Genomic DNA, 141,997 nt, shown 5'->3' on the forward strand with positions numbered 1-141,997 from the left:
TTTGCTAGTTTGGGTGGTACTTGGCTGTTTTTCTCAAGCACCGACTAGCTTTGCTAGTTTGGGTGGTACTTGGCTGTTTTTCTCAAGTACCGACTAGATTGACTAGTTTGGGTGGTACTTGGCTGGTTTCTCAAGTATCGACTAGCTTCGCTAGTTTAGGTGGTACTTGGCTGTTTTTCTCAAGTACCGACTAGATTGACTAGTTTGGGTGGTACTTGGCTGGTTTCTCAAGTACCGACTAGCTTCGCTAGTTTGGGTGGTACTTGGCTGTTTTTTTTTATGGTATTTCATTGATTTTGTTGGTTAGAACAAAAAAGGAAAAAATTACTTATCTTCCTTTTTTTTTTTTTCGTTTTACCTTGATTGAGGGTTGAGACCCATTTTCTTGCCTTTTGTACCAGATTGGTGTTGTATTGCGGGTTTGAATTTTCTCCCTCTCGTTTGCACTTCACCTTTCTTCTCTGGCTCTTGCTCTCTGTCACTGGGCTTCTCCCATATAGAGGCGAGGCTAAGATTTGAAGTCTTGAGATCAACCTTTCTTTCTTTTCTTAATTTCTTTGATTTTATGGCTGAAAGCCTTCTTCAGCTCGGGTTAGAGCTGGTTTTATTTTGGCTGCTGCACCAAACCATTTCTCTTTCCCCTTTTTTCTTTTGTGGTTTTCTGTTCAGATCTGAACTTTTGTGGGTTTTTTGTTGGTGCTGCAGTTTTTGTTAACTGCAGTTTTGTTGATTGCGGAATGGATCTGAACTTTGATATATAAGAACAGATATGTTTGAGGGTTTCTGGTATGTGATCAGATTTTCTGATTTTTTTTCTGGTATGATCTGACTCAGTGTTTTGAGCCTTGATGGTGCTGCAGTTCTTCGTTAGCTGCAGTCTTGTAGTTTGTTATTTGCGGAATTGAGACAGAATTAGATATCCCGCTCTGATACCATGTTGAATTTTAGAGAAAAATAGAAAAGAGACAGAGAGAATGGTTTATGGTAAAAATGCATTTTTGTATTGACGTATCTTTTTGTTACAATGATTTATGTAGTATTTATAGCTTACAAGGCTCAACTAGCCGTTATTGTACCAACGGTATTATCTCTATTTACTGTACCAACAGTACTATTCATCTACTTTATATCTATTTCTAAAGATAATAAAAAGAACAAATATTTTATCCTTGATTGATCCTAGACCGCTTGATTGATGATGAACGACTAAGATCAATCTTCCAATTCTTTATTATTTTCAACAATTGTTCTCTAGTGCGGCCAACTATTTATTGTTGTTCAAAATATTATTCATCGTTACTTGTTTTTGTTTTTAATTTTTTTAATCAAATATTGTATTCAATTTAACACACAAACGAAGTAACTTCCTCAGAAAACTTTTGTGGTTTGAAAAAGAATAATACAATATGTCACACCCCAAATCCCCGGGGTCTGACAGCCTGCCGCGTGTATCTATCAGGTGTCGCATATACACGCAAGGCAGTGGATCTTTTATATGCATTACCAATATCCTCATTCGCTGCATCCGTAAAATAAACCTGAAAATAATCGGGAGGGTGGGGGGGTGAGAATAAATCCTCAGTGCGAAAATTTGCCACAGTTTGAATTATTGGACTTGCAATCAAACTCTATATTCAAAAATGAAACCCAAACCAATAACAGTTCAAACAGATATATATTCGTAAACATAAATAACAGAATGCCAATGCACGACAACAGTTAAATCAACCTGCAACACAGTTTACGGAATTTCCAAGATGAATTTCAAACACAACATATATTCTGGCTTAACTCGATTCCTAACTCAGTTCAATTGGGCTTGTAGCAATTACAAATGTTCTCTCGAGCTGAACCGTTATCAAACCCACATCTGTAGGGTTACAGACGCCTACAGATGGCCAACCAAGCTGGACCCTTTATCAGACACCCATCTGCAATTGCTGTTTGGCTTAACCATTTCCTAAGGTCCGGTTACAAGTCACCAATACAGGTCAACTTGACACAAATGCAATCACACGGAATCAAAGTTACCTATACAGGTCAACTTTGCTTAATCTCAACAAATATATTTATCAAAGCCACACATATAGGTCAGTCTCGCAAAATCATAACAGGTCAACGCATAAGTCAGCAGCGTCACCTTATCCAGCCACCTAAACAGGTCGGTCTGGCAAATTCTAACAGGTCAACGCATAAGTCAGCAGCGTCACCTTATCCAGCCACCTAAACAGGTCGGTATGGCAAATTCTCACAGGTCAACGCATAAGTCAGCAGCGTCACCTTATCCAGCCACCTAAACAGGTCGGCCTGGCAAATTCATAAACACAGGTCAACGGATAGGTCACCGTTACCTTATCCAGCCACCTAAACAGGTCGGTCTGGCAGATTCATTCACATCAAGAACAATTTATAGAACTAATCAAATAATAACCATACCAACATGCCCAGTAATCTTAACCAACCAATTCAAATCATTCTCAGTTATGCAAGAATCAATCTACAGCATGAATTCCAAAATATGCAACAATTAATCATTCAACATGACAAACGAATAAACAGTTTAATTCCTGAAAATAAAGTATCAGACAAGTCCAAGAATCCCGCACCTTAGTATGACGAGCGTACAGCTTAATTACGGATCGGCGTCTCGAATTATCTCGCGATATCTGGCTCGACTGAGCCTACACCTATATTATACGATTACTTGGTTTAGTTCGGTTACATTCTCAAACTTAAATTCCGAAAGCCGTATTTTAATTCGTCAATTCTTTTATACCTTTTGGCTCATTTATAATCATTTTAATTCAATTCAATTTAATTAAAAGCCCATAATTTAGCAAGGGTTTAAGCCGCTAATTAACAATTCACAATTTACTCCAAGTCCATTATTTTAATTCTCAAAGCCGAAATCCAATTTTATTTACACATACACATCATGTCATATTCATTTCAATATTTCAAGAATTATGAAATTACAAGCCCAATTCACCTTATTTATCCAATTAAACACTCGAAGGCCCAATTTACTCAATTATTTCACTTTGGCCCATTTACGGATCAATTATTTATTTCCAATTCAATTTAATTAAAGACCCATAATTTAGTAAAGGTTTAAGCCTCCTATTTAAAATTTACAATTCATTTCAATTCGATTCAAGTATATCCCAACCGCAAGGTCATGGCTATCATTCATATAAATTCACATCTTTTTCATATTGGTCCTCAATTAATATAGTTTCACACAATGGTGTCTACTTTGCAATTCAACCATTTTTATTCCTCTTTATACCTTCCTGACCATAATCTTATTTCAAGTGCCAAATCAAGGTCCAATTCATAAATCATATACATAGCCAGCCACCATTTCCAACAAATAAATTTCTTACATTTTAGCTCCTTTAATTCATACAAATCACAATGGCTATACCTTTTACATTTCCGACCCTTAATAAAAATCATTTGCAACATAGCCCCTTATACTTAATTTATTCTAACAATTCGATCGAGTCGGGAAAATCAACAACCCGTACTTGATAATTAATAAATCACTTCCTACGACATTATTCAATTCATCAAAACACAAATCAAGAATTTTAGAAATTAACCGAAGGAGAAAATGTCGAAAGAAATTGATCGGGTCCGAGGGTTTCGTCTCGCCTTGCGGCCACCTCACTCGAGCACAAGCAAGCACCATAGCACCAAGGCAGCACCAATCAAACACCGGCACGGCTCAGCACCATAACCCTAATTTCTAGGGTTTCTCGAAAGCTCGCAAAAATCAGCGGCAATTGTGAAGAATCCGAAATATTTGTTACACGGGTCAGAGAGAGAGGGGAGAGAAGGATTTTCTGGTGGGGCCGCGGGTCAGCGGGTCTTTGCGGGTTAGGGTTGTGACGGGTGGGGAAGAGAGGCGGGAAAAGAGAGAGAGAGGGGGCGGGCTGGTCTGGCGGGTTGGACCGAGAAGAGGGCGTAGGGCGGCGGCGGCGCTGCTGGCCGTGGCAGCGGCGGAAGAGGGAGGGGGCGGGGCCCCTTGGTTTGGCGTAGAAGAGAAACAGAGGGGGGGGGAATGGGGGTCTGTTCTGTGTCACGTAGAGGGAGGGAGAGAAAGAGAGAAAGGAAATTAAATGGGCTGCTTTGAGATCCGTGCTGGATCAGATGAGTGGTTGATATCATTCAACACTTTAAATTATAACATTTAAGATCCGTGTTGAGATAGATCTAAGGGTTCACAAAATTCTGAAATTCAAGTATAGTCTCATTTAATTGATTTATGGTCCGTTTCTTTTATAAATTCGAATCGAATTTTCGTAAAACTTTACGATTAAATTCGTATGTATATTTCGGGCCTTTATTTGTCAATTTAAAATCTAAATAATTCGTTATCAAACAATATATATATATATATATCAAATCAAATCCTAAAATTCATAATTGAATGAAATTCGTAAGTTTTATATTAATCTTATTGGTACAATAATTTTGTATATTTATTCTCCTAATTAGAACTCAATACAACTATTTATTTTATGTTTTAACCCTCTAAATTTTAATGTACATAATTTTATGATTCATTTATTTTTCAAAATTTTAGTTTCGTTTTAGTTAATTAACTTTCTATTTAAGCCAAAAGATTGATTTATCAATTTAATCAAGTTTTAAAATTTCTGAATGTAACACAATATGACGCCCCATTACAACATACAAAAATGCTTATCAAAAATGTTTTTTTTTTTTTTTTATAAAGTCAGAGGTTAAATTATCCAACTGCTTTAATATTTATAAGAAATTTTTCATTCAAATTTTGAACCTGCAACTTCCAATACAGAGAGTATTGTCTTTGTTGTCACTAAATTAAAGATTGTTTCTTGCTTATAAAAAATGTTGATTTCTCTCTTTATAGAACGAGGAGGGTTAAAATGCACCATTGGTTTGTGCCCCAACCATACCCCATGTCTATATCTCCGTTTACAAAGTTCAAACAGTCGATTCGAACCGTACATCTTGTTCTACATATTAAAATGTGTTTAGAGACCAAATTTTATATTTTTTGGAATTTTTTTACTATTTTTTAGATAGGTACAAAATCACCGTTTTTGGATGGTCCTTTTGATGTTTCGTTATTTACAAAAACATATAACCAACAATATATTTTGAAAGCGTCCTTTTGATGAATATATTAAATTATGTCATTGTTATAAAAACGGATAACTTTTAAAATAGTGAGGTTACCATAACTAGTTCCCCTTCTCCTTGATAAATGCAGTTCTCAGTGCAAATTGCGTAAAAGCTTAAAACCCCAAGATACGTAAAAGATATCGCTGTTTCTTTTGAATGTCTGAACTTCAGATGTATGGCTCAAGTGAGAGGAGCACCATCCAATTGAAGTATAATGAAAGTAAGTTTCGCATTCACCTGATCAGTAGCGTCACCTTCAAATAAAAGAAAAATGGATACAAATTTGTTGTCATCCTTGGTTTATCTATTAGGATAGAATTCAATTATCCAGTTATATCCGCCAATGGTATGCCAATCCCTCTAGTTAGGGAATACCTGTAAATCTTAAACAGATGTGATATTGTTTCGGTCTCTGTTCGAATTGCTGAGGCTCTCTCCAGATTTTGATTGCTTTATGAATATGAGAGCAGTGTTGTAAATAACGGTATGCAGTCGTCGGACGAATAGAGTACCGTCAAGCGATTAATCGGAAATAATTGGCCGATTAATAGAAAAAATTCATGATGGTTTGATCACAGCTAACAACTAATTTGCCAATTAATCAGCCTAAACGGACGTTTTTTACAACTCAGACTTAGAGTGTATATATAAATTAGATTAGAGATTAAAATTCTGTGAGGTCTACATTAGAATCATTTTCTTGTTATATAGGATTTTGATTTATAGAATAATTAATATTGCCCACTCAAAGGTCACATAGGAAATTGAGACAGCCATGTATTCTATGGAGAAGAGCAATAGATCAATTTTTAAGCTTTATTTTCCAAAGTTTTTCGTTTGTTTACTTTATTTTTTCTAATTTTGCATCCCAATGTATAAGAAAAGGCAAATTGCCATAATTGGGGTATAATTACTTGTTAAATTCAGTCTGAGGTGGAACTCAAGATGCCGCTTTAATAGTCATGCGAATTCTGATTGGACGGTTCAGATTCAAACAAGATAATATGTTACCTTAGGTGATACAAATTCCTATTTAACCAGGGTATCACATCTATCTTGTACCGGTCCCAATAGTACTCGTTTCAAATATATATAGAAAAGATACTCAACCTCCTGGAAACAAGGGCATTACCATCTAGATTTGAACTTGTTATTTCATTAGGACATAAACACGAGATCACTCTTCAGTGAAACTTGGAGGCGTGACCTCTATTTAAATTTGTCATGCGAATTCTAATATTTCTTACATTTCTGTTTTCAAATTTCAATGTCTTTAAATTTGTTTTAATTTTACTTTTATGCTTTAGCAAACTTTTGTAAAATGGACACTGCTGGTGTCGTTTCAATGAAACTTGGAGGCGTGACCTCTATTTTTCTCTCAAAAAAAAAAAAATCTTCAGTCTTCACTCTTTCTATACTGGTCTCCACTCTCCAGTATCCTTTAATTAGCACAGAAACTCGGCCCAAGGCCCAAGTACCTCCGACCGACTTGGAGAAGGGGAAAACTGGAAATTTTGGATAAATATTTAAATACTATGTCTAGAATATTCGCCGAATAACAAGGGCAAAACTGGAAATTGCGCTCGCATTCAGCTTTTAACTCGTCGTCGTACTCTTCTCTACCAGTTTTCCGCAAATCTTTGCTTAGTCGTCTAGGGTTTCATCTTCTCAGCTCTCTCTCTCAGCCGACAACATGGCTCGCCGTAGCTCAGGTAGTTATCTCTTTTCTCCTCTCTTGATCTCAAAATCTCTCTAAAATCACCCCGTTATTTATGTTCATTGTCGATCCCTGCCTCCCTGGTGTGGTGTGCGCATTCTCGTGAGTTGTGTTTTAACTCCGATGCGATGATTTTCTTGGAAGAAGCTCAAAATGTGTATTAAGCTTATTATACTCAGGGTTTGAAGATTTTAGACAATTTCTGAGCTCTATTTTTTTTTTCCCAATTTCTTTTGTAGGAAGGTCAGCACCCCGTCCTGCTCCCCGTGCTGCACCAGCAAGAAATCCACCTCAACCAGGTAATTATTTCTTTTTTTTATTCCTAAATATTCAATCAAAGAGTGATGCTATGGTACTATGCATAGTGCAGATTGGTCTGTACTACATATTGATATTTTCGTTTTCAAAATCGTAACGGTTTCTGGACCGTTCAACATGATCCACATATGAATATGTACTTGCATGCTAAATTTTACATTTTTTAGAATTTTGTACTATTTTTTAGATAGGTAGAAAATCAGTGTTTTTGGATCAAGTGATTTTCAACCCATCTAAAAAAATAGTAATAAAAAATATAAATTTCAGTCAACAAGTACGTATTCTTTTGGAGATCATGTTGAATGGTGAAAGTTAGGACTATCAAAACGAAAGATATAAGTTCATAGTGTGGGCCAATATGCACCATGCATAATACCATAGCCTCACTTTTCAATCAAATGTCAGGTACGCTTTACTAATTATCTGTTTGTAGCTTTGTTGTTTTTGAAGAGGTAGTACATGGGTTTGATCTTTGAGTTTTTCCTTATTGCAGTGCGTCAGAGCCCTCCCCCTGCTCCAGTTCAGAGCCAAGGCGGTGGAATCCTTAGTGGGATTGGATCAACTATTGCTCAAGGTGAGAAGTTTACTACTGAATGAAGTAAACATAACCATCTGAATTATCAAAATATCTCGTATCCCCATCTAAGAGGAAAAGAATGCAGCTGTGGGACTTATAAATGTAGTAAAGGCATTGTATATAGCATTTGTCATTTCTTTTGAGGAAAAATCTTCTTATTCTGTTGAATCATGCATGATATTTTGATGTTTTGTTGGTGCTTAGGTGAAACTGTTTGCATCTATAAAATGCATATGATGGATTTTTTAAAATGTCGTTGAAACACCTATACTGGTGTTCTTTTTCTTTGGTCCTGTACCTATACTAGAGTGTTCTTTGCACATGGTTTAACTTGATGTTGGTTACTGGTAAGCAGAGAGTTTGCATTATAGAGTAAAAACCCTTGTTAAGAATACAAAAAAGCAAAGAAAAGAATTCTCCGTGCAGTGAGATCTGAGTTGTAAAGATATTTTTCTTTACTGTATAATATTCTAGGTGTGGCTTTCGGTACTGGTAGTGCCATTGCTCACAGGGCTGTTGATGCTGTCGTGGGCCCACGTACTGTTCAGCATGAACACGTGTCAGCTGAGGCTCCCGCTGCTGCAAGCCCGTCAATGAATAACACAATGGGTAATGATGCTTGCGGGATCCACTCGAAGGCCTTTCAAGATGTATGGCACTTTTCTTCTTCTTTGGGTTCTATAATGATTGATTTTTGAGCTCCTAAATACCAGTACTGAACTTGACCTGTTTGTGCCAGCCAAGTACACCAAATGTCTAGTATGGTAATACAGAAGAAAATAACCTTAAAAGAATATATGAAAAAGAAGCCTGTTCTATTACTTGTATGGTTAATAGAAAGTAATTGTTTGGTTGTTGCAGTGTGTCAATAACTTTGGGAGCGACATCAGCAGGTGTCAGTTCTATTTGGACATGCTGAATGAATGCCGCCGTGGGTCTGGTTCTACATTGAGTGCATGAATTTAATGCCTCTATCTTTAATTTAGCTTTATAATTTTTGAATAATTGAATCTCTGGGGTGCCATTATTTGGCTATTGTCTTGAAAGTTACAAACTGTTATATTTTGTTGCGACAGCTTGTGGACTTTGTTTTGTTTCTGCTGGACACTTTGAGAAATCTCCATGTGTCTGATACTTAGACGACGCTTTGATTATTTCTATTACTGTTTCATTTTATTTGAGTAATGTGCTTTCCTTCTTTTGCCTTAAATTCACATTTGAACTATTAGCTGCAATTTGTCAGTCTTTGGGATTGCCTAAAATTGTCTCGCAGTCGCATGGGCACAGAAACTATATAAGAGAACTTGAATCTAGGCACGTAGCTGGTGTCTGACATGGCAAAGATATGACAAAATTGGTAGGTTCTGGTCCTTTCTAGTTGCTGGACGTGACTCCGAAAATCAATTATAAAATTAAGGACCAAGGGGCAAATGGTGCGCGAATTATGAATTGTTTCTTCGACTATTATTTTGAAGTTAATACTGCGATATTAAGTTGGGTTGAACTGGACATATTATTTTAATAGATAATTAATCAAAAGAAAAGAAAAAACATATTCCTTTCTCTCTCGACTCCTATCAATTCTTAAGGGCATCTGTCAGAGGTGATGGTGAGTGAAATTTACTGGCAGTTACGCATCTGAGAATCAAATTCATGGATAAGGATAATAATTGAGGTTTTTATTCAAAGGCATTGGTTGTCACGGACAGTAGCCATTGGAAAAAAAAAAACAGAGAAGCGAATAATGCTACGAAACTGCTCATGTCTTACTGGAAACATTCAACAGAAAAGACCTACTACTGAGTGCTAATATCTAATCGTAACGGTATGCCTGAAGAGCCGTATTATTAATTAATATCCACCAGAAAAATAACAAATTACAAAAGTATCCAGTATTTTTTAGTATTTTTAAAACTCCATAACTTCATGGCGGCTCAATTCTATTTCTGACCATCTGAACTTCGGCTGGTCAGAAAGGGAACTGAACCGCTAGAAGTTTGGGTGGCCCAGGATTTCCTATATACATTTTTTTGATTTGACACCACGTGACAGAGCCGAAACTATGATTCCCTTTTATTAATTTTTGAAAATAAATAAGACAACTTACAATTTGAATATATTAGAAGAAACATTAAACAAAATAGATGAAATATCTTATAATTTAGATATATTAGAAGTACTACGAAATATTATTCAGACAAAATTTTTTGCAACTGTAAAAAAATTAAAACATTTCTTTGTATGTTACTAGAAAAAATAATAATTATTTGAATATGAATTATTAATTCTGATTCAAAAATCACTTCTTGATAAATAAAAAATTTATTGTAGTCCTAGAAAATTCAAATTATAAGATCAAATACACTTAAAATCCGTCTCTATCTGCAAAATTCTGAAAAAGTAAATTCTGAAAATTCAAGTGCCTGTCGTGTTTCATGCCTCGATCACACCTTTGTTTTTTACATGTTGAAAAACAAAATAAAAACTATTCCATGTCCGTTGGCATTTACGAATTCCTTGATACCGATCCAAATAAGAGTTAATTTTAAGCACATATACATTAGAGTTAATTTTGTTATTTGAGTTTTAAAAAACTTCTGTTACTAATAATTTAGAACGGAAAGGCATGATGGACATGAAAAATAAAGATATTAGAACCCTCATTATAAATATACATTCAATAACTGTCTACATCTGTGACTGATTAACTCTCAAAAGACCCAGAGCCACAAGGCAAATTTAAGCCGATCAGAACAATTAGGAAGGCAAATGATTACAACAAATGGATCTACACTTAACCTCTGTCTAAATCCAAAAGAGATATAAATAAATAAGGAGGAATATGCTATTATCACAAAAAATGTTCTAGAAAATGCATAATATTGCAGATGCACGCCAGTTGCATAGTCACCAAAATTGCATCTGCGCAGGTTATAAATCTCCTAATTAAATCATTGACCTACTACAACAAATGCATCCGGTCAACAAATGCATTCTGCAGCCACCTATTAAGTGGCTCCCCACATCCCACAAAACAACCCGAATTACTATTAGCAGGAAGCAACGGGAATGCAAAGAGATTCAATAAATTCTCAATAGATTGCCTAACCAATGATGCCCCAGTGATGCGGCTCCTCCTGCCCCACCCCGTGACAATATCAATTCTCTGGGGTCCAGTGCCAGAGACCAACAATTGCCTCCGAAACCATGCCAGAGTTCTTGACATGGCGGTCACAGCTGTCCCTTCTGACATCAAATGTAGGTTGATTAACCAATAGGATGAATTCTTCTCCTTGACTGAATCAGGGTAAACATTTCTCTGAGCCACCACCTCCCAAACAAATCCGGCCTCCTCCTTCAGACCAGAGCGGTGAAGGAAATCTATAACTGCATCCACTAAACCCCTCTTGCTTTCTCTATCCTCACTATGCATCAGGTCCAAAAAACGACCTGCGTGGTCCCGAATATTTTGACCACCGGGCTCTGCATCAGGCAAGTAGACTAAAAACATGTGTGCTGGGTGGCCCGTAACAGCCATCAACTCGCAACAAACACCTTTCTGAGGATAATGGGTCTCAGTACAACAGCTGAGCAGTAGCGTGTAGGTTTGTAGAGAGGGAACCAAATCTAAGTTTTGCATATTTTGTAACACACTGTAGGCGTCACCATACCGCTTGGTCCTTAAAAAGGCACTCAGGAGAGAGTTGCATGTAGGCACATTGGGCCTCAATCCCGCACTGAGCATTGATTGGTACCAAAACATGGCCTTGTCTACATTACCCGCTTTGCCCCATAAATCCACCAAGAGACCATACACAGGCTCATCAGGGACCCAATCCTGTTGCATCTCAGTGAAAACCATCTCCGTCTCCTCAAGGTGACCGCATTGTGCTAGAACCTCTATTACTATACTGTAAGTTATCTTATCAGGCCGTATTCCCGCAGATTGCATATCTCTGTACAGCTTAACTACGGTAGTGTAGTTTCTTGCTTTTGCTTGTAGTGCAATCATGGTGTTGTATGTCACTATGTTTGGCACACAACCCTTTTCAACCATCTCATTAAAGAGCTTGTAGGCTGCTGCTAGGCGGCCACCTTTGCCGAGGCAATTCACCATAACACTATAAGTGAAGGTGTCTAGGGAGAGACCCGACTGTTGCATTCTGCGATACAAATCCATTGCTGCTTCTAAATACCCGGCTTTGGCATGTATGTCTATAAGTGTGCAATATGTTACTCGGTCGGGCTCATGGCCCGCTTCTTGCATCTCTTGAAAAACTCTAACAGCCTCGCCCATGTAATTGGCTCGACCATAGGCATGTATCAACCTGTTGTAGGTAACAACTGATGGTTGACATCCATCTCGAACCATTTCTTCTAGAAGATTTCTCATTCCACCCAACTGTTTTGCCTGACCAAGAATGCCGATCATTGTTGTGTAGGTATAGCAGTCGTGTTTGAATCCGGGCTGGCATTTTAACCATTGGAAGAAACCAAGTGCAACAGAGGGATCACGGATTAGCTTCAAAACTTGGTTACCTTGATACGCATCGAGCTTACACTGGATAGAATCCAGGGCCCGCTCTGCCACTGGGCCCCACTTAAGTTGCTGTAGTGTGTGGTAGTACTGCTCAACTACTCGCACCGAGTTCATGGACCGAACATTGTTGTTCCGTACTGTGCCTCCAGCATGGGGTTTCATTGTTCCATATTGCCGAGATTTGTTAAACGAGCCAGCACCAAAAGCGCCCTGGGAAGCCACTTTTTTGGATGTCAACTCAACTGGAGTTTTACCTGAACTAAAGGTACCAGAGGGCAAATTCTCTCTGGGTTGATGATCACGCACTTCATTTCTAGCTTCTACATGTGGTTTCAGAGGCCGAATAGCCGGAGATTCGACCACACTCTGACGGGTCTTTGAAAGGCCTTTTGAAGCAGTTGTCTTATTTCTTGAGGTCCCACCACCAGAAGACAACTTATTACTATCAGAGAAACTCTGAGAAGAAGAGACTGAGCTACTTTGTTCTGGCACATTTTCAATTTTTCTAGAACCAATTAGCTCAGAGGAGCCACCTGAACTTGTGACAGACGACCTTACATAGTAATTAGCAGTATGCTTAGGAGGGTTTGAGTAATTGGTAGAGTTGATTTTGCTATTTAAGGTGTCAGAGGGACCGGCAGCATGCTGGGAAGGAGCAGATGTATAATTTTTTGATGGTGCTGTAGAAGTATGTCTTGGTTTTGTATGATTGATAGGCTTAGAGGAAGTGGCAGTGGCAGGGGTAATTTGTCTCTTTGAAATAGAAGAATCATCTTCAGAGCAGGCGGTGCACGAGGGAACATCTGCACTGCCGCACGGGGACCCACTCAGGTAGAACGACCTGGCACACTGTGTGAGAGTTCCAAGTTGCTTTGCACGAAGCATTTTCTACAATTAAAATAGCAAACAATTGGTCATGTATTTGCCATAGTAGCCTGATCAGTTGCTGGGTCTTCAGTGAGGGAGATATGATATTAAATATACAAAATTCCTACACAAAATACAATGTAAGCTTGCTGCCTTGCTTAAAGTTTAAGGCTTTCAGAAATTTAAGCCCCAATCCAAATTAATTCGTAGGAAGAAAAAAAAATCAGGTTACAAGTTTATACAGAAGGACATAGGAAGGAACTCAAATTGAACCACCACTCGATCCAATTCAAAAACGAATTCAAATATTAGGCCTTTCCTTTTACTTCCAAAAATAAACTAAAACGATACATATCTGTTCTAATTTCAACCTAAAAAGAAAAAAAACCCTAAATCGTGGTTCCAGAGAGAGAGAAAGAGAGAGTACCGCCGGAGTGGAGAAGAGGTAGCGGTGAGGTCACCAGTCGCACTCCCGCTGCTGCCGCCGCCGATCGAGAGAAAAAAGGAGGCAGCAGTAAGGTGGAAGAGGTGAGGGGTTTGAAAACTACGCGTTCGTGTTTTAAAATAAACAAAACATTGAACGAGTGTTTCTAACTTTCTATGCCACACTACGCCCCCAGGAAGTTTGAGTGCGTATCCTCTGGAATATCTCAACTTTTGCATGACCGACGTGTCCGGTGCCTATTCGAGGGTGATGTAGGGGGTCAGCATTATGTGTGCATTGAGATTCGTGCAGAGAGTATTTAAACGGTTAGGATTTCCATAAAGTCACGCAAAGTTTGAGTTATTTCAGAGGAAGTTTGATGTTTCTCTTTGTAGCGGTGCGGCAAAGTTCTCTGTTACAAAACTCTGAAATTGAGGCTGTGACAGATCACCTACTGATGGGTCCCATGGGATCTTTCTTTTCATGGCGAAGCTTTATGGTGCTGGTAGGACCTACGGGTCAGTAATTGTAACGAGTCATGCTACAAGTAACCTATAACTGAGAATTCTGAGGTTTATTATTTCAGAAACTTGACGTGGGATCTCCAGTGATCACTTGAACGGTAGCGGTCTCGTGGCGTCTGTGTCTCCAGAGCCTTCTTTTATAAGTAATTTTTGGTTCGTAAAAAGTTTACACTGATGTTAAAAGGCCAACTTATTATATCAAAAACCTAACAAAAAATTTAATTTATTTTCTCGCCTTTGCCTTTTTTTCTTCGTCTTTTACGAATTTCCTTGTAATTACTTCTTTTTTTTTCTATTTCATCATATTTTTTTCGTTAGATTTCATATTTCAACGTAAAATATAAAATTTTCGCCCCTGAATTTTTTTCTCATTCTTTTTTACTGCAAATTTTGCAAATAAATTTAAAAAGTAATATATACTAGAGATTTTCTTTTTTTCCTTTTTATAGACTGCCTACGATGAAATAATATAAAAGAGCCAGTCCATGTCAAAGAAAAGATCAATTAAACTCAGTAATATTTATTAATTTCTTGTTAGACTATTTAGTAAAATTAAAAATAATTTTCTTAATTATTGGTGTTATATTTAAATGGAGTGTTGACCAAGATTAAATGAAACTTGAAGAGGGGACCAACTTGCGTAGGCGCCGACGAGGCGTGTTGCGAATCCACAAACAGAATATGGCGAGATTCTGCCTTGTCTTTCAAGCATGTGATATAAAATATAAGACCTATTCTTTTGCATCCCTTTGTGTAGCGAGCTGTTGCTTGAGACTACTCGTTCAGCGAGCATGTGATATAAAATAAATTATTTGAATTTGGTTCGGTGAAGTAAAAAATTTCTGATTCGAAAATAATTCGGATATAATTCGGGAATGATTCAAATCATAAATATCAGTCCTATAAAAAAGCAAAAAAAAACAAACTAAATAAACAAAACAAAAATGTTCTTGGGAAAAATTCGTAAAAGTCGCAAATTATTCGGTTTTATTTTAGTCAAAGTTCGATAAACTAAATAATTCGGCATCACAAAAAAAAAAACAAATTATTCAGATTTAATTTACGAATCTTGTGACTATGCTCGATAGTCATGCAAAGGACTTGCTTTTGATTTTAAATATAGACATCTAATTCTATTTGATAATTAATCATGTAGCTGACTTGATGAAAATTCAGATTTTGGTATGCATTTCTAGATACTTGATTGGAAAATATAATATGTATCGAAATTTCATCTAATGATCGATCTAATTCACAAGATAACATCGTATATATTTAAATTTCACACATCACAATCCACTTATATCACAAATTATGTATCATAATTCATAATTCAAGGAGATGTCCTATGAATAAAGTACCATAACTTATTATATATAGGTACTAAATCCAACATGCTGTAGCGTATATGGTTCTATGGCAACAACATTCCCATCTGACATATCGGACAGTTGGCCACTTAGCTTATTGAATATTAAAAATGATAAATAATGCATTTATTATTATATTTTTGCTGTGCTACAATTTGTTAACAGGGACATATTCAATATTGGGCAAGTCGCCTCCATAATTTTTGAGATCTTAATCATACGTATTTAAGTTTAATTGACCATTTTTTTAGCATGTATTATCTAATTCTATTTCATCATGCATAATATATATATATATATTAGTATCATGCTCGTGCTTTGCAACGGGGACATATTATAAGAAAAAAAATCAATGAAAATAATAATTATCCAAAAATTAAGACACATGTTAATAGAAAATTTATATGATTCTATATTTTTAATTAACTTTAATCGTGATCTCTTATAACAATTTGATGATGTGATGATTCTTTATTTTTAAGTACCAATGATATCAAATAATAGCTTGATTCGAATCTAATATCAAATATCGTACAACAATTCAATATCGACATATAATATGATATCAAAAAACATAAATAAAAACTGTTATCGTGTGTATGTATAAGATACACACACACATATTATAAGAGAAATATTTATTTACGCACACGTTCCAATTTATATTCTTCTTATTTGTTTCTAATTTAGAATATATATAAATATATACACACACACATTGATATATTATATATTGGAAATATATTCTAAATTGCCCAAAGAAAGAAAAAAAAAGAAAATAAAAATTGATTTCCATTGTGATCTGTATAGAAACAAAGAAATAAGAAAATGGAAGATGGAGTCTTCTCAATTGAAGATGATAAATATGGAAACAAAGAAATAAATAAACATAGAAATATATCACTAAATTTCAGAGTCTGTTCAATTTTAATTGTAACGTATCGTGTGGCAGCACATGTGGTGAGTATGTTTTTAACTAAATTTAGACTTCTATACATAAAATAGATACATTTAATCAAAAGAAGACAAATTATGTAATTGGAGGACTAAGATCAAATTTGAAATTTCATCTTTTAATCGTAGCCGTTGGCGGATCGGACACCCAACGTGCTTAATAATAGAATGGAGATATAAATCAATATAATTGTGGTCCAGTGTTATTTTTTTTAACTTAAGAAACCATAAAAAATAAGAAAGTAATATAGCATGATTTTGAGCTCCTCAGTATCCAAATTCCAGTGTAATTGTCACAGTAACAGATCTTCGGCACCGTAACGGTCTCCGTACCTCTTCAGCACCGGAATTGTACCATAGCTTTAGTAGACTAGTTGTCTGGCATGAAACAACTGGGAATTTGTACCTCTCCTACCTTATTGAGTGAGTATCCTCTACGGTATTGCTCAAGAATGTGGCAGATTGTTCTTGCAACATTCTGCTTATGTCACAGTTGAGAAAGGTACAAGAAAGGCGATACAGGAACTGCACAATTTGGCGAACTGGGCTCGAAGAACAGGAACAAGTTTCCGGGGTACAATGGGAGAAGTTTCAGAGTTGAATTTCACCATTCAAGCAACACTCAACCAGGAAGATTTCCAAGTACAATACTGATTCTTTCGGGCCCAGCAAAGGAATTTTACAGCAGTTTACCTGTAAATTAGCTCTGGGCAACAACTAATGCTATAATTGAGTTAGGAGAAAGAAAGTTTTTTTTTACTTTTTATAAGGTCTAGAGATAGCAGTAGGTAATGTAGATAGACTTTAATTTCTCAGTTATTATTATTTTTACCACTGTACTAGAGACAATTTTTCAATTCAATCAAAGCCTAACGGCCTTCAACTCAAAAAAAAAAAAAGATGTTTACGGTGTGGACCTTGCTCTCGTGTATCCTGCCGAACAGCTTTTAATTGAGTTGGTAAAGGTAGATCATGTTTACATTGATAGCTTGTATTTCATATCTTCCTTGCAAGAGTAAACCACATGCATAGGAGCTTTCTCTACTTCATAGGTGCCTACCGTTTTTTTTGCACCGATTTATTTGTGTACTGAAGCAACTGATTTGTACAAAATGTTTATTTATTTTTTATTTTTTAATCGCTATTTGCAATATATATTTTATATTTGCCAAACGAGGCCTCTTTCAATTTTGAGATAAGAGTACTAATAACCATATCTCTTGATGTGTGGTACAGGTTACCTTGCAAGGAACTAAAGGTTAGCCGGCTCTTCAAAATGATTCTAGAAGCAGTAATACAGATTGATAATTTTATCAATAAGGAGACTAGGCATGGTGGGGCCATGGCAATTATTGAAGAAAGGGGGGGGGGTTTTGTAGAGGTGTGGTTTGCAGTGTATCAAAAAGAAAGGGTGATTTTTGTAGATGTGAAATAATATTGGGCCAAGATTGAGGTTTGGCAATTAATTTGTTTGATTTATCAATTAAAGAATTTAATGTTCTAGTTTTTTTTTACCAGTTTGGTCAATAGGTGAATATATTTATTATCCTTGCATCTTTTAAACACATATTTCGATTTGGAGATGGTCAACTGAATTGCATCAAGTCTTTTTTATGCTGCTTTGGAGTATCTATTTTTCTTCAGCGGTTCTTTGCCTCTGTTTTTCTATGACAGTTTGATGAAATATTTCGTTAAATGTATCTTTTTCCAATTTAAATGCTACTGATGGAATTATGTTATAATTTGTCCAATTTTTTTTTCTCTGATTGTGTCTGGTCTTAGCTCAAATATGGTGTCATTTTTTATTTTATTCTATTTTATTGAGAATGAGACTTGCTGATAATTCCTGATGTAAATTATGGCATTGTACTTGTGTGCGTACTGGTGTTGAATGCCTCTTCGGATTGCTGGATTTCTATTTCCTTAATGCATTCTTTTAAGGTTAATTAATTTGCTGCTGCTACTGTTTCTTTTGTTTCCCAAGTGACATTTCTGACCTACTAACAACAGAATTTTCTTGGTATTACTATGGTCTTGCACAATACAAACGAAGGCCACATTGCCTAGAAAATCTTGTTATTGAACTGGTAGAAATGATATCCAGTTTGCTGATACAATCCAGCAAAGGATCACACACCTAATTGCAGATGCACACTTTCCAGGTTGACAGTCAAGTTTTTGCCAGGGAATGCATTAAGCCTTGGAATGGAACTTAATGCTCTTGTTTTGTCTTGATGATTTACATAGTGATGAACTCCAATATTTTTCAAATTTTATTTGTGTAATTTCCTTGTTGAATTAAATCTTATCCGGATGCACTTTATAATTTCCCATAAATCCCAGATAAATATTAAATATTAATTAGGTTCATTGTATCTTGGAATCTGAATGGCAAAGAACCTTAATCGATTCATGCATGTCATCTCAAATTGTCAACCGGATCTGGGAAGATTAAATGTTACAGTCCCCACTCCTCTCTGTCTTTATTAAATTCACACAATGAATCTGAGGAGATTATATTACTTCAATTTACTCAAGAGTTAATTGATCGGAAGACTAAAAGTTACAGTTTGCTTATATAAGCACTATAAAATATTTGTGATACGTATCTAACATCATGTCATCTTTTATGCTCCTCATATTTCACTAATTCCTTTTGTTTTGAGTCATGGATTCTTTCAGTATGGTGACAGCTACAGGAGGTTACCAGTTCAAAATCAATCACTCAAGAACTAAAGACATGGATATTGGTGAGTGCATCACCTCGCCAAAATTTCGAGTTGGTCAACATGATTGGGTTGTTGAGTACTACCCCCAAGGCGATGAGGAAGATTACAATGGCAAATATGTTTCTGTCTTTCTATCGCTTCAAAGAGAATCTATCCATGTTAGAGCATCATTTGAATTTGTTATGCTACACAAGGATGGAAATATTTCACCAACAACTTTGCGCGAGTCACAAAACCACACATTTACATCGCATGAACCCAACTTGGGTTTTTCAGATTTTTTTCGAAGGGAAAAATTGGAGGAAACATACGTCAAAGATGGTTATTTTTTACTCTTTGTTAAAATTTCTATTAAAGATGAATCATGTACCGGAGGACGTTGGAATAGTAGTTCCATTGGCATTTTGAATGAGCATGAACGCTTTCAAAAGTTCAGAGAGGAGAGTAAACGTACCGATGTCTCTTTTGATGTCAATGGTAAAATTTTTGTTGCGCATAGATTAATCCTAGCAGCTCATTCACCGGTATTTGAAGCAGAACTTTTCGGCTCGATGGCAGAATCTAATATGGATTGCATAACGATATGTGAAATGGTGCCTTCAGTTTTCAAGGAAATGCTTGATTTTATGTACAGTGGTTCATTGTCGGGAATTTGTTGATTGTGAAGGGATTATACCGTCTACTACCTTCCTTCAAAATTTACTAGCGGCAGCTGACCGTTACGCAGTGGAGAAGCTAAAAGCTACATGCGAGTATGAATTATTTGAGAAAATCTCTTTGGATACGGTTCTTTCTACTCTACAAGTGGCTGAAAAACACAACTGTAGTGAGCTCAAGAAACACTGTTTTCAGTTCATTGCTGATAAAGATAATTTGGTTCCATTATTGCTAACTGAAGAGTATATTAAACTGATACAAAATTATCCCTCTTCTGGTTGAGCTTAAGAACTTGGCAAAAATTTGAGATTTTGTGAAACTTTGAAAACATGAGAGCAATCAATATATTTTAAGTGTTGTAAACTTGTAGTATGAAATTTTAATGTCAGCTAATCATCATATAGTAAGATGTTAGAGATTGTATGGTCTTAAATTTTATCTTTTTTCAATTATTCCTTTTTTTTTCTGGATGAATGATTGTAGTGTTCTAAAATAGGCAACTATATATGATTTAATTAATCAATTAATCAGTTGTTACTTTAATGCGTTTTCATCATTTGTTAAGTTTGCGTTACTTTTGGAAAAAAAAAATTGTAGTTCAGCGGAACCGAAAATAAAGAATCATTCAAAAAATATAAAATTATTAATAATAATAATTAGAAGGTAGTTTTTTTTTTTTTTTTTGCATTAGATCGCATATTTGTTGAATACCACATTTTTTTTTAAAAGAAAGATGAACGTCAAATCTTCAAATTTTATACCTTTGTTATTACAACAAAGAATTTCTCCCATTCGGATTTTGAATCCATGATCTCCTACATGGAGATCATGTGCTTTTGGCACTAGATCAAAGACTAGTTCTTTTGAATACCACATTTTTATAACAGTAATTATCAAGTGCTGTAAAGATTCATCCAGAAGTTAAAAAGTTACCAAATACCAGTTTCAAATCCAATAAGAATTCATTCACAATCTTGCACCTATACTCGTACCTTAGGCAGATTTGGAGGTTTCACAATTTTACTCAGTTTCTTTGTTTGCTTTTTGAAGGTTTACTCAGTTTCTTTCTTATGTATGATTTTATATTTAGCACTGCTTACTATTTAACGAAAACAAAGCAAATAATCTATTTGATATATTACTTACAACCAAGCCTATGACTTATTAGAGGATTTTTATTTTCACTTTTTAACAATGTTACTTAGAATTCAACCACTAGATGAAATTATTATGATATCATTGTACAAATATAAATGGGCCTGAAAAATTGGAACCGGGCCACAACTGGACCTAAAAATTATTATTTCTTTTCGAATAAATAGAATTTTTACTATGATAATTTTTATAATATCAAATCTTCCATTAAACGTTAATAAAATAAATTTAAACTCTACAATTTATATAAGAAAATACAAACATAATAAAATCGTGTGAAAATTCATATAAGAAAATACAAACATAAATCTTCTCTCTGCAAGTCAACATATATATTTTCTTAATAAGATAAAATTACAAAAAAATAATAAAATCAGATGAATGACTATTTTACTAATATGGAATGAGTAAAAAAGATTTGAAACTTAATCCTTAAGAATTTGCAGTTGAAATTGATCACAGTGAATAACTGCGACCGGGGAGGCAAAAATCAATTCAGAATAGAAGTCACCCTCGGACGGCTACATTTATTCTTCCTCTTTATTCGAATTCTAATTCCGCTCCTGTTTGTTAAACAGTTTTGTTGTCGATGTCATATATCATCCTATATATAGAATTTATTTTCTCCATTTAAAACGTCCAAAGAAATATTAATTATTAACAAGTTTAATTTATCAGATCAAAATATTGTAATAAAATATGAAATGTTACATTCCGTTGAGCAATACTTGTGAGTGCTTTAGTTGATCAAAATATGCAATTTTACATATCTAAATTGTTTGGTACAAAATAAAACATAGCCTTGTACTCGAGCCTGCTCGAAATTCAAGTTCTACAAAAACTTAATTAAGAATGTTTTGTTATGCATTAAACTGATACTTTTTTTTTAGTAAATATGCATTAAACTGATATTAGAACAACTACATGGATGACATCAAAATTGAATCCGTATCACCCTAGGTACCTGGGGTGCAAGTGAGAAATCATAACCGTTCTTTTAGCTTGGCACGAATCTCAAAACAGCCCCCCTACAGTCTCAATGACACTGGATTGAATTTGATCCAGATGGAATTAATCTAGACCGTTCATTGTTTAAAATTTTACCTCAGGTACCTGGGGGGACACGGACTCATCAAAATTGAGACAAATAAGAAGATGAACTGCATTTGCCTTTAAAATGAGTGGATCCAATAGACTCAAGTTTATGTTTAAAACATCTATCAGGGATTGCATGGCAAATAATGCAAAATGGTGACATTGTCTTACAAAATCCATTAATCAGTTATTCAGCACAATCAAAATTGGGACAGATATGAAACTTACTCACATTGAAGTTAGACATCTGCGCCAATGGTATATATAAAGATACATAAAATACAAAAGCAACTCAAAGTACAAGATTAAAAAATAAAAAACAGAACAAGAGCCAACAAATAAAACAAGAAAAATATTCAAAAGGTACCGGAATCACGCAGCGGCAGTGGTAGTGGCAGAGGGTAAAAGGATAATTTCTACATTGTCGTGTACACCCTGAAGCAACAATTCACCATCATAAGAAACAATCTTTCTTTTTTTTGCCGCTCTCAAGGTTCCAACCAATGCCTCAAATATGTTAGCGCATCTGTCGTCATTAAACAGGACTCCAAATGTCACCTAAAAAAGTTCAATTTACAACTAATTATGTCATACAGATTCTGGAATAAGTCAAATCTAGTTTTTGTTCTAAGATTAAGGTATTATTTCTGCTGACACTAATACCTACAGTTAGGTACTTTTAAGTCTGGTAATTTTACAGTACAACAAATAAATGTTAAAGCAGTAAATAGAGCAGGATTAACTTATGTTCAGTATTAATGTGTACCGACAACATATTTACAGATGAAAATTATATTATTGTTCTAAAATCAAATCAATTTAAGGTACCCATTTTTCTTTTTTTTCCAAAACAAGAGGTATTCATTCAAGTCAAGAGAGCATTTTACTTCTGCAAACATATGATTTCATTGGAAGATCCCAAGCACATCATAACTTTAATTTTCAGCATTGACAGTCCAGATCACCGGTGCACATTACATTTTAAAATCAAATGGTTCAGGGCTCGGTGAAGACTGAAGAGTGGTATAAATCACCTATCTGAAATAGAAGACCCGGATCTACCGGCAACCATCGAATGAATTTTGTACTGAAGAGAAGCTGAACCATTTTTAATTACTTTTGACATGCCCCCAATATTCGAATCATCTGATTATAAAAAATGATAACCTTTTATAATCAATGTAATGCATTCTGAGGATTTCATTTCTTCGCTAAATGAAATGGATCAAGGCGGATAACCATAAAAAAGATGGATCCGTGAAATAAAAATAGAAGGCATTTACAATGCATAAGTGGCCGAATCAAAATCATAAAACAATCCTTCTCTCTCGTCTCTCTTCGTTTTCTCTCTAACTAATCTAATTTCCTCTTATTATCACTATACAAAATTACCCCGAAAGCAACATTTTTTTTCAAGAGGTGTGTTAGATTAAATCGACAAACCTTGTAAGAGCCATCGGATTGAGCCTGGCCAAGACGGAGAATCTCTTCCCTGAGCCGTCCGACTTCCTCCTCTACATTCATGGCTTCTCTGCTTCTCGTCGAACGACAACGTTGTGCGGAGCTGATAGAGTTGTAAAACAGTTTGGATATTTTAGATCGATCCAGCTCCTAGTTTGATTGGAGTTCGTATCCTCTGAGATATCTCATATTTTGCGTGACCGACGTCTCCAGTGCCTATTCGGGGGTGACGTAGGGGGGCAGTATTATTTGAGCTTTGAGATTTGCGCAGAACATCTTGAACGGTTGAGATTTTCCAAAAAGTCACGCAAAATATGAGATATCTCAGAGGATACGAATTCGTTTGATTGGAGCGGGTCTTTCTGGGCCCCGTAATCGCTTAAATTTTGGTTTGGTCCTGGACTTTTGTAAAATAATCAGATTGACCCCGCATGCTTCATTGATGCCAAGGTCATATTTTTTTTTTAAGACAAGTAGAATCAAATCCACCGATTTCTATGATTAAAAAAATCATACACAAACAAACTAAAGCAAGTAAAGTATCACCTAATTATTACATTAGTCCAGCTTTTAACAAAAGACCTAATTAAGCAAGACAATGCTTCAATTGCACCAGGGTCTTCACCTAAACTCTTCAGATTCTGAATTTCTGATCTATACTCTAAGCATAGGAAGCCTGTTCAAATACTCTGGCATTGCCACTACCTATTTAATTCTTTGTATAACATCTCACACTGGAGTAAGTTTAAAATATGTGCAACCTTCAAAAAAAAGTTTAAAATATGTGTAATCCCTCTTATTTTTAGATCAGAAAGTAGCCATAATAATAATTTGAGTCCCCAAAGTTTGTATATTCTTAGCACTGTTTTCCTGAAAAGTTAGTCTATTACGTTCCAACTAGATGGACGATGGACCACAAAACTACGTTTTTTTTTTTTAAACCATCACCAAATCATAAAATGTTTCTGAAACCTACTTGATTACAATTTTCTTTTAAAAAAACCATTACCACAGGACTCGATATTCGATATTGAATTTTGAAAACCGAACTTCATGCTCGGTATTGAGTTTGAACCTATTCTTCTCATTCAATGCCACAGAAAATCCAGGCATGAAATTCGGATAAAATGTAGTCAAGATTTAAGTGCTCCAAATCAATATTGTGGTTCTTCATGCATCCCTAGGAGTGTTAAACCAAAGGAAAATAGCTCGGATAACAACCAGGCCGCCATGGAAAAAAGATCTTACACTGTTCATCTATGATTGCAAGGATAATAAAGTTTGCTGGATGATCTAAGATGATCCAAATGCAATAGAATTAGTTTAGGAAATTCATAGAATCAAGTGGCAGATTGGCAATCGCTGTAAATGGCGCAAATATCAAGCCTGATGACACCTGATTTAGTTACATTTATACAAACAATATAATAAACTAATAATTCACTAATTACACTATATTCTTCAAACACCACCAGATAACAACGGTATCCAATCAGCATATATGTTATCTCATTGATTTAACTCAAGTGTAAATTTATAAAAAGAAAAGAAAAATGACACAGTAACTTCCACCAAACCAGATACAGATCTTTGATTTACCAATCTCACCAACTGAACCAAATCCTATCCGGACAGCTCCAAATTTAGCTACAGTAGACCGGGGCTGATGTGGGTTTATAGAGGAACGACCTGACATTGTGGGTCTGTCCTGAGGGAAGCTTGTAAGAGAACTTGACACCTGAGTGCTTGTCGCCTCGGATGGCACAGTGCTCGCTAAAGCTACTGATTGGTCGTGCCAAGCACGATTCCCACCTGTCGCTCTCTGGCATTGTCTCGGCCACGGAGTAGAAGCCTCTTGAGTTTGTGAATGCCTGGTAATTAATCACCTCACCTGATTTGGTGATGCACAGCACAGCCACCTCTGCACCTGTAAAAGTAGAAAGGCAATTGTTTACATTTCTTTCGTTCAAGGTGTCAATAGAAGGAACAGACGAACAACACATTTGTTGGCCTCTGGAAATTATAACTGGAAAGTGTCTCCTGAATTCTCTTGTTTCTTCTGATCTAATATTCTCTCTTCCTTTCTCTTTTATGCTTTTTCATCATTTTACTTCATTTTGAATGATCCAGAAATATATTTCACCAGTTAAACTCTAGTGTGCAATACAAATCTTTGGACTTGGAATTGAAATTTCCCTTTTGCATGCTGGTAAATTAGTGTTATACCGATAAGAAATGCAAATTTCATCATCTTTCCCTGTGAGGGAAGCCTCAGTAACAAAATTCCGTAAGCACATCTAACATTAAACCAAACTTCATCAAATAAGAACTTCACAAACAGGTAATTTGGGATAGGATTAGCTTAAAGCCCCATCCGCATTTAAGAATTGTAGGTAAATACAGCTGAAATTGAATTGGGGGTTTGTTTCTACTCGTAAAGAACTCTTAAGATAAATTACGATATAGCAAACAAAATACGAAACAAGGGTTAGGGTTAGGTCAAGAAGAGAGGAGGGGGTACCTTCAAGGACATGGTCCTCTGGACCGACGGAGGAATCAGCGCACACGTCGCAGACCACGCGGCCGCGGATCTCGCCGGTCCACGCCTGAGCCGAGCTGCAAAACACGAAAAGTAACAGCGCCAAACCCGCCATGTTTTTTCTCAATAAATCCATAGTTGTTCCCTCTTTCTCTTTCTCCCTCTGCTTCCTTTCGATTCGACCTACTCCTAGAGAAAGAACAAAGCTCGCTAAGCGTCGCTCTCAGTCGTTAGAGAGAGTACTCGATACTGTGTCCAGTGTCCACCGAGTCCGTGTCCCCCCAGGTACCTGAGGTACAATTTAAAGAAACGAACGGCCCAGATTAATTCCATACAGAACCAACTCAACCCGGTCCCTAGTTTGACTGTAGGGATCTGCTTTGAGATTTGTGCCAATCTAAAATAATGGTCCAGTTCTTTCTCTTGCACCTCAGGTACCTGGGGTGATACGGATTCGTGTCCACCTGGTTTAGGTAACAACTCACCAATAATTAAATAATCAAAAGATAATATTTATCCGGTTCACTAAACTTTGCTTTATGGCGAATTCATCGTTCAAATTAATTTATTCCTCAGTAACTATTAAATAATAATTTAATTGGAATAAATAAAGATTCTGTGACTACTAGATAAATTAAATTTAAGTGATTAATCGTAAGAAAAAAACTAGTGATCTCCCACAAAATTTATTGTGTTGATGTTCCTAAAGTTTCGTCAATTTTATTTTTGGTTTTAATTTGATTAGATAAAACTTTCTACATCTAGGTTAAGGGGGAATTTCATGTATACTCTCAAAAACCTTGAAATAACATATTTTTTTTCTCTAAAGTCTGTTAAATTATATTTAGTTATTTACCCTTCTAAATTTCGAAACCCCACAAATTTATCTAATTTATTGTATTTTTTTAAACTCATTCAAAATGTATAAAATCCACATCTTACCTTTTAATAATAATAAAATATGTAGTCAGTGCAAGAGAAATATCCGGTCTTCTAATTAATCGATTTCTGAGGACAAATTAGTCATTTCTCTACTTGTGACACGCACAAAGTGGCATTTAGGCATACACTTGTGTGTACATAAACGTCTCTTGTACATGCTAATATTCATTTTTAATAAAAGATAAAATGGGTATATTATAAATTTAGAATGAGTAATAATAGAAATAGGCAATTATTGGGTAAATTTGTGAGTTCTTTAATTTAGAAAAATAAATATGATATTATGAATTTTAGAGAGAAAAACACTTAATTTTAAGATTTTTAAGGAGTATCTATGAAATTGCCCCCATATTTAAATGCTACTCATTTTTAGGCAGCAGTAAAATTAGGACCCCATATTCAAATGCCCCCACTCATTGGAGATTTGGAGTAGCCTAAATAACTTAATGGGAGATGCAATACTGGTACAGGGTAGCACTGTACAAGAGGTATGGAGGAGGTCATTTAATAAATTCAAACATAATCCAGTAGCGCGCAAAAAATGGGAGGCCATCTTCTCAGCTGGTTGCTGGCAAATCTGGAAGCAGCGAAATAGCAGAATTTTTGAGCAGAGACAAGCACTGTCAGATGTGGTCATGCAATGGATTATTAATGATGCGACTTTGTGGGAAGTAAATTAGAAGGAGGCTGGAGAAGTTTTTCTTATAATTTTGGTAGTTCTCTTTTGCAAAAGTAGTGGTACAGGATATCAGGTTAAGCTAGGATGTGGTTGGCATGAATGTAGGCTTGCATGCCACAGTTTATTGAGGGCCAACAGGAATATTGATGCATGTAGCCTGTATAATCCTTTATTTCATTAATACATCAAACCTGGCAGCCACTGCCCGGTATTTCAAAAAAAAAAAAAAAAATAGGAAAAATCGGGTGACGTATTGTGGAGTTTGGCAAGTATAATATCAGTGTCATTTCAACTTATATAACACCAACTCTAAAACTTATCAAATCGACTTCAAACGGTGAATCCAAACAGTTCAAACCGATCTACTTCATTAGTTATGCGTTTACATGTAAAATTTATAACTTTTTAAATTTATTTAGTACTAAGTCAAGTGGTCAAATGTGTGAGTTTTTAAGTTAATTTTAATACATTAATTTTTGAGAAATTTGGATATATACCCATCACAACTTCTTAAATTAGATATTTACCCATCCAAAATTGAAAATTAGATATTTCCCCATCTAAACATAACATATTTATTAATATACCCATTTTCAATTTTTCTCACTAAAAATATTAATTAATATTAATTAAATATTTCAATGACAATACTACCCTTCACAATTCTTTCCTAAAACCTTCCCACGCAGCAGATCTTTCTTCTTCCCCAATCCCGCCCTTTCTCTCCAGGAACGATAATTTGTTCTCTCCCAACCCGCCCTCCCTCTCCCCCAGCGCACCCTTCATCTCCTCCAACCTCGCTTCCTCTTCATTCACTGTGTCTTTATTTATAATATCCCAATAAGGTTAACTTATAGTGTGACTTGACATGGAGTTGATACAAGATACCAATTTTATTCCATAATTACAGACAACATTTTGTACTATCTGAAGAGAAAAAACTGTGTTGAATGGCGCAAGCTGCAAGGTTAAACCTGAGAATGCAAAAGGAGCTCAAAATTTTAATGACAGGCCTGACTATGACAACACTTCTTCTCTCACTAGTTTTGAAACAAGTACATTCTCTACTTCTAATTACCGTACCAGTACTAATAGAACACAGCAAAACAGAATGCATAGTACTGCAGCAGCTGTACTATGCGCCAGTAACAGCTAGAAGATTATCCAATTGCATAATTGATGGCTGATTATGATCTATTTGGGTTCAATTGGAGCATTATTGTTGTATTGGTCAATTATGTATCTGTATTATTGGTTGTTAAAAATGTCTTTGATTTATTTTAAACTTTGAACGCATATATCCTTTTCAGCCACCGAATATGACATTTTTAACCCCAATCTACCATCCTTATAAATCCAATTTGATTGAGCATCTTGTGAATTTGTACAATTTAGATGCTTTAACAAATTGAATTTCATTTTTATAAATCCAATTTCGTTTTTTTTGTAACTGGAGTCAGTGGAGGAGATGGAAGATGGGGGGGGGGGGGGGGGGAGGAAGGAAGGGCTAGGGGGAGGGGGAGAGGGAGGGCACAAGGAGAAGAAGAGTGGGATGGGGAGAGAAGAAATGATCGTTTCAAGGCATATATTAATTTCAGTATATCTTTGAAATTTAATGCTTTGAGTCATCAGTTATATATTTGGCATTGATGCTTTTCGGTCAACAGTATTTACACGGCATATATTTCAGTATATATTTACCATTAAGTTTTATATTTCTGGCCAATAAAGTACATAGCATTTGCTGTTGTATTTCATTGGCACAAAGTTTTTCTGATGAACTAAAACAAATCAGGATGACAGTTCCTCCTTTTCTTTGTTCTGTGCATAAATGTTGTCATAGCATATGAAGGAGGAAGTGATGAGAAGAAGGGTGGGATGGGGAGACAACTGTGAAGGGTAGTATTGTTATTGAAACATTTAATTAATATTAATTAATTTTTTTTAGTGAGAAAAATTGAAAATGGGTATATTAATAAATATGTTATGTTTAAATGGGAAAATATCTAATTTTCAATTTTAGATGGGTAAATATCTAATTTAAGAAGTTGTGATGGGTATATATCCAAATTTCTCTTAATTTTTCAATATTTTCACCACTTGATTTGACACTAAAATAACTCGAAAATATAAAAAATTTGTATGTAAACGCATCACTCATAATGTAAATCGGTTTGAATTAGTCGTTCGAAGTCGATTTGATAGGTTTTAGAGTTAGTGTTATATAGGTTGAAATGACATTAATGTTATACTAGTCAGGCTCCTCTCCAATAGTAAGAAAATTTTTGGAGGCTAATTGAGATGAGCCTCTGATTTGCAGTAGACGGTTCAGATATTACACAAAGTTAGAGATGCTATCGGGTCGGGTCGGGTCAGGGTACTATTATATTTGGACCCGTACCCTAAAAGTGTTCGGGTCCGAACTTCGATCCATATACTTATTTGTTTCAAACCGGGTCGGGTCCGGATCCGGATACCTATCTACCCGTAGATTTTTTGGGTCCAGTCTTTCAGTTCCGGGTAGATAGATATCCATAACTTGTTTGTGAATTATCGGGTCCGGTTCGGATACGGGGCGGTTCCGGATCCAAAGCGGGTATAGGTCACAACTCCAAAGCATTTGAGAAATTATTTACATTTAAATATAATTATAATTTCTTAAACATCTCATATAATAAATCATTACAATATAAATTAAAAACTGCTACAAAATAAAAATTATACTATTAATCTTGTTCATAAATTATAAAATATATCATGCTACATAGCAAAATAAAAATAATAACTCTAAATTATTAGTTATCTATCTAAATTAAAAAATACTATCATATTGATTAAACATTTGCAAGTACATTATCTCAATTACTATTTTGCCAATCGTTGCAACAAATGAGAGCTTCAATTGTTGATGCCTCCAAACTTGCTCGTTTGTCATCAATTACTCTGTTACCTGTGCTAAAAGCGGATTCTGAAGCTCATGTGTGTATAAACATAGCAAATTGAATTGGAAGTATCATATATTAGATTAGTCATATGAGCAGAATTTTTTTTTATATTAGTAAAATATAGCACGGAATAACCGAACTTGTTAAGGCCGTAATTAAAAAGCTAGTGTAAAACAACAGCATAAACCTGGTTAAGTTTTACCAAGCTATATCACAGTTGAAATATATTATCTAACACAAAAACTTAATACAGAGTTATTAATATATATTTTATCGGGTATTTATACGAGTATCGGGTCGGGTTCGGTTATGGGTCGGATAATTAAATGATACCCATATCCTACCCATTACAGTATCAGTTCCGGTTCGGATCAGGGTCGGATATTAAATTATTAATTTTGTAATTGTACTCATAATTTAACCGGTTATATTTTTTAAACCATACCCTATCCAAATTAATCGGATCCGGGTCGGTTCCGGGTCGATTCCGAATCAGATCCGGTTCAGTTCCGAATCAGATCCGAATAATCGAGTAAAAGTAGCATCTCTACACAAAGTGCATCGATTCCGTGCCATTGGTAATTCGTATCTCTACAATCGTACGGTCAATATGTATTCACTCAAAAGATGCTCTTTTTGACTAACGCGGACGATGCGGACTCTAGAGGAGAATTCGCATCCTGCCAATAGGCACCGGACACGTCGGTCACGCAAAATATGAGATATCTCAGAGGATACGCACACTTGGAGAGGAGCGGGGACCCATTCCACCATTTTGACTGGCGTGAGAATCAGGAAACTTCGTTTTCTGTTGTATTTCTTCCTTCTCTCTGTCGCAACGCGTTTTGTTCAAGCGACAGAGAGGAGAGGAGGATTTCGATTGGTAGAGAGATCTCGGTATTTTTAAGCGGGAGAGAGGAGGAGAGAAAAGATTGCGATTGGGATTCGAAATTTATTCGAAACAAGAAGGGGGAAATCCGTTAATAATTAGTTCGCTCATTTTGTCGATTCCATCTCATGGGAACCCCAGCATTTCCTAATTTGGGGCAGCACTGCAGCCTGGAGGATTGCAAGCAAATTGACTTCCTTCCCTTCACCTGTGATCGATGCCACGAGGTACAGTTTTCTATTGACCAAACTTTTTATTTATTTTTCCCCTTCCTATCATGTAGAAGTTGTGCGAAGATGAAATTTTTTATGGTTATTGATTCATATCTGCCTATTCAAATAATTAATGTTTGGTTAGATTTGGTAAATATGAAATATTCTTTAGGAATAGGGGGGTTATTGGTAGGAATATCAATAATTCAGTCCTTCATTAAAAAAAAAAAAAAAATCAGTCACCAAGTATTGCTAATTTGTTGTGATCCAACAAAAAGTTCATCAATATCGTGAGAGATGTATGATGATTGAAAACCTTGGTTCTTCGATTCGAAGGGTTATCTGATTAGAACTGAATTTGAACTATTCGACGCAGCCAAACAAGGCAACGTCCTTAAAATTTCTCTCCTTTTGCATCAAAATGATATAATGGAAGTATCTGTTTAATTTCTTTGGTAATTTACATGTGCTTGCTTAAAAATTCTCGAAATTGGAAATAATACTGGTTAGTTATTTCAAGTTGTCTAAATCTCCCTCGATTTTTCCACTTGATCTGTGTGCTCAATTGAGGGTTTTTCAACTGGATTAATGCATACCATGCATATCAGATTATCAATTTATTTGTTTCTATACTCACCCGACAGATATTTTATTTATTGTATTTATAGGTGTTCTGTCTTGAGCATAGAAGTTACATCACACACCAGTGCCCAGTTGCAAACCCAAACGATGTGACCGTTGTGATTTGCCCACTTTGCGCCAAATCGGTTCGCTTAATTCCAAATCAAGACCCGAATATAACATGGGAGTCGCATTGCAACACTGACTGTGATCCCTCCAATTACCAAAAGGCCACAACGAAAAGGAGATGTCCAGTTCGAGGATGCAAGGAAACCCTCACCTTCTCCAACACAATCAAATGCAAGGATTGTTTGATAGAACACTGCTTGAAACATAGATTCGGGCCTGATCACAAGTGCCCTGGCCCAAAGAAACCTGAACCCTCATTCCCCTTTGTTAGTATGCTAAGTAGAAGTAAAAAGAATACCAATTCGAACAATTCCTCTTCATGGTGGAATTCAGTTCGGGCCTCTGCTGAGGCCGGCATGCAAAAGTTAACCGTTGCAACCAATCAGGCATTTTCAATGGGGCCAAGTAGCAGCAGTGGCGGGGCCCTTGTTGAGCAGTGTACACAGTGTAATGCGAGGTTTGCAAACGTATCAGCTTTGATTGAGCATGCAGAGAGAGTTCACGTGAATAACTCTAGGTCAGGTCAAAAACCTATGGTGCTTGATGTTTGTCCAAAATGTAGCAAGGGCTTTAGAGACCCAGTCTTGTTAGTACAACATGTCGAGAGAGATCATGGTGGAACCTCCCGAAGATAGGAGACTTGCACTTGTGGTGGACAACAGAGCGAATTTTATTCGTTATTCTTTGAATGTGTGATTCTTTACTCAGTTTATGCAATCTGTGAATCTAGGTTGTTCTGTGATTTTTGTTTTAGATTTTGAACATAATTATCTTCTTTGGTCTCAACTCTCAACTGTAGTCGTTATATATTTTCACAAGTGTCTTCAACAACAGAGTACATTTCAACATCAGATTGTTGGTTTGTGTTTAATTTCTTTCAATCTACGATAATTTTTATTTTCATTTCCACTTATTTTTGTCTATCAGATTGTTGGGTGTTATTCTGAGAAAGTGGAAGGAAAAAACGAGAATCTATCTCATTTTCAAAGACAATTATTGTGTATTTTCATGACAGTTATAGCAAATAGTTATCAACTTCCTCCAGTTTTTCTTCATAGATCTTTCCTGCAATTGTTGGCCACTCTTTTTGTCACTATTACAACAAATGAATGATTTGACCATTGAAGGAAACATACATGGAGCATAAGAGTAGAAGACAGGTTATATTCTTTTGGTTGGTTCCAGTAAACCAAAACAATGTAAATACGCATAAATATCACAAACACATACACCCCAAAAAAGACATCTAAATAGGTTAATCCAGCAAGGTTTCAGAGGTTTTTTGAGCAATCCGGCAAATTAGAAAGATAAACATTACAAAATCCAAAGAGCAAAATGCACTGCTCAATTAGATTATAATACAGGTGGAAAAAGAAGCAAGATACAAAAAATAATTAATTAAACGTAATACTACATATTATCCATAACCTATTGCAATCAGATTGACAATTCATTATCATTAATGATAGCAAAGTCTGCTATTTTATGCTATCCTACATGTTGAGAAGGTAAGATTATTTAAAGAATGGAGACAGACATATCTATACAAACAGAATTTTCCTAGAATCCTAAAACCCTTCGAAGCTTCTTTTCTATTTTGGAAAGAAACATAGCTCAATTATTAATGTAGGCCTTTGAATTCTGAACTATACAATAATCACCTAATGAGTGCCTCATCTTGTCTTGAACAAATACATGAGCAATCGGTGGTGTTAGCATCCCTTTTCACAAGGCGTTTGTCACGATTAATCATCAATTTAATTAGGGGTAACTTGGAAGAAACTTGTCGCCAAATCTCATCAACTGTTCCGTTGGGGCTTTCATACTCAAAATAATGCTTCACCTGCAATGAGTGAAAAATACATAATTAGTTTCAATCAAAAAAGAAAATACTTAGTACCGTATATAATAATGATCTAGTATAAAAAGCTTCAAACTGTACAAAAGAAATATAGGAAAAGAAAAAGAATATATGAAACTAGATTAATATTTTGTGCTGTTCTTAACTGCTAGCAACTAGGACATAAAGGATCAACAACCATATGACAGCCTGGTAACTACACTACTAACCCAGCTTAATACTTGTATGATTTTTCAAGCCTGGAACTTCACTTTTAAAACTAGATTAATACTTGAATTATCAGCTATTATGGAAGCACAGAACAAGCAGGCCTCAAAGCAAGTACCAACTAATAACCACTGCTGGTAGGAAATATTTTATGTACCTTTTTAATTTCTTGCTGATACTTCAAAACTGTCTCTGTGCTCACTTTCCTAAGCATGGATGTCAGAAATCCAGGTTGAACCGCAACATTGGTCTCAACAAATATGGCAATCTTCTTATAATCAATCACATCTTCAAACGGCAACTCGATATAGTCACTAACTACCACTGGCACGCACAAGCTGACAATGGCATCGAAGAGCCGGCATGCTGAGGGGGTATCGCCAGCTGGGTGGAGACAGAACTTAGAAGAGTGCATCCCTTGTGTTGCCATTCGTCGGCTCTCCCTTGATTGAGCCCCATGCTTGACAATCACATCCTTCTCATTTTCTAGAATTTGGAAGAGAGTGTCTCTAACTTTTCCACCCTGAAAATAAAATGGGAGATATTCGAATGAAACACAGTTTCAGGAGAAATATGAAGAAACTAGACTACTGGTAATGCATGTTGTAAATATAGAGGGAAGCAATCTTCTATATCTAACTAAATAACAACTAAATCAGAAGAAAGAAGAGATTAAGAAAAATAAAATCATCAAACAAGTTTAGACTATACAAATTAACAACTTAGCTCTCCTAGACCAATTATGAGCTGAAATAGTACTTCCATGTTTTTATAAAAACACAGAATTGAGAACACTGGAATTGAATTTTAGGGCATCAGACAGAATTCTGAGGATAAGAGGCCACGAGGGCTGTCTTGTAATTTTGCTTGCCAAGTATAACAAAGTAATAAAATTCACAAAGACACTTATATTTCAGATTGAGTAAAAGAATGCCAAACAAGATACTTTCAATTAAGAACATATATATGAAAACTTCTGATTTAATAGTACTGCATTTCTTAAACCAACCATTCAACCACAGCCATTAGTGAGTACCTAAGTACCTCTGTTCTCTATGTTTCAGCAATTGACCAAATACAATATAGACATAATTCAAGCCTACCTCTTTCCGGTACCGATTTCCCATGAAGAAAAGAAGAGATAGCCTCGCTTCAACCCCAACCTCCCCTTTGTAAGGATTAATCCTGTGAGAGTAAGGAAGCACCACATCCTTAACCAGTGATGCCTGATCCTCTCTCAGCCTACCAAAATCAGAAACAAGCAGCACCGCATTTCGAATCTGATCAATCACCTTATAAAGTGCATTTGGATCCTGACAGATTATCACATGATCCCTCCCCTTATTCCTTTTCCAGTAATCCTGCCTCTCCAACCACTCCACCAGCTCCTCCTGCATATGCTCATCACTGTATGACCCCATGGCTGACTCATCAGTGGGCCGGATTGGGTTCACAATCAAGCTCAGAGAAGAGAAAAAGGGAACGTAAAAGAGATCAGCTTGAGAAGGATCTGAAACAACTACAATTGGAGAATCTGGATTGCGATCAGACCGAAGGAGGTCTGAAAACAGCCACCACTCAGCCGAATGCTGGTGGCCAGGATACCGAAGGTCGGCGTCAGAGGTAGACCGGTCGCTACCTCCACGTGCAAGGAGGTAGCTACGAATGACGCCGTACGTGAACTTGGAGGGGAGGTCATAGAGGTAGATCTTGGTAGTGGCATCAGCTGCCAAGAATGAGGAGGTAGACGTCAAGGAGCCGGGAGGCGTCGGTGGCGAAGAGAAGGGTATGGAGTGGTGGAGAGCGTAGAGGGAGAGAATAGCGAGGAAGGCTGCGAGGCATTTGGCGAGGTAGGAGCGGCGTAGCATGCGAGAAAGAGAGAACATTGGAAGAGAAAAGAGGGTAGAGGTAGGAGAGGAGACGGGGCTGGTGCGGCTTTTTCGGGGCTTGCCACCGCGCTCGGACATGACGAGATAGATTGGCAGGGAAGGAAAGGTATTTGGGACTATCGATTTGAGGTGATTGGCATCTCCTTTTCGTCTCCAACGGGTTCGGATTTCGGATCAGGGTTAAACGGCTTAAAATAGCTCCGGAGTCCGGACGAGGTTGCAATCCCAATCCTCGGAACAAAAGAATAAATTAGGAGAGCAAAATTAAAGTGTCATCGGCTCGTCTTAGTGAGCACATTTCTAAAAATTTATTGGATTGATTTCAAATTACGAATTTAAATCATTGAAATTCAAGCACTCCGTGAGTGATATATTTGCATGTAAAAATATAAAAAATTAATACATAAAATAATTAAAAAATTAACTTATAAAATATTAATTGTTTTGACTGCTTGAACATGTGCTAAAAATATTCGAAACTTGAAAAATTTTACATGTACATACATCATTTACGAAATACTTAAATTTTAACAGTTTGAATTCGTAGTTCGAAGTAAATTTGATAATTTTTTTGGAGATGTGCTCACCAATCTCTCTTGATGAACACATCATATCCTAATTTTGCTCAAATTAGAACATTATAAATCTAAATTTCATATTTTTTTTTGGGAGTTTTGATACGCTCTTTCACCTTGCATGACTCATCTATAATTGACACGTCCTCAGTATATTCCGTAAAGCAATGAAGACAAAGTACCTGGAATCAAGATTGCACCAATTATTGTTCTTTAATTGTATTTTTTTTTTTTTTTTTTATGAAAGTACTGACAGATGTTGTCAGTTGATATATTAGAAACAAAATAGAGCAAAATTCTCAGAGAGTACATCTTATTGTTACATCACAATCACATATAGGTAAACTATCCTTTTTTTCTATAAAAAAAAAAAGAAGAAGGTAAACTATCCTTTCCTTGACCCCCCCCCCCCCCCCCCCAGAAAGTAACTAACTTTTCTCTGAGAGCCTCATCTTTCATAGCACACCCTATCCCAACCGAATCCGTATCCTCTCAGGTATTGCACGGATATTGCAGAGGATCACTTATTTTACGGTTTGAGATTAAATCTCAATCAGCTTGGGATTCGGGTCACTGTAGGGGCTGTATTTTTGGGCTTTGAGATTCGTGCCAAGTTAAAAAGTACGGTTGAGATCTAGTAATTGTAAAAGATTCCCTTATCAGGTATTGGAGAGGATGTGAATTCATCCCAACCAGGGTCCCTAATATCATTTTAATAAAAGCAAAAGATAAAAATAAATTGCAATAGGCTTTTATTTTTATTTTTTGCTTTCATTAAAAAATGACATTTATACTAGTCAGATTGGTGTTTAAATTTTAGCAAAAAAATTAAGTTAATTTGATTAGAAAAATGATTAAATATTTATATCGTATCGTATTCAACTGGAACAATATTTCAATCCATTTGTATGGCAAATACAACCACTATTAGTACATCTGTACATGGTAGAACAAATTCCAGTTTGCTAAATGTAAGTTTTATGTTATTTATTAAGCACTTCAAATTTGTTATAGTGTAATTTTCACTCGGTCGTGTGTTGAAAACATACATTCCAAAATTTAGATAAAAATCGCTGTATCTTTTTTTTTGGAATCTCTTAATAATGTTTTGCAAACTGCTGAGTTACTAAATGATGGTAATTATTTTTTATAGTATGCACAATGAGTGAGTCTATGGTACTATGCATATCACGGGTTGTTACCGTGCTACGGCTCTATATTCGAGTTTTCAAATCCTAACGGTCGATCCGAACCGTTCATCTTGTTCTCCATATTAATATGTGTTTGGAGATCAAATTTTACATTTTTTGAAATTTTTTTACTATTTTTTTAGATATTTAGAAAATCACTTGATCTGAAAATTCTGGACCATCCAAAAACAGTGTTTTTCAATAAATCTAAAAAAATAGTAAAAAAATTTCAAAAAATGTAAAATTTGGTCTCCAAACACATATTAATATGGAGAACAAGATGAACGGTTCGGATCGACCGTTAGGATTTGAAAACTCGAATATAGAGCCGTAGCACGGTACCAAATCGTAATATGCATAGTACCATAGACTCACTCTATGCACAATTTCTGCAATTATTTTTTATAACACACACTAGCTAGGCAGAACTTTCCTTTTTTAGGGTAAATTGTTTATCTTTTTTTTTGGCAATACCATATAAAGGTTTACAATTTTTAATAAAATTTATAAGTAGGCACAGTCTATTATATTGAAATAAAAAAAATCTTCTGCCACGTCAATAATATAGGTCGAACTATCTTTATCCTAATAATTTCAAGTCACATTCAATATTTAATAAATTTTATGTTTACTTGATTGCAACAAACAATTGTAATTATTGATGTGACACCGACCAAATTATATAAACAACCTCAATAAATTAGGAATTATTCTATGTTTTGACAATTTGTGCGGTAAAGTTGCTTGGAAAGAAAGTGTCATATAAATATTAAAAAATAAATAAAACCTTGCTGTCCATTTTTATCTTAGAACATATTAAGTTTTGGTTTCAAACTTTCTCAATAGAATTAAACTAGTCCTTAAATTTTCATTTACATCAGGTTGATCCTTAAACTTTTAAATAACCAAATTAGTTCCTTTACTTTTCAAACTACACTAAATTAGTTAATATAATGAGAGTTTCACATATGAAATCTTGCTTAACAGAAAAATAAAATAATCATTCAGTGCTGCTGCTGTAATAAATTTATAATATATAAAAAGTCGAAACTGCAATAAGAATATATTAATAAATTTATGACAAAATCGAGTTAGCTTTAAAAAAAAAAATTTGTTAGCACATGGTTAATAAGCAATTGACAGATCAAAGTTCACGTGTTAAATAAATTAATTCATATTAGCAAAAACATTAATATCTTCTGAAAAATAAAGGGAGTAATTTAATTATTATAAAAGTTGGAGAACAACATAAGATCCAAATAAAAAAAAGTTCAAGGGATAATTTATTTATTTTAATTAGTTTGAGGACCGACACGTAAATTTCTCGTTTTATCTTTTCATTAACCCTTTTTTTCTGGAAAGACCGAAGGAGCGTTGAGTGCGTGTCCTCCGAGGTATCTAATATTTTGCGTGATCGACGTGTCCGGTGCCTATTCTAGGAAGACCGTGGGGGTCAATATAATATGAGCTTTGAGATTCGTGTAGAACGTATTTGAACGTTTGAAATTTTTCAAAAAATCACCCAAAATATGAGATATATCAGAGGATGAGAATTCAAGAGCCTTGACCCTATCCATCGAATTTTTTTCATAAACCATAATTGAAAAATAGATTCTTAGGGAACCAATATGATTACAACTTTTTTTTCAAAAACCATAAGAACCGTGGGAACCTCACGGTCTGGCATTTTTTTTTTTTTCCAGACCGTGTGCTTCTCACGGTCTTGCCAATTTTTTTTTTTTTTTTTTTTAAAAAAAACAGATTTTTTTTTTCAGACCGTGGGGTTCCCACGGTCTCAATTTTTTTTATTTTATAAAACAGAATTTTTTTTAATTTTTTAATTTTTTGTATTAAAATATTAGAAATGTTGAATATGTTTCTTTGAAAATAGATGAAATACAATATAATTTGATTTATTAGAAATACTGCAATAAATAACCCGGATCAATATTTTTCAGGTCGGATTTTTCGCGGCGGTAAGAAAAATTAATATATTTATTTATGTGTTATTAGAAAAAAATAAAAATGCTTAGATTCTGAGTTATTGATCCCGGTTCAAAAGTCATTTCTAGGTAATCTATAAAATATTGTGATCTTTCTAGTAAATTTAATTTATGAAAAGTTGTATATATTTTTGAAAATAATAATAACTTTTAAGTTATTTAATAATTGTTATTCAAAAAGAATTCTCAAAATAGATATAACTTTTTATAAATTAAATGTCCTAGAGGGATCACAATATTTTCTGGATTACCTAGAAGTGACTTTTGAACCGGGATCAATAACTCAGAATCTAAGCATTTTTATTTTTTTTCTAATAACACATAAATAAATATATTAATTTTTCTTACAGCCGCAAAAAATCCGACCTGAAAAATATTGATCAGGGTTATTTATTGCAGTATTTCTAATAAATCAAATTATATTGTATTTCATCTATTTTCAAAGAAACATATTCAACATTTCTAATATTTTAATAAAAAAATTAAAAAAAATTCTGTTTTATAAAAAAAAAAAAAAAAAAAAAAATTGAGACCGTGGGAACCCCACGGTCTGAAAAAAAATATGTTTTTTTAAAAAAAAAAATCTGTTTTTTAAAAAAAAAAAATAAATTTTTTTTTTTTTTTGGCAAGACCGTGAGAAGCACACGGTCTGGAAAAAAAAAATGCCAGACCGTGAGGTTCCCACGGTTCTTATGGTTTTTGAAAAAAAAGTTGTAATCATATTGGTTCCCTAAGAATCCATTTTTCAATTATGGTTTATGAAAAAAATTCCTATCCATCCAGAGTCCGTGTTCCACCAGGTACCTGAGGTACAATTTAGAAAAATGAACGATCCAGATTAATTCTATCCATATCCAACTCAATCCGGACCCTACTATGACTGTAGGGAGTTTACTTTGAGATCTGTGCTAAGCTAAAAGAACGGTTTAGATTTTTTCTTTCACCTCAGGTACCTGGGGTGATACGGATTCACTCTGATCCATGGACGTCATCCTCCATTATCTCCTCAATAACACAAGTTACAGACTGAATAAGCTCTCCTTCAAATACTGTAAAATTCTCCCTCCTACTTTAGTACCCTCCGTATGTCTCCAACTAAAACACCCATCTCCATGGCATCTCTTCTCCTCTTCCTCTTCTTTCCCCTCCTTTTCTTCCACCAGTTCACCGGAGCAGCTGCTGCCACCTCTGCCGAATCCATAGTCTTCACCACGCTTGGCCGGAGCCGCTACTCTTTCGACATCTTCTCACTCTCCACCACATCCCAATTCGACTCCATCTCTCTCAGCCAAGAAACTCAACTCACTGATGGCGTCTCAGTCAATTTCAACGGTTTCTTCCCCTCCTCAAATACTATCCTATATGTCTCCGAGCGAAACGGGTCGCACCACCTCTTGCTCGATCTCCTCCCTTCCATCGAGCAAGTCACTCTCTCGCCCCACTCTGTTTTCGCTGATTCTGGTAAGACTCGCTTTGATTTAACACCACACCTCTCTCCTGTCTCCATGAAAGACCGACCTTCTCTCTCTGGAGAGAACCTTATATACGTATCTACCCATGTGCCTAGTTCTTCTCCAAGGAAGAGCTGGGCTGCTGTGTACTCCACTCACATCTCCACTTTGCACACCAAAAGGCTCACCCCTGATGACGTGGTGGATTTTAGCCCGGCCATCTCACCATCGGGATATTGGACAGCGGTTGCATCATTGAGCGCTTGGTCGCGTGAGGTCGAAGAGCTGAACACTGACTTGTATCTGTTCAGAACTTCAGATGGTTCTCAGAGGACTTTCATCGAACACCATGCAGGCTGGCCATGTTGGGCTGACGATTCGACACTTTACTTCCACAGGAGAGATGAATCTGGATGGTGGGGTGTTTACAAAGCTGTTCTTAGTGTAACTGGTGACCTTATTTCATTGATCTCAATTGATCGAATCACTCCCACCGGCTTTCATGCCTTCACTCCTGCTGCCTCACCTGGTTTACCGGGTGTGGTAGCCATTGCCACACGACGACCTGATTCTAAATATCGGCACATTGAGCTTGTTGATTTGAGAAATGAAGGGAATTATTCTTATATAGAGGTGACCCGAACTGTGAAGCCCTTCTCTCACCATTACAACCCTTTCATTTCTCCAGATGGGTCTCGGATCGGATACCACCGGTGCCGTGGAGGGAGCAATGGAAACCCACCTTTACTCCTTGAAAACCTGAAAAGCATTGCACCTGAGGAATTCTCTCTGTTTAGGTTTGATGGATCCTTCCCTTCCTTCTCCCCAGATGGTAAACACATTGCATTTGTGAATTTGCCTGGGGTTTATGTAGCAAATACCGATGGCTCAAGAAGTGTTCGACAGATTTTCTCGGGCAATGCTTTCCCAACTGCCTGGGATTGGAAGAGGGAAGGGGTCATCTATACTAGCTATGGCCCAGATTTCGCAAGCGAAAGCACAAAGGTCGACATAATTTCTATACATATTGGTAATAATAACACTGAACAGGTGATTAAGAAACTAACAACAGGAGGGGATAACAATGCGTTCCCCTCCCCTTCTCCAGATGGGAAATGGATTGTGTTTCGGTCAGGCAGATCAGGTCACAAGAATCTCTACATCATGGATGTGTTGAAAGGCGAATCTGCCGGCCTGTACCGGCTCACCGAGGGCCCGTGGACCGATACAATGTGCAATTGGTCCCCTGATGGTGAATGGATTGCCTTCTCCTCTAACAGAGACAATCCGGGTGGGGATGATTTCGCCATCTATATGGTGCACCCAAATGGTACCGATCTCAGAAGAGTGGTATATACTGGGGAGGGAGGGAGAGCTAATCACCCAATGTTCAGTCCTGATTCAAAAAAACTAGTGTTCACTTCAGACTATGCTGGCGTTTCAGCAGAGCCAATTTCGAACCCACACCATTATCAGCCATACGGGGACATATTTACTATCAACATAGATGGATCCAGAATTAGAAGACTCACTCATAATTCCTATGAGGATGGAACGCCTGCATGGACAAAGTTTTTCTTGGAGCCGAAGGATGTCAGCGAGTCGTTGAAGGGTTCAGCACTTTGCGGGTTTGATGATTGCCATTGGCTAAATGTTGGAGCACGCCAAAATAAGATTGGAGACGCGTCATGCTGAAATATATATTTAGTATATACTATATAGAGTTCAGGTATGTGTAATTATACCAGTAATGCCCTTTATGTGTATATCAAATAATTGGGTCTATCTGGGTACTATGTTCTTAATCAGCCTTCATGTATGTATTATTTAATATAATTTATAAGCTATATAGTTCAGTATATACTAATTAAAGGAATGATTATTGATGTCTTGTCAGCCGTGCTCGTTGTGTGTTAAATTTTTGTTCTTGGATTGTGTAATTAAATTCTGGCATCTTATAAATATATGGTCGTAGAACTAGTTTTCAATATTAATCATATTGTTATGTCTGAGAAATTGCATGTTCTACATCGGATTAGGAGATTTCTATGGATATTTGATGCAAGAAGACTTAATCATCTTTCTCTAAAAAAAGAAGGAAAAATAGAGGTATGATTGAATTCATAATAAAAAAATATTTTTGGGCGAAAATGATGTTACTTTGCGAACTAGTTGCATCCATTTTCCCTTTCATAAAGTGTACAATCATAGTCATACATGTATTTATGTTTTATCAGTAGGTAATTTAAATTTTGGTTGGAACGAACCTGTTTGGTTGCTGTTCTTCAGTAGTGCTATCTGGTCATATTTTTGTATTTAACCGCTACCAATATTGCACCTCATCCCATCCTTGCTTGACAAAGTATCCCAATTTCGCTAACTTTTCTTCTCTCTGTTTAAACTTCTTATTTTGCATTGAGAAAGAAGTAAAGAACCGGAAGATAATTATTCTGGTAAGGCTCTAATAAGTTCATAGAATGGCATTGACAAAATAAAAGCCTTGGAATCCTTGATTTCAGATCAAATTACAAAACCATATTTTTTTTTACAAAATTCGTTATAACGGAGACCCACACCCACACAGAGCTCTTCTCTTCAGTGTCAATCAACAATTTGTTTGAATAAGGTTTTAAAAAAAAAAAAAACAATTTGTTTGAATAAAGCTCTTGACATGTTTAGCGAGAAAAAAAAAATCTGGAAACTAGGAACACTTTTCTTATTCCAAATCTGATATAAACAGTTTTATTTTGAAAAGTTGCAAAGTTATAAGAGTGAGTCTATGGTACTATGCATATTACGATTTGTTACCGTGTTATGGCTCTATATTCGAGTTTTCAAATCCTAACGGTCGATTCAAATTGTTCATCTTGTTCTCCATATTAATATGTGTTTGGAGACCAAATTTTACCTTTTTTGAATTTTTTTTTTACTATTTTTTAAGATTGATTGAAAATCACTGTTTTTGGATGGTCCAGAATTTTCAGATCAAGTGATTTTCTAAATATATAAAAAAATAGTAAAATTTTTTCAAAAAATGTAAAATTTGGTCTCCAAACACATATTAATATGGAGAACAAGATGAACGGTTCGGATTGACCGTTAGAATTTGAAAACTCGAATATAGAGCCGTAGCACGGTAACAACCCGTGATATGCATAGTACCATAGACTCACTCAAGTTATAATTATATCAAAGTATTTCTAAAAGAGCGATTTTCACAATATTTGATAACATAGTTTAGAGATAAACTTTTAATCAAGCATTTTTTCACTTTTTTTTTTTTTGGGGAAATTTTATGGTTTATTTTTAGGAAAAAAAAGTTATAGTAAATTTTTGTCACGATCCATAAGTTGAGCCTCCGAGGTTGATATCATTAAAATTTGTTTCTATTCAGTGAACATAACTCCATATTATAACACATTTTAACTCTGTTACAACAAAAAAAATATTACTAAAATTATTAAAAATTATATATTAATCAAACCACGCAAGCATCAGCTCTGATTTCTCCCAAGTAGAAACAAAAAATGAAAGCTAATACTTTCTAAACTAAGAACCGCAAGCTTGATGCAATTGCAGAAGTCTCTCTTCCAAAAAAAATAGAGGTTTAATTTTCAAGAATAGTAATAGAGTGAGTCTATGGTACTATGAATAACATGGATGGGTCCGTACTATGGATCAATATCTTTGTTTTCAAAAATCAGAATCATTCAACATGATTTTCATATGAATATGCACTTGCATATCAAATTTTATATTTTTTTTGAATTTTTTTACTATTTTTTAAGATAGGTAGAAAATCACTTGATCTGAAAATTCTGGGCCATCCAAAAACAGTGATTTTCTACGTATATAAAACAAATAGTAAAAAAATTCTAAAAAATGTAAAATTTGGTTTGCAAGTACATATTCATATGGAAATCATGTTGAACGGTTCAGATCGACCGTTAAAATTTTAAAAACGAAGATATTGATCCGTAGTACAAAGCCATCCATGCTATGCATAGTACCAAAGACTCACTCAAAGTAACATCTAAAAAGATGGGGTAAGGCTACGGTGCTACGGCTCAATATTTGACTTTTCAAATTCTAACGATCGATCCGAACCGTTCATGTTGTTCTCCATATTAATATGTTTTTGGAGACCAAATTTTACATTTTTTAGATAGGTAGAAAATCACTTGATCTAAAAAATTCTGCACCATTCAGATATTTGATTTTCTACCTATCTAAAAAAATAGTAAAAAATTTCCAAAAAATGTAAAATTTGGTCTCCAAACACATATTAATATGGAGAATAAGATGAACGATTCGGATCGACTATTAGGATTTTAAAAAGTCAAATATTGAGCCGTTGCACTTTATGCAACCCATAACACTGGAGCCTTACTAAAAAAGATGTTAGAATGTAAGGGTGCCTTTAATAAAATATACTTTCTGGGCTAAAATGAAAAACCCAGTAATATATGTCTAATGTCTCATAAAAGTTTCACAAATATGCCCTTGTACACTTCGGAAATATGGTGCATTACCTAGCGGCGTCTAAACGCATTTATAGATAGATTGTACTCGTCTCTTTGCTCCGACCTCGTGCGCCTTTCCTTGCTGTTCGACCACGTTAGCTCTATCTGCTCTACGCGTCGGATCTCACACCAGGTGAAATTCTCCTTTTCTACGGAATTAATCGCGTTTTCTTTTTCTCCTCCTATGTTTGATCTCGTTTTTGCTGGAAATTAGTTGTAATACTCGGAAGTTAGTATTACAGCGAGTCAAGTCGATTCGACGGGAGTTAGCTGGAATCAGTAAACAAGGTAGCAATAATTGCCCAAATATGGTCAAATTCGAGGGAATTTAGGATGGAGTTGATGGAGATGTTTATAGGATCTGTAGGTAAAATTGGAGATTAGGGTTACGCAAATTAGAGAAGAAATAGGCAGAATTCATTTTCTGATCTGCTTTATTTGAGCCTCATGTGAGGTCATGGTTTTACTCTGGGACAAATCTGTTTATAAAACCTAAAGCACTGTTTAAATATCTTGTGATAAGTTCTGAAATCATTTTTTGAATAATATTTTGCAATTGGCTACACAATTAAAAGTTCTAGTCTTATATGAGATAGCGCTCAATCATCTTGTAGAGAGCTAAACTGTATAAGGCTTTTTTGTTTCAAAAGAAAGTATTTTATGAGGTGTTGGAAAACTAAACTTTCCACTACTTTTAGAATAGTGTGTAACAAAAGAAAAATAATGACAAATAAAATCCCCCAAACTTGTTACCTTGAGTTTGTTCTAGAACAGGAAAATAACCTGTATAATTGTACTTTCCATTCTGAACCTTGAGATGTATATGGGCATATTTGTTGATTTCTAATTATGAAGAGGATCAAATCAAATGGTATGCACACATCATACCCATCATACATATAGGCCTCATATAGAAACATTTAATAGATTTTAAGATGTTTTCTGCTGGAACTTGTGCATAACCCGTTTCCTTCTTTGTTTTGTCTCCTTGATATTTACTTTTTGCAATCTATAAGTTAATTTCTGTGTCTTGTTATGATATAGATATTATTACAATTACAATGAAGATTAACTTGAATTGATAGGTCTTAATTTTTTTTATTACAACTGTTCTTTCTTTGATGCTTTTGTACTTGAATAATGTTTTATGTTGACATTTAGCTTCTTTTTTTTTTTTTTAAATTTTGTGCAGACTTAAGTGCATTATAATGAGCTGGAAGATTCCATTTTTCGGGTAAGCTGGCATTCAGGACATAAATTGTATTAAAACATGAAATATCTTTTTTTTTTTTTCTTCTCATTGCTTTTATCTGTAGATATTACCTTAATGACTTTGTTTTACGTTTGAAGAGCAATTAACAATAGAAGGATATACCCAGTACCAAATCCAAACAACCAAAAGATTTAACTTGTAAAAGTGAAAAATAACCTTTGTTTTTATTACCAATACTTTTGCTGTCACCTGCAAAGCATAGAATATAGGAAATAATGGCTTTATAAACCTCTAAATACTAATCCAAAAAGGATATATAAACAGGGGATCCCAGCCACAACAGCCTCAGCAAAATTACCAAAATATTACTGCAGAGTCGTGGTACCCTCCATCTGTGGTTGGTTCAAACTCTGGGCCTATGTCTTCCCCATCTGCCTCCTCTGCTGGTGGGTCCCACCAGAGGCCTCAGGATTATGGCCGATCCCCATCACAAAGCCAGCCATCACCAAGTGAGGCCGCTTCTGTAATTTCCAAGCTAAAAGATAAAAGGTAGTTTTAATTGCACTTGAATTTCTTACTCTATTTACTGGTGGTACATGCTGTCTATATACTTGCATAGAAATTTTGGAGTTGAAATTAGGTCCCACTTTGAACTAAATTGTGTTTTAGTTCTGGTTAATATGAGGTTGTTTGCTTGCAGTGCGGAAGAATTGCGCAGAATTTTGAATGACAAGGATGCATATAATTCTTTCTTCAATTCACTTGAACAAGTTAAAACTCAGAATAGTGTAAGCATCCAAAGTATCTTTTCTTGCTTATTTCTTTTGGATACTCTTTTATAATAAACACGTGTTTTGTTTACTCTTCCATTGTAATGTTGTTTCTCATCTTTTAGGTGATTTATGAGCTTAGGAAAGAGGCAGTCCAACGTGCCAGTAAGTTCCTCTTTTTCATTTTTACATTATGTTGTGAGTTACAGTTTACTTCATTAAGAATCTATCTTATAAGTATGTATTTGACAGGAGAGAACATGGAGAAGGAACCGCGTTTATTGGAGCTCAGGAATCAGGTATGGAACCATCTTAAGTACTTTGTGATTTTTCTTTAAAGCATCCTGACATTGTGTCATGATGCAATTGGTACAGGGATGATCATTGTATTCAAGAACCAAAAAGTGCTATCTACTAAATTTTCAACTGTTAAAATCAAGGTCATGTTGAAATAAAATGACAATTTACTACTTAAATTGAATCTGCTATTTGTTAGTACGATAAATGTTCGTTGTTGCTTGCAAGTAGCTAAACATTAGGTCAATTGTAAAGCTACAAGTGTCAAAGTAATTGATGGCAAGTGCAAGCATGTTTAATTTTTAGTTGAATCTTATAAAAAAAACAGTGCACTATTATAAAAACAACTGAGCTGGCGGCAGCTCAGGAGAAGCTGGCTGATTTGGAGAGGCAGAAGGAAGAACTTCTCCGGTCCCAGTCCCCGTCTGCTCTTCTTGACAAATTGCATGGTAATGGAATTAGCATAGTAATAATTATTTATCCTGCTTTATTTCTATTATTATTTTTATACTTATTTAGTTATATATTCAAAGAATTGGATTTACTAGGTGTGCCATTGTAAGGACTAGTAGTTGCCTTATGCAGTTTCTGCCCGTAACAGTATTAACCATGATATATCACTTTCACATAACTTTTTGGGTAGATTTGTTCATTTGTAAATTTCGGCATCATGATACCTCTTGGATACCCTCTATTGCACTAATCAAGCCTCAAATAGGGGGACAAAGTATGAAAGTGGTCAAATATTTAGTAGGGATTGGTTGGTACCTGTCCCTCACGGCTATGCATTTCCTGACCTGTTGAAGGCATTTCGGGTACGTTAGGCACCTCATAACTCAAAGCAATACATTTACTGGGGTTTTGTTGCTGGGGGGGGGGGAGGGATGAAATATGTAGGAAATTGGATAACCCATGTAATTCAGACAAGTGCTAATTACCAACTCAAACCAACTTAGTTGTCTTGCATTTTGTATAAATTTCAATATTACATAAAGAAGAGCTATATTTTAAACTTGTATGATCATCTCAGTTTGACCTTTAAACTGTCAGATCAAGTGCAGTCTTGACTTAATATTACAAATAATTATTAAATGTTGCCTCAACCTAAACCCAACCTGATCTGATCACCCCAATCCATTTTAGGAATTCATGAGTTGTAAGTCCAGCACATCTGTTATGTGTAAAATAATGTCATTCTCTAATTTATCCATCTGGTTGAAAGTGTAGATGCTATGAGAAAAGCAGATGATGAAGCTGAGACGCTAAACAATAAGCTTTTAGAAAATGAGATTGAGTTGCAAGCATTTGCACAGAAGTATAAGAAGCTGCGAGTAGCTTACCACAGACGGGCCTTGCTCCATCTTGCGGCCAAAACCACTGTGTGTTAATACTTTATACCATGTAGTCAAATGTTATTTTAGATATGGTCATCCCTATTTGGCTCAGATTTGGTTCTTAGATTGTTGTAGATGTAATTAATATAATATATGATAATGATTATTTGTTGCTGCTGGTGCTGTCAATATCTTGTAGTCCATGATGATATGCTAGATGTGATGCTATTAATGGCCCAGATTTGCTTATTATAAACCAAATATTATTTGTAGTTACTATTATATGTTTCAGAAGTATTCAGTGTCTGAGTGAGAGGCCTTTCAATTGTTGAGCACTTTTATGTATTGGCGCCTATCCAAATTTAGAACAAAAGTTCAATTATGCCCCAACTAAATTACTTTACGGTTGGGGCATAATTTCACTATCCAAATATGTATTGGGGTATAATTTTACTTTACGGTTGGGGCATAATTTTACTTGAGCATAGTTTGCATCTCATGAAATTTACATGAAAAAAAAAAAAAATTCATGAAAAGCAAGTTCAATGTCCACAGCTGCTAAATTTATAGACAAATACAAACTATTAATCAAATTTCACATGAAATGAGGGCTGTCACAATACCCCTAACCATTTAATGCCCAAATCTCACATGTTAACCATTCATCCTCCAGCCTTGAACGAGCACCTTTGACATTCACCTGCACCTCCAATAAAACAAACACAATTACTTGTAAAATTCCAAAATAGCCCTAGAATATATATTTAAAATTTTAGTGAATTATATTCGGGTTGACATGAAAATTTTAGAGTGAGTCTATGGTACTATGCATATCACGGGTTGTTACCGTGCTACGGCTCTATATTCGAGTTTTCAAATTCTAATGGTCGATCCGAACCGTTCATCTTGTTCTTCATATTAATATGTGTTTGGAGACCAAATTTTACATTTTTTGAAATTTTTTTACTATTTTTTTAGATATTTAGAAAATCACTTGATCTGAAAATTCTGGACCATCCAAAAACAGTGATTTTCAATAAATCTAAAAAAATAGTAAAAAATTTTTCACAAAATGTAAAATTTGGTCTCCAAACACATATTAATATGGAGAACAAGATGAACGGTTCGGATCAACTGTTGGGATTTGAAAACTCGAATATAGAGCTGTAGCACGGTGCCAAATCGTAATATGCATAGTACCATAGACTCACTCAAAATTTTAAGTTATAAGTGCATGCTCTTGCAGGGTTTGATTGAATCCAGTATCTCAGAAAGCACATGCTCCAAGGAATTGAGGATTACTAGACCACACACCTTCACCATTTTTGTAGTTTGCATTCAGTAAGCTCACCAGACGGTGTAAATAAATTATCAATAAAGGTGGTTTAAACTTCTATTGAAATTTTGATCGATAGACCATGCTTCTATAGATTGTTAGTTCAGGGGCATTTTGGTCATACTGAAAAGTGACAGGAGACCAATTCAAGTTTTTGAACATTTTGAAATACTGAAAAGTCCCCTCTTCATTGAGAATGGTTAAATTAAAGGCAGCTCAATCTCATAAAATAAAAAAAAACATCTTTAACAATTCATCGCAATCAAAAGTTGGAAAAATTGTTAATTGCAGGGAGGATTCTCCATTGTTGTAGCTTATTCTAGCCAGTATGGAATGGAACATGCTCAGTAACTACTTTTACCAGTCATTTCCAGTACTGATACCCAATTTATCTGTACAGTATGGACTGGGTTGCTTGCAAGTTAGAAAAAACAAGAGTAAAATCTAATAACCAAATTAAAAAGGATATTCAATAGCTTAATTAGCAAGTATAAACAATACCCAAGGAGTACTTCAATCTGTACAGAAATTAATAAACTATATAACCTAAAGTAGCAATTGGATCATTCCTAAACAAACAGGCAGAACAGCTCTAAGGCTACAGTATCTATATCATTACTGAGTTGTTCCACAAGGAAAAATATTTCTAATACTAAAGAATATGCGACTAATTAAATCGGAGTTTGCCCCTTCTTGTCTCATTCTGTTCAGCAAGGACATAGCCTCATTTACTTGGCCCTTCTTAGTGTATGCTTTAATCATGACAGTGTACATAGAACAATTAGGTTGCAAATTGTTGAGCAACATAGTGTCAAGGACATTCATCACATCAGTAAAAGTGCCATCAGTTGCATAACCAAGAAGCAAAATTGTATATACAACTAGATTTGGTTTAAGACCTCTCTCTGTCATCAAATCGAGCACCTTATGAGCTTCTTTGCTTTGACCTTGTTTGCAAAGTGAATCCATTAATGCTCCATAAGTATATTCATCGGGCAAAAAGCCTCGATCAACCAACTGCCTGAAAACCCTAATTGCCTCTTCCCAGCAGCCTAGTTTAGAATATCCGTGGATAATACTATTGTATGTAACAACATCTGGTGGCAAACCTTTTTTGGCCATAACCTGAAGAAGCTTCTCTGCCTTCTTCATCAACCCTTGCTTGCAAAAACCATCAATTAGTGTGTTACAATTCACAATGTTTGGTGTAAGTCCCTTTGAGAGCATATGGCAAAAGTATTCCTCCGCTTTGACTGCTCCCCCTATCTTGCAAAGTGCATCCATGACAATGTTGCACGTGACAATGCTAGGTTTCATTCCCTTTGAAAGCATTTCATGTAGCAACATCTCCATCTTATCCAGTTCATTGCTCTTGCAAAACCCATTGATTAGAGTGTTGTAGGTTACAATATCAGGTTCATGACCTTTAGAAATCATGTCATGTAGCAGCCCTTCTGCCTTCTCGTTTTCTCCTGTTTTGCACCAGGCATCCATGATGGCATTATAAGTCACAACATTGGGCTGGTACCCTTCAGAAATCATGGCATCAAGAAGCTCCTCTGCCTCGTCCAATGCCCCCTTCTTGCAGAGACCATCAATTAGCGAGGTGTATGTCACATTATCAGGTATAACCCCTGCATAATGCATCTGATTATACAAACCAAAAGCTTTAGCAAGTTCACCCTCCTTACAGAGACCATCTATAACTGTGTTGTATGTGATCACGTCAGGTTCACACCCACCACCATCTTTAGCCATTTTCAGAAGCAACTGAAGAGCTAAACCAGTCTTCCCACTGGAGCAAAAACCCTTGACAAGAATGTTGTACGAGAATACATCGGGTGCACAACCCAGCTCAGGCATTTTGTCGAACACGATGGCTGCAGCCTCGTTGATCCTATTCTTCCAACAGAGGCCCTTGAGTATTGGACTGAATGTCACCGCTTTAGGTCTGTGACCCTCTTTGAGAAGTCGCCCCAGAATACCAAAGGCTAGGCCAATACGATTTGTCTGCACACAGCAATTGATCAAGATCCCATACATGCAGTGATCGGGGCAGATTCCTCTGGTTCGGGTCAGGCGGTTGAAGAGGAAAAAGACAATGGCGTGAGGGTTAGCTGAGGTGTTGGAGCGAAGCAAGGCGGTGAGGAGCTGATTGAAGGGATGGATGGAGGGAACAGGGTTCTGGGCAACCAACAACCGGTTGAACAGGAGAAGTGCCTCTTCGGTGGAAATGGCGCCTGAATTGAGACGATCTCGTACAAGCAGCTCCAATTGGCGGGTGGCCATGGCTTCAAGCGATTTAAATGGATTTCATTTTTCGCAAGGAGAGGCTTTCCGAGGGAAAGAAAGAAAAACCGGAGAGTTGGTGCCCGTTTCAAAAACCAAGGTATTGCGCGGAATTTTGAAAATCGTTTCGTTTGAACACATGCGTTTATATATTTTAATTAAATTTATGCAATCAAAGAGCTAAACATTTTTTTTTTTTTCAATACATGCACTGATGCACACCACAAAGAGCGTAAATGCATGCGTCGTAAAAAAATTTAAAAACCAAAATATTATCTTATCCTTTTAAAAAAGTACGAAATAGACTGATTTCTGCTCAGTTTACACAATGTTGAAGTAAATATTGTTCATCTCGGCCAACATTCATCTGAATTTGATCCGGTACAGAATAGAAACTTGCCTGTATCATTTTTTTCACTCCCAAAGACGCTTCCCGCGCAGATCTCCGCTGTTGACTTTAGAAAGTTCTTTTTTTGAGATCAAGTTAACACAGATCTCAATGCAAACTGACGGTTCAGATCTGCACAGGACACCTCACTCGTGGAAGGTGATCTCAAATCACCTTTACTAGACCGCAACAATCAATGCGGACATTCATTTTACAAAGGGGCAGCTTCAGACTTTACAATAATAATTTGGTATAATCCTTAAAACAATCTCTCTTTTCCTCAGTCTTAATTTGGACAGTATGCACACGCACACCAAACAGAATCTTATTTCACTTCAATAAATTACAAATTTTGTGTGGTTATTAAAAAAGTAGCAATGAAATAGCTAAAGGTTCATCTGACCAACGCCCCCTTTGAAGGAACCATAAAGAGGCCTTGACCTTTTAAAGCTGAAAATATCAGTAATTTGGCATGAGCCAGGTGGCGGGCTCTCAATCACTTGCTTGTACTCCGTTAAGTGGAGTCCACCATAGATCTGCACACTGAGATTTCTCCTCTGAGGTGCACCAAATTTGACATGGCTATTGAAAAACTCCACCATTTCTTCCTTTTTCAGCTCTCTTAGTGCAACAACCTATGATTCACCACGACAATTATTTATGAGCCATTTATATAATGTTGTATAATAAAAGCTGGTGTTATGTATTATGATCTCGAGTATTCTATCCTTAAAAAGTAAGTGCCATTGTGACCAATGAAGAACTGCCAACGTTCTGAATGGTATTGAACTTAAGTGGGTACAGTACTGAATTTTATATTTAGGATAACAATAATAGAACCTACTCTGTCGGAAAATAAAAGTCATGGCAAGAAAAAAAAAAACCAAGAAGGCATTTGCTACTGTATCAGAAAGCCAACATAAATAAAAATAAACGAACACCCATATTTCGGTCAAACTCCCTCACGAGTACCTTGTAGAATGCATTTGCTACTGTACCAGTATACAACTCACCTCAGACTCTTTTCTATCAAAGAGAAATGTTCCATCTGAAATCTCTTTCCAAAAGAAAGCAGCTTCTTCTCTCAAGTTCTTGTGCTTCTCCAATTTCAGATCAATTAGTGCATTTATGTTACTCTGCATTTTGTAAACATTTCACCTCAATACCAAGAAATTAGCAAAACTGTAATGCATGCAAAAAGAAGGGACGGACCTCAAATTCCTCATCAGACATTTCATAGAGGATACTCTCAAACATACAAAGGAAATCATTAACTCTGGCATCAAGATGCGAAGGATCCTGAAATGATCAAAATATTGTTGGGTGTCAAAAAAAGAGAGATAATGGACTTAATATGTGCTGTTTTGACACAAGTTATTACCAAAAGAAATAAAATTACCTTGACAGTAGACTGGATAATAAATTGAAGTCCATGGACACCAGAGTCATTTCTACACAACAATGCAAAAATGTCAGCAGAAGACCTTGCAACAACCAATAACTGATGCACACCAAATTATAGAAAATAGTATATTACAACTCCATTGTCAGATTGCTATTTTTACCAATAGCAATGACAGTCTTATCATTCTTTTTTTATTTACTTTCTTTTTGGCTTGTTAAAGTAATGAAAACACAAGGCTGAGGATACTTTGGTCATTCCCCACCAAAAAGCTTACAGGATTAAAGTGATACTCATAATCTCTTAAAGTCCTTCAGGCATGAATAAAGTATTCTCAGGAAATGATGGTATTATTACCCTTATTATTGTAAGCTACTCCAAATTTTAATAATTATGACGTGAAGGTTATTCTCGTCTTGTATATGTTACTCAAATAATGATTACACATATGCTACCATCTTAGGAATCCTTGTATTTGTACCTTTGGCTTAGTGATGCTATGTAACCTAGTTGTTCAACAGCTCTAAGCTGGTGAAAAGCTGGTTGTTTGGCAACAAGAGCAAGTAGCTGAAGCTTCACGTTCATTTTCATATCATCTTGATGAATCTATTGATCAAAATGTATAAAAGAATCATTCAAAGAGCAAGGATCAGTGTCTTGATTTGTGTACCTTAATGGCATCTATGGACATTTATGCCAAAACTAATGGTAAATATCCATTTGGATTGGGTTGGGTTGGGTTTCCTTTCTTTTTGGAAGAGAAGGGGGCAGGGCATTTAACTCATGTAGTAGAGACCCAGTTGAGTGCTTCACAAATAGCATCAGAAAACTACATCTCAAAAACAAAATCTAAAGAAGGTGCCCTGTATTATAATGAAAATTAGGCAAAAAAAAAAACAAACAAAAAAATAAATAAAGCAAACCTGAATATAGTTCACAAGGGCAGAATTCTCATCACTCGGATTGGATCCCTCGACTGCATAGCAGTACCTCAAACCATTTTGAAGCTTCACAATTCTCTTTGTTGCATGTTGAGAAGGGAACAGCGGTTTGCTTGGAGCGTTTGAAGCTTTAAATAAAACCTCCTCGATGCGCTCAATAATTGATTCAGCTTCATTTGGTTCAATATTCCCTATAGTGTATCAAATTGAAATATCAACAACAATGCTTGCTTTCCGAATTGTGAGCATCAAAGGGAAATCAAAGAACTACCTATATAATCAAGAAATTCAGAAAAACACTTCCCCTTTTTTAATAAGCAAAAAAGTCCACAAATTTTAATCTAGAATTTACTATTACAAGACATGGTTGCTTTTGATATGGTTCGTCAAACAAAATGAAAAAAGGCACAAAGGAAGCTCTCAAAAAGAAGCTCAAATTCACTCGCTACTTTAGAGAAGTTCACTTTTGTAAGTTTCATCAGGCAACTGTTGTGTTTAAGCAGAGACCAACAGTTACCAATTGTTAACGGATCTTCTGCAAAAACTGGAAAAGGAGAGTATTTCCCCAGATGTTGATATAGTACGGCTTCAAGCAAATTTCGGATTAAAGGTTTGCAATCTCAAATTACAATTTTCAGTGCCAACTGTAGATAATACAAATTACAAATACCCATGGATATGATGCAAACCTGACATGTAGCACTCGAGATAGGCTTTCCTGAGAAGTTGAGGTGTGAACAGTGAGAGATTGTTTGGCTCCAGATGTTGAAGAACTTCAAGCTCTTCATTCCAAGGCCAGGTATGTTCTTCCAGTAGTAGAGAGCAATAGTACATAGCTTGGATGTGTGGCGGGTGGAACTTATAATTCGCATACTGTTTTCTGAGACTTTCCTGACTCATCAGAAAAGGCAGAAACAAAAAATATTTCATAAGATTATACAGAGAGCATCTAAGGTACACTCCAAAGTTTGTTATCACTACACAACCAGCAATAAGAGGGGAAAGACTTGATAATCTCTATGCTTTAAAAGTATATAAGATTTTCCAGGGTTAATGATATTTTGATATTTCATCATAGTGAAATAAAAAATTCACATTTTAGTTTTCACAAATAATTTGGGTGGGTTATACAAGTAAATAATCTTGCAGTGGTACAGAGTTCCAGTTGGTCACAAGTTAAATGTAATTTTTTTTTATTTAAAAAAAAGGGGAAAAATCACTTAAATTTGAACAAATTTACCACAGTATATAACCTATACTCTCATAAAACTATGAAAAACAATGAACTTTGTATATTACCTTGATTACAGAAAACCGGTCAGGTCTAACTTCAAAATCACCAATTTTGCTGATAATCATGTCCAGCAGGATCCTCATTTTGTGATTATACCCAACACAATATATCTGCACAAAAGATTTATTGTAGAAGTCTCTTAGTGAATAAGTAGAATTTATCTCAAGGTTAGTAGATATCTGTAGAATCAAAGTTTTAAACCTCAAATCCAGTGTCAGTGTGATATATTCCATAGTACAATCCAGCAATATTAGCATCATAAGCTGAAAAATATTAGAAGATGATAAAAAATAGAGATGATCAGTAATGGAAAATCCTTGAGAAAAAAATCAACAGAATAGCTTCATTCCAAAAGCCGTCACTATTATCCTTGTTTGAAGACAACACCCATTATTTTTGGTACTTAAAAGCCCCATAACAATGTCTTCCAGAAAATATCCAACAGAACTCTTGCCAATCCAAACATGTTTGGGTTACAAAAATGATTGTTTAAATCAAGATTTAAATTGAAAATCCCAAACCCTGTTGCAATTCTTTTATCCTTTTTCTAGCTCTATTTCTCAAAATCTCACCCCTTACATCTTGCCTAGTGAGAGTATTACATATTCAATTTTTTCCAGAGGCCAATGGGAGCAGAAATTCATCATGAATAAGACAAGCTACGGAAATCAATCAGAGTGAGAATGGTTGGAGTACATTATCGCTTGCCTTTGGTGTGTAATCAGTAATATAGATGGTGATTGTTTTAAACAGAAAAAAAAAAAAAAAAAAAACAATGAACACAATTTCCTATACATGAAATTCCCCCTAATATTATCTCACCATATTCATTTAAATAATCCATGAGCAATCTAGTGAACATTTCAGTAAGCACCGATGCTTCAGGAGAGTGGTTGGATTCTGGGCACCTAAAATTTATTCTGATGTATGCTTTCGGTGTGAAGAACATGGTATCTGGCTTGTACCACAACCTTGACAACGGTGATTTTCTAAACATAAGAGGATACTTAACCTGCTCAAATCAAAAGAAAGATAAGTGAACAATAAAACAAACTTAAGGAATATCAGTCTAGTTAGCTAGAAATGCTAATTTTAATGCCGTTTCTTTATCCTCTTCTTCTTGATTTTTATGTTTTACTTTGTCCCCCCTCTCAAACCACATAACTCCTTGTAACTCTCTCATTTTATCATCACAAAATTCTAAGTAGGCGAAGCCTACTTTCCCCAAAAAAAAAAAATTAACAGAAAGACTGGATCCATAGTAACCCGGATATTGACCTTTTCCTGGACATTCTTCAATGACAGGTCGGTCGGGATGAACACATTAGGCTTAGGTAGAGTCAAGTTTTCATTAGGAGCATTTTCCACCCATTTCTGGAAAAAAAAGTTTGAGTCAAATTAATCATAAGAAGTTGATTATAAGTGCAAATTGTTTCTAGAACATCCGTAAAATAAAAGCTTGAGAGTTCAATCGTTGTTAAAAAACCAAGAAATATTCCAATAGCTACATTTGCCTGAATGGACACATAAAAAAAAGGTTGAGAGTAATAGCTTGGATGCACATAAATTGGGAGAAAGTTGAATTTGAAGTGCATGAGTACCTGATTATGTAATATTAAAAATTATTTTCAAATTTAAATTGTACAAATAATGAAATTAATCCAGCAAAACTATCAGAACATGTGAACAGGGTTGACAAAATTTGAAGATCTACAGTAAAATTATAATGAAACAGGAAAGTAATGGCCTTTTCATAGAGCTCACCTCCAATGTCAAAATATCAAACTTCTCTACAGCATACTGTGTGCCATACCATGGCTCAGTTAAGTTTGTACACCCTTCAAACTTTTTTGACTGACAAAATATCCTAAAAACAAAAAAAAATAGAATAATGGCAATAAAACAGGATGCATCATCTTCAGTGAGTCTGATGACTGCAATCAAGTTCTCAACTTCCTTTTTCTAATTTTTTTAGTGATTTCTTTTTGAAAATTATTTGACATGTAAAATAAATACTGAGTTTCACCTGACATTGCTTGGAGTAAGCTCATTTAATATCTTTTCAATAGTGTTTGGAGCAAATTTTGATGGGAGGGATGACCCAACTAACCAATCTTCAGGAGGATACAGCTACATTTGAATTACATTTGCTCTTAAATTCAACCCAAAATTAGCAGATATAATTGCATTGCAAAATGGACACTACTTACTTAGGAGTCAATTACCTGCATCTTTAAAGCAACATCAAGTGCATAACGTATGGGCTGACTTTTATCTTTATAGTGGAATCCAGTCTCCCGTATAGCCACAAGCTAAGAATAAAATGAAAATCAACATCAATAAATACTTCAGTAGATCAATTACTGGAACATCGAGTGAGGATTTCTGATAATACCTCATCAAATATCCACTTTTGGACTCCAGAATCTTGCAACAGTTTTATATACTTGAAAACCAAGCCAACAACTTCATCAACATGCTCTAAAGTCCACAATGAACGAAAAATAAGATCAACAAGTAAAAACAAAATTGAAAAATCATTCAAAAATTGGCGAAGTACCTAGTCCTGCATCAGTGAGCTCTATTGTGGTGTAGAAAAACGAAAATGCATAGCTCTGCTCCCCTCCACCAGCGTGCAAGCTAATGGCCCATCCTTATAATTGCCAAGTCAAGTATTTTTGTTACACAAAGTTACATATTTGGCATACACAAAATATAGGCATGCTCTACATCAGTATATCTGTTGATTTTCAAAATATTAAATATGAGAGATCTGAACTCTACTTCCACTTAGCAGTGACGGATACCACTAACTTGTTACTTGTAACAAAAAATTACGATCAATGGACCAAAATAAACCACTATATGTATCATGTGAGATGATTACTTTTACAAACAAGTCAGGATAAAAACATCATATACCAAGTGCAAGAGTATAAAATTTTACCATTTGACAAGTTAACTTTTGGACCAAAACATAATGGTATATGGCTAACAGATATCCACGTAACAATATGACTTACCAAGCTGTTTTAACACACTAAATAGAGAGCCTTCTCCTTCATGGCCGATTAGATGGCCAAGGTACCCACAAGGGCCTTCCTTATAGTGACGTATACCAGGTGTTGTGGGCCATAAAATCTTCAATTTGTGGCAATCCATAATAGGCACTGCTTTAACAAGGATCTGTCATATTTAGGCAACAGATAATCAGCAAAAATGTTTCTGTTACAAAAATTAACTAAATGTCACAGGACTAAAAATATAATATCTTGACCTGGAGATGTTCACTGGAACAAGGTTCACCAGAGAAATCAAATGGATTTCTTGAAGTATTTCGAACAGCCTCAAATTTACTCTCAACTAAGCTCTGAATGTCATCAAGGTTTGCTGCAGATCAATTAACAAAACTAATTATCAGAATTAGCAAGTGTTGAAATTTAGATATGGAAACAGATAACAAATAGTAGCACCTTTTGCATAGACAACGAGCTGCATCAAGTTCGCAGAATAGTTATTCTCATAAAACTTCAGCAATTCAGACCTAGTATCCAGCCCCTTAGCTTTAGGTTGTACCTCTAGGGTCTCCCAACTTCCTGCAGCAACCAAAACTTAGTTAGTCATTAAATGTAAATCAAATATGAAATATATAGCAGGTGATAGTAATCTTAAAACTACACAGAGAATAGTAAGTTTACCAGTACTGAATTTATGATATGGGTGGTCCCCGGAAGAGAGGTGCTTTTCAAGCTGAGCATTTATCCAAAAATCAGAAATTTAGTGAAGTGATAAAAAAAAATGTAATGATGATTGCATAATACCAATTATAAATAAAATTACCTGATGCATTCGCCAAATGTCAGCCAACAGATTTTTCTGGTGCTCTATTTGAAGTGTGAAGAAAAAAAAAATATAATAATTAGGGGGAACAAAGCTGCCACACTTGTCCTCAAATAAAATTCTATTTAAACAACATCATGGGCACTAACCAGAGTCAACAGCTTTTATCTCCCTCATCGTTGCATCAGCTGACATTAGTGGCTTGGTGAAGAACTGTGCAAATCTGAAGAGAGAGGGGGAGGGAGATGGGATTAAAGAAAACAAGTAATCAAAGATAATGATGCATAGAAATTTTCTTTATGTTGAAAGTTCAATTGTCGAAATGCAAATGATGAACTCAAACCATAGATCTATGTTATGAGCAATACTCGTTCACGACAAATTATACAATTTGTAGTCCATTTCATACAAGATGAAGAGGAGAAAAAACAACGAACATAATTAATTACAACCAGCCATTGACTTTTAGACATCTCGATCTCATACTGAAGGAACTTTAAATCTTACAATATCTAATACATACACATGCTGTGAGCCTGTGAAATAGAACAAGATCACCAAATCAGCTTTGTCATTTAAAATTTTAATATTAAATCAATAACGTGACAAAGAGCTTTGCCAGGTGCATCCCTTGTCTACAATAAAACACATACCTATCTAAGGCTTCCTCCAAACTGTCGGCATTAATATCAAAATGGAAGTTTGTGTTCTCAGATGATGTAAACGCATTGGTAGAACCACCATGCTGACAAGAAATACAAACCAAAGGAAAAAAGAAAACACAAGTATTTTCCAAATTATGGCCACAAACTAAGCCAGGAATGCATAATGGTACAAAATTTTATTATCATTGAAGAAATTAAGTACCTCTGCAATGAATTTTAAGTAACTGTATTCTATTGGATATTTCTCACTCGCATAAAACAACATGTGCTCTGCAACATTAAAGGAAATACAAATGCAACTTTAAGCCATCTAGTTGGGCGTACTGACTATTGGTAGAACTAATTTTTACATCAAAAGATAGAACTTAAAGAAAAGTTACAAATAATATAAGAAGATACCAAGAAAATGCGCAAGGCCTTCTAATCCCTCTGGATCACAGAAGAAGCCGACAGCAACATTCATTGAAGCTGCAGCCTAGAAATGATAATTTAAAGAAGGAATGGTGAACTGTAAGAAAAATGGAATTTGCACAATGTAGAATTTTGTGTTCTTCGATCCAATAACTTCTAAGTAAGTCAAATCAATTAAAATTAGCAGAAATCAAACACTTATCAACTCAACCCTTGTCAGATCATCTATTTCGACTTAAGATATGAATTATTATGAGCTTTAAGGCTTTAACCTAAAATTCAATATGAGTCATTTTCCCATCTAAACTCACTTATTTCATTAATATCCCCATTTTCTAATTTAATCAATTAAAAATAAAGATTAACATTATTAAAATTTAAAAATCAAGTATTGCAGAGTGATTTTCTGTCTCTCTTGTTTCTAGATCTCTACTTTCTCTTTTTAATTTTCAAGGCGGCATCGGCTGCTTGGTCTTCAAATGCGTTTCTAGTAGTAAAAGTTACGATCTTTAATTGCATAGTCATTTTTACTTTCTTTCCCCTTTGCTTTTGGTTTTTTATGAAACTTTATTTTTTATATTATATTTGGCGAAGATCGCACTATCTAGTTTTTTCTATTTTTCTCTTTCCAATTTCATAGCCTGTTTGTTGTGTCTGCTTCATTTCTTTCTTTCTATTTTTTTTTTTTCTTTCGACAGACTCACTCCTTGGTCATGGGTTTCTGTGAGTTGCATTCATTTATTTCTGTATTAATTTTTGTTTGCAAAGAAAAGAAAGCAAGGAAAAGCAAACTTGTTTGAGCAGTTGTATTAGGCATAGGTCTTGCAATTGTATTAAGCCTCCTTTCTGGTAACCCAGCTCTATTACATTTTTTGGGAGAAAAGAGATGCACCCGCAATTCAAACCCAAATTTCGCCACCAACTTAAGTTCAAGTGTTTTTACTTTTTACAAAAGCCCAATTGATTCACCACGAACCCAACATACAACCCCACCGACGACCCCCCACGCCCCCTCTCCTCGGAAGATAAAATGATTTTCTCAAGGCCTCCATCAACGGAGAAGATCGCCATTGACGCGGAGCTGATGCAGCTACACAGCTCGTCGGGCCCACCAAGGTTTCTCTTCACCGCAAAAGAGAAAACCAGGGAGGACCTGGAGTAGGACGATGGCAGGTCGAGAGGCGGGAGGAGTGTCACGTCCCAGGTGCGCACGGGTCTGACAGGACCCGGTTAGAAGTCGTGAAGAAGAAGATAGAGAGACGGGCTGGGCGGTCAAGGCCGAAGAGAACCGGGAAAGTATCATTTGCGGAGTTTTTCCGTGCCGAGCTTTTAATCTGGTCCGTTCGTTTCGAATCGGACGGACCAGATCAGATCTTGCCCGAATTTTAAAAAAACTCAAAATTTGGTGAACTCTTAATCCAGTCCGTCCGATCCGAAACGAACGGACCAGATTAAAATCTCCGCACACAAAAACTCCGCAAAGGATAGCGTTCCGAAGAGAACCCGACCAGAAAATTTATTAAACAAACCGACGATCACCGTGGGGTTCAGGTTTAATACCATATAAGTCAAAACAGAAGCTGACTGTGCAAAGAAAGCTGAGGTGGCAATCGGTGGAGCATCCGAGCAATCTCATCTCCCTTTTTTTTTTTTTTCTCTTCCACATTTAAAATCGACTATAAATATAGAATAGGATTGTGGAATCAGATTAGACTATTATCAAGTATTTGGAGTGTTCTAGCTATGTTTTGGCCTTGTGTCGTTGTATCTCATATTCTTTGAATTCAATAAAATTGTTTGATTTCTTTATCTTCGTATTCAATTAACGTTGTTCTAAGCTTCATCAGATCTTAGAATCTGACGAGGAGCCTGGGAAATCTCTTGCATTGCCCCGAGTCGCCATTTCTAAATCTAACGCCTGTCTTCTCGCTCTTTACTCGGCACATTTTAATGCCTCTTGTTTCAATCCGTACTGAATTGTTTGGGGTGAAATAATCAAGTAAACCCTACCCACATCTAAGGGTAAAATTGTCTTTTTAAATTTTTTATTTTTTAATTGATCAAATTAATAAATGGAAGTAAATTTAGATGGGAAAATAGATTAATATTAAATTTTGATGGAAATTTATTTAAATATAATTATGGAGAACAGAGTAGAACATCGATCTATTTTTGGATCCAATATAAGACCATCCGATATTTTTTAAGATATATATGCACGAAAATTAAAACAGACACTCATGAATTTTAAAGTGAATTGGACAATAATTGAATCATAAGTAGGTGCGATGGACCTACTCTTCTCTCAAAGTTACGACAGACACTTGCAAAATCAGAACGTCAGTTCAATTTCATTCGTATCTCCCCCTATTTCAATTAATTTCAAGCATCATTTAATCTAATCATCATACAAAAAAAAAAAAGTGCTGAGAGAGACCTTATCAGTGTCAGGATCGCTGATGAGGCAGACTTCCAAGGAATTTGGAAGGACAACCCGTCGATACTCGCGCTTGTCGTTGCGCGGCTTCATGATCTCCACCTCCGATATCTCCGCTGCCATTTTGGCCTCTCTCACACACACTTGGACAATTGGTTAATGGTGCTTCCTCTACTGCACCTTTCTTTCTTTCATATCTACTATGCTCTTGGTCAATTGGTTAATGGTCAATGGTTTTAAGACCTTTCTTTTGGTATTTTATTTTTTAATATTGGGGGCTGTTTCATTTCCCTTTCATTCGTATTTTTTATGATTGACTAGTGACTACTGACTACTGACTCGGAGTCGGTGATCTTGTCCCTTTTGGTCTTTTTTTTTTAAAGAATGTTCTGAATTATTTTTTTGAGATTTTCTATAAAACAAACTAAATAAGTTAATGTACAGCAAGTCATAATCAGACATCTAACGGGTTGAGTTGCGAGCACCATTCTATTCTTTCATTCGAAATGTTCAAAATCGATCACATAGTTTTAATTACTTTTTTTTTTTATATTAATATAATATATTAAAACGAATCATATGTAATTGAAGCCGTGTGATTGATTTTGAACGATTCGAATGAAAGAATAAGAGGATACTCATTTTCTTAAGAAAAGAAGCAGATTTGAATCCCCGTTGATCAGAGGGATGGATGTCACAATAGTTGGCACAATATCATCATGCATCTGCTTACACAAACCAAATGCTTAAGCTAGTTAATTAATCCTGAATGCCTTTCAGGCAACTGGTTAATGATCACCACTATTTCATTACAAGCCTCCCTTCTTATACTGTCGAGATTTACATATCATTTTTGATGGAGTACTATTGGCTAACAAAATTTCCAAATTATGCACTACAACAATATATATTTCTTTTACAAAACTTATGTATATAAATACTTTTATTCAATTGATATAAGAATATACAAATGTCATATTTTATATCTAAGAGTCTTGCATGAAGGAATAATGCTAAGCACAAATTAATATCAATTTGATGAAATTCTGTTTTAAAAATTTGGGTCTAAATTAAAAGAAATAATAAAACATTAAATAAGCCATCAAATATATTCAACATTAGACTCACTTTACTTGTAAAAATTACACGGGTAATAAGTAGTGTTCTAAATAGCACACTATATTGTCGCTATAACGTTTTTGGACCCTAAACGATAAGCTATGGCATCAAAATGCGCTATTTGAGCTACGGACGCTATAGCGGTAATAGCTATAGCGCATAGCGTGTAGTGCAAATAGCGCGCGCTATGCAACATGAGTTTTTTTTTTTTTCAATTTATATGGACTTTAAAATAAACAGATGGTGAAAATATTGTTTAATTTTGATGAATATTACATTATATCAAATTCAGGTCCGCTATAATAAACTTTTCAATTTGCCCTTGGTTTTATTTTTAACTGGTGATAAATCAAATAAATAATTGGTAAATTCTAGAAATTTTAGGGACTAACAAGAATTTCTTCAAGGACCATCTATTTATTTTACTATAAGTATGAATTTTGTTTTTCTTTTCTTTTCAATTTCTAGGTTATTTTGAAATTTAAATAGAAAAAAGTTAGATTATGTTATGATGCTGAAGATATTTTGAATAGAACAATATGGATAGTTTATGATATTAGTATTACTATGGATATTTTGAGTCGCAATTTGGACTTTGTATTGGTTCAATATGAATATTATAATTTTTTAATCAATTGAGTATTATTTATTGTTCTATGAAACTTAGATAATGTTGATATTTAGTACAAATAAACAATATAATTTTTATAAAATAAAAAAATACTATGTAGCATAGCTTTCGCTATAGCGACGCTATTTGTTATAGCTTTTTTTGTAGGCTTTCCGCTATGACGCGATAAACGCTATTTATAACCTTGATAATCAGAAAGAAAAAACTATGAAAATTTAATTTTTCGTAGTACAAGATGATATGGTTATCTAAAGTTACAACCAAACTTTATAAAATGTTTCCATGCGGCGAATGTTCGAAAAGTTTGCTAGGGTGTTCAAAAATGATAAAAAATAAATACATAAAATAAATTATAACAAATAATTTATAGTATATTTACTAAATAAATTCAAAACTTTTAAAAAATAACTAAACTATAACGATAAATTTATCATTTGCAACTAATTTAATAAAATTTTAAAATTTTATTCACCAAATTGCATTGATGACACATCATACCTTTGTTCGTATAAAAATACCAAGCTTCGTTGCAAATGTAAACATGTTCTGTATATGTTTCTATGTGGCGAATGTAAAAATCTCTCTTTTAAGAGCTTTAAGACAGAAGAACTTGTCTTTGGTCTAGTGACAAAGTACATGGCTCCTATGTGGGAGGTCATGAGTTTGAAACCCACAAAGTGAGAAAATCTTATATAATGTACATAAGAGTTTGAAAATGTGTTAGGTGGCTTGACCCTAACCCATAATTTTTTTTTTTAAAAAAAAAGAGCTTCAAGACGGTTCACAGTAAAATTACCAGTATCGATTGCACCAGACGTGTATTTGAAATGCTAGTCCAACGTACGTGGAGTCAAATTTGCTCTTTTTCTCACCCTCCTATTCTTTCATCCGAACCGTTCAAAATCAATCATGACTTCAATTTCTTTTTTCTTTTATATCAAGGCTGCGAAAGATGCATGATGTCAGTGAAAGATGCATTGAACAAGGCTGCGAAGTTGCTACCGACCATTATTTTTGAAGGTCACAAACTTGATGTCAGTGACTTCCAACACTCTTGTTGACTCTTATTGATGGGTTGTAGGCCATGAACCTCGTGGAATGAACTATAACCAATGGCGAAGGCGGCATTGCACAGGGTGGACATTTAAATGTCCACCCTTGAAAAACTTTTTTTTTGGGATTTGGTTATAATTCAGACTTGTATGCTTCTGGAAAACAGACTAGCTTACCTCTGAAGACTGCCTAAGTCGGAACAGAATCGGCTGGAGACAAATCATTTTTTTCCAAGTAATCTCTTGCTTCTAGAGAAAAATTACACCGTTTTGGTAATTCAATCGAACCAATTTTACATTTTTCATAGTTAATTGAAGAGATTCGGGAAGAAAATAGATCCCACAAGCACTCAGAAAGAACAAAAAAAAAAAAAAAAAGCAGCTTAAAGCATTATAAAATTTTGAATAGACATGGTGTAGGAGTGGTTTATTGTTCTGCTCTGAGAATATAACTTGATTCTTTGTGAACTATGTCCATACAAGTTATCAATTAAACAAGGGTGACCTGTGCTGTACAAAATATTACTTTATTCTTTATTTGGCTAAGAACAGTTCCCAAACGAATTTTTAATTAGCAAAGAAAAAGTATATCAATAGATTTTATGATTATACAAGTAAAATAATTTAGTATCTCTGAAATATTTTATATTATTTTCTTATCATCATTTACATCTATTTCAATGATTCTAAGATTTAATTTAATATTTTTTATTATTTTCATATCACCATTTACATCTAGTTCAATAATTCTAAGATTTAATTTAATATAATTTTTTGACAGGTATTTTTTTACAATTTTTTCGTATTTTTATCCAAAATAAGATTCAATAAAAAAAATCCAAATTTCCGATTGATTTTGATCGAAATATCCGATCCCACTTCCACAATCAAGTTACCGATTCTGTTATTGAAAGTCATGATTTATATTATCTGGACTTCTTGTTTATTTTTTATTTTAATTAATGTTGTAATTTTTGTTATATTAATTTTTTTTTACAACTATATATATTTGCCTACTCTGATAAAATTTCTTACTTCGCCACTTACTGGAACACTCTTTATTGATGGGCTGTGCACGAAAGAAGAAATTAGGAAGTTTGAGAAGTTACTGGATGCGCTTGACAGCCCTGTCAAGTTTTTCGAAAAAATAAAGAGAATTTTTTTTAATGTCAAATGGCAAGGGCCAGTATTGTTATTTTTTTTATTAATATTAATATGCATTTTAATTGATTAAATCAATGAATAATAAAATATAAGTTAGTTTAGATAGGGAAATAGCTAATTTGAAAATTTTGTCGGGTAAAAATCTAAATCATGAAGTTATTATGGGTATATATATAAATTTCTATATATATTTTATGCATTCAAAGAGATATTTTTTTTGGCTAAATACACGCACACCAAATAGAGCATATGAATGCATGCGTTCAGTTTTAGATGTAGTCTCGTCAAAAACGAAAAAAAATCAAACTATTATATTATCCATTTAAAGAAAAAGTACAAAAAAAAAAAATCAACTCTTTATCGCAATTCCTGCTCAGTTTATACAGTGTTGAAGCAAATTTTGTTCATTTCTGCCAAGATTCATCTGATTTTATCCAATACAGAATAGAAACTCGTTTGGTTCGAAATAGTTGACATTCTAAGCCGAAACACTACAAATTTCACAACTTTGGTATTGAAAAGCTCCCTTTACTGAGTACTGAGTGCTCATCCTCACCCGCACAGGACACATCCCACGCAGATATCTGCTGTTAATTTTTAGGAGGTTTTTTTTTTTTTGATTTTTTTTTTTTTGATAGTTGAAGCCCTTAGGCAAGATTGAGTTAACATAGATCTGAAAGCAAACTGACAGTTCAGATCTGCTCGGAACACGATCCACAAATAAGATGATCTCAACTCCCCTTTACTAGGTAGCAACAATCAATGCGGGTGTTCATTTTAAAAAGGGGTAGCTACAGACTTTACAATAATAATCTGGTATAATTCTTCAAATAATCTCTTTCCCCGTCTTAATTTGGACAATAAAGAACACGCATACCAAACAGAACCTTATTTCACTTCAGTACATTACAATGTTTGTGTGGTTATTAAAAAGTAGCAAATGAAATAACTAAAGCTTCATCTGACCAACGCCACCTTTGAAGGAACCATAAAGGGGTCTTGACCTTCTAAAGCTGAAAATATCAGTAATTTGGCATGAGCCAGGTGGCGGGCTATCGATTACTTGCTTGTACTCTGTTAAGTGAAGCCCACCATAGATCTGCACACTGAGGTTTCTCCTCTGTGGTGCATCAAATTTAACATGGCTATTGAAATACTCCACAACTTCTTCCTTCTTCAGCTCTCTTAGTGCAACAACCTGTGATTCATTACGACAATTATTTATGAGCCATTTACATAATGTTGTATAATGAAAACTGTTGTTACGTATTATGATCTCGAGTATTCTATCCTTAAAAATTAAGTGCTCTTCTGACCAATCCAAAAATTGCCAGCATTCTGAATGTTATCGGACTTAAGTGGTACAGTACTGAATTTTATATTCAGAATAACAATAATAGAATCTGCTCTGTCAGAAAATATATGTCATCGCAGGAAAAGCAGCAAAAAAGCATTTACTACTGTACCCAAAAGCCAACACAAATAAAAATAAACAAACACCCATACTTCGTTCAAACTCTCTCCTGAGTACCTTGTAGAATGCATTTGCTACTGTACCAGTACACAACTCACCTCAGACTGTTTTCTATCAAAGAGAAATGTTCCATCCGAAATCTCTTTCCAAAAGAAAGCAGCTTCTTCTCTCAAGTTCTTGTGCTTCTCCAATTTCAGATCAATTAGTGCATTTATGTTACTCTGTATTTTGTAAACATTTCACCTCAGCACCAAGAAATTAGCAAAACTGTAATGCATGCGAAAAGAAGGGACAAACCTTAAATTCCTCATCAGACATTTCATAGAGGATATTCTCAAACATACCAAGGAAAGAATTAACTCTGGCATCAAGATGCGAAGGATCCTGAAATGATCAAAAAATTGTTAGGTGTCAAAACGAAGAGAGATAATGGACTTAATATGTGCTGTTTTGACATAAGTTATTATAAAAAGAAAGAACATTTTACCTTGACGGTAGACTGGATAATAAATTGAAGCCCATGGACTCCAGAGTCATTTCTACACAACAATGCAAAATGTCACCAGAAAACCTAACAACAGCCAACAACGGATGCGCACCAAAGTATAGAAAGTAGTATATTACAACTCCATTGTCAGATTGGTATTTTTGCCAATAGCAATGGTATGGTCATCGCATTCTTTTTTTTATTTTATTTTGGCTTGTTAAAGCAAATGAAAACACAAGGCTGAGGATACTTTGGTCAGCTTCCACCAAAAAGCTTACAGGATTAAAATGATACTCAAAATCTCTTTCGTTCCTTCAGGCATGAATAAAGTCTTCTCAGGAAATGATGGTACTATTACTCTTATTATTGTAAGCTACTTCAAATTTAATGATGATAACGTAAACTGTTATTCTCATGTTGTGTATGCTCCTCAAATAATAATTACACATATTCTACCATCTTATGAGTCCTTGTACCTTTGCCACAGTAATGCTATGTAACCTAGTTGTTCAACAGATCTAAGCTGGTGAAAAGCTGGTTGTTTGGCAACAAGAGCAAGTAGCTGAAGCTTCACGTTCATCTTTATATCATCTTGATGAATCTATTAATCAAAATGTTTACAAGAATCATGCAAAGAGTAACGATCAGTCTCTTGGATTTGTGTAACTTATGGCATCTACCGACATTTATGCCCACACTATTGGTAAATATCCATTTGGGTTGGGTGGGTTTTTTATTTCCTTTCTTTCTATCTTTTTGTTTCCTTTGGAATGGAAGGGAGCAGGGCATTTAACTCGACTCAGTTGAGTGCTTCACAAATAGCATCAGAAACTACATCTCAAAAACAAAATCCAAAGGTGTACTGCACTATAATGAAACTTAAAAAAATAAAAAAGAGTGAAACAAACAAAAGCAAACCTGAATGTAGTTCACAAGGGCAGAATTCTCATCACTTGGATTGGATCCCTCGACCGCATAGTAGTACCTCAAACCATTTTGGAGCTTCACAATTCTCTTTGTTGCATGTTGAGAAGGGAACAGCGGTTTGCTTGGAGAGTTTGAAGCCTTGAATAAAACCTCCTCGATGTGCTCAACAGTTGATTCGGCTTCATTTGGTTCAATATTCCCTGTAGTGTATCAAATTGAAATATGAACAACAATGCTTGCTTTCTGAATTGTGAGCATCAAAGGGAAATCAAAGAACTACCTATATAATCCAGAAAAGCAGAAAAACTCCTCCCCGTTTTTAATAAGAAAAAAAAAATTATCTAAAATTAACTATTAGAAGACAAGGTTGATTTTGATGTGGTCTGTCAAACAGAAAGAAAGAAGGCACAAAGAAAGCTCTCAAAAAGAAGCTCAATTTCACAATTTTAGAGAAGTTCACTTTTGTATTTTTCATCAGGCAACTGTTGTGTTTATGCAGAGACCAACCGGGTTATCAATAAAGGAGAGTATTTCCACAGGTGTCAAATGAATTTCGAACAGAAAAATTTGCTATCTCAAATTACTATTTTTAGTGCCAGCTGTAAATAATGCTACCATACATATTCTAGATCAGACCAATATGTACCAAAATCAACTGCTGCATTCTATACGTACTAGTGCTCGATACCAGCACAGTCATTGGTTCAACATACATACTAGCATTTCGTGCATGAATCCATGGATATGATGTTAACCTGACATGTAGCACTCAAGATAGGCTTTCCTGAGCAGTTGAGGTGTGAACAGTGAGAGATCCTTTGGCTCCAGATGTTGAAAAACTTCAAGCTCTTCATTCCAAGGCCAAGTATGTTCTTCAAGTAGTAGAGAGCAATAGTACATAGCTTGTCTGTATGGCGGGTGGAACTTATAATTCTCATACTCTTTTCTTAGACTTTCCTGAACTCGTCAGAAAATAAAAAGTTAATAATTACATGTAATATTATAGAGGGAGCATCTAAACTCCTCCGAAGTTTGTTATCATGACACAACTTGATGATCTATATGCTTTAAAGGTACATTAGATCTTTCCAGGGTTAATGATATTTGAGTAGGGTTAAAATGCCCCATTGTTTCTGCGCCCCAATCATGCCTCACATTCTTATCTCCGTTTTCAAATTCCAAACAATCGATCTGAACCGCTTAACATGATCTCCATATTAAAATGTGCTTGGAGACCAGATTTTATATTTTTTTGGAAATTGTTTACTATTTTTCTAGATAGGTACAAAATCATTGTATTTCAGAAGATTCTGGACCATCTAAAAACAATAATATTGCACCTATCTAAAAAAATAAAACAAAATTTCTAAAAAATAAAAAATTTCATCTCCAAGCACATTTTATTATGTAGATCATGTTGAGCGGTTAGGATTGACCGTTTGGACTTTGAAAACGAAGACAAAGATGTGAGGCATGATTGGAGCACACAAACAATGGAGCATTTTAACCCTACTCATGATGTTTTAATATTTCATAAGAGTGAAAATAAAAAGTTCTTATTTAAGCTTTCACAATTAGGTGGATTATAAAACTAAATAATCTCGGTGGAAAATATATCAGTTTCTCATAAGCTTAATGTAACTTTAAAAAAAAATTAAGGGAAAATCACATGGATTTTAACAATTTTACCACTGTATATAATATATACTCCAATAAAACTACGTAAAAATAATCAACTTTATATATTACCTTGATTACATAAAATCGGTCAGGTCTAACTTCAAAATCACCAATTTTGCTGATAATCATGTCCAGAAGGATCCTCATTTTGTGATTGTAACCAACACAAATTATCTGCACAATCATCAGTTAGTATGGTCTTCAGCAAATCATATAAAAGACTTATTATACAAATCTCCTAGCGAATAATTACAATTTATCTCAAGATTAGTAGATACTTGTAAAATTAAGTCTTAACCTCAAATCCAGTATCAATGTGCCTTATTGCATATGACAATCCAGCAACATCAGCATCATAAGCTGAAAAATAATAAAAAATGAGGAAATATAAAGATAATCAGTAATAGAAAGTCCATAAGAAAAACACAGCAGAATAGCTTCATTCCAAAAGCCGTCACTATTATCCATGTTTGACAACAACGCACGTTATTTTTGGTACTTAAAAACACCATAACAATATCTTCCAGACAATAATATCCAACAGAACTCTTGCGAATCCAAACAATTGTTTGAGTTACAAAAATGATGATCTAAATCAAGATTTAAATTGATGTGTCCTCTTGCAACTCTTTACCCTTTTCTAGCTCTATTTCTCAGAAACTCACACCTTATATTTTGCCTAGTCAGAATATTAAATATATAAAACTTCATTCAGAGGCCAATGGGAGTAGAAATTCATCAAGAATAAGCCAAGCTACAGAATCAAATCAATCAGAATGAGAATGGTCGGAGTACATTATTGCTTGCCTTTGGTGCGTAATCAGTAATACAGATGGTGATTGTTTTTAACAGAAAAAAATAATTAAACACATTTGCATATAATATCTCACCATATTCATTTAAATAATCCATGAGCAATCTTGTGAACATTTCAGTAAGCACCGATGCTTCAGGTGAGTGGTTGGATTCTGGGCAGTTAAAATCTATTCTGACGTATGCTTTTGGTGTGAAGAACATGGTATCGGGCTTGTACCACAATCTTGAAAATGGTGATTTTCTCAACATAAGAGGAAACCTAACCTGCTCAAATCAAACAAAAGATAAATGAACAATAAAACTAATTTAACATAAAGACTGGATATATTGTTCGGTGTTGACCTTTTCCTGGACATTCTTCAGTGACAAGTCTGTCGCAATGAAGACATTAGGCTTAGGTAGACTCAAGTATTCATTAGGAACATTTTCCATCCAATTCTGGAAAAAAAATGAGTCAAATAAATCATAAAAAGTTAGTTATAACTGGAAATTGTTTCTAGCACATCTGTAAAATAAAAGCATGAGAGGTTCAATCGTTTTTAAAAAACCAAGAAAATATTCCAATAGCTGATTTTGGTGGATGGACATAAAAAAGGTTGAGAGTAAGCTTGTATGAACATGTAATGTTAAAAGTTATGTTTCAAATTTTGGTTGTACAAAAAATGAAATAAATCCAGGTAAACTATCAGAAAATGTGAAGGGAGCTAAACATGAAAGTAAATTGCCCTTTCAATATGAAGCAAGCTCACCTCCAATGTCAAAATATCAAGCTTCTCTACAGCGTACTGCGTGCCATACCATGGCTCAGTTAAATTTGTACACCCTTCAAACTTTTTTGACTGACAAAATATCCTAAAAACTAAAAAGTTAGAATAATGGTAATAAAAGCAGGATGCGCAGATGTAATAGGGATGCTGAGTTTCACCTGACATTGCCTGGACTAAGCTCATTTAATATCTTTTCAGTAGTGTCTGGAGCAAACTTTGATGGGAAAGATGACCCAACTAACCAATCTTCAGGAGGATACAGCTACATTTGAATTACATTCGCTCTTAAATTCAACCCAAAAATCAGCAAATATAATTGCATTACAAAATGGACACTACTTAGGAGTCACTTACCTTCATCTTTAAAGCAACATCAAGTGCATAATAAATGGGGGGAATTTTATCTTTATAGTGGAATCCAGTCTCCCGTATAGCCACAAGCTAAGAATAAAATGAAAATCAACATCAATAAATATTTCAGTAGAAGCATTACCATTATATTGAGTAAGGATTTCTAAAAATACCTCATCAAATATCCACTTTTGGACTCCAGAATCTTGCAACAGTTTAATATACTTGAAAACCAAGCCAACAACTCCATCAACATGCTCTAAAGTCCACAAAGAACGAAAAATAAGATCAACAAGTCAAAAGAAAATAGAAAAAATCATTTACAAATTGGCAAAGTACCTAGTCCTGCATCAGTGAGCTCTATTTCAGTGTAGAAAAACGAAAATGCATAGCTCTGCTCCCCTTCACCAGCTACCAGGCTAATGGCCCATCCTTATAATTGCCAAGTCAAATATTTTTATTACAAAAGGTTACATATTTGGCATACACAAAATATAGGCATGTTCTACATCCATATATCTATACAACAACCAAGCCTTTAGTCCCAAACAAGTTGGGGTAGGCTAGAAATGAAGCCCAAACATCCGTATATATGTAGATTCTCAAAATATATATGAGAGATCTAAACTCTACTTCCATTTAGCAGTGGCGGATACCACTAACTTGTTACTTGGAACAAAAAATTACGATCAATTAACCAAAATAAACCATTATATGTATCATGTGAGATGATTCTTTTACAAAAAAGTGAGGAAAACAACACGTACCAAGTGCAAGAGTTCAAGATTTACCATTTGACAAGGGAACTTTTGGACCGTAACATAATGGTATATGGCTAACAGATATCCACGTAACAATATGACTTACCAAGCTGTTTTAACACACTAAATAGAGAGCCTTCTCCTTCATGGCCGATTAGATGGCTAAGGTACCCACAAGGGCCTTCCTTATAGTGACGTATACCAGGTGTTGTGGGCCATAAAATCTTCAATTTGTGGCAATCCTTTATGGGCACTGCTTTAACAAGGATCTGTCATATTTAGGCAACAGATAATCAGCAAAAATGTTTCTATTACAAAAAATTAACTACATGTCATAGGACTAAAAATATAATATCTTGACCTGGAGATGTTCACTGGAGCAAGGTTCACCAGAGAAATCAAATGGATTCCTTGAAGTATTTCGAACAGTCCCAAATTTACTCTCAACTAAGCTCTGAATGTCATCAAGGTTTTCTACAGATCAATTAATAAAAATTAAATATCAGAATTAGCAAATGTTGAAAACTTAGATATAAAAACGGAAAAGCAATAGTAGCACCTTTCGCATAGACAACGAGCTGCATCAGGTTCGCAGAATAGTTTTTCTCATAAAACTTCAGCAATTCAGATCTAGTATCCAGCCCCTTAGCTTTAGGTTGTACCTCTAGGGTCTCCCAACTTCCTGCAGCAACCAAAAATTAGTTAATCATTAAATGTAAATCAAATATGAAATATATAGAAGATGAAAGTAATCTTAAAACTATACAGAGAATAGTAAGTTTACCAGCACTGAATTTATGATATGGGTGGTCCCCGGAAGAGAGGTGCTTTTCAAGCTGAGTGTTGTTAACCAAAAATCAGAAATTTAGTAAGCTGATAATAAAAAATGTAATGATGATTGCATAATACCAATAATAAATGAAAATTACCTGATGCATTCGCCGAACATCAGTCAACAGATTTTTCTGGTGCTCTATTTTAAGTGTGAAGAACAAAAATAATATAATAATTAGGGGGGAACAAAGTTGCTACACTTATTCAAAGAAAATTCTATTTGAACAACACCATGGCACTAACCAGAGTCAACAGCTTTTATTTCCCTTATCGTCGCATCTTCTGACAGCAGTGGCTTGGTGAAGAACTGTGCAAATCTGAAGAGAGAGGGGGAGGGAGTCGGGATTAAAGAAAATAAGTAATCAAAGATAATGGTGCATGGAACAAATAAAATAAAGTGTAGGGATAAAAATTATACAACCTGTAGTCCATTTGATACAAGATGAAGAGGAGAATAACCAGCTGACAATATTAAACACAACCAGCCATTGACTTTTAGACTTCGTGATCTCATACTAAAGGAACTTTAAATCTTATAATATCTAATAGCAAGTGAAATTGAACATGTTGGTATTTGTATGTTTACATATTAGTAGCTTTGTTAGGGTCCTTACGATAAAATGACATTAGAGAGAAGTCTAGGGACTTGGTTGTAAGTTGTAAGCTCTATATAAGCCCAAGGGGCTCTCTAATAAAATAACAATTATTCTTGGCTGAAATTCTATTGAACAAGATCATCAAAATAGCTTTGTCATTAAAAAATTTAAAATTAAATCAATAACATGACAAAAACTTTGTGTGTCATAAAGAACATTGCAGGTGCATCCCTTGTCTACAATAAAACACACACCTATCCAAGGCTTCCTCCAAAGAGTTGGCATTAATATCAAAATAGAAGTTTGTGTTCTCAGATGATGTCAACGCATTAGTAGAACCAGGGTTCTGAAACTCGGAATCGGAATCGGAATCGGATTTTTGACGGCCGAGTTAGAATCGGATGAATCGGCCGGAATCGGAAGAATCGGATCGGTAACTCGGGTTTTTTTAGCAGAACCCTTGTTTTGTAGCCAAAAAATAGGAAAAAATTGATAAAAATAATTTGTAAAAAAACTATGTTAATTAAGACAATATTACACTCACATAATTTACTAATTATATAATGTATTACAAACATTACAAATAGAACACACTTTTATTGCCAGAAGCTATGCCGAGCTGGCTCGATCATCTCATTGTCCTCTGTATTAAAATATGAATGTGGATATTGTTGTACAGAGCCAAAAAATGAAGACATTAAAGTAGTGTCAAATGAAGAATTATTAGTATCCTCATATCCAACATATGGATTGTATGTGCTAGAAAATTCTGGATTACTACTTGAATTGTAGTCTGGTTGTACTCCATACGTAGATGAGCTTGAATTATATCCCCCACTAAACTCTGAGGTCCCATACATGCCATCATAAGAATTAATATTTTGATGCCTTCCTGTTAGTTCATTGACATCTCTATATCGTCTTCCTGTATGTTCACTCTCTGAGGTTGGGCCCTGTGGTTGTTCCCTTCGTTGGTGGATTGGTTCAGAATCTGAATTTTGAGTTTCCAGATTTGTAATAGGGACACCATCACTACCACCACTGTCACTCTTTGAATTGTTATTATTGCCCCCATCATCAGAGACATCATCTAGCCACTCGTTGTCTCTATCATCAAGAACAGCGTCTTCTTCTTCTCTGATATTAAAATAATTATTAGAATTAATTTACTATTTGTTTCACAAGTTTTAAATGTATAAAAAGAAATTCCATTACCTGATCCAAGTTTGAAGCGGATCATCTTCATGAAATATTTGATCAAGATCAATTATTTGATTCGAATCATGATCATATGTTCGTCTCAGTTGTCTTTCTCTTAGACGCATGTTGTAGTGGCAAAACACAAGATGCATAAGCCGGTTCATTTTCAAACGATTTCTTGTTTTTGTATGGATCAAAGTGAATGTGGACCAATTTCTCTCACAATGTGAGGAAGAGACCGTTTGGCTTAAAATTCGAATGGCAATAGGTGCTAAATTTGGACATTCTTCTCGTCCATAGATATTCCACCATTCAGCCGGAGGGCACTGTTTTGCTGCTGTTAACATTTTCTCGGTAGAAAATGTTCCTAATCTTCTACGATACCGTTCAGCCTGCAAATAAATTTATTCTCATAATATATAAATATTAGAGAATAATAATAGTGAATATTCCATATCAATAAAGTTTGGACAATAATAATTTACCTCTCTTTCTGCGCTAATTTGTTTGGCCAAATCAGGTTGTAATCTTTCAATGACATTTCTAAGGCCTCTCAATACTTCACTGTCATTTTGCACTGCTTGTGAGAATTGAAATCGCGGATTGAGAAAATATCCTGAAAAGTTAATGATATTACATAAGTATTAATAAAAAAAATATAAAATAGCTTGCTATTTTAAATAAATATTTTACCTGCTGCATGTATATCTCGGTGAAGTGTTCTTTCCCATCTTTTATCAATTATTTTCCACCATTGTTTGCTGCGTCTTGCACCGAGACTCTTTTTGATTTGCTCTTTCGCACGATCCATTGCTTCATATAAAAAACCCATTTCGGCTTTATCGTCGCAATCAACCATTCGTAACACTTTAACTAGTGGCTCAAAGAGTTGAATTGTCTCGGCAACAGAAATCCAATATCTTTCATTAAGCAAAAGATCTCTCACATTTTCAGCACCTTCTTTGTCCTTCTTTGTTTTCAACTTTCGAACTTGTTCAATCCAGTTTAACTTTAGACCCATTTGTACAAGTGCATCCTTAAATGTGTATATGCTCTGTAAAGTAATGAAATTTGTTGCAAAGCGAGTGATACCGGGTCTGAGCAACTCCCGATTGTTGGTAGCTTCATGCATCAAGTTAAGAGCCCACTGATGATTATATATAAAATTTGTAAAATTGTGTGCTTTTTGAACAACATCTTTTATTTCATCAGTGTTACCAATATCTTCTAACATGAGATCAATACAGTGGGCGGCACATGGTGTCCAAAATATGTGGCTGTAATGATCCATGAGAAGGCTTCCTGCTTTCTTAAAATTGGCACCATTGTCAGACACCACTTGGACAACACGAGTGGCACCAACTTTTTCAATCACTTCTTCAATCAAACCGCAAATGTAATTTGCACTTTTGTAATGATCCGTCGCATCAACGGATTTCAAAAATACCGTTCCTTCGGTACAATAAACCAAAAAATTAATAATATTTCTTTTATTATTAGTGCTCCATCCATCACACATTATGGTACAACCAAAATCATCCCAGTGGCTATGAAAGTTTTTGTGTGGTTTTCAATTTCACTAACCTCCATTGGTAGATATTTATTATAAATCTCATGTGAATTTGGTGCACGGATACCAGTTCCACATGCCTGTGTTGCTTCAATGGCCTTTTTAAAGTAGACACTATCTGCAACATGTGCAGGGATACCATCATGGACAAAGAACTTTGTCCACGCTCGACCTAAATATTGTTTTGCATCTTTTATACCCCTTAGAACAACATTAGAAATTTTGGGTTGTCGACTTGTTTGTTTTGAGTATAAATAATTATCGACTCTAGGTTGCCTATCAGACGGCCCGATCCCTACGTTCAACAGTCTCTTATTACGACCAAACCCTTCAGGTGCACGCATAGAAGTAGAGCGCCCTAACTTTTCTCTAGAAGAGCCTTCGCCCCCTCTACGTTGAAATTGTTCAACCCTTTGGGACTCTCTACTTTCTCTTAGAGCCCTATAAAGTTCGGGATCCGAGACATCCTCATCCGAAAATTCTTCTGGGACTTTTGTCACCTCATCTGCTATTAATTCTTCTCGTGCCCTTGTTTTTTGTTTATCTAGTTTTTTTCCTCGAACATGTTGATTAAATTGAGCTTGAATTTCTTTTGGAACTTGAGTACATACCGCAACATTACCCTTTATCCCACCTAAATGTTCTTTTCCTCTATGAATTCCACCTGACATGATCCTATGACACCATTTACATTTTACCTTTTTTTTATGAGCATCAACTACTTCAAAGTGTTCCCAACCAACATCTTCTACTCTACATGTCGATTTGCCTCTATCAGCCATATCTAAATTAGGTAACAAGATATTATAAATTAATTATTATGTTTATGATCATAGTGTCGAATAAAATTATGGAGAAAAAAATTAGTAATTAACTTAGGTTTGTATACTAAAATTTAACTAAAAAAAATATAATATATAATAAATTATATTATATTAAAATTTAACTAAAAAAAAAGTTGTTATTCGAGATATGAGAAAAATAAACTTCACCCGTTACTTCGAGGAAGAGAACAATTAATACTAAGAAAAATTTGAGTACCTGAATTAGCACCTGAAGCGAAAAAAAAAATGAGCTAAGTGTGCAAAGTGTACAATGGGTGGAATGACAATTGCTTCTTGGTCTTTTCCAATTTATAAAGAGTAATCTTTAACTTTAGTCTAATCAATTTCGCTGTAGAGTCACAAGAAAATTGTAGAATGACAATTGCTTCGGGTGGAATGACAATTTTTAATCTTTAACTTTAGTCTAATCAATTTCGCTGTAGAGTCACAAGAAAACCAATCAACAGAATCAATTCATCTTTAATTTGGGGTAAAACAAAAAAAGAGTAAAAATGTAAAATGTAGAGGGGCCATCTGTAAATTTCCATTTCTCTTCCCTTCCGACATTTCATCTCTCCCAGACCCCAGCGTCTCTCCCATTCTCTTCTCTTCTCCTCAGCATGGAGCACAGAGCCCTGTGCATATCAGCTCCCCCATCGCAACTCTCTCTTCTCTTCTCCTCAGCAGTCAACACTGAGCCCTGCGCGTCACAGCCGGCCGATCTCTCCTCTTCTCTTCTCCTCAGCACAACTCAACCTACGATAATCGGACAAAACTCGCACAGGTTAGTGAGAATCGGGCAAAATCGGGTAAAACTCGGCTGACTCGGCTGACTCGGCCGACTCGGCACTGTTCATCCGAGTTTTGCCGAAAAACTCGCACGGGCGCGAGAATCGGGTAAAACTCGGCTCGGACACCGCCGATCCCGACTCGACTCGGCCGAGTCAACTCGGAATCGGCCGATTTTCGGAACCATGAGTAGAACCACCATGCTGACAAGAAATACAAACCAAAAGAAAAAAAAATCATTATTATCCAAATTAGGGCCACAAACTAAACCAGGAATACATAATGGTACACAATTTTATTATCATTGAAGAAAGTAAGTACCTCTGCAATGAATTTTGAGTAACTGTCTTCTATTGGATATTTCTCACTCGCATAAAACAACATGTGCTCTGCAACATTAAAGATAATACAAATGCAACTTTCAGCCATCTAGTTGGGCATAATGAAACTTGAAACTCGTGTTGCTGTTTGAACAAAACCAGATCTCTTTTGATGTGACTAGTGGTAGAACTAATTTTTACATCAAAAGATAGAACTTAAAGAAAACTTGCAAATAAGGCGTACCAAGAAAATGCGCTAGGCCTTCTAATCCCTCTGGATCACAGTAGTAGCCGACAGCAACATTCATTGAAGCTGCAGCCTAGAAATGAAAAGAATGTAGAACCAACAATGGCACAGGAAAGGATTTAAAGAAGGAATGATGAACTGTAAGAAAAATGGAATTTGCGCTAAGTAGAAATTTGTGTTCTTCCATCCAATAACTTCTAAGAAGTCAAATTAATTCAAATTAGCAGAAATTGAACACTTATCAACTCAACCCTTGTCAGATCATCTATTTCGACTTAAGATATGAATTATTATGAGCTTTAAGGCTTTAACCTAAAATTATTAAAAGAAATTTATATCATATATATACCCATCATAACTTCTTTGTTTAGATATTTACCTATGAAAAATTCAAAATGAGTCATTTTTCCATCTAAACTCACTTATTTCATTAATATCCCCATTTTCTAATTTAATAAATTAATCAATTAAAAATAAAGATTAACATTATTAAAATTTTAAAATCAAGTATTGCAGAGTGATTTTCTGTCTCTCTTGTTTCTAGATTTCCACTTCTCTTTTAATTTTCAAGGCGGCATCTGCTTGTTGCATAGTCATTTTTACTTTCTTTCCCCTTTGCTTTTGGTTTTTTATGAAACTTTATTTTTTTTATATTATATTTGGCGAAGATCGCACTATCTAGTTTTTCCTATTTTTTTTCTTTCCAATTTCATAGCCTGTTTGTTGTGTCTGCTTCATTTCTTTCTTTCTATTTCTTTTTCTTTCCACAGACTCACTCCTTGGGCATGGGTTTCTGTGAGCATTGCATTGCATTCATTTATTTCTGTATTCATTTTTGTTTGCAAAGAAAAGAAAGCAAGGAAAAGCAAACTTGTAAGATAATAATAATTAAAAAAAAAACTGAGAGCTTTGAGCAGTTGTAACCGATTTTTTTATTTATAGGAAAATAAATTAATTAATATCAAAATAGGAGTAGGATTCCGTAAAATTTTGAAATATAGGAAGAACTAGGGGTGTTCTTCGGTTCAGTTCAGTTGAAACCGAACCGAACTTGGCAAACTAAAGTTATAATTCGGTTTTAAAAATAAAACCGAACCGAACCGAATTAGCATTGCAACCGAACCGAACCGAACCGAACTGAACCAAAGTTTTATTTCGGTTTGTTCGGTTCAAACTGAAATATATAAATTTTTTTATTTAAAACAATTGATTTATAATAAACCGAAGTATATTAAGAAATAAACTAAGATATTTAGAAATAAACAAATTATTTAAAGCAATTGATTAAGAAATAAACCGGAGTATTAAAAAATAAACCGGGTGGTTCCGATCAAATTCATATTATATGAAAGTTCGGTCAGTTCTGTTATTTCGGTTTTGAAAATTTTCAAACCGAACCGAACCGAAGTTATAATTCGGTTTTGAAAAGTCAACCAAACCGATCCAATAAACCGAAATAACCGAAACATTTAAACCGAACTAATTCGGTTCGGTTCAAAACCAATAAAACCGAACCGTTTGAACACCCCTATGAAGAACATCATAGTTTATCACATCAACTGGATGTTACAAACTGTCACGTCCAGGATTAACCATAACTCTCTGCACTTGTATGCACTTGTACTTAGTAATTAACTAAAAAAGCAAAAAAAAAAAAAAAAAAAAGTTTACTGGACGTGGTCTAACAAATGCATTGGTTTCCCTCCAATTTGAACTTTTATGCATAGTGGCAGGACGTGATAGAATAGTAATTTTTTTTTAGTTAATTAACAAGTGCGGTGTTTATGGTTTAGGGTCACTTTTTTCCTATATTTCGAGATTTCACGGCATCCTACCTCTATTTGATATTTATTTATTTATTGTTCTATTAATAAAAAAAAATCGGGTTGTACTAGGCTTAGGTCTGGCAATTGTATTAAGCCTCCTTTTCTTAGCTCTAGTAGCCCAGCTCTATTACATTTTTTTTTTTTGTGGAAAAAGAGATGCAGCCGCAATTGAAACCCAAATTTCGCCACCAACTTAAGTCCAAGTGTTTTTACAAAAGCCCAATTGATTCACCACTAACGCAACATACAACCCCACCGACGCCCCCCCCCCACGCCCCCTCTCCTTGGAAGATAAAATGATCTTCTCAACTCGAGGCCTCCATCAACGGAGAAGAGGCCACTACACAACTCGTCGGGCCCACCGAGGTTTCTCTTCACTGCAAAAGAGAAAACTGGGAGGACCTGGAGTAGGACGATGGCAGGTCCAGAGGTGGAAGGAGCCTGGGAGATCTCTTACATTGCGCCGAGTCGCTATTTCTAGATCTAACGCCTGTCTTCTCCCTCTTTACCCGGCACATATTAATGCCTCTGTTTTCAATCCGTACCGAATTGTTTGGGGGTGAAATAATCAAGTAAATCCCACCCACATCTAAGAGCAAAATTGTCTTTTAAATTTTTTTATTTTTAATTGATCAAATTAATAAATGGAAGTAAATTAAAGATTAATAGTAAATTTTGATGGAAATTTATTTAAATAAAATTATGGAGAACAGAGTAGAACATCGATCTATTTTTGGATCCAATATAAGACCATCCGATATTTTTTAAGATATATACGCACGAAAATTAAAACAGACACTCATGAATTTTAAAGTGAATTGGACAATAATTGAATCATAAGTAGGTGCGATGGACCTACTCTTCTCTCAAAGTTACGACAGACACTTGCAAAATCAGAACGTCAGTTCAATTTCATTCATATTTCCCCCTATTTCAATTAATTTCAAGCATCATTTAATCTAATCATCATAAAAAAAATTAAAAAAAATTAAAAAGTGTTGAGGGAGACCTTATCAGTGTCAAGATCGCTGATGAGGCAGACTTCCAAGGAATTTGGAAGGACAACCCGTCGATACTCGCGCTTGTCGTTGCGCGGCTTCATGATCTCCACCTCCGATATCTCCTCTGCCATTTTCGCCTCTCTCACAGACGGTTGGTTAATGGTGCTTCCTCTGCTACACCTTTCTTTCATATCTACTATACTCTCGGTCAATTGGTTAATGGTCAATGGTTTTAAGACCTTTCTTTTGGTATTTTATTTTTTAATATTGTGGGCTGTTTCATCTCCCTTTCATTCGTATTTTTTATGATTGACCACTGACTACTGACTCGGATTTTTTAAGAATGTTCTGAATTATTTTTTTGAGATTTTCTATAAAACAAACTAAATAAGTTAATGTACAGCGAGTCATAGTCAGACAGCTAACGGGTTGAGTTGCGAGCAGCAAAATCGAAGCGACCACCGCGCGCTCTGTTGTGCTACATGACTAGTTGACTACGTACGTTGGACTAGTATTTCAAATACACGTCTGGTGACTGGTGCAGCCGATACTGGTAATTTTATTGTGAACCGTGTTGAAGCTCTTGAAAGAGAGATTTTTATATTCGCCACACAGAAATTTCTATAGGTACATAACATGTTTACATTTGCAACGAAGCTTGATATTTTTATACAAACAATAGACTGTGATGTGGGCGGATTCACTGTAGCACAGAGGTCAGCTGTCCTTACTAGATTTTCAAAAATAGCACTAAAAATCTGATTATTTGCGATCTGCCCCTCTACAGCCCAATTTTTAATTTTGTAGCCCAATAACTCTCATTATTTTGGCGGATGAGGCGCTGAGCCCAACTCGCGTCACTCTCTGACTCGCGATGTGACGGCCGATCGCGTGGTCTCTCTCTCTCGCTCTCTCGCTCTCGTTCTCTAACTCTGACAAGAACTCGCAATCTCTGTCGCACTCTGAATCGCAATGGTGCCGCTGAGCAAGCAGTGAACCCAACTCGCGATCTCTCTCTCTCAGATGGTCTCTCTATCTCTCGCTACATGAATTCGCGATGGTCTCTCGCGCTCTCTGACTAGGCGGAGCCCTTTTCAAAACCGAATTTGACATCTCTACTCACGAAATTGGCGGAGCCCTCTCTCTCTCTCTGACTCAAAACTGACCAGTGGCACACCAAGCCTCTCTTGCTTGCATCTGACGGTAAATTGAATTCAACCCTAATTTATTGAACTCTAATTTACATGAATTCGTTGAATAATGATAAGTTGAATTCAACCCTAATTTATTGAATTAGGATAAATTGATTCATGGAATTAATTTGTTCATGAAATTTGGATAAATTGATTTGTACCCTAATTTATGGAATTAGGATAAATTGATTTATGGAATTAGAATAAATTTACTTGAATTAAGGTTTAGGGTTTACTTGATCATGATAATGGTAATTAGGATCAGAACCCTAATTTACTTGATTTATTTTCTTCAAATTGAGACTTAATTAAACTCGATTAGTTAATAGATTTAAATCCGATTAGCTATTTAAACCCGATTCGATATTTTTTTGCCCCCTCCCTGACGAAAATCCTGGATCCGCCCCTGGTGATGTACTCATCAATATAGTTTGGCGAGTAAAATTTTAAAAATATATTGAATTAGTTTTAAATGATAAATTTAGAGTAGAACTAGAGTGTTCTTAAGTTCATCAAAGTGTTTAGTGAGCTTGACTCCAAAACTCTCCAAATTAGTTTCAAATGACGAATCAGAACAGTTGGAACCCGCCTATTTTATGTGTGATGCGTCTACATGTGAAATTTTTAAACTTTCGAGTTAGTTTAGTACGAAGTCAATTGGTCAAAATTAGAAGGTTAATAAATTAATTTTAGTGCATTCATTTTTTGAACATGTTTTGACCGCTTGACTTTATACTAAACTAATTCGAAAGTCTAAAAATTTCACATGTAAACGCATCACACGTAAAATAGGCGGGTTTCAACGGTTCGGATTCGTCATTTGAAACCGATTTGACGGATTTTGGAGTCAAGCTCACCAAACACTTTGGTGAGCTTAAGAACACCCTAGTTCTACTCATAAATTTATCCATTTTATGAATGATTGTTAAGAACAAAATGGAGACCTCCATTTCACTTCCAAATGAAGAGCTTAAATGATGAGTCACCAACAGATTGGATAATCCCTTCAACATATTTCTCAGAATGCTCAGAGAATTGTTCCCCGTCACATTAGAAGCATGGTTCTCATTTTACCTTTGTTACATTAGAGTTAAAAGTAATTAGGGTTATCTCTACTTTCTATTTAAAGCTCATTGTAATGAGATGTAACATACAGTTGAATGAAATGAATTTTTCCTAAACATATCTTCCCTCTAAACCTTACTAAGGTTTTCAGTGATGCATGTATATAAAATTTTTGGAAAGTTTCGAATTTATTTAGTACTACAAAGTTAAGTGGTAATAAATTAAATCTTTTATAAATTATTTATTATAATTTATTTTTATGTATTTATTTTGTATTATTTCTGAACACCCTAGCTTTGCTTTTTCGAACATTCGCCGCACAGAAACATTTTAGAAAGTTTGGTTGTCAACTTTAGATAACCATATCTTGTACTACGAAAATTAAATTTCCATAGTTTCTTCTTTCTGATTATCCGTGTAATTTTTACAAGTGAGTCTAATGTTGAATATATTCGATGGCTTATTTAATATTTATTTATTTCTTTTAATTTAGACCCAAATGCTTAGCATTATTCCTTCATGCAAGACTCTTAGATATAAAATATGCCATTTGTATATTTTTATATCAATTGAATAAAAATATTTATATACATAAGTTTTTTATAAAATATATATTCTTGTAGTGCATATTTTGGAAATTTTGTTAGCCAATAATACTCCATCAAAAATGATATGAAAATCTCAACAGTATAAGAAGGGGGGTTCCTATAGAGGGCTTGTAATGTAATAGTGGTGATCATGAACCAGTAGCCTGAAAGGCATTCAGGATTAATTAACTAGCTTAAGCATTTGGTTTGTGTAAGCAGATGCATTATGACATTGTGCCAAGTGCCAACTATTGTGACATCCAGCCCTCTGATTAATGGTCTATGCACGAAAGATGCATTGGACAAGGCTGCGAAGTTGCTATCGACCATTATTTTTGAAGTTCACGAACTTGATGTCAGTGACTTCCAACACTTGTTGACTCATATTGATGGGCTGTAGGCCATGAACCTCAGGTAGTGAACTATAACACTTTATTGATGGGCTGTGCACGAAAGGAGAAATTAGGAAGTTTGAGAAGTTACTGGATGCGCTTGACAGCCGTCAAGTTTTTCGAAAAAATAAAGAGAATCATTTTAATGTCAAATGGCAAGGTGTTCCGAAATTTTTATTAATAGAAAAATAATTAAATAAATATCTAAAATGTAGAACGAATCTGAGTTTTTTCGAAATATAGGAAAACGTGATTGTGTATAGCATCCTCTGGACATTATAGACTATCACTGTCAGAATTAGTGATATTAATTACCACACTTATTAATTAAATAAAATAAAAAATTCTAGTTGTTACTATCAATCATGGCCAGGCACTTATTAGTGATATATAAGTGATATGCGACAGACTGTAGGCAATTTCTAGCCGTTACTATCACTCACGATCATGATTGTCTTTTTAGTTAAATAATAAGTGCGGTGATTAGTATCGCTAATCCTAGCCGTGATAGTCTATAATATCCAGAGGACGTTATAGACCATCACGTTTTCCATATATCTCGAAAAATCTCAGATTCGTTCTCCATTATAGATATTTATTTAATTAATTCTCTATTAATAAAAATTTCGGCAATGTGCCTGATAACTTTGAAAGGGTTGCCGCATTGGTACTCTGAAAGGGCCGGTATTGCTATTTTTTATTAATATTAATATGCATTTTTAATTGATTAAATCAATGAGTAATAAAATATAAGTTAGTTTAGATGGAGAAATAGCTAATTTGAAAATTTTATTTGGTAAATATCTAAATCATGAAGTTATTATGGGTATATATATTTCTCTATATATTTTAGGCATTCAAAGAGAATTTTTTTTTGCTAAATACACGCGCACCGCATAGCATATGAATGCATGCGTTCGGTTTTAGATGTAATCTTGTCAAAAACGTTAAAAATCAAACTATTATCTTATCCATTTAAAGAAAAGTAAAAAAAAAAAAAATCAACTCTATCGCGATTACTGCTCAGTTTATACAATGTTGAAGCAAATTTTGTTCATTTCTGCCAAAATTCATCAGATTTAATCCGGTACAGAATAGAAACTCATTTAGTTCATTTTTCGCTCCCAAGGAAATAGTTGACATTCTAAGCCGAAACACTACAAATTTCACAACTTTGGTATTGAAAAGCTCCCTTTACTGAGTACCGAGTGCTCATCCTCACCCCCACAGGACATCCCACGCAGATATCTGCTGTTCATATTTAAGAGTTTTTTTTTTTTTCAGATTGAGTTAACATAGATCTGAAAGCAAACTGACAGTTCAGATCTGCACGGGGCACGATCTACAAATAAGGTGATCTCAACTCCCCTTTACTAGGTAGCAACAATCAATGCGGGTGTTTAATTTAAAATAATAAGGGGCAGCTACAGACTTTACAATAATAATCTGGTACAATCCTTCAAATAATCTCTTTCCCCCAGTCTTAATTTGGACAGTAAAGAACCCGCATACCAAACAGAACATTATTTCAATCAGTACATTACAATGTTTGTGTGGTTATTAAAGTAGCAGCAAATGAAATAACTAAAGCTTCATCTGACCAACGCCACCTTTGAAGGAACCATAAAGGGGTCTTGACCTTCTAAAGCTGAAAATATCAGTAATTTGGCATGAGCCAGGTGGCGGGCTATCGATCACTTGCTTGTACTCTGTTAAGTGAAGCCCACCGTAGATCTGCACACTGAGGTTTCTCCTCTGTGGTGCATCAAATTTGACATGGCTATTGAAATACTCCACAACTTCTTCCTTCTTCAGCTCTCTTAGTGCAACAACCTGTGATTCATTACGACAATTATTTATGAGCCATTTACATAATGTTGTATAATGAAAACTGTTGGTATGTATTATGATCTCGAGTATTCTCTCCTTAAAAATTAAGTCCCATTCTTACCAATGCAAAAATTGTCAGCATTCTGAATGTTATCAGACTTAAGTGGTACAGTACTGAATTTTATATTCAGAATAACAATAATAGAATCTGCTCTGTCAGAAAATACAAGTCATCACAGGAAAGGAAGCAAAAAAGCATTTGCTACTGTACCCAAAACCCAATGCAAATAAAAATAAACAAACACCCATACTTCGTTCTAACTCTCTCGTAAGTACACCTTGCAAAATGCATTTGCCACTATACCAGTGTACAACTCACCTCAGACTCTTTTCTATCAAAGAGAAATGTTCCATCTGAAATCTCTCTCCAAAAGAAAGCAGCTTCCTCTCTCAAGTTTTTGTGCTTCTCCAATTTCAGATCAATTAGTGCGTTTATGTTACTCTGCATTTTGTAAACATTTTCCGTCAGCACCAAGAAATTAGCAAAACTGTAATGCATGCGAATAGAAGGGACGAACCTCAAATTCCTTGTCAGACATTTCATAGAGGATACTCTCAAACATACCAAGGAAAGCATTAACTCTGGCATCAAGATGCGAAGGATCCTGAAATGATCAAAAAATTGTTGGGTATCAAAAAGAAGAGAGATAATGGACTTATTATGTTCTGTTTTGACATAAGTTATTATAAAAAGAAAGAACATTTTACCTTGACGGTAGACTGGATGATAAATTCAAGCCCATGGACTCCAGAGTAATTTCTACACAACAATGCAAAATGTCAGCAGAAGACCTAGCAACAACCAACAATGGATGTACACCAAAGTATAGAAAGTAGTATATTACAACTCCATTGTCGGATTGGTATTTTGCCAATAGCAATGGTATGGTCATCGCATTTTTTTTTATTATTTTGGCTTGTTAAAGCAAATGAAAACACAAAGCTGAGGATACTAGGGTCATTTTCCACCAAAAAGCTTACAGGATTAAAGTGATACTCAAAATCTCTTTCGTTCCTTCAGGCATGAATAAAGTCTTCTCAGGAAATGATGGTACTATTACTCTTATTACTGTAAGCTACTTCAAATTTTAATGATGATGGCATGAACTGTTATTCTCATGTTGTGTATGCTCCTCAAATAATAATTACACATATTCTACCATCTTATGAGTACTTGTACCTTTGCCTCAGTAATGCTATGTAACCTAGTTGTTCAACAGATCTAAGCTGGTGAAAAGCTGGTTGTTTGGCAACAAGAGCAAGTAGCTGAAGCTTCACGTTCATTTTCATATCATCTTGATGAATCTATTGATCAAAATGTATAAAAGAATCATGGAAAGAGCAAGGACCAGTGTCTTGATTTGTGTACCTCAATGGCATCTATGGACATTTATGCCAAAACTACTGGTAAATATCCATTGGGGTTGGGTTGGGTGGGTTTTTCTATTTCCTTTTTTTCTAACTTTTTGTTTCCTTTGGAATGGAAGGGGGCAGGGCATTTAACTCGACTCAGTTGAGTGCTTTACAAATAGCATCAGAAACTACATCTCAAAAACAAAATCCAAAGGTGTACTGCATTATAATGAAAAATTCAAAAATAAAAAATAGTGAAACAAACAAAAGCAAACCTGAATGTAGTTCACAAGGGCAGAATTCTCATCACTTGGATTGGATCCCTCGACTGAATAGTAGTACCGCAAACCATTTTGGAGCTTCACAATTCTCTTTGTTGCATGTTGAGAAGGGAACAGCGGTTTGCTTGGAGAGTTTGAAGCCTTGAATAAAACCTCCTCGATGTGCTCAATAGTTGATTCGGCTTCATTTGGTTCAATATTCCCTGTAGTGTATCAAATTGAAATATCAACAACAATGCTTGCTTTCTGGATTGTGAGCATCAAAGGGAAATCAAAGAACTGCCTATATAATCCAGAAAAGCAGAAAAACTCCTCCCCGTTTTTAATAAGAGAAAAAAAATTATCTAAAATTAACTATTACAAGACATGGTTGCTTTTGATGTGGTCTGTCAAACAGAAAGAAAGAAGGCACAAAGAAAGCTCTCAAAAAGAAGCTCAATTTTGCAAGTTCAGAGAAATTCACTTTTGTATTTTTCATCAGGCAGCAACTGTTGTGTTTATGCAGAGACCAACCGGGTTATCAATAAAGGAGAGTATTTCCACAGGTGTTGATCCAGTAGGGCTTCAAATGAATTTCGGACAGAAAATTTGCTATCTCAATTACTATTTTCAGTGCCAGCTGTAAATAATGCTACTATACATATTCTAGATCAGACCAATATGTAGCAAAATCAACTGCTGCATTCTATACGTACTAGTGCTCGATACCAGCACAGTCATTGGTTCAACATACATACTAGCATTTCGTGCATGAATCCATGGATATGATGTTAACCTGACATGTAGCACTCAAGATAGGCTTTCCTGAGCAGTTGAGGTGTGAACAATGACAGATTCTTTGGCTCCAGATGTTGAAAAACTTCAAGCTCTTCATTCCAAGGCCAAGTATGTTCTTCAAGTAGTAGAGAGCAATAGTACATAGCTTGTCTGTATGGCGGGTGGAACTTATAATTCTCATACTCTTTTCTTAGACTTTCCTGAACTCATCAGAAAATAAAAAGGTAATAATTACATGTAATATTATAGAAGGAGCATCTAAACTCCTCCGAAGTTTGTTATCATGACACAATTTGATGATCTCTATGCTTTAAAGGTACATTAGATGTTTCCAGGGTTAATGATATTTGAGTAGGGTTAAAATGCCCCATTGTTTTTGTGCCCCAATCATACCTCACATCCTTATCTCCGTTTTCAAATTCCAAACACTCGATCCGAACCACTTAACATGATCTCCATATTCAAATGTGCTAAGAGACCAGATTTTATATTTTTTTGGAAATTGTTTACTATTTTTCTAGATAGGTACAAAATCACTGTATTTTAGAAGATTCTGGACCATCTAAAAACAATAATATTGTACCTATCTAAAAAAATAGGACAATTTCTAAAAAATATAAAATTTCATCTCCAAGCACATTTTCTTATGTAGATCATGTTGACCGGTTCGGATGGACCGTTTGGACTTTGAAAACGAAGATAAAGATGTGAGGCATGATTGGGGCACACAAACAATGGAGCATTTTAACCCTCCTCGTGATGTTTTAATATTTCATAAGAGTGAAAATAAAAAGTTCTTATTTAGGCTTTCACAATTAGGTAGGTTATACAACTAAATAATCTCGGTGGAAAATATATCAGTTGCTCATAAGCTTAATGTAACTTTAAAAAAAAATTAAGGGAAAATCACATGGATTTTAACAATTTTACCACTGTATATAATATATACTCCAATAAAACTATGAAAAAATAATAAACTTCATATATTACCTTGATTACAAAAAATCGGTCAGGTCTAACTTCAAAATCACCAATTTTGCTGATAATCATGTCCAGAAGGATCCTCATTTTGTGATTGTAACCAACACAAATTATCTGCACAATCATCAGTTAGTATAGTCTTCAGCAAATCATATAAAAGATTTATTATACAAATCTCCTAGCGAATAATTACAATTTATCTCAAGATTAGTAGATACTTGTAAAATTAAGTCTTAACCTCAAATCCAGTATCAATGTGCCTTATTGCATATGACAATCCAGCAACATCAGCATCATAAGCTGAAAAATAATAAAAAATGAGGAAAAATAAAGATAATCAGTAATAGAAAGTCCATAAGAAAAACTCAGCAGAATAGCTTCATTCCAAAAGGCGTCAATATTATCCTTGTTTGACAACAACGCATGTTATTTTTGGTACTTAAAAACACCATAACAGTATCTTCCAAACAATAATATCCAACAGAACTCTTGCAAATCCAAACAATTGTTTGAGTTACAAAAATGATGATCTAAATCAAGATTTTAATTGGCGTGTCCTCTTGCAACTCTTTACCCTTTTCTAGCTCTATTTCTCAGAAACTCACACCTTATATCTAGCCTAATAAGAATATTAAATATATAATACTTCATTCAGAGGCCAATGGGAGCAGAAATTCATCAAGAATAAGGCAAGCTACAGAATCAAATCAATCAGAATGAGAATGGTCGGAGTACATTATTGCTTGCCTTTGGTGTGTGTAATCAGTAATACAGATGGTGAATGTTTTCAACAGAAAAAAAATAATTCAACACATTTGCACATAATATCTCACCATATTCATTTAAATAATCCATGAGCAATCTAGTGAACATTTCAGTAAGCACCGATGCTTCAGGTGAGTGGTTGGATTCTGGGCAGTTAAAATCTATTCTGACGAATGCTTTTGGTGTGAAGAACATGGTATCAGGCTTGTACCACAATCTTGAAAATGGTGATTTTCTCATCATAACAGGATACCTAACCTGCTCAAATCAAACAAAAGATAAATGAACAATATAACTAATTTAACATAAAGACTGGATATATTGTTGGGTGTTGACCTTTTCCTGGACATTCTTCAGTGACAAGTCGGTCGCGATGAAGACATTAGGCTTAGGTAGACTCAAGTTTTCATTAGGAGCATTTTCCATCCAATTCTGGAAAAAAAATGAGTCAAATAAATCATAAAAAGTTAGTTATAACTGGAAATTGTTTCTAGCACATCTGTAAAATAAAAGCATGAGAGGTTCAATCGTTTTTAAAAAACCAAGAAAATATTCCAATAGCTGATTTTGGTGGATGGACATAATAAAGGTTGAGAGTAAGCTGGTATGAACATGTAATGTTAAAAGTTATGTTTCAAATTTAGGTTGTACAAAAAATGAAATAAATCCAGCTAAACTATCAGAAAATGTCAAGGGAGCTAAACATGAAAGTAAATTGCCTTTTCAATATGAAGCAAGCTCACCTCCAATGTCAAAATATCAAGCTTCTCTACAGCATACTGTGTGCAATACCATGGCTCAGTTAAATTTGTACACCCTTCAAACTTTTTTGACTGACAAAATATCCTAAAAACTAAAAAGTTAGAATAATGGCAATAAAAGCAGGATGCGCAGATGTAATAGGGATGCTGAGTTTCACCTGACATTGCCTGGACTAAGCTCATTTAATATCTTTTCAATAGTGTCTGGAGCAAACTTTGATGGGAGAGATGACCCAGCTAACCAATCTTCAGGAGGATACAGCTACATTTGAATTACATTCGCTCTTAAATTCAACCCAAAAATCAGCAAATATAATTGCATTACAAATGGACACTACTCAGGAGTCACTTACCTGCATCTTTAAAGCAACATCAACTGCATAATGCATGGGCTGACTTTTATCTTTATAGTGGAATCCAGTCTCCCGTATAGCCACAAGCTAAGAATAAAATGAAAATCAACATCAATAAATATTTCAGTAGAAGCAGTACCATTATATTGAGTAAGGATTTCTAAAAATACCTCATCAAATATCCACTTTTGGACTCCAGAATCTTGCAACAGTTTAATATACTTGAAAACCAAGCCAACAACTCCATCAATATGCTCTAAAGTCCACAAAGAACGAAAAATAAGATCAACAAGTCAAAAGGAAATAGAAAAAATCATTTACAAATTGGCAAAGTACCTAGTCCTGCATCAGTGAGCTCTATTTCGGTGTAGAAAAACGAAAATGCATAGCTCTGCTCCCCTTCACCAGCTCCCAAGCTAATGGCCCATCCTTATAATTGCCAAGTCAAATATTTTTATTACAAAAGGTTACATATTTGGCATACACAAAATATAGGCATGTTCTACATCCTTATCTATACAACAACAACCAAGCCTTTAGTCCCAAACAAGTTGGGGTAGGCTAGAAATGAAACCCAAACATCCGTATATATGTAGATTCTCAAAATATATATGAGAGATCTAAACTCTACTTCCATTTAGCAGTGGCGGATACCACTAACTTGTTACTTGGAACAAAAAATTACGATCAATTAACCAAAATAAACCATTATATGTATCATGTAAGATAATTATTTTACAAAAAAAAAATCAGGAAAACAACACGTACCAAGTGCAAGAGTTCAAAATTTACCATTTGAAAAGGGAACTTTTGGACCGTAACATAATGGTATATGGCTAACAGATATCAACGTAACCATATGACTTACCAAGCTGTTTTAACACACTAAATAGAGAGCTTTCTCCTTCATGGCCGATTAGATGGCTAAGGTACCCACAAGGTCCTTCCTTATAGTAACGTATACCAGGTGTTGTGGGCCATAAAATCTTCAATTTGTGGCAATCCTTTATAGGCACTGCTTTAACAAGGATCTGCCATATTTAGGCAACAGATAATCAGCAAAAATGTTTCTATTACAAAAAATTAACTGTATGTCATAGGACTAAAAATATAATATCTTGACCTCGAGATGTTCACTGGAGCAAGGTTCACCAGAGAAATCAAATGGATTCCTTGAAGTATTTCGAACAGCCCCAAATTTACTCTCAACTAAGCTCTGAATGTCATCAAGGTTTTCTACAGATCAATTAATAAAAATTAAGCATCAGAATTAGCAAATGTTGAAAACTTAGATATGAAAACGGATAAGCAATAGTAGCACCTTTCGCATAGACAACGAGTTGCATCAGGTTCGCAGAATAGTTATTCTCATAAAACTTCAGCAATTCAGATCTAGTATCCAGCCCCTTAGCTTTAGGTTGTACCTCTAGGGTCGCCCAACTTCCTGCAGCAACCAAAAATTAGTTAGTCATTAAATGTAAATCAAATATGAAATATATAGCAGATGAAAGTAATCTTAAAACTATACAGAGTAAGTTTACCAGTACTGAATTTATGATATGGGTGGTCTCCAGAAGAGAGGTGCTTTTCAAGCTGAGCATTTTATCCAAAAATCAGAAATTTAGTAAAGTGATAAGAAATGTAATGATGATTGCATAATACCAATTATAAATAAAATTACCTGATTCATTCGCCAAAAGTCAGCCAACAGATTTTTCTGGTGCTCTATTTTAAGTGTGAAGAACAAAAATAATATAAGAATTAAGGGGGAACAAAGCTGCTAGCTACACTTATCCTCAAAGAAAATTCAATTTAAATAACACCATGGACACTAACCAGAGTCAACAGCTTTTATCTCCCTAATCGTGGCATCAGCTGACATTAGTGGCTTGATGAAGAACTGTGCAAATCTAAAGGGAGAAGGGGAGGGAGACAGGATTAAAGAAAATAAGTAATCAAAGATAATGGTACATAGAACAAATACAATAAAGTAAATGTGTAGAAATGACAACAAATTATAAACTCAAAACCATAGATCTTGTTCTATGTTATCAGCAATACTTGTTTACCAAAAATTACACAATTGTAGTCCATTTGATACAAGATGAAGAGGAGAAAAACCAACACATGGAATTAATTACAGCTAGCCATTGATTTTTAGACTTGTCAACTCATATTTAACAGACTTTAAATCTTATAATATCGAATACATCAAAGGCTGTCAAAAAGAACAAATCACCAGTTCAGCTTTGTCATTTAAAATTTTACTGTTAAATCAATAACATGAAAAAAGCTTTGAAAGTCGTGTCATCAAAAGCACTGCAGGCAGATCCCTCATCTACAATAAAATACACACCTGTCTAGGGCTTCCTCCAAACAGTCGGCATTAATATCAAAATGGAAGTTTGTGCTCTCAGATGATGTAAACGCATTAGTAGAACCACCATGCTGACAAGAAAAACAAACCAAAAAAACAACGCACACAGGTATTCATACAAATTAGGGCCACAGCCCATGCCATGAATGCATAACGGTACAAGTTTTACTATAAATGAAGAAAGTACCTCTGCAATGAATTTTGAGTAACTGTCTTCTATTGGATATTTCTCACTCGCATAAAACAACATGTGCTCTGCATCATAAGATGAAACACACATGAAAATAATTGAATCAAATGGAACTTGCAGCCATCTAGTTGCACGTAGTGAATCTTGAAAACTCATGTTACAATTTGAACGTAACCAAATCTCTTTTATTGAGACATACCTATTGCTAGAACTATTTTTCTACATTAAAAGCTAGAACTTAGAGAATTGATACAATTAAGGGCGTACCAAGAAAATGTGCAAGGCCTTCTAATCCATCTGGATCACAGAAAGAGCCGACATCAACGTTCATTGAAGCTGAAGCCTAGAAATGAAAAATATGTAGAACAAGCAATGGCACAGGAAAGAATGTAAAGAAGAAGGAATAGTCATACTGTAAGAACAGTGGAACTTGTGCTACATAGAAATTAGTGTGCTTCGATCCAATACTTCTAAGAATTCAACTTAATTCAAATTAGTACAAATGTAACACCTATCATATCAACTCTTGTCAGCATCTATTTTGACTTAAGATATGAATTATTATGACCTTTAAGGCTTTAACCTAAAATTATAAACGGCACTTGCGAGATCAGAACGTCAATCAATTTAATTCACATTTGAAACCAATTTCAAACATCACTTAATCCAACCATCATCAAAACTGAAAGAATTGAGAGAAATAGAGACCTTGTCAGTGTCAGGATCGCTGATGAGGCAAACTTCCAAGGAATTTGGAAGGACAACCCGTCGATACTCCCGCTTGTCGTTGCGCGGTTTCACGATCTCTACCTCCGATTTCTCCATGGCCATTTTCGCCTCTCTTACACACACTCTTGGTGCTTCCTCTATTGTACCTTTCTTGCTCAATGGTACTTGACCCTTATCGCTCCGGGGTTTACAATTCAACTCCTTTCCACGTTGTTCCGGGAATTCACATCTTCTCCAATACCTGATAAGGGAATCTTTTACATTTATTAGATCTGGACCGTTCTTTTTAAATTGACACGAATCTTAAAGCCCGAAAATACTGCCCCTGTAGTGACCCGAATCCCAAACCGGTTGATATTTAATCTCAAACCGTAAAGTGATCCTCTGCAATACCGGAGAGGATATTGATCCCGTTGTCCTGTTTCGATCAAATTATCCGAGGAAGATCGCAACGGTCCATTCGTGATACGACGTTTCCGATCAGTTATTTACTAGCAAAGACTTGAGATTATTTCGACAGTGCTCTGTCATAATTATCAGAACCATTCGATTGAAGATGAACAGACCAGATGTCCCTGTGACCATTGACTCGTCTACTTTTCTTCGATTTTTACGATTTTTTCTGAATTTTCGCTTTTGGATTTTTTTTATAGCACAAACTAAATAATTCCGATTTTTTATTCATAACATTAAAAAATTTCCATAGCATATTATTTTTGCAAAATGTTCAAATATAACAAAATCGTTAAGATTCATTGTAGTCCCAGTCTATGGCTCATATTTTTTCCTGTCTTTTATGTGCCTCATGTAGAGTTTGGACAATACCCGCGTGGGGTATACCCGGACCACTCTGTCCGTGCCCGGGTATCACGGGTACACGGGTATGAGAAGGGCCGGACCCGGTTTTTCGAGCAAAAACCCGTTGATACCCGGACCGAATTGTACCCGTGCCCATGCCCGTGTACCCATGTACCTTTTTTTTATAATTCAAAATTCAAATAAATCCCCCCCCCCCCCCCCCCCCCCCCCCCCCCCGCCCCACTAATGAAGATCCATATTCAAATGTTTGCATATTCAGATATTTAGATATATAAAAGATAATTTGCGTATACAGATACAGTTTTAGTTTTGAAAACAAATATCCATACATATAATTATTTGTATATGTATTAAAAAAAAAATATTTGTCCATATGGATACAAATATGAATACAAATAATTATATGTATCCTTATTCGTATTTTTTTATTTTTCAGATATATATTTGTGCATATATACATACGGATAATATTTGTATCCATATCTTTTGATTAAAAAATATGATTATATTATTGATTAATTTTTTTAACAAGATATATATTTTGTAATGACATAACAAGTTTAACATTACAACAATATTTTGTTCACCAAAATGATCAAATATCTAAACTATATCTGTATTTTATGTTAATTTTATTTTCTAATAAAATAATAATTTATTGGATAGCATGTTAGTTTTACAAATTAAAATTAGGTATTTGAAATATATATGTAACTATCTTTGTATCAGTTTAATATACTGATACATATCCGATAAATAATAAAAATACAGATATAATTTTATCACTGTCTAATTCGTATTCGATCATTTTGCTGCAACTTTGTCTTTTGTGGATTAAATTGTTCATTTTGTGTTGCCGATTATAACCCCATTTTACAATTATTGAAAATCATCTGATCCTGGTCGGATAGTGCATAATTATTTTCCATGGTTTTTTTTCATATTTTTGCTGGGACTTTTTAAAGACAAAAAAATTGTGCGAATTTCTATTATTTCTTTAAAGAAATAATAGAAGTCATATTTATATTCATATATATTCCAAAAGGTACCTCTTGCTAATTACATAGTTTGTTATATGAAGAGAATGCTGCAATAAAACTTTTAGAGAAAAAAATTACAATATGCTGCAACTTGCTGAACAGGTGAAAACACAATGGAGATATAATTTATTATTTATTATTTTGTTTTTATAAAGTTAAATAAGTTAAAAAATTAACATTTAAATTTTTATCTATATCAATGTATTTTTGTCAGCTATTGAGACTAATCAAAACAAAGTTGAAATATCATAATTTTTTTGTATGTGTATAGAGAAAATAATAAAAATCAAATATAATGGTTTTATTTTAATATTTTAGCTGTATATTTTAAATTATTAATGTTTTAAAAATAGAGGCATGATTGAAACACACAAAATGGAGATATTGTAATCTATTCATAAAAAATTAATGGATTTTTTAAAATTTTATATATTGTTCATTTCTTCTTATAAATATCAGCGGTACACTAGTAATTTAGTTGTTTAAAATTTCTCATTGCATTTGTCAGAAATTTAAAAAAAATCTCATCTACCACATTATATTTTTCGACCATTTTTATATTAATTTTTTAGTTCCCCATCTATTTGAAATTGTCTTGAAAATAAGTGTCTGCACCTAATTAAATTGTCTTATCTTTATATTTTATGTTTCAGTTATTTCTATCTAAATTTTCGTGTTCCACCTTGTGTAAAATTGTCTTCTCTTTTATTTAGAATCAAAAGTGGTGTTTGGTTGTTTAGAATTAATAGATTTGTACTTAGCCGAATAAATATACAAATTTTTTGCACGAATAATTTTTATATATAAGTTACAAATTTTATTTATTTATATATGATATTGCTATATCCGACCTATTGATTTGACCAATTTCAGTACCAAACACATGTATTCTAAGTCATCAAATAACGTTTATTATAGTGATTACATGTAGAATTTGGTACTGCTGTGCTTTCATTCTTACTTTGCAGGAAATTGGTGAAATCGAGAGAATTTCTGAAGTTCTGAGACCTTGATGCGACTCTCATCAGGCTTGACGCGAGGCGCATCAACCACTCAGAGCCGCATCAGCAGGTCGCAACACCATTGCATGCGAGGCGCATCCATCACACTCCGATGCGGGTCGCAACAGTGGTGATGCGGGTCGCATCGCGAGCTTCCAGAGCAGACAGCAAAGGCCCAATAAGGGCCCATAATTGAAGCATTCGTTTTGAAAGGTCTATAAATAGACCACCCCTGCCACCAGAGAGGGAGTTCCGATTTTGAAGATTCAAAAACCTCAAGAATTGGAGTGTTGATCAAGAAAGATGGGAAGATCCTTGCTAGATTGCTACATTGGGTTCTATCATGATTTCTTCTCTTCTCTCTTCTTTTATGATCTTGTTTGAGTAGATCTTTCTTGTTTCTAGGGTTGATGTAGTCTAAAGCTTTGATTGTATGTATTGCATTTGAATTTGAGTTGTTCTTGTGATCAATTGATTGAGTATTATTCTTTCATTGCTTGATTTTGATTGTTTGAATCTTGATTGTCTATTGTTGAATGTTTCTTGCATCTCTTCTAATATCTTGACCTTGATCCTTCTTGCAATTTAATCAAGCACTTAAGGTAGGTTAGAAATCTGAAAAGATAGATCAATTGAACCGAAAGGTGAGATTTCTATTTATTGAGAGATAGTGGATACCTTTAGCAAACCGATCAATTGACTTAGATTGAACACAAATAAACGAGAATTGAAAGTTGTAGATCTAAGAAGGTGAAATTGCAATTCCTTACTAGGTTTCTGGTGCTAATAAACGAGAGTTGAGGCTCAGGAATCTTAGGTAGGGTCAGTAGAACCTTGCACAAACGAATAACTCAGAAACAGGTGCAATGCTGCATTCACTCGAGGACCACGTGAGTCGCATGGGAGACCATGCGGGTCGCGTGAGGGTCCAGAGAGGCAAAGCTGAGGATGAAATCTGAAACCCTGGAAACATCATCTTAAAATTGATTGAAACAAAAACATTTATTTTCTTTTGCAATCTTCTGTTATTGAATTGAGAAATTGAAACGAATTCAAACCAAACTTTTCACTTCTAGTACCTAATTAGGATAAGTGGTGATCTAGACTAGATTTGCACCGTCCCTGAGGATCGATACATGATTATACTATACGGCTAGGACTGTGCACTTGCAGTCTTAGACGAGAGTTGATTCAAGGTTTTTAAATAGGTACAGCTAGCTGTACCTGAGACTTTGTAAGCATACTTTTGTGCGAACTGATATTGCTATATCCGACCTATTGTTTTGACCAATTTCGGTACCAAAACATGAATCTTGAGCCATTAAATAACATCTATTATAATGATTATGCGTAGAATTGGTACTGCTGTGCTTTCATTCTTATCTTGCAGGAAAATTGGTGAAATCAAGCAAATTACTGAAGTTAAGAGACCTTGATGCGACCTGATCGGCGTAAAGCGCAACACAAGTTTCGGTACGCTTGGAAGCGTACCTTTTAAACCTCGGTTACACCTTCCGATTAGGGTTGCAAGTGCACAACCCTATCGAGGAGTATAATCGGGTATCGATCCACAGGGACGGTTTCTTTATCTAGAATTTTACTTAGCTTAGCTAAAGACTAGAAGTGAGAAAAAGGGGTTTTGGTGTTTAATTTTCCTAAGGAATCAACTCAAGCAATCACACAATGATATAGAATAGTAAATGTGCAAGAAAAGGTATAAACTGTGTTTTGATTTGGGATAAAAGGTGTTTCAAGGGTTTCAGACTTCATCTCTGATTTGCCTCTAGTGGTACGGCCCTTACCAAGTTGGTACGGCCAGGCCGCACCAACCTGGTATGACCAAGCCGTATGGGGCTTGGTACGGGTAGGCCGCACCACTCTTGTAAGGGCCGTACTGGTTTACCAGAACAGAGCTTACAAGTTCGAGTTGATGCATTTCTTGCTGGTACCTCGTATTAAACTCTTGATAACGGTTCAATTGACCATACCTAAGGTTCCTAAACCTCAACTCTCGTTTGTTGGTTCAAGATCTAAGTTTTGGATTCAATTCTTCACCTTCTAGGGTTTCTAAACCTCAACTCTCGTGTTTTGGTCCAGATCCTCTAGTTGATTGATTGGAGATCTAAGGTAACCTCTAATCTGTCGATTAGAGGAGAATTCAACCTTTCGGCTTCAATTCGATCAAGTCTACCTAAAGGGATTGGTTTGGTTGAGAGAAGGCAATGGTCACATGACCTTGTTAGGGTTGATCTACCACTATAGGCACACCACATGCAATCACAGCAACACAAAGCAATCAAGACAAGCAAATTCACAATCAAATCAATTACAAGAGTTCATACAAGATCCAAATCAAGAAAAGCAACACAAATCAAGAAAATCCATCTACAAACCCTAGAAACGAAAGTCTACTACTCACAAGTCATGGATCTGTCCAGATATACAAGAAAAGAGATAGAGAAAGTCATGAAAGAACTAGATTGAAGATCGGGAATGGAGAAGGTGTAGATCCGTCGATTCTCGCCTCTTCCTCTTCCTTGATCTTCTCTTCTTGCTCCTTTGCTCTCTTTCTCTCTTTCACTGAGCTCTCAATCTGGAATGAAGTGGAATCCTCGAAAATGGAGAGATCCCCCGCTATATATAGCCTCTGCCAAGATTTGAATTCTGTCAGGCGGCACCTATGTACGGCCCGTACCAATTTGGTACGGCCAGGCCGTACAAGGTGGGAAGAAGGCTGAAACGGCTAAGTTTGGTACAGGCCGTACCAATTTTGGTAAGGGCCGTACCAAGGTGTCCAAAAACGCCGTTTCTTCGTGTATTTTGCTCCAATCCTGCAGAAAACAAACAAACTCTCAGCAGTACCAAATTCTAAGAATATATCAATGAAATGCACATGGTTTTGACAATTTGGAACATGAATTTGGTATGAAATCAAGTCAAATATAGGCTAAATATGCGAGGTATCACGACCCTCATCAGGCATGACGCGAGGCGCATCAACCACTCAGAGCCGCACCAGCAGGTCGCAGCACCACTGCATGCGAGGCGCATTCATCACACTCTGATGCGGGTCGCTTCAGTGGTGATGCGGGTCGCATCGCAAGCTTCCAGAGCAGACAGCAAAGGCCCAATAAGGGCCCAGAATTGAAGCAAATGTTTTGAAAAGTCTATAAATAGCCCGCCTCGGTCACCAGAGAGGGGGTTCGGAAATTTGAAGATTCAAAGCCTCAAGAATTGGAGTGTTGATCAAGAAAGAGAGGAAGGAGGGAAGATCCTTGCAAGATTGCTTCATTTGGTTCTATCATGATCCTATCTCTTATCTCTTCTTTTATTATGATGCTTGAGTAGATCTTCTTTGTTTCTAGGGTTGATGTAGTCTAAAGCTTTGATTGTGTGTATTTCATTTGAATTTGAGTTGTTCTTGTGATCAATTGATTGTGTATCTTTCTTTTAAAGCTTGATTGAGATTGTGTGATTGCACTTTATTGACTATTGTTGAATGAATCTTTCATCTCTTCTAATATCTTGATCTAGATCTTTCTTGCAATTTAATCAAGCACATGAGGTAGGTTAGAAATCTGAAAAGATAGATCAATTGAACCGAAAGGTGAGATTTCCATTTATTGAGAGATAGTGGATACCTTTAGCAAACCGATCAATTGACTTAGATTGAACACGAATAAACGAGAGTTGAAAGTTGTAGATCTAAGAAGGTGAAATTGCAATTCCCTACTAGGTTACTGGTGCTAATAAACGAGAGTTGAGGCTCAGGAATCGTGGGTAGGGTCAGTAGAACCTTGCACAATCGAATAACTCAGAAACAGGTGAAATGCTGCATTCACTCGATGGCCATGCGAGTCGCATGGGAGACCATGCGGGTCGCATCACTAGGGTCGCATCAGAGATGATGCGAGTCGAGTGAAGGTCCAGAGAGACAAAGCTGAGGATGAAATCTGAAACCCTGGAAACATCCTTTTAAACTTGACTGAAACAAACATTTACTTTCTTTTGCAATCTTTTGTTATTGAATTGAGAAATTGAAACGAATTCAAACCAAACCTTTCACACTTCTAGTTCTTAACTCGGATTTGTAGAAATTTAGAATCGAATTAAACCGTCCCTGAGGATCGATACCTTATTATGCTATACGGATAGGGTTGTGCACTTGCAACCTTAGACGAGAGTAGATTCAAGGTTTAAACTGGTACAACTTGTTGTACCTGAGACTTTGTAGCATACCTTTGTAAGCGAACAAGTTTTTGGCGCTGTTGCCGGGGACGGCTATCAATTCCTTTCTAGATTTTTGCTTTTCTTAGTTAATCTAGATTTTAATTTGTATCTTTTCTTTTTCTTTACTTCCTTATCACTAAAAACTGGCTTTCATTCCCCCTCCTGCAGGTAAATACAAGTTGACTTACCAACTGAGGAGCAGAGGACCGCTTTTTGACGACACTCCTCCTGACGACACTGTTCCTGCTCAGTTATCAGCTGACGCGACCAGCATCGAAGTTGACGCGACCCGAGTCACATCCGACGCGACCCGCATCACTTCTGAAGCGACTCGCGTCACAGAAACAATGTCAGAACATCCGAGCAGGGAGGACAGGGATGCAGAAGCCAGAAATAGAGAAAGAGAAGACCTGACCGATCAGTCTGACGACGACATGGATGTCTTCATGCCAAGGACCTTGCGTGAGTTCAACGTACCGAGAGCCGGAGATGTCCGAGGCGCGATCAGACTACCAAGGATTCCCGGTCAACAACCGAACTTCAATCCGGGGGTAGTCAACATGGTGCAACAGAACACCTTCCATGGACTCGACCACGAAGACCCGCACTCCCATCTCCAAACATTCCTCGAGTGCATCACGACCATCAAAACCAACGGTGAGAATGCTGATTACACCAAGCTTGCTCTATTTCCTTTCACTCTCAGGGACAAGGCAAAGAAATGGTTAGGATCTTTACCTAGGGACTCAGTTCTGACTTGGAGGGAATTGTCCAAACTGTTTCTGACCAGATTTTTCCCTCATAAACGAACTGCCAAGGTAAGACATGACCTGACCAGCTTTAATCAAATTTTTGATGAACCCCTGAATGAGGCCTGGGAAAGGTTTAGAGAATTGCAATACTCTTGTCCACACCACGGTATACCAGACTGGCTCTTGATCCAAACGTTTTATGACGGCTTGAACGAGAGCACTCGTGCTTACGTCGACGCTGTTGCGGGAGGCGCGCTGATGTCAAGGGAGCCTTTAGAGGCTATGAACTTGATAGACAGTATGGCGCAGAACCAGCAGTGGTCTGGCCGTGACAACTCACGACAAAGAGGAGGCCAAGGAGGTAACCAAGGAGGTGGCAAGTACGAGGTGGATCATATCACGGCTCTCACCGCCAAGATGGACGCCATGCAGAGAGCGATGGACAAGCTGAGCGTGAAGGCAGTCGAACAACAGCCGCAAGCATGTGTCATGTGTGGTGATGAGAGACACGCTTACGAGCAATGTCCATTAGCGCAAGCTGATGAGGAGATCGAGCAGGTCAACTCCATCAACAACGAACCTTCCTTCTTCCCAAAACCTCCCTTCAACCGATCCTATTCCAAGGACCCAATGGAACAACAAAATTGGAATAGGAATCAAAACAATCCTGCACCATTCCACAATCCTCCCAGACCACCCTTCAACAACCCTTCATCTAGCAATAACTGGAACAATTCTTCTGGAGGGAGCAACAACATAAACTTCTACCAAAACGCTTCATTCCCCAATCAGAACAGTCGAGCATCTCAAGCTGGTCCTTCCAAACCTTATGTGCCTCCCTATGCGACCAACTTCACACACGAGCAAGGAAAAATGAACCAAATGATGTGGGAACAAATGCAGTCCATGTCGACTCAAATAGCCACTCAGAACAAATTGCTTGAGCAGTTGAGTCACATAATCACCTCGAGCCAACCCCAACCTGGGAAGCTACCTGCACAACCAGAACCAAACCCAAGAGGAGAGGCGAAGGCAATTACTTTGCGAAGTGGAACCCAGTACAAGGAACCAGTCAACCCAACAGAGCAAACTTCATCTGATGCGACCCGCATCCAGCTCTGCAGACCCTCCTGTTCATGAAGGAGCTAGTCGACCCGCAATGCCAGTGAAGAGACTTTGGATGCGACCCGCATCCCAGACGTGCGACCCGCATCAGACAAGCCTGAGGCTCAGAACAAAGGAAAAGCCGAGAAGCCACCTCCGTACAGACCACCTGTACCCTTCCCTCGAAGACTGGCTGAGACCAAATTGAATGCACAATTCGCTAACTTCATTGAGGTTATCAAAGGATTGCACATCACAATTCCATTCACCGAAGCCCTAACCCAAATGCCCACTTACGCCAAGTTTTTGAAGGATATTCTATCCAACAAACGAAGCTTGGGGGGGCCGAAACGGTGAAACTGACGGAGCAGTGCAGTGCCATTTTGAACAGCGAGCTTCCTCCCAAACTGGATGACCCAGGTAAGTTCTCTATTCCTTGCATTATAGGGAAAGCGACAATCAAGAGAGCTCTTTGTGATTTGGGAGCAAGTGTGAGCCTCATGCCTCGCACGATCTTTGAGAAATTGGGAGTGGGGGAGCTTAAACCAACTCGGATGTCACTTCAGCTGGCTGACTCCTCAGTAAGACTTCCACTTGGCATAATTGAAGATGTGCCAGTTCAGGTCGGCAAGTACTACGTGCCTGTTGACTTTGTAGTCATGGAAATGGAAGAGGATAAGGAAGTCCCGATCATTCTTGGACGACCTTTCCTTCGAACCGCAGGTGCAATCATTGACGTATTCCAAGGAACGCTGACCTTGAACTTTGGAGGAGAGAAGGTGCGATTCCAGATTGACCGAGCAATGAAGTACCCGTCCACCGCCGAGTCCTGTTTCCGCATCGATACGACCGAAGAATGTCTAACGGACTTGGCAGAAGGATACTTCATTGAACAAATTCAGGAGGGAATGCAAGCACACGCTGATTTCTTGTCTGAGATACAAGTTGAAACTGCTCGATTGGGAGAGATGTTTGAAGCAGATGTGAAGACAGCTGAACTGAAAGAAGCAGGATGCGACCCGCAAGGACCTCAATGCGAGCCGCAGGGAGATGATGCGACCCGCATCAACACGCAGACAGAAGAAAAGTTCCCTGAGCTTAAGCCTCTTCCAGCCAATCTCAGATATGAATTCTTAGGCTCAGATCGATCCTTTCCAGTCATTGTGAACGCAGAGTTGAACCCTGATCAGACCTCCAAACTCTTGGAGAAACTGAAGCTTCACAAAGGGGCAATCGGGTATTCCATCAATGATCTGAAGGGAATCAGTCCATCAATGATCTGAAGGGAATCAGTCCATCCATTTGCTCGCACAGAATTTTCCTCGAAGACGGTCACAAACCCTCAATTGAACACCAGAGACAGCTCAACCCAAACCTTCGAGAGGTGGTGAAGAAAGAGATTTTCAAGCTTCTCGACGCAGGTATCATTTACCCAATTTCCGACAGCCAATGGGTGAGTCCTGTCCATGTGGTGCCGAAGAAAGGTGGTACAACAGTGGTGAGGAACGAGAAGAACGAGTTAATCCAAACACGTGTGGTGAACGGTTATCGCATGTGTATTGATTACAGAAAACTCAATGCTGCCACCCGCAAGGATCACTTTCCTTTGCCATTTGTTGATCAACTCTTGGAAAGGCTTGCAAATCATTCATATTTTTGTTATCTGGACGGATACTCCGGGTTCTTCCAGATACCCATTCACCCACAGGACCAAGAAAATACCACTTTCACTTGTCCCTATGGTACGTACGCGTACCGTAGGATGCCTTTCGGTCTGTGCAATGCGCCTGCGACCTTCCAGAGAGCGATGGTGGCCATCTTTTCTGATTTCATTGAGCACGAGGTGGAGATTTTCATGGACGATTTCTCCGTGTACGGTTCAAGTTTTGAGTCTTGTTTGACGAACCTTTGCAAGATTCTTCAGAGATGCGAGGAGGTCCATTTGATTTTAAACTGGGAGAAATGCCACTTCATGGTCCAAACTGGAGTTGTTCTGGGGCATGTAGTGACCTCCAGGGGAATCGAGGTGGATAAGGCAAAGATTAAGGTGATCGAGAAACTGGAGATTCCAACAAATGTCAAGGGCATACGGAGCTTTCTCGGGCACGCAGGATTCTACCGTCGCTTCATCAAGGACTTTTCCAAAATCGCGAAACCTTTGACCAATCTACTCGTTAAGGATTCTGACTTTGTTTTCACGGACGATTGTGTCGAGTCTTTCAGCAGATTGAAAGAAGCCCTTATCTCAGCGCCCATTTTGCAACCACCTGACTGGTCTCTCCCCTTTGAGATCATGTGTGACGCTAGTGACTACGCTGTCGGAGCAGTTCTAGGGCAGAGGAAAGACAAGAAGTCGTGCGCGATTTACTATGCCAGCAAAGTGCTAGACCCAGCTCAGATGAATTACACGACCACCGAGAAAGAACTCCTGGCGATTGTCTTCGCTCTCGACAAGTTTCGGTCGTATTTGGTGGGATCCAAAATCATTATCTACACAGATCATGCCGCACTCAGGTATTTGTTGAGCAAACAGGATGCTAAACCGTGCTTGATTAGGTGGATTCTTCTTCTGCAGGAATTCGATCTTGAAATCAGGGATAAGAAGGGCATCGAAAACACTGTGGCAGACCATCTCTCTAGACTTCGTTTGGATGAAGGAAGCTCTGCTCATCTACCAATCAGCGATTCTTTCCCTGACGAACAACTTTTGTCCATCTCTGCACTGAACACCATCAATGCGACCAGCATCCAGGGTCATGCGACCCGCTTCACTCCTCATGCGACCCGCATAAGCCTTCATTCAGACCCTTGGTATGCAGACATTGCCAACTTCTTAGCTTCTGAGATCACCCCTGCCACCATGACGTACCAGCAACGAAAGAAGCTCAAATCAGATTCAAGGCACTACTTTTGGGATGAGCCTTTTCTTTTTAAGGTAGAAATTGATGGTATACTCAGGCGTTGCGTACCAAATGAAGAGACGCGTTCTATCCTTGAGCACTGCCACTCGTCAGCATACGGAGGTCATGCTTCATTCTCCAAGACAGCTGCCAAGGTCCTGCAATCTGGTTTCTATTGGCCTACTCTTTTCAGAGACGCGCGGACCTTAGTTGCAACTTGTGACAAGTGCCAAAGGACAGGGAACATTTCCAAACGCAACGAGATGCCTCTCAATTCCATCCTAGAGGTAGAGCTCTTCGACGTATGGGGGATTGATTTCATGGGACCTCCACCATCTCACGGTGATGAGTACATTTTGGTTGCAGTGGATTACGTGTCCAAGTGGGTCGAAGCAATTCCATGTCGACATGCTGACTCAAATGCAGTGAAACGCATGTTCACCGACATCATTTTTCCACGCTTTGGAGTTCCACGCGCTGTGATCAGTGATGGTGGCAAGCATTTCGTCAACCGCCAATTCGACAAACTCCTGAGTCGACACGGGGTGACACACAAGGTCACCACCTCATATCACCCCCAGTCCAACGGTCAAGCTGAAATCTCCAACAGGGAAATCAAGTCTATTCTGGAGAAGACCGTAGCAAGGACACGGAAAGATTGGTCTCTGAAGCTGAGCGATGCATTGTGGGCATACCGAACTGCTTTCAAAACACCGATTGGGATGAGCCCTTTCAAGTTGGTGTACGGCAAGCCATGTCATCTTCCTGTGGAAATTGAACACAAAGCGTTCTGGGCTACAAGGGCCATCAACATGGACATGCTGGAGGCTGGAGAGAAGCGCATTCTTGACTTACATGAGTTAGACGAGATACGCTTACACTCTTACGAGAATGCGAGGATCTATAAGGAAAAGACGAAGCTTCTCCATGACAAGCATATCACTCCTCGCAAATTCCAAGAAGGCGATCTTGTTCTTCTTTTTAACTCTCGTTTGCGACTCTTTCCAGGGAAATTGAAGTCTATATGGTCTGGTCCGTTTGAGGTTAAAAAGGTGTACCAATTTGGTGCAGTTGAGATCGGAAATGACGCGTGTGGAACCTTCAAAGTCAATGGACAACGTCTCAAGCACTACGTTGCGAGTCACCCTCGTCCGGGACGATTTGTTCATGATCTCTCCGATCCTATCTCAACTGAAACCTAGCGGACGACGGTCAGGCTCGAGACCTAAAACAAGCGCTCTTGGGAGGCAGCCCAAACATTCTTTTTACTGTTTTCATAACTTTTATTTCTTTTGCATGTTTGTTTTTAGTTATTCTGCATTTAGGCTGCTTATGTTGTTTAGTTTTCATGAGTCCTGCGACCCGCATAGGTGTCAGTGCGACCCGCATCCACCATGTTGCGACCCGCATGACTCATGATGCGACTCGCATCAAACCACCGACAGAATTAATGAGGGTCGTACCCCAACCGTCGCGACTTCTCCTTCTTACCTTTTCCCCTCTTCTTTCTTCCTTCACTGTACCGAGAGAGAGCAAGAGACCGAGCGAAAGAGAGAGAGACCGAGCAGAGAGAGAGAGAGATCGAGAGAGAGAACGAGAGAAAGAGCAGCGAGAGGGAGAGAAAGAGATCGAGAGAGAGATCGGGACAGAGAGAGAGATCGGGAGAGAAAGAGAGCACGAGAGAACGAGAGAGAGAGAAGAGGTGCTCGCCCTTCTGCCATTGCTGCGCCCCGAGCTCCCCCAGTGCGACCCGCATCCAGGTCGAAGCGACCCGCTTCCACCCAACGCGACCCGCTTCGACCCTTAAGCGACCTGCATCATGGATGATCCAGAACAAGCTATGTGCAGAGAGCTCCGATCCAAGCGCAACCACGAGCGGCATCAAGCAGAGCTCCGCCGTCAGAGGGACCTTCGACTCCAGCAGGGGATACCAGACCCCACTCCTCCTTCTGAGTCTTCGGAGTCGGTTGACTGGTCTCAGCAAGGCTCGGGTTCGTCTGGTAATACGGGTAACCCTTCTCACTCTTCTTCTCCTCATTCTTCCTATCACCCTTCTCCCTCTTCTCATTATGCAGCAGGGACACCTGTTGACTATGTCTCCGAGGATTCTGATGCCATCTCTGCTCAGACCACTCCTCGTGCTGAGCACTACCCTGACCCTCCCTTCTCTTTCACGGGTCGGGGTATGTTTGAGCGGTTCGAGCTCTTGCAGCAGCGCAAGTTCGCGAACACGCGCCGTCCCGATTTTGACACACTCCGCGCTTTCGGAGTTTATGATGATTTCCGCCGCCTTACTGAGCGACTGGGGTTCCTGCCGGCATTCTGGGAGATTGAGCGACCATGCTTCGACGAGCTTACACTTGAGTTCCTCTCCTCGCTCAAGCTCAGGTATGATAACTCTGACCAGCCCTACATCAAATTTCAGATGCGCAGTGAGGTTCGGCGCGTGCGTGTCTCCAGGCTCCGCGAGTGGTTCGGGTTTGCCCCAAACCCCACCACTGACTCTCTCGACTTTCGCGTGGGCTTTGACAAGGATCATTTCTGGCGCCTGATTACTGGTATGCAGACAGCCACAAGCAACCAGTACAGAGGTCTCGCCATCCCACACCCTGTTCTTCGCTGCATTCAGCGTGCCCTAGCCAACACCATCTTCGCACGAGGCGAGACGGTGGCTAGGGCTAATGAGGAGGATCTCCAGTTGCTGGACCACATGCTACGACGCGATGTGGAGTTAGAGCGGCCCGATCTGATGCTCTTCATGGTTCGACACTGGGTCGATATCCAGCAGAATAAGAAGGTAGGAGGTTCCATCCACATCGGAGCCTACGTCACTCTCATAGCTGACAGGTTAGGTGTCTCGACCGTGGGTTTTACCCAGTCTAGGGGTCGGATTGACATGGATGCCATCGCCTACCAGTCAGCGACCTTTATCAAGATCGTGCGCGGGCCAGCCGGTCACAGTGACCATTACTTTTGGCGCTTGCAGCATGGTGCTCAGTTCCAGCTGCCCCTTCGAGCACCGATCTCTTTTGAGGATGAGAGCACCTGGCTTTTCACTGGACCTCAGCCTGAGAGAGTCCCATCTCCACCTCCTCATACCTCATTCCATACATCATCTCCACTCGAGCGAGCTTCTTCTCCTATTGCTCCATTTCATCCTTCTTCTTCTTCTCCTCATACCTCATTTCATCCTTCTTCATCTCCTATAGCTCCATTTCCTTCTTCTCATCCCTTCGAGGACGTTGTCATGACTGATGTCCCTAGCTCGTCTCACCAGCCCCCCACCTCTACTCCTACAGCTGTCCCCTCTCACCAGGCTCACGCCTCTACTTCTACAGCTGTTCCATCTCACCCATCTGACCCTACCATCGAAGATCTGTATCGCATTATCATGGACATGCAGGCTACTCAGATCTCCATCCGTACCACTCAGCAAGAGATCCAGTCCACTCTGATTGACCAGGGTGACACTCTTAGTAGCATCCAGATGGATCTGACAGCTCATGACACACGGCTTGAGAGGCTTGAGATTCACATGGAGGACTGGCGTTTTTATGAGGACCATGGATATTGGCCAGATCATCCTCCTCCTCACCACTGATCAGGTTCGCTTTCTTTACTCCCCTCTTTACTTTATCTTTCAGTCTTGAAGCATTGAGGACAATGCTCAGACTAAGCTTGGGGGGGGGGGGTACACTGCACCTTTATCTTTTTCGTTTTTAGACCATGTTTACCCTTAGTTTTTAGATCATGTTTACTTTTCTTGCATTACTTGTTTGATTCGGGAATTTTGTGAACTATTGTGGTAATAACTAGTCTGATCTTGAATTGCTTATGTCTAACCCCATGGTTGACCACTTAACCGACTTGAATGAGATAGTTTTGTGAAATTGAAAAGATGAGATCTTAAATTTTATCGAGAAACGTTTGAAATCTGAATTATGCCTTTTAAAATAAGAAAACGGGATTTAAAAAAAAAAAATAAAGAAAGATTGGGATACTCATTGGTATGAATGAATACCAGTGTTTGTGTGTATTCATGGTATATGCAATAAAAAAAAGAAAAAAAAAGATGGAGAATATAAGAGTACTGGCAATAAGTCCTTCGGGGCGCCTTTGAGCTCGTCTCCCAATTTAAAATAAAAAAAAAGAGTACTGGCACAATCCATTCGGATGCCTTTGAGCTCGATAGAAATAATATACTTTTGCATATATCAACACACTTAGTCCGCAACTTTCTGACCCTAGCTTGCTCCAAGCTTGGGGGAACTTGATCCGTACACCACAAACTAGGGTATAACTTCAGTTTAAGAATGAATATTGATAAATCTGAGTTCTAAGTCTTTCTAATTAACAAAACATCTTGGAAAAAGAAGTTAAGTGGACGATTTGTGGAGTGAATCAAAGTAGTTCAGAGAAAGCCTAACTTGTTATCAAAATGACTCACGAAATTCCTGATAATAACAACTTATGTCGATTCTTGCATTTAGAACCAATCTGGTACCAAAGAATGCTCCTTGCTTGAGGACAAGCAAAAGGTCAGCTTGGGGGAATTTGATATTGCTATATCCGACCTATTGTTTTGACCAATTTCGGTACCAAAACATGAATCTTGAGCCATTAAATAACATCTATTATAATGATTATGCGTAGAATTGGTACTGCTGTGCTTTCATTCTTATCTTGCAGGAAAATTGGTGAAATCAAGCAAATTACTGAAGTTAAGAGACCTTGATGCGACCCTCATCAGGCTTGACGCGAGGCGCCGCACCAGCAGGTCGCAGCACCACTGCATGCGAGGCGCATTCATCACACTCTAATGCGGGTCGCTTCAGTGGTGATGCGGATCGCATCGCGAGCTTCCAGAGCAGACAGCAAAGGCCCAATAAGGGCCCAGAATTGAAGCAAATGTTTTGAAAAGTCTATAAATAGCCCGCCTCGGTCACCAAAGAGGGGGTTCGGAAATTTGAAGATTCAAAGCCTCAAGAATTGGAGTGTTGATCAAGAAAGAGAGGAAGGAGGGAAGATCCTTGCAAGATTGCTTCATTTGGTTCTATCATGATCCTATCTCTTATCTCTTCTTTTATTATGATGCTTGAGTAGATCTTCTTTGTTTCTAGGGTTGATGTAGTCTAAAGCTTTGATTGTGTGTATTTCATTTGAATTTGAGTTGTTCTTGTGATCAATTGATTGTGTATCTTTCTTTTAAAGCTTGATTGAGATTGTGTGATTGCACTTTATTGACTATTGTTGAATGAATCTTTCATCTCTTCTAATATCTTGATCTAGATCTTTCTTGCAATTTAATCAAGCACATGAGGTAGGTTAGAAATCTGAAAAGATAGATCAATTGAACCGAAAGGTGAGATTTCCATTTATTGAGAGATAGTGGATACCTTTAGCAAACCGATCAATTGACTTAGATTGAACACGAATAAACGAGAGTTGAAAGTTGTAGATCTAAGAAGGTGAAATTGCAATTCCCTACTAGGTTACTGGTGCTAATAAACGAGAGTTGAGGCTCAGGAATCGTGGGTAGGGTCAGTAGAACCTTGCACAATCGAATAACTCAGAAACAGGTGAAATGCTGCATTCACTCGATGGCCATGCGAGTCGCATGGGAGACCATGCGAGTCGCATGGGAGACCATGCGGGTCGCATCACTAGGGTCGCATCAGAGATGATGCGAGTCGAGTGAAGGTCCAGAGAGACAAAGCTGAGGATGAAATCTGAAACCCTGGAAACATCCTTTTAAACTTGACTGAAACAAACATTTACTTTCTTTTGCAATCTTTTGTTATTGAATTGAGAAATTGAAACGAATTCAAACCAAACCTTTCACACTTCTAGTTCTTAACTCGGATTTGTAGAAATTTAGAATCGAATTAAACCGTCCCTGAGGATCGATACCTTATTATGCTATACGGATAGGGTTGTGCACTTGCAACCTTAGACGAGAGTAGATTCAAGGTTTAAACTGGTACAACTTGTTGTACCTGAGACTTTGTAGCATACCTTTGTAAGCGAACACGAACAATATACACTATTTGATATTGAACTATTCAGATTTTAAAAGTCGAATTATAAAGACGTAATAATATTCGTACAACACCGTAAAAAAAAACAGAAAAAAAGGGACCGGACTGGACCGCTCTGCCCCCCGCGGGTACGGGTATAAGACGGGCAGGGCAGGATTTTTGAAAAAAAAAAAAAAAACCGTGATGCCCGGCCCGTGGTACTCATATACCCGACGTACCCATGCTTACCCATGCCCATCCCCGGGTATGCCCGACCCACCCGTGCCCTGCCCGTGATCCAAACACTAGCCTCATGCACCATTTGGATTGGATTCAATATTATCTAGTTAGGTGATGTCTTTCACATTGTTCATATTTACAATTTGAGAAGGTTTCAAATACTTCGTATTTTTCATGTCTCATATTTTTATCTCTATTTTTATAATTTAAAACAATCGATTTGAATTGTTCAATGTGATCTTTATATTAAAATGAGCTTAGAGAACAAATTTTATACTTTTTAAAACTTTTTTTTCTATTTCTTAAATAGGTACAAATTTACTTCTTCTTTTTTCAAAATAATTTTGTACATGTTTAAAATGGGCTGTAGGCCACGAACCTCGTGTAGTGAACTATAACACTCTTTAGTCTTTATTGATGGGCTGTGCACGAAAGGAGAAATTAGGAAGTTTGAGAAGTTACTGGATGCGCTTGACAGCCCTGTCAAGTTTTTCGAAAAAATAAAGAGAATTTTTTTTAATGTCAAATGGCAAGGTGCCTGCTAACTTTGAAGGGGTTGCCGCATTGGTATTCTGAAAGGGCCAGTATTGTTAATTTTTTTATTAATATTAATATGCATTTTTAATTGATAAAATCAATGAGTAATAACATATAAGTTAGTTTAGATGGAGAAATAGCTAATTTGAAAATTTTGTTGGGTAAATATCCAAATCATGAAGTTATTACGGGTATATATATATAAAAATTTCTCTATATATTTTATGCATTCAAAGAGAAATATTATTTTTGGCTAAATACACGCACACCACGTAGAGCATATGAATGCACGCGTTCGGTTTTAGATGTAGTCTTGTCAGAAACGTTAAAAACAAAACTATTATTATCTTATCCATTTAAAGAAAAATTACCAAAAAATAAAATCAACTCTTTATCGCGATTCCTGCTCAGTTTATACAATGTTGAATCAAATTTTGTTCATTTCTGCCAAAATTCATCTGATTTAATCCGGTACAGAATAGAAACTCGTTTGGTTCATTTTTCGCTCCCAAGGAAATAGATGACATTCTAACCCGAAACAATACAAATTTCACAACTTTGGTATTGAAAAGCTCCCTTTACTGAGTACTGAGTGCTCATCCTCACCCGCAAAGGACACATCCCACGCAGATATCTGCTGTTAATTTTTAAGAGTTCTTTTTTTTTTCAGATTGAGTTAACATAGATCTGAAAGCAAACTGACAGTTCAGATCTGCACGGGACACGATCCACAAATAAGGTGATCTCAACTCCCCTTTACTAGGTAGCAACAATCAATGCGGGTGTTTATTTTAAAATAATAAGGGGCAGCTACAGACTTTACAATAATAATCTGGTACAATCCTTCAAATAATCTCTTTCCCCCAGTCTTGAAACAATGACTAAAATAATAAGTTGTTATATATTATCTCATATTCATTTCAGTCTTAGTTGTAGTATAAATGATAATATGATATGGTTTTCAATTTAATCTCTTTTTTTGCTAGTGATAGTGCTATAATAACGCAATTTCCTTTTCTTTTTACCTCCATTTCTTCATTCTTCATTATTTTTCATTAAAGACTTTAGTCCGTGAATGTAGTATATTTTTAGTCTCTGCTAAATTGGTTTTAGTCATTGTTTCAAGACAACAACAAGCCATTTTTTTTGTATCTTAAAGTGTATAACTCAATTATCTGACAATTATTTGTTTTGTATCCATATTTGAATCTGTATTCGTTGATTATCCGCTCCGTATCCGTATTCGTTTAAGGCAGATATGGTTTTAAATTTTGATAACCGTTTACTATCTGTATCCACACCCGTATCTGCTCATTGAAAAACGAATACATATATGGTATTATCCGCTCCGAATCTACTCCGTTTACAATCCCCCCCCCCCCCCCCCCCCCCTACTCTTGCACCATTTGGGTTGGGTTCAAAATTAACAAGGTAGGTGATGTCCTTCACATTGTTTATATTTACACTTTGAGTAGGTTTCAAATACTTTGTGTTTTTTATATCTTTATCTCTATTTTCATAGTTTAAAATAATTGATCGGAATTATTCAACATGATATTTATATTAAAATGAGTTTAGAGAACAAATTTTATACTTTTTTTTTCTATTTCTTAGATAGGTACAATTTTTTTTTCAAAATGATTTTGTACATATTTAAAATAGTAAAAAGATTTCAAAATAATATAAAATTTGCTCTCTTAGCACATTTTAGTATAGATGTCATGTTTAATGGTTCAGATCAATTATTTGAACTTTTCAAAATTTTCAAAGTTTGTATGTGAAAAAATTTGATCGTTGAATTTATTATTATTATTTAATTTTATAAGATGAGTATGCACTAGGCATGTTCATCTTACAAAAGAGAACTTCACTTTATATTTCATGGTCACATAAGCTTATAGGATAACATGCTATGTATCATATATCACAAGTAGAACTAGGGTGTTCTTAAGTTGAACTCAAATCTAAAATCTATCAAATCGGCTTCAAAAGACGAATTTGAACCGTTGAAATCCGCATACTTTACGAGTGATGTGTCTACATGTGAAAATATAAAACATTCAAATTAATTTAGTATGTAGTCAAGCGGTCAAAATTAGAAGGCTAATAAATTAATTTTAATTCATTCATTTTTGGAACGTTTTTTGACAGCTTGACTTCATATTAAATTAATTTGAATGTTTCAAATTTTCACACAAAGATGCATCACTCATAAGGTATGCGTGTTTTAACCGTTCGAATTTGTCATTTAAAACCGATTTGATAAATTTTAGACTTGAGTTCACCAAATTCTTTGATGAACTTAAGATCACCCTAGTTCTACTCCATATATCACATCTATTTCTTTTTCGTAGTACAGTACGCAGCACCTTTGCATCCAGGCAAAAAAGTATCACACGATCCTAAGTAATGTTGTGTAGGTTAACTGTTAGATCCCCCATTGACCGAGTCAAACAAGGAAGACAAAACTGAATAGGATTGTGTTATTCGTTTTTGTTAGCAGTTTGTTAAATAATTCAGTTAGACAGTTAGCAAATTCTGTTACATAGTTAAGTGATTGTTGTTGGATCATAATCCAATGTTGAGCATATATGTAATATAATTATGAATTGTATACTGTCATATATGGTGGTCACAATTAAAGCGATATAATATGAAATTAAGACATTAGACAATCTATGTATTCAATAGGATGTGATCCATAAATGTGTAGAACAATTTAAGCAAAGATCAAATCATTGATGAACTGATTCTGAGATTTGCAATTAAAAAAAACTGCTATTTAGTGCTCAGTGCGGACGCACTCAGGACTTAGCCAATTTCTGAGAACTTCATGACAACATAGGAAAAAGTTCGAGCCTAGTGTGGATGCACTCAATACTTAAGCGATTTTCTGGAGTTCTGCGCAAAAGAAAAGTCCAAGTCCAGTGCGAACGCACTCAGGACTTGGGCAAAATCGGGGCTGAAGGAAAAATAGTTATTTGGACTCGTCTACCCCAGTGCGGACGCACTGACCCCTCAGTGCGAACGCACTCGTGGTGCCAGATGTGTAACCCTATATGAGGATGGGTCTCCAAGGCACAAGATAACCAACTCAACTCAGAATTCTAAAGAGAAGTTATTTTTATACAGAATTTGAGTATTTTCTCCCTTCTTCCACCGTCAAATAATAGAGAGGGGAAATCAATTACGAAATTTGGAGAAGATTTCTCAAGGGGAAATCTTGTTGCTTTGGAAGACTCAATCCACGATTCAACCAAAAGGGCGAGAGAGAATTCTTGTCATCTAAAGTCTTGTCTCGCGCTCACGGAGATGATTCTTGCTCCACCATTGGCTTTGGATATTCCATAGCAAATAACATGGAATCATGTATTGTATTCTGCACTAAAGATTATGTTTTGAGTCTCTTTGGCATAAAACGGTTCTTAGGTTAAGGTGGCGATTGTTTCTTCTTCCCCGGAATGTAAGTGATTAACCCCTAGATGAGATGTAAGTGTTTGATCTCTAGATAAAACGTAATTGTTTAACTTTTATAATTCCCAATAATTGTAAACAAAGCCTATATAAGAATGTACTGTAACAACTTTGGGATTAAGAAATAATACAAGATTCATTTACAAATTCTCTCTCTTGGTATCAAAACCAATTATTAACAATTTCATAGTATTCTTACAAATGTAAATTGATACTTTCAACTTTCTTGTTACACCTATCTATCATCATTCCAACTTTTTATATGTTTTTTATTCTGCCCTTGCATCATTGTTTACAACTTGTCATATCACAAATAATTCATGTAATATGTCTTAAGTGCTAAATTAAGCTAGGCTCCCATCTAGCCATAATGATGACTGGATGGCATATACACGCGATCTAGTTCCCAATGCAGCAAGGAAGAAAGCTGCCATGTGAAGGGATTTCATGTGTATGTTAAAAGGGTAAAAATTAAAATTTTTAACTCAATACACAACGGGTCTCATTTGTATGACAATTGCAAGCAATATTACGTTAAATAAATTCTTTTACCATCTCATGTGCTTCAAATAAAATTAAATAAATTTATTTCTCACATAAGATGAGATAAGAATTCATACCTAAAGAGATTGTCAAATCTCTTGTTAGAGGGAAGTCGGTTTCCCTTCTAGATCTCTTGGAAGCACCTCTTGGTTCACCTTGAACCTAAACAACGAACTACCACACCTCTTAGATAGATGGATGTGGAGTTCAAGGCTTAGATACAACCACCTCCTGATCTTTAAATCAACAAACTATTTGATTTCTTGGTGGCTAAACCTAACAAGAGAAGATGAGAGAGCAAGCTTCTCAACTTTCGGTCAAGGAGAAAGGAAAAACGTGGCTGCTCAAATGGGCTGATTTTGGCAAGGGTTATAGGCAGAAAATTAGCATATTTTTCTCCCAAATGAGCCCCCTTAAATAGGCAAGGGTTAGGGTAACCCTTTGTATAAGGTTTGAATTAATTACACAAATGTCACTAGCCTTGTTTAGCCATCTCATGCTCTCTTTAATCTCATCTTATGGTTGGTTTAATAAATTAATTTATGAACAAATAATATTAGTCATATTATTCTATTATACAATGTCTTTATTATTCTTATAATGCATTCAAACATTATACCAAATAATATTTGCATAATTTCACAAATTTATTTATGATCTAAGCATGTCATATTATGACATTTTATTTTAGCATTTCATCTCATGTATTTTATCTTATACATCACTATGAAATGTAAAATACTTGTTGTTTCTCTTCAATTGGTGTGACCGTATAGAGGATCTATGTCATCTTGGCAATAATATAAAACTTTATATTATTGACTATAAAAGGTTCTATCATTACATTATAGTTATCCAAACGACATAGTAATAATTTACTCAATCCACTAATTTCGTGTCTATCCTTGTCACATGATATTATGAATAATATGCAAAATAGGATCGTGTCATTTTTGCAGTATATTCGTTTTCTTGGTCTCTCAAGTGAATTATAATTATAACTACATCAGTTATATTGCATGCGATATAATTCCACTTTACCAAGGGGCCCAGTAATATCATAATTGAGGGACAATGATAATATTAACATATAGATTTCTCCCGCACAAGTTGTACACAACGAACTACTATTTTATTCCTATCATAAGATAGTATTTAAATAGTAATCACATTATATATTTCTCATGTGAAAAACCTACACATCTCATATCTAAAATTCTAAAGACACAATGAAAACATTAATGACACAAAACACAATCCATATAATGTTACATTCATTTAGGTCATGTTCAATATATAAAATACACATTTTTATATATTCATGTAATTAAATGATAATCTTTTATCAACATTTATAGAACTTCAATGTACTTTAATCTACATGACAATCTTCCTTGGTAATTAATGTTCCTTTTTAATTACCACGATTGTGAACATATTTTTATGATTATATGTTTCTCATTTTTTAAGAGTTCTATGGTTCAAGACCAAGTGCATCTTCTTGAACACTTCTAAAATATAACATATTAATCTCAAGGAACATGAATATATAATAATAATATTCAAAATCATGAACAATACATAAATCATTACAAAAAATGATAAATTTAAAACACATATCTTTCACCATGTCCTCAACGGGAAGCACATGACAATTGAAGGGAATTTTGATAATTTGTGGAATTTTTTTTATATTTTGGTATAAAATGGATAGAAGTGAGTAGGACTTGCAAAAAAGCTTGTGGCTCGTGGCCCGCTTGGTATTCGCCTGTGACTCAATTGGTAACAGCTCATTCGTTAGTGGATCGAGTTAAAATTAGCTCGATCGCTACATACTCAAGTCAGAATTAATGAGTTTGAGTTTGGACTGACACGGCACGAGCCAGCTCGGTCGTTAACGAGCTATTTAATATACATAGTTTAATCGGATCCATTCACTTCAAATTGAGGATATTATGGTCTATGGATGTTATAGCTAGTGTTATGGCAATTACACTTTGAACTGTGTTTAAGTTAATTAGTAATTTTATATGAAATATGTGTGAATAATTATAAGCAATTAAATTAATTTGTATGATTTTGTTTGATTTGGTAGGCATGAATTTATTTTGTGAATATATTTGCATGAATTTAGAATTTTGATATATTTGTATGTATGAATTTAGCTGTAAACTTAATTTATAGTAGTTGATTTGCTTAATTACAATTGAATTAAGAGTATTCTTCAGTAATTAGCCATATAAATATTATTTTGTTTTAGCCATAATTAATTGATAAGATGTGTTATGAAAATTTAAGATATAATAGGAAAGAAAATATACAAATTTATAAATCTGCTAAGCTAATGACGAGCTAGCTCGGCTCACTCGGACAAGCCACGAGTCGGTCTTGAGCAATAGTTTTAGCTCAGGACCTAAAATCCAAACTCGCTCGCTCAGCTTGATTTACCAACAAGCCGAATACAAGTGTGGCCTAGCTCGCTCTTTAACAGCTCGTTGCCATCCCTAGAAGTGAGTATAAAGAGAAGAAAAATAGAGAGACGGTAGAGTGATAAGAAGAGTGTATAGAGAGAGAGAAAGTGGAGACTCAGATTTCATTAAACACAGTGATTACAAGAATAGCATAAAAATCTATAGCTAATGTTTCCTACTTGTTATTCATTTTTTTTTTCTAAATACCACCAATTAACTGTTCTCTATTATATCTCCTGTTTGGTCCAATTAGTATTAAATTCTAAAACATTACAATTTACAAATATCGTCTGATTTGCTTTGGAAATTGAGCAGTCGGTGGACGGTCCAATAAGCACATCTAGTTCTAAATCATATCGCATAATTACGAATTGGGTTTCATTATTTTCTTGGCCCATATAAAATAAGAACTTTCATTGAAATATTTAGAACTTATTTTGCTTTCAGGTGAGTCCAAACTTAATTAAAATAAGAAATCAACATACACATGGTAAAGAAAGGAAAAAAATTCAGCGTTTAATTAGTTCAGAAAATATACACGAACTAACTACTGCCTGCTAATTTGAGCAAAATTTAAAATTTAAAAGTATGAAACAATCAACAACATATCTCTCGCATGAACTCAATATTTTTTTTTGTTGGTCTAAAGCTACGGAGCTACGTATGATTTATTCATCTTTCTTTTTTTTTTCTTTTTTGAAAAATTCATCTTTTATTTACCTCTGGCGGATTGGATGTAGGAGTATATGTATTTATAGTTACATAATAGTTATGGCACACTGACAAAAAAAAAATTGAAAAAATGAACATGCCAAAGCAATTGTTAACAGAATTGGAATCTCACTGTTGGACACAGAGAAATTAAAAGAATGAAGATAGTGAGATGATTATTTACTAGCAATTGGAGGAAACCAAACGAAAAATATAAGTGAAGTATGGAAATATTTTGTTTAGCTCAGATAATGTAACGATCCAGTCAGATAAGACTATTAAGTGGGTCCATCATAGCAGAACTGGAGGCTCCGGTTAGCAGTAAAATGAGGCTTCTAGTGAAATAAATAAATAACATATTTTTCTGTTTTAAGTTGATTTCTGTTTTGAGTTTGTTACATAAATAAATCTGTTAGTCTGTTGTGTCAGATGATCTGACTAACAAGATTATAATTCTTTTCTGAAGTTGTAAATAATTAGGATATCAAATTGAATAAGAAATTTCTAGTTATATCTCTCGTTCTATTTTACTCTTCTTTTCTACTTTCTGATTTTTTTGAAATTGGATCCAATTTGTCCGATTGTTTGTGAGATTCCCTCTCCTCTGAGCTTTGTCTGATCAGGTTCGTAGCAGATAATTAATAAAATTTAGATTGAAACCAGGTATAGATCGTCAGAACCAATAATCATGATCTTTGTTTTTCAAAATGATTGATTAATTTCTTGGTATAATTATAGAGTAGAGAACTAGAACACTTTCATGATGCAAAACAAATTACTATTAACTTTATTTGACATTGTTATTTTTTTTTTGTCTTTGTGAAATTAGAATTGACTAATATATTATTATAATCATAACAGTATCGCTTACTCTAGACGGACAACTTCCATGCCATCCTCTTTGTCAATTTCCATGGCGTACAGAAATATGCTCATAAAATATTAATAATAGCTCTGTGATGTTAATAATTGAAAAACCTGTATCGAGTGTATTCTCTTAGACACTAAAATGGGACATAATTAATTTCATCACTTTCTTTAAAATATTTTAATTCAGTTGTTTGCAAACACAATTTTGTGATGAGTACATAGGTTGAAAAAAATCACGACTGAATTTTGGAGGTTTGTTTTTTTTTTTTCAATTTCTTCCGTTTTCAATTCTCAAATTCTAATTTTGATTTTACTTTTTACCAAACACTAAAATTAATTGTTGAATTAATTATCGCTCTTGCATATACTTATAGTAATTATTACAAAAATATAAAATGTATCTGATGATTCATAATAGATTTTATAATTTAGCAAATATTTTCCTAGTAAAAGCAATCAGGTTGGATCGAAAGTGTGCTTTTGGGAAAAAAAAAAAAGGAATATCTTTTTCTTATGATTTTTTTTGTGTGAAAAGTTTCCCATCTTTCCGGGTTGAATGTCTACTGGCATTGAGATCACAACAACTGATAGTTGTGTGATCAATGTAAAAATTTCTTTTTATGACAATGTATTTTCTATAAGAAAATCAATAGAAATGCTCAAAACAGTTCTCACATGCATCAATGTCACCATAACAGCGAGACACAGAGAGGATATAAACACCAAAAACACAGAACATAAAATGTTCATGTCCCAAATAAAAAGTTTCACGGTACAAACATCCACTGTGAACAAATGGCAAAGAAAATATATGTAAATAGGTTCTGATATTTGTGCTAATACCTTTCTCAAAATACCTGTGCAAATACAACCTAAAATAACACACAAATCAGATAATAAAAGGTATGAACTGACTAAAAGCAAAGTGAAGCTAAGAGCGACACGATGCCAAAACCAACTGAGAACCCGGTCGAAGAGGCTCCATTGGCATTGGGAGTCGGTGCAGGAGTACCAGTGGCATTACCTGATTCAGCACCTGAGGAGGGAGCAGGGGCCATGGGAGCCGAGGGAGCTGGAGCCATGGAAGGGGCAGCAGAGGAGGTCTTTTTGGCATTAATTACAACCTGTTGAAAGAATGTAACAAAATAAATATAAGGTTATCTTGTAATTTTAGTTTAGGGACAGTACCAGCTGGTTGGTAGTTTGGTACCAGTATTTTAGGAACTCTTTTGTTTCAATAGAAACAGGTGGGCTTGATCCCCTTTTATAAAAAAAAAATTGACAGGCTGTAAATGGAAATTTTGCCCAATTTGTTTTAATTTGCTACGTGTGAAGAGAAGTGGTACTGTGGTATGAATGCTAAAAAAAATAATATCATTTAAATTTGAACTTCTAAATAGTGAATGATGGTTCGCAATTTAGCATTACCTTTTGGCCGGCGGCACAGTGACCAGGAAATCCACAGAGGAAGTAGTGGGCGCCCGTACTCTTAAGCACAATCGAGTCATTGCCGGTGGTGTAAGTGGCAATAGGTGATGCGGCGTTGCACGATTGGTAGTCTGCCTTGCTCACCTCCAACAAGTTGTGGAAATTTTTGTTGTATGTAAACACTGCATTAAGAGATTCCATAATTAACAAAATGCAGTAAAATGAAGGAATAAAAAGAGCATACACAATTACTTCATGATATTTCAGATTACAAATGCTTCTGATTTATCTCAATTTAGGTCCAAATAGGTAAGGAAACCTTTTTTTGGTTCAAGACCCTTGTTGAGTTGTTGGAGTCAGTTTGAATCAGATAAGGTATCTGATTCTGTCAGTTTAGATCCAAACCATTTAATTTAAGTTAGCACTAATCTTAAAGTGACCATTTATATTTCAAATAAGTTTGAAAAAATTTGACTCGATTTTGACTTAACCTGCAAAGGATATTCTTCCTGTGTGGGTAAGTAAAGAAGGAAAAAAAATGATTGGTATAAAAGAATTACAGAGAAAAAAGAGACACAAACTCTACATTGAACATCTGAGAAAAAAAAAACAATAATGCACTTTTCACAGTTCAAGTTAATTTTTCAGAAAAAGCAAATCTATCTTTTAGAAAGTAGCTTTCAGTGCGCAAAAGCCTCTAGAACTTTAAAGCCATCATAAAGAGCACAGAATTAAAGCAAGTTCTCAAACCAAACAGCCATTACTTCTGTTCTATTTAATGTATGATCAATTTAATAACAAAATATAAAAATGCAGCCCCAAAACTAGAAACAAATGTTGTAGGATATCTACTAGACACTAAACAGAGTGCATTTCTGTGAAGAAAATAGGAAATTGGACCAATAAGTTTATTTTTTTATATACCTTTGTTAATTAATTGATATACTTATAGACATACCAAAAGTAGGGCTTTCTATTAGACATAGATTTCTTAAGCAAATTTGTATTCTCATCATTTATCTTATCTTTTTTGTTTAATTTATTTATGTTCCCTTTCTTAAAACTTCAAAAGAAGAAAAAGAATCGAAGGTGAAAAAGAAGGTGATTTCTATCTACCCATTTTTTTTAATCTGTAGCGTTTTAAAAAATTAATTTAAACTTATGACATCAAATCAGTAAAAGTACGAAACATAGTAAAAAAAAGGTTGTCGTTAACAGTATTTTTATGCTATTTAATGACATAATTTATGTGCTGAGATAAAACGCTGGTCACTAATAGCGTTTCATCCTAAGAGAAACGAGATTTAGTCAACAACAGTGTTTTTGTTATATTCTGAGATTTTGCTGATTTGATACCACAAATTTAAATTTATTTTCCAAATGCTGCACATAAAAAAATCGGTCTACCAGTATAGCACACTTACCTTTAAAACATGACACTTAAGTCTTCTCTACATAGACTAGACTAGATCAATTTTGTTAGTTGGGGCAGCATATCCAGGCCTAGGGCTGGGCAAAAAAGCTCGAACTCGTAACTCGCTCATTTACAGCTCAGCTCATTTACAACTCGTTTAATAAATGAGCCGAGTTCGAGTTGGCCCCAACTCGCTCATTTATAACTCGAGTTGCAAATTATTGGTCACAATAAATTCCAAAATAATCAAACCCGAATCTCTAGACTGTTATTTGTGCTTTGAGATTCGTGCAAAATATGTTTGAACTTGTGTTGTAATACTATCACTGGTTAAACGAGTTGTGAGCTAACTCGAGTTGATAACGAGCCGAGTTCGAGTTGGCTCTACAACTCGTTATTACCATCTCAACTCGAGTTGGCTTGCTCGTTTATTAAACGAGCCGAGTTCAAGTTGGGGGTAACTCGCTCAAACTCGGCTCATTTACAACCCTATCCAGGCCAAGTGGAAGTTCATTATGCAAATAATATATAAATAATTAGTTCTAAATGTGCTTTTATAATGCTCATCTTTTTTTGCTTAGACTACCAAAAGTCTAAAGCTAGTCTGAATCCATTTCTCTTATCTTTTTTATCCTTACCAGAATCTTTCATTAATTAAAAACTATCTCATACCAGATTTTTTTTTCCCTCTTACCACCAACCCAACATTCACTAGAGTATAAAGAGGACCACACAAAATGAGAGCGCATGCAGTGTTTATTATTAAAGGTCCCCACATCATTGACAAAATTATTTTGTTTAGATGCTATACCAATAAAAGGACTGTGAAAGAAGAAAATATTGTCAATGGAAATGTTATGAACTCATTTGGTGTGAGAAAGTAGCAACAAAAAGAAAAAGGTACAGACAGCTAATGCTGTCTTGAAAAGGGATCAGGAATGAATGAAAAGAGCAATAAGAAAAAGAGATGGTGCACATGTGATGCCAGTCTATTTTCTGGTACCTACCTTAGATTACATCTTAAATTTGACCAGCAATCTAGAAGGGTTATCTATTTACTATTTTATTATCAAACTAATTAGCCTTAAGATTTCTACCTTTCTCAATAAGTTGATAAGAAATGGATACTGAATTTCTCTTATTTGTTTATGCTCTATTTTCATGCCAATTAAAAATCTTTAATTGATTTTGTAACTTCTTTTTGTAAAAACATAGTATAAAAAGCTGATATGGATGACCCACAAAATGGAGGGCACCAGTTAGGAAAATTAATTGCTAGAACTGGAGGCCTAGATTGGCATCCAGTTTGTCACAAACAAAAGACTTCTATTAGACTGGCAGTCTTGCACAGTACCACTTCTGACAACAAGTATTTTTCTTTTTCTTTCTGACAATTACCTGTTTTTGAAAAAATCTTCTGGCAAGGATTGCATAAGGAATGGACAAATATAACATTCTCTTAAATAAACTCTAATCAGCTAAAATCCAGATTTAATTAATTAAGCAACCTTCTTGAATCTTGATTCAATGCATTCTTTTAAGAGGTGGTTAGGTTAGCCTACTAATTTAAAAAACAATAAAAAAATAAACATAACTTTACAATGAGAAGGTAAATAGGAAAGTTTTTAGAATTGTACAGGCACCCAACAAAAGGTTACAGGGACACGTGGCAGATGCCAAATGGACAGACAGAAAGAAATAATTTCCAGTCATACCAGATATACCAGATATATTTTTATAATTTTTATGAGTTTTTTATGATATTGTATTAACCTTGGAATCACTAATCAGATAAGGTGAATCAGTGTATGAACAGTACCAGTTCTTTGGCAAATATTAAAATACACCTAGTTACCTACCTATATTACCACAAAAAATAAAAATAAAAAAAGAGAGAGACTTTGGTCCACTAAGTCCAACAAAAGGTCACTATAGCACGTTTTCTATGTACCCCGGATTTTACGCTAAATAATAACAATATTTTTTTATATAAATATAAAATTATGGTAACACAACATATATATGTAATATATGGTGTTGTATTTATATGAATAAACTGCCAGCAATTTTAGAATAAATAAAATTACCAAAACCAAAATTAATGTTATAATTAAAACAAAACTTTGAAAAAAAAAAGTTACAGGGAAAAATGGAACATGACATTATAAAAAACAAAAAAAAAAGTCTTATAAACTGAACTTTAGTTTGTATAAGAATTTAGTCTTATAAAAAAAATTTATAATTTCCATGATAACTCCAAGTTAAATATTGACAATCAACCTTATATAAATAGTGATTGTTTCAGAACAAAATTAAATAATTTTCATGTTAAAAAAGAAATTTAAACTGGGAAATTAATTAAAGAACTCACCGAAGGTGTCGCCGGCGGCAAAGGTTTCTTTGGAAGCCCATAGACCATAGTTAACATTGCCCATAGTGGTCCATCCGGCCGAGTCGCCGACCTTGTATACCGCTCCGGCCGAGTTCCCTGCCAAACCTAGAAGCACCACCAGTGCTACCACCATGTTCAACCTCTCCATAGGTATTCTTGTTTAGTGAGAGAGAGAGAGAGAAGAAAGGGATGGTTCTTTTGATTTTTCTTCTATGGGTCTCTCTTTATTTCTTGAGAAAATTATAGAGGGGGGGGGCAAAGAGCTATTTATGTTATGTTATGTCATTTTGGTGCAATTCCATTAATGCCCCCACTGCCATTAATTAGCTGGTATGGTGGGATCTATTTTTTTTTCTATTTATATTTAGTTATTTATTTACCTATCTCATTGATCAACTTTTTTACATATGACAGAGTAATAATTTTGTCTCTCTATTTTTGGCAAGAAAAATAATTAAGGATGTGTTTTCTAACACAATTTTAACTGCAGGAATCTTAGCATTTTTACAATTTGACACGAAACATGTTTTTTCTACAAAAAAAAAAAAAAGGGGGACTTTGTTAATTGCGGCGTATATATATAAATTTTAAATATCTTATCTTTATAAAATGACGAGACGCATATATCTTTTATACTTGGACACGATTGATGAGACAATTTGAGTAATTCTGATCTCATACCGGAAATATGCGGACTGAAATCAATTAAAAAGCTATTAAAATTTGGGAAAATGAACAATTATTTCATTAAATTTGTATTACTATTTAAAGTGTCAATATAAATATATAATGTCTATTTATAGGATACAAGACTATAGCCGTTGGATTGTCTTATAATATTGCCATCTTAGTCATTTATTAAATACCTGATTCAGCTGATTACAATAATATATTCGGCAAATCAAATATTCTAAGAAAGAAATGTAAAATTGATACATTTCTATATTTTTCAGATTTTCGCTAGCTAGTTGTTTTATAATTCTTCATCTTTGACAAAAAGTAAAAAAAAAAACCATGTTTGTCTTTTCAAAAATCTAATTGGACTTATTTTTGGCTGGTTTTACCTGTCTTTACAAGTAGGGGGAATTTGACGTCTACCCCTCCAAAACATCAAAATTACGTATTTCTCCCTCTAAATATTAAAATTAAATATTTCCCTTCTAAACTTCAAAAACTCACAAATTTATCCATTTTATTCCATTTTATTGTCTTTTATATTAAAACTCATTCTAAACTCACAAATTTACCCATTTTATTGTCTTTTATATAAAAACTCATTCTAAATTTACAAAATACAAAGATGAACGGTCGGATTTTGAATAATAGAGTCCTGCTCTCCTATTTGGAGAGCAGCGGAGTTCGCTTGTATTATGCAAACTCTAAATTATATATTGTTGCAGTAACAGAGAGAAAAAGTTGTGTATTATGCAAACTCTAAATTATATATTGTTGATTAACAGTTTCACAGATTATTTTTTTGAAATGACATTAACTTGGAAATAAACAAAATTTAATGGACAATTTGCATAAATCACGGTGCGCGATGATGACATGCACTTGACTAAAACTACACATGCTATAATGGCAGTGCATATTTAGTGCTTCTAAAATGGCACGCTTGTTTTTTGTTAGAAGGGACACCTGTATTAATTAAAATGAGTACTCGTTAATTTATTTTTTATTATAAAGTAGTCAAATATGGCCACCTAATTCACTCAACACGAAACAACTTTATAACTAGAGAGCTAAATCAATTTTCCAAATTAATATTGCAATCCCCGTGGGAATTTTTGGTCTCAGCCTTCTTACTAATTAAGATGAGAGTAAGGCTTGGGTGCTATAGATAGCATAAAGACATCCGTACTACGATCTCAAAAACATATTATATAAATTTAAAACTTCGATTTAAGTAACTCAATAAATTGGTTATATAATGATCTTGTAGAATACTAATTTTTACTATTTTTGGATTTTTTTTTTTTTACTATTTTTTATTATTTATGAAATATGACAAAAAAATAGCCTAAAATATTGATAATTTTTTATTTTTAGGCCATCTTTCATAAATCATAAAAAATAGTAAAAAAAAATTCCAAAAATAGTAAAAATTAGTATTCTACAAGCTTATTATATAACTAATTTATTGAGCTACTTAAATTGAAGTTTGAAGTTTATACGATATGTTTTTGAGACCGTAGCACGGATGTTTTTATGCTATCTATAGCACCCAAGCCTTACTCTTAAGATGAATACTCGATTATTTTAGTTTAAAATTTTGATTGCTAATTGTTAAAATACATTTTAAAAAGTATAAAAAAAATTAACTTACAAACTCATTATATAATAAAACGCGCAAATTACACACTTATCTCACTACAATAATCTGGTTTATGGGCGAGGCTAATATTTTGCATCTGCGAGCTAACATAATTAGCCTCGGCGATAAGTTATTTACGACAAAAAAAAATTGGATCAGTAAAAAAGATCGATACGCTCGGCGATAGGTTGCATCTGCAATGTTAAAAAATTAATCTCGTAAAAGAGTTAACATTCATGATAGAAAAAAAAAAGAAAAATTGGTTCAGTAAAATTGATCTCGGCAATAAGTTGCGGATAAAAATTAACCAGAAATGAATACTTATCTTTAAAAAGGTGAAATCTAGGAGAAAAGTCCTAGATTTGTTAGTTATTTAAAAATCAAGAGTTTAATTTTCTTCGCAATATTTTTTTTAAAAATAAATGAATACTTACCTAAACCAAAATAAATATTATTATTTCCATCGTATGAACCGTTCTCAAATAAATATCTTCTTTGACCAATTCAGTATTTGGAGGATAAGGTGTCAGGCGTAATTATATTATTTCCTAAATTTAAGGAAGAAAGGGACACGCTCGAAAAGATGTCAACAGACAACAAAACCTCACATTAATTCAGCATTGCAATCAAGAGAGCAATAAATAACCCCTGAACTGCTACATGTTTTTGAATGCCAAAAGAAAAGTAATAAATAAAGAGTCATATTACAGATGAACTTGTACTATGAAATTATATTTTTATTTTAAAATTTAAATATTTAATTTAATGTTTAAACCATTAAATATGTTCTTCAAATGAAAATGTATTTACAAAATAAACTTTATATATTTTTTTCTTTTAGATATGTAGAAAGTCACTGCTTTTAGATGGTTCATAATTTTCAAATGAAGTGGTCTTTTTATTTATCTAAAAAAGCAGTAAAAAAAAAGTCTATAAAATATAAAATTTAATTTTACATTTTTATTTGAAAATCATGTTTAACGATTCAGATCAATTGTTTGAACTTTTAAAAAAAAAAGATATAAATACATTGAGTGATAAAATTTGTTGCTTTTCTCCAAAAAAAAACAACAACAAAGATCTGATTTCTTCATCTAACCGTTCAAATTCTTTCAATCATTCAGATTTTGAAAGAGAGAGGGAGAGAACAACAGCAGATTTTGTCTTCAAATCTGGATTGATAAAAAGTATTTGGACAGTTAAGATGAAGAAAAACATATTTCTTTGTTTCTGAAAGAAAATAACAGATTTGATTTCTATAACATGAGCGCAATAATAAACTTGTAATATGCATATTACATTACCATGACCTCACTCATAAATAAATAATAAATAAAACCCTGAAAAATTGAGAATCATAACAGGTTCAGCGTGAAAAGATGACAGCGTACTGATCCTCTGTGTGCAGACACGTGTCCGTGTCGCACCTCAGGAACAGTACATCGTACATTAACATGTATCACGAATCCGACATGAATACAACAGATTCTAACACATTCTTAACTTGTGTTTTAATTAAGGAACCGAATCCTCTGCCCACCTATGGGCAGGAAAATCCTGCCAACTATTGAGTTTAACCAATCTCTGCTTGACACGTGGCTGTTATATTTTATCTCATTAATGAGATTAAAAAAGTAACTTTCCAAATTAATTAATTCATGAGAATCTTTCCTCTTTCCTTTGTCTTTTCACCTTCCATTTCAAAATTAATTAAAAAATAACTTTACTGTTTCTTCTTCTCTGTACCTCTCACCGTTGAGGAAAAAAAAATTACATGGAGGCAATCTCTTTTCATGAAGATTTCTTGAGTTAAATACAGTCGCAAAATATTATATTTGTAAGTCATTTTTATATATTTTTTTATATTTTCTTGTTGCATACAAGTCAAATTTCAAAGCCTTTTTTACCATAAAGATTTCAACCACTCAATGATACAGTACCAGTACTTGGGCATTTTTGTCATGCATAAAATAAGATTAGGCTATTAAGTTGAGTGAAATCAATATATCAATTTGTCCTTTGTTATCATCTCAAAATTAGTTAATGTTGTGTAGTTAGAATTTTTGTTGGTATTTTACCAGTAAGGTTATTGGTACTTAGTTGCAACTGTTTCAACTTTAATAGCTGACCAAAGCTTCTTGAGATCTAACTCGTTAGTCATTTGAGAGACAAGTCTAACATGCAAATTATTTGAATCATTTAGATGGTATCAGAAAAAATTTTGGACTTGAATTTATGCATTGACGTGGATTCTCTGCATATTATTCAACAAATTGAAACTTCAAGCAAAAACCCATCAAATATACTCAACGAATTGCCAGAACGTAAAATAAAGTTTTCAAAGAAGCCCCCGAACTCTCCTTATTTTACGATTTAGAATAGAAAGGTAGTTAACAGTTTAAACTTTTAGATTTGGTTAATTTATTTAAGTTCTAGTTTTTATCACGTAGTTGCAGCTCTTATTTTAGCTTTTTTCGCTTCTATTATTTTTACTTTTCCTTTAGAGGAATGTGGAAACCTCCCTGTTAACACATAACGCCTGCCTACTGGCTTCTATTAAAAAAAAAGAAAGTTGAAATGACAAAGGAGAGAGAAAAGATTATCATTAATTAATTGATTTAGAAAGTTATTTTTTAATACTCATTAATGGGATGAAAGATAGCAGCCACGTGTCAAGTATAGATTGGCTAAACTCAATAGTTGGCAGAATTTTCCTGCCCATAGGTGGGCAGAGGATTCGGAGGGAAAATAAATAAGAGCGGTTGGGGAAAAAAAAAATATAACATATGCGATGGTTTTTGTCAAAATGAACAGGAATGAAAAAAAATAAAAATAAATAAATACTGGACCACAACCTTTAGGATGATACTGTTTCTTCTGTAAGAGAGAGAGATACCACTTTTTGTAAATAAAATGTTATTTTTTAGGATATATTTATTATTTTGCATGATCACAAACTACTTTAAGAGTAATAGAGTGGATATTACTTTGAAGCTGTTATGCATGTCCCTGTGCCATTATACCTATACGTATGCTTCAAGTCTATGTCATTTCCAATAGCTTGCAAATGTAATTACAAAGTATTTGTTGGCAGTTTTATTTTTATTTAAAAAAATATTGAACCTTTTTAAAATTTGAAAACTTTCATATTTTCAAAAGTACTTTTATGTGAGAAAATTAACGGTTATTATTATTTAAAAAGTAAAATTTTACAATTACTACTCTTTCAATTTGACAATTGTCTTGTAATTTCTAATCAATTGTATTGATGGAGATGCTCTAATGCATATGGTTCATTATCAGATAACATAAAATTATATACCACTAATAATTAATTTCTTTGCCATTAATAGTTCACGAGAGAATTCTAACTGGCCAATAGTTTCTTTGCAAAATTATTAAAATAAGAACCTCTAAAAAAAAAAAATCAATAGTTCACGAGAGAATTCTATGACATTAATTAAATTAAATTTGATCGGATGTTTAATTTGTATTGAAATTTGTACAAAAATTATTATAAAATATCTTGTAAATTTAAACATGTGAATAGCAATGCGATGAAATAGTTCATACTTCATACTAGTGAAGATCATCGGACCCCTTGCTCCCCTGGCTAGTTAAATTCATATCATCTAAGATAACTCAAATTTTGAGTTTGGATTCGAACCATCCAATCTACTTTAACATGAATGTTAAAAAATTCGTACATTATATTCGGACTTTCTTACTTCATATTCTAATTGGATAGTATGAATAAAATTTTAGTTACCTCATATCATCCAGACTCTGGTCAGTTGTTGCAACTGACAAATTTATACTTGAAAATTCCAAATTGTTAGTTAAAAAGTTAATTCTATATAAATAACAGGGTTTTTTTTTTTTTTGATAAAAGTGTATACCACTGATTTCATTAAGAAACAAAACCTATAAAATTTATCAGACATGGTATTAAATTTCTAATACATGTCTACATATCCTAGTACAAAGTAAATCACATATCCTACTACAAATTAAAACTAGAGAAATAGTTTGCAACATAAAACCATCAAATATCAACATAAACGAAATAACACGTGTAACATATAGCTAAATGTCAGAAACAGCTGAATAAACTACCAGTAAGCTATCATCATCAGTCTATAAAAAAACAGGTTAGCATATATACCCACAGAGGTAGTGTTCGGCAAGTTGGTTTGGCTTAAATTTTAAGCTCCACTAAGGAAGAGGTGTTTGGCAAGATAAATTTAAGAAAGTGAATCTTTAGCTTTCTTAAGGAGGCTTAATGCCTTAAGCTATGTAGAATGTGGCTTAAAAATTAGGACAAGCTTAAGAAAGTGGGCAGAAGGAGGCTTAAGAAAGTGGTTTTAAACTTTGCAAAGGAACAAGTGTTTGGCAAGCTTAAGACTCCTTAATTAGAGCACTAAGGAGCTCTAAGGAAGCCTAAGCTACCCTTGCCGAACACTACCAGAGAGTTAATCAGCTTGGTACGAGAGAAAAGAGGCGTAGGGATGGTGACAAGATCAGAGGGGGGGACAGATGATGGTGGTTAGAAGCGCACAGAACAGAACAGAACAGGAAAGAAGAAGCGCCACGTGACATGACACATTGAGTCATGGACACATGCAGATGCAGATGCGGACACGGGTCGGCCCGCCTCACGAGCTGTCATCGCTTCTATTTTGCTTGCTTGCTTCTTCTAAGAATGATCAAGTTGAAGTTGGTCCTACATTGCCCTCTGAAAATTTTATAATACGGGATAATCATTTAAACAAAATAATAAAATTAAGTTGCGGATATTTAATTTACTCATAGTATCATTTATATCTTATTTTTCATTAATTATTCTAGCATGACACGACTCCTGTTCTTTCATAATTCTCTCTTTATTTTAAAAAAAAAATGTTTGAAGTACATGAGATGTTAAAAAAGATTAAATTCATACAACTCTTTTGTATGTTGTCTGAAAAGCTTTGTCGCAACTTGCGTATTATTTCTCATTGTAACAGTCTTTAGTATTTAAAATATAATTATTTGTTTCAAAGATGTGCTGAATGCACAATTTTTTTAAAGTAATTTTATTTAAAATATATAAAATTCTTTGTTTTTTTAAAGTAATTTTATGATTATTTTGAATATTAAGTATATGTTTATAAAAGAAAAATAACTAGAAATAAAAGTATATTTTGAAAAAAAAAAAAAAAGTGAGGATGAGATATAAATTTATAATGAGTTTGGCTAGTGTCATTTCAACATATATAACACCAACTCTAAAACCTATTAAATCGACTTCAAATGGTGAATCCAAACCTTTCAAACCGATCTACTTCATTAGTTATGCGTTTACATGCAAAATTTATAATTTTTCGAATTTATTTAGTATTAAGTCAAGCAGTCAAATGTGTGAATTTTGAAGTTAATTTTAATACATTAATTTTTTAATATTTTTACCGCTTAATTTGATACTAAAATAACTCGAAAATATAAAAAAAGCAATTGTATGTAAACGCATCACTCATAATGTGAATCGGTTTGAACGATTTGAATTAGTCATTCAAAGTCGATTTGAAATGACAATAATGTTATACTAGTCAAACTCATTTATAATTTTTAGTATTTTAAATATATTTTTACTCAATATAAACTCCGTTACTGTTCACATACATCGAAGCAGATAATAAGGAATTTATTATCCGGGGATTATTTGTTTGTTTGTGATTGGGAATTTCTGTTGGAAGTTTCGAGCTCAGCGGCGAAGGTAGCACAGAAAGCCCACAACAGTGAACAATTTTACAAAGTTGCCATGAAATAAATAGCTTGCTGTTAAGTGTTAAGTGCTAAGTTTTTTTTTTTCTTTTTAAGAAATAAAAAAGGGTCTTTTGCAGTTGGGTTTCGCTGTTTTGGTGCAGGCCAGCTAAACTGATTATTGTACCTTTACACGTAGTACCAATGTACCATGCAACAACCATCAATGCACTTTTGCTTGCTTCTGATTACATTCAGCTGTTCAGCATACTTTTCGGCGCAAGAAAAAAACACTGATTTAAGAATAATGCTATTTTTTTATTTTTCATAAAATTTAAATGTAATAAGTTTTTTTTTCAAAATAATATTAAGTTAGTCATATTTTATTAACTTATATTATAAGAAGAGGAGGGATCAAATTATACTTTTTTTTGTGACACCGAATTACACACTATATATATTTTTTCAAAGTTCAAACAGTCGATCTAAACCGTTCAACATGATAGATGTGTTAAAATGTACTTGCAAATCAAATTTTACATTTTTTTTAACCTTTTTACTGTTTATTAAGATGGGTACAAAAATTCAACGGTCTGAATATAACGATTTTGTTAAATACTTAATAAATAATAAAAACAATTAAAAAATATAAAATTTGATCTGCAAGCACATTTTAATATATTCATTATGTTGAACGGTTTGGATCGACTATTTGAACTTTGAAAATTTTGAAAATCGAGAATGTAATTCGGTGTCACCAAAAAAGGTGTAATTGGATTCCTCCTCTTATAAGAATATCAAATTAATTTTCTTGGATTAACTTTACTCTTAATAATATAATCCAAACAACTATTTCAAATCGCAGATTGTTAACATTTTGCATATGATTCTAATCGTTACTCTTCTCATATTATTAATTCTCAAATACTAACTCAAATAGTATTATAGTATTAATTTTTTTAAGTAAAAGTTAAAAGTCAAGCCATCCAACTATTTAATATCTATAAAAAAAATTATTCAGATTTCAAGTTTACAATCTCTTACATAAAAATTGAAATAACTTAAATAGTGTTAGTTTTACAAGTACAGACATTAAGATGAGAAGTACGATTTCTTTTTCTTTCTTTTTTAAGTAAATACTCAACTATTTAATATTCACAAAATAAAAATTTTATCCGGATTTCAAAATAAGACCTGAGAACACTGCTTTTGCTACTGAACTCAAGGTTGTTTCTCACAGGTACGAATAAAAGCTTTTGCTACTGAACTCAAGGTTGTTTCTCACAGGTACGAATTTTTTATGTTCCATTTCAACTCCAGCTAGCAAATATATTATTTGCTTGTCTTGTCCGCTTCAGTTTCTGTCAAATCAATAAAAATCATGAAATTTCAGATTTGTTTATGCATCAATAGCTCATATCATACAAGCAACACCTCCTACTTACATTATGAAATCAATTTAAATCCTCGACAAGAGCAATCTAAAAATTTGCCTTAAAGCTTTGCACAGCAATCAAAATCCACATTTCTAAGAGAGAGATTTCTTTGAAATACTCGTATGTGCATCTCAACACCTCCATGTAAGCTCAACGCTACAGGCAAATTAAGAACATTTGCAAATACTTTAAATCTGAGGCCCAAGAGAGGTTTATTTGTGAGCACTTGGTCTGGAAAGAAAGACGAGGACCCCTAGTTTGTTGGAGGAGAAAGGATTCAAGTCCCCACTCCATGATAAATGAGCACCTCGTGTCATATCCTCATTGTTTATTCCTTTATTTTCTTGCATCCATGCCTTCTCTTAACCCTTTATTTTCTTGCATTCGTGCTTTCTCTTAACCCTTTATTTTCTTGATTAAATTAACGACGATGATGATCCTAAGCATCCGGCCCAAATGAAAGGCCCAAATATGTGCTATTCCAGTTCAATCTTAGAAGAGCAAAGAGGCCCAAATTATTTTTTTTTCCGTTAGGAGTTCCAGTATGACCATCTAAAAAGGTTGGGCCTTATACATAGGGCCACCGAATACACAGGTTGGTAATATCAATACCGCCCCGATTCATTACCCCCTAACACGAGTCAGCAGTCAGCACGCGTATTGCACGAGAGGACTCCTCGGGTCGGAGAGTCCGGATTGTCCGAGGTAATGGTTTCAATTTGGACCGTCCGATTAAAATTCAGGTCAATCCACACGTAGTCCTTTAAAATTGGTGTTGATATGTAACGAACAGACCAGATTTAAACTAGAAAATTCTTGTCAGAGGGATGGTGTCACGTGAATTGCACGGGTGAACTTCTAGATTGCTCTCCTCTCCTCCCGCTTGGAGTCCTTATCCAGTTCTTCTTTCCAGTCACCACTTGCTCTTTTCTCTACTCTCCACCTCTCTGGTCGCGAATTATTTGCATTCTGATTCGGGTTTCAGGACAAATGGCAGGGCTTCAGCCGTTTTCGCCCGCTTCCACGCATCCTCGCCTCTCGGTTCCTTCCTCCGTCTCTCGGCCCCATCGATTAGGTCTAAACATTCTCCATATTTTTAGTACTTCTCCCGTTTGTGATTATCTGTGTATTGTTTTGGCTTGAAAATTTATCTTGGTGAACATGCATTGTATTTTGCTTGTTTGCTAATGGAGAATGGTACTTTTTTAATGTTTTCGTCTCATGATGCTTCAATCACGATATGCTGAAATTAGGACAATTGTTTTGATTTTGATATAATTGAAACATGTCTGATCTAATCCAGCATCAATTTCACTGGCAGGATGCCATTACAGTGTAAATAGCTCTATTTCAAGGTGCTCTTTTTCGAACTATGCTAGAATGCAAGAGGGAAAGGCTGCGTTCTTTAATTGTCCGTTGCTAATTGAATTTTCTAAGAAGAGGCAAGTGTTTTTTGTCAATATATTTTCTTAATTATGTATTTTAGATTTAGTTTTCATATTATATTATTCTTTGTTTGCTTATCAGAGAAGTTGTTACATATGCTACCACTGAAGAAATCCAAGCAGAGAAATCCTTAGTTGAAGGAAATGCT

General features: G+C 35.4%; 15 protein-coding genes and 1 long non-coding RNA gene across 22 annotated transcripts in view; 5 read left to right on the plus strand and 11 right to left on the minus strand.

Moving 5' to 3' along the window:
• Positions 1 to 1,442: 1,442 nt before the first annotated feature.
• Positions 1,443 to 4,077, minus strand: LOC144544685 (uncharacterized). Its single transcript, XR_013508302.1, has 3 exons — positions 3,606 to 4,077; positions 2,607 to 2,687; positions 1,443 to 1,538 (listed from the first exon to the last, which is right to left on the minus strand). It is a non-coding gene; the product is annotated as an uncharacterized LOC144544685 (long non-coding RNA).
• Positions 4,078 to 6,657: 2,580 nt separating this feature from the next.
• On the plus strand, positions 6,658 to 8,972 carry LOC144544306 (uncharacterized). The gene is made up of 5 exons (XM_078292767.1): positions 6,658 to 6,887; positions 7,132 to 7,191; positions 7,704 to 7,784; positions 8,262 to 8,437; positions 8,649 to 8,972. The coding sequence occupies exons 1-5, from the start codon at positions 6,869 to 6,871 to the stop codon at positions 8,745 to 8,747; spliced, it is 435 nt and encodes a 144-aa protein (XP_078148893.1). The 5' UTR covers positions 6,658 to 6,868; the 3' UTR covers positions 8,748 to 8,972.
• Positions 8,973 to 10,648: 1,676 nt separating this feature from the next.
• Positions 10,649 to 13,787, minus strand: LOC144544325 (pentatricopeptide repeat-containing protein At1g18900-like). The gene is made up of 2 exons (XM_078292799.1): positions 13,622 to 13,787; positions 10,649 to 13,215 (listed from the first exon to the last, which is right to left on the minus strand). The coding sequence occupies exon 2, from the start codon at positions 13,210 to 13,212 to the stop codon at positions 10,750 to 10,752; it is 2,463 nt and encodes an 820-aa protein (XP_078148925.1). The 5' UTR covers positions 13,213 to 13,215; positions 13,622 to 13,787; the 3' UTR covers positions 10,649 to 10,749.
• An 8,421-nt stretch (positions 13,788 to 22,208) lies between these two features.
• On the minus strand, positions 22,209 to 23,707 carry LOC144544478 (costars family protein). Its single transcript, XM_078292990.1, has 2 exons — positions 23,546 to 23,707; positions 22,209 to 22,660 (listed from the first exon to the last, which is right to left on the minus strand). Exons 1-2 carry the CDS (start codon positions 23,624 to 23,626, stop codon positions 22,475 to 22,477), a joined length of 267 nt encoding a protein of 88 aa, XP_078149116.1. The 5' UTR covers positions 23,627 to 23,707; the 3' UTR covers positions 22,209 to 22,474.
• Positions 23,708 to 24,963: 1,256 nt separating this feature from the next.
• Positions 24,964 to 26,356, minus strand: LOC144544421 (Pollen Ole e 1 allergen and extensin family protein). The gene is made up of 2 exons (XM_078292926.1): positions 26,085 to 26,356; positions 24,964 to 25,490 (listed from the first exon to the last, which is right to left on the minus strand). Exons 1-2 carry the CDS (start codon positions 26,236 to 26,238, stop codon positions 25,207 to 25,209), a joined length of 438 nt encoding a protein of 145 aa, XP_078149052.1. The 5' UTR covers positions 26,239 to 26,356; the 3' UTR covers positions 24,964 to 25,206.
• A 5,077-nt stretch (positions 26,357 to 31,433) lies between these two features.
• Positions 31,434 to 33,244, plus strand: LOC144544322 (zinc finger AN1 and C2H2 domain-containing stress-associated protein 16-like). The gene is made up of 2 exons (XM_078292796.1): positions 31,434 to 31,784; positions 32,438 to 33,244. The coding sequence occupies exons 1-2, from the start codon at positions 31,686 to 31,688 to the stop codon at positions 33,152 to 33,154; spliced, it is 816 nt and encodes a 271-aa protein (XP_078148922.1). The 5' UTR covers positions 31,434 to 31,685; the 3' UTR covers positions 33,155 to 33,244.
• Positions 33,245 to 33,887: 643 nt separating this feature from the next.
• ARAD1 (Exostosin family protein) lies at positions 33,888 to 36,667 on the minus strand. Its single transcript, XM_078292794.1, has 3 exons — positions 35,691 to 36,667; positions 34,745 to 35,110; positions 33,888 to 34,362 (listed from the first exon to the last, which is right to left on the minus strand). The coding sequence occupies exons 1-3, from the start codon at positions 36,552 to 36,554 to the stop codon at positions 34,177 to 34,179; spliced, it is 1,416 nt and encodes a 471-aa protein (XP_078148920.1). The 5' UTR covers positions 36,555 to 36,667; the 3' UTR covers positions 33,888 to 34,176.
• A 4,610-nt stretch (positions 36,668 to 41,277) lies between these two features.
• On the plus strand, positions 41,278 to 43,540 carry LOC144544312 (DPP6 N-terminal domain-like protein). The gene has a single exon (XM_078292776.1). It carries the CDS (start codon positions 41,330 to 41,332, stop codon positions 43,388 to 43,390), a length of 2,061 nt encoding a protein of 686 aa, XP_078148902.1. The 5' UTR covers positions 41,278 to 41,329; the 3' UTR covers positions 43,391 to 43,540.
• Positions 43,541 to 46,199: 2,659 nt separating this feature from the next.
• On the plus strand, positions 46,200 to 50,021 carry VPS37-1 (Modifier of rudimentary (Mod(r)) protein). Of its 6 annotated transcripts, none has more exons than XM_078292551.1 (9): positions 46,262 to 46,351; positions 46,433 to 46,672; positions 47,411 to 47,452; positions 47,756 to 47,980; positions 48,132 to 48,219; positions 48,327 to 48,366; positions 48,454 to 48,500; positions 48,827 to 48,947; positions 49,726 to 50,021. In XM_078292551.1, the coding sequence occupies exons 3-9, from the start codon at positions 47,427 to 47,429 to the stop codon at positions 49,884 to 49,886; spliced, it is 708 nt and encodes a 235-aa protein (XP_078148677.1). In that variant the 5' UTR covers positions 46,262 to 46,351; positions 46,433 to 46,672; positions 47,411 to 47,426; the 3' UTR covers positions 49,887 to 50,021. The 6 variants fall into 6 exon arrangements, with proteins under 6 accessions (XP_078148675.1, XP_078148677.1, XP_078148678.1 ...); XM_078292552.1 differs by having other exon boundaries at positions 46,433 to 46,506; XM_078292554.1 differs by having other exon boundaries at positions 46,265 to 46,351; positions 46,433 to 46,529; positions 47,432 to 47,452.
• A 295-nt stretch (positions 50,022 to 50,316) lies between these two features.
• Positions 50,317 to 53,508, minus strand: LOC144544386 (uncharacterized). Its single transcript, XM_078292893.1, has 2 exons — positions 52,116 to 53,508; positions 50,317 to 50,532 (listed from the first exon to the last, which is right to left on the minus strand). Exons 1-2 carry the CDS (start codon positions 53,455 to 53,457, stop codon positions 50,495 to 50,497), a joined length of 1,380 nt encoding a protein of 459 aa, XP_078149019.1. The 5' UTR covers positions 53,458 to 53,508; the 3' UTR covers positions 50,317 to 50,494.
• A 523-nt stretch (positions 53,509 to 54,031) lies between these two features.
• LOC144544155 (insulin-degrading enzyme-like 1, peroxisomal) lies at positions 54,032 to 65,016 on the minus strand. The gene is made up of 26 exons (XM_078292567.1): positions 64,836 to 65,016; positions 62,387 to 62,462; positions 62,190 to 62,257; positions 61,976 to 62,067; positions 61,472 to 61,545; positions 61,323 to 61,366; positions 61,181 to 61,232; positions 60,956 to 61,078; positions 60,760 to 60,872; positions 60,506 to 60,668; positions 60,043 to 60,135; positions 59,878 to 59,963; positions 59,708 to 59,794; positions 59,509 to 59,612; positions 59,247 to 59,349; positions 58,761 to 58,856; positions 58,305 to 58,494; positions 57,684 to 57,745; positions 57,488 to 57,592; positions 56,878 to 57,079; positions 56,171 to 56,379; positions 55,729 to 55,853; positions 55,245 to 55,296; positions 55,058 to 55,144; positions 54,859 to 54,981; positions 54,032 to 54,480 (listed from the first exon to the last, which is right to left on the minus strand). Exons 1-26 carry the CDS (start codon positions 64,956 to 64,958, stop codon positions 54,232 to 54,234), a joined length of 2,901 nt encoding a protein of 966 aa, XP_078148693.1. The 5' UTR covers positions 64,959 to 65,016; the 3' UTR covers positions 54,032 to 54,231.
• A 4,511-nt stretch (positions 65,017 to 69,527) lies between these two features.
• LOC144544153 (insulin-degrading enzyme-like 1, peroxisomal) lies at positions 69,528 to 85,455 on the minus strand. Its single transcript, XM_078292565.1, has 26 exons — positions 85,280 to 85,455; positions 82,442 to 82,517; positions 82,199 to 82,266; positions 77,749 to 77,840; positions 77,142 to 77,215; positions 76,994 to 77,037; positions 76,849 to 76,900; positions 76,624 to 76,746; positions 76,426 to 76,538; positions 76,171 to 76,333; positions 75,643 to 75,735; positions 75,477 to 75,562; positions 75,307 to 75,393; positions 75,111 to 75,214; positions 74,935 to 75,037; positions 74,528 to 74,623; positions 74,260 to 74,449; positions 73,668 to 73,729; positions 73,439 to 73,543; positions 72,445 to 72,646; positions 71,681 to 71,889; positions 71,239 to 71,363; positions 70,763 to 70,814; positions 70,573 to 70,659; positions 70,374 to 70,496; positions 69,528 to 69,999 (listed from the first exon to the last, which is right to left on the minus strand). Exons 1-26 carry the CDS (start codon positions 85,400 to 85,402, stop codon positions 69,751 to 69,753), a joined length of 2,901 nt encoding a protein of 966 aa, XP_078148691.1. The 5' UTR covers positions 85,403 to 85,455; the 3' UTR covers positions 69,528 to 69,750.
• LOC144544020 (uncharacterized) lies at positions 78,091 to 81,046 on the minus strand. Its single transcript, XM_078292442.1, has 5 exons — positions 80,332 to 81,046; positions 79,388 to 80,071; positions 79,180 to 79,310; positions 78,710 to 79,086; positions 78,091 to 78,631 (listed from the first exon to the last, which is right to left on the minus strand). The coding sequence occupies exons 1-5, from the start codon at positions 81,044 to 81,046 to the stop codon at positions 78,091 to 78,093; spliced, it is 2,448 nt and encodes an 815-aa protein (XP_078148568.1).
• A 4,407-nt stretch (positions 85,456 to 89,862) lies between the features above and the next one.
• Positions 89,863 to 99,123, minus strand: LOC144544154 (insulin-degrading enzyme-like 1, peroxisomal). Its single transcript, XM_078292566.1, has 26 exons — positions 98,945 to 99,123; positions 98,504 to 98,579; positions 98,234 to 98,301; positions 98,026 to 98,117; positions 97,506 to 97,579; positions 97,351 to 97,394; positions 97,211 to 97,262; positions 96,991 to 97,113; positions 96,793 to 96,905; positions 96,538 to 96,700; positions 96,006 to 96,098; positions 95,840 to 95,925; positions 95,670 to 95,756; positions 95,475 to 95,578; positions 95,299 to 95,401; positions 94,892 to 94,987; positions 94,624 to 94,813; positions 94,029 to 94,090; positions 93,800 to 93,904; positions 92,808 to 93,009; positions 92,027 to 92,235; positions 91,579 to 91,703; positions 91,107 to 91,158; positions 90,917 to 91,003; positions 90,718 to 90,840; positions 89,863 to 90,341 (listed from the first exon to the last, which is right to left on the minus strand). Exons 1-26 carry the CDS (start codon positions 99,065 to 99,067, stop codon positions 90,093 to 90,095), a joined length of 2,901 nt encoding a protein of 966 aa, XP_078148692.1. The 5' UTR covers positions 99,068 to 99,123; the 3' UTR covers positions 89,863 to 90,092.
• Positions 99,124 to 126,407: 27,284 nt separating this feature from the next.
• Positions 126,408 to 131,245, minus strand: LOC144544300 (mavicyanin-like). The gene is made up of 3 exons (XM_078292756.1): positions 130,888 to 131,245; positions 127,103 to 127,284; positions 126,408 to 126,798 (listed from the first exon to the last, which is right to left on the minus strand). The coding sequence occupies exons 1-3, from the start codon at positions 131,054 to 131,056 to the stop codon at positions 126,589 to 126,591; spliced, it is 561 nt and encodes a 186-aa protein (XP_078148882.1). The 5' UTR covers positions 131,057 to 131,245; the 3' UTR covers positions 126,408 to 126,588.
• Positions 131,246 to 141,234: 9,989 nt separating this feature from the next.
• The window catches only part of RRF (ribosome recycling factor, chloroplast precursor), a 4,587-nt gene continuing 3,824 nt past the window's right edge, over positions 141,235 to 141,997 (plus strand). Inside the window, exons 1-3 of one of the 2 annotated variants that reach the window (XM_078292548.1) lie at positions 141,235 to 141,478; positions 141,725 to 141,845; positions 141,931 to 141,997. In XM_078292548.1, coding sequence (XP_078148674.1) covers positions 141,394 to 141,478; positions 141,725 to 141,845; positions 141,931 to 141,997 — 273 coding nt within the window. In that variant the 5' untranslated portion in view covers positions 141,235 to 141,393. The remainder of the gene's footprint in view (positions 141,479 to 141,724; positions 141,846 to 141,930) is intronic. The other variant, XM_078292547.1, reaches the window with a different exon arrangement.

This window comes from Carex rostrata, chromosome 26 (genome assembly GCF_964058835.1).
Source record: "Carex rostrata chromosome 26, lpCarRost1.2, whole genome shotgun sequence".
Classification (NCBI taxonomy): domain Eukaryota; kingdom Viridiplantae; phylum Streptophyta; class Magnoliopsida; order Poales; family Cyperaceae; genus Carex; species Carex rostrata.

Bases quoted from the DNA above. Each gene is read 5' to 3' on its own strand.
- LOC144544306 (XM_078292767.1), top strand. The intron at 7,192-7,703 runs GTAATTATTTCT...TCCTTATTGCAG, and splicing joins AAGAAATCCACCTCAACCAG to TGCGTCAGAGCCCTCCCCCT. The intron at 7,785-8,261 runs GTGAGAAGTTTA...ATAATATTCTAG, and splicing joins TGGATCAACTATTGCTCAAG to GTGTGGCTTTCGGTACTGGT.
- LOC144544325 (XM_078292799.1), bottom strand. From the start codon at position 13,212: ATGCTTCGTGCAAAGCAACTTGGAACTCTCACACAGTGTGCCAGGTCG.
- LOC144544478 (XM_078292990.1), bottom strand. From the start codon at position 23,626: ATGAATGTAGAGGAGGAAGTCGGACGGCTCAGGGAAGAGATTCTCCGT. The intron at 22,661-23,545 runs GTTTGTCGATTT...GAACTTTTTTAG, and splicing joins AATCCGATGGCTCTTACAAG to GTGACATTTGGAGTCCTGTT.
- LOC144544421 (XM_078292926.1), bottom strand. From the start codon at position 26,238: ATGGATTTATTGAGAAAAAACATGGCGGGTTTGGCGCTGTTACTTTTC. The intron at 25,491-26,084 runs GTACCCCCTCCT...CTACTTTTACAG, and splicing joins AGAGGACCATGTCCTTGAAG to GTGCAGAGGTGGCTGTGCTG.
- LOC144544322 (XM_078292796.1), top strand. From the start codon at position 31,686: ATGGGAACCCCAGCATTTCCTAATTTGGGGCAGCACTGCAGCCTGGAG. The intron at 31,785-32,437 runs GTACAGTTTTCT...TTGTATTTATAG, and splicing joins CCTGTGATCGATGCCACGAG to GTGTTCTGTCTTGAGCATAG.
- ARAD1 (XM_078292794.1), bottom strand. From the start codon at position 36,554: ATGTCCGAGCGCGGTGGCAAGCCCCGAAAAAGCCGCACCAGCCCCGTC. The intron at 35,111-35,690 runs GTAGGCTTGAAT...TTTTATTTTCAG, and splicing joins GAAATCGGTACCGGAAAGAG to GGTGGAAAAGTTAGAGACAC. The intron at 34,363-34,744 runs GTACATAAAATA...CACTCATTGCAG, and splicing joins ATCAGCAAGAAATTAAAAAG to GTGAAGCATTATTTTGAGTA.
- LOC144544312 (XM_078292776.1), top strand. From the start codon at position 41,330: ATGTCTCCAACTAAAACACCCATCTCCATGGCATCTCTTCTCCTCTTC.
- VPS37-1 (XM_078292549.1), top strand. From the start codon at position 47,427: ATGAGCTGGAAGATTCCATTTTTCGG. The intron at 48,220-48,326 runs GTAAGCATCCAA...CTCATCTTTTAG, and splicing joins AAGTTAAAACTCAGAATAGT to GTGATTTATGAGCTTAGGAA. The intron at 48,501-48,826 runs GTATGGAACCAT...TAAAAAAAACAG, and splicing joins TATTGGAGCTCAGGAATCAG to TGCACTATTATAAAAACAAC.
- LOC144544386 (XM_078292893.1), bottom strand. From the start codon at position 53,457: ATGGCCACCCGCCAATTGGAGCTGCTTGTACGAGATCGTCTCAATTCA. The intron at 50,533-52,115 runs GTCAAAGCAAAG...TTGGAGGTGCAG, and splicing joins GGATTCACTTTGCAAACAAG to GTGAATGTCAAAGGTGCTCG.
- LOC144544155 (XM_078292567.1), bottom strand. From the start codon at position 64,958: ATGGCAGCGGAGATATCGGAGGTGGAGATCATGAAGCCGCGCAACGAC. The intron at 61,367-61,471 runs GTTAGTGCCCAT...CACTTCAAATAG, and splicing joins GATAAAAGCTGTTGACTCTG to AGCACCAGAAAAATCTGTTG. The intron at 61,079-61,180 runs GTAAACTTACTA...TGGTTGCTGCAG, and splicing joins ATATCATAAATTCAGTACTG to GAAGTTGGGAGACCCTAGAG.
- LOC144544020 (XM_078292442.1), bottom strand. From the start codon at position 81,046: ATGGCTGATAGAGGCAAATCGACATGTAGAGTAGAAGATGTTGGTTGG. The intron at 79,311-79,387 runs GTAAAATATTTA...TTAACTTTTCAG, and splicing joins CCGAGATATACATGCAGCAG to GATATTTTCTCAATCCGCGA. The intron at 78,632-78,709 runs GTAATGGAATTT...TTTTAATATCAG, and splicing joins CCGCTTCAAACTTGGATCAG to AGAAGAAGAAGACGCTGTTC.
- LOC144544153 (XM_078292565.1), bottom strand. From the start codon at position 85,402: ATGGCAGAGGAGATATCGGAGGTGGAGATCATGAAGCCGCGCAACGAC. The intron at 75,215-75,306 runs GTAAGTGACTCC...ATTCAAATGTAG, and splicing joins ATGTTGCTTTAAAGATGAAG to CTGTATCCTCCTGAAGATTG. The intron at 70,000-70,373 runs GTGAGTTGTGTA...AATGAATCACAG, and splicing joins TTGATAGAAAACAGTCTGAG to GTTGTTGCACTAAGAGAGCT.
- LOC144544154 (XM_078292566.1), bottom strand. From the start codon at position 99,067: ATGGCCATGGAGAAATCGGAGGTAGAGATCGTGAAACCGCGCAACGAC. The intron at 94,091-94,623 runs GTGAGATATTAT...ATTATTTTTCAG, and splicing joins GGATTATTTAAATGAATATG to CTTATGATGCTGATGTTGCT. The intron at 90,342-90,717 runs GTGAGTTGTACA...AATGAATCACAG, and splicing joins TTGATAGAAAAGAGTCTGAG to GTTGTTGCACTAAGAGAGCT.
- LOC144544300 (XM_078292756.1), bottom strand. From the start codon at position 131,056: ATGGAGAGGTTGAACATGGTGGTAGCACTGGTGGTGCTTCTAGGTTTG. The intron at 127,285-130,887 runs GTGAGTTCTTTA...CTCTTAATGCAG, and splicing joins TGCCGCCGGCGACACCTTCG to TGTTTACATACAACAAAAAT. The intron at 126,799-127,102 runs GTAATGCTAAAT...TTCTTTCAACAG, and splicing joins ACTGTGCCGCCGGCCAAAAG to GTTGTAATTAATGCCAAAAA.